This window comes from Tachyglossus aculeatus, chromosome Y4, assembly GCF_015852505.1.
Source record: "Tachyglossus aculeatus isolate mTacAcu1 chromosome Y4, mTacAcu1.pri, whole genome shotgun sequence".
Taxonomy (NCBI): Eukaryota; Metazoa; Chordata; class Mammalia; order Monotremata; family Tachyglossidae; genus Tachyglossus; species Tachyglossus aculeatus.
This window is the reverse complement of record NC_052096.1, coordinates 13,627,025-13,768,749: the sequence shown is the minus strand read 5'-3', so window position 1 is coordinate 13,768,749 and position 141,725 is coordinate 13,627,025. Positions and strand designations below refer to the sequence as shown.

General features: G+C 53.1%; 5 protein-coding genes across 9 annotated transcripts in view; 3 read left to right on the top strand and 2 right to left on the bottom strand.

Moving 5' to 3' along the window:
• Positions 1-615, top strand: part of CRABP2 (cellular retinoic acid binding protein 2) — a 3,592-nt gene extending 2,977 nt beyond the window's left edge. The window contains exon 4 of the mRNA XM_038768960.1: positions 457-615. Coding sequence (XP_038624888.1) covers positions 457-507 — 51 coding nt within the window. The 3' untranslated portion in view covers positions 508-615. The remainder of the gene's footprint in view (positions 1-456) is intronic.
• Positions 616-50,979: 50,364 nt separating this feature from the next.
• Positions 50,980-70,013, top strand: BCAN (brevican). 4 transcript variants are annotated; one of them, XM_038768658.1, is made up of 14 exons: positions 50,980-51,104; positions 54,477-54,572; positions 54,995-55,372; positions 56,628-56,802; positions 57,222-57,349; positions 58,866-59,162; positions 60,650-61,003; positions 61,517-61,630; positions 64,767-64,898; positions 66,545-66,703; positions 67,789-67,871; positions 68,385-68,529; positions 68,734-68,927; positions 69,708-70,013. In XM_038768658.1, exons 2-14 carry the CDS (start codon positions 54,485-54,487, stop codon positions 69,789-69,791), a joined length of 2,331 nt encoding a protein of 776 aa, XP_038624586.1. In that variant the 5' UTR covers positions 50,980-51,104; positions 54,477-54,484; the 3' UTR covers positions 69,792-70,013. The 4 variants fall into 4 exon arrangements, with proteins under 4 accessions (XP_038624586.1, XP_038624590.1, XP_038624589.1 ...); XM_038768662.1 differs by having other exon boundaries at positions 50,981-51,104; positions 60,776-61,003; XM_038768661.1 differs by lacking the exon at positions 50,980-51,104 and adding an exon at positions 53,570-53,587.
• Positions 70,014-70,720: 707 nt separating this feature from the next.
• On the bottom strand, positions 70,721-76,393 carry HAPLN2 (hyaluronan and proteoglycan link protein 2). Its single transcript, XM_038768511.1, has 9 exons — positions 76,293-76,393; positions 75,171-75,342; positions 74,850-74,947; positions 74,373-74,485; positions 74,297-74,313; positions 73,810-74,185; positions 72,781-72,897; positions 72,455-72,640; positions 70,721-71,769 (listed from the first exon to the last, which is right to left on the bottom strand). Exons 1-9 carry the CDS (start codon positions 76,391-76,393, stop codon positions 71,465-71,467), a joined length of 1,485 nt encoding a protein of 494 aa, XP_038624439.1. The 3' UTR covers positions 70,721-71,464.
• A 150-nt stretch (positions 76,394-76,543) lies between these two features.
• RHBG (Rh family B glycoprotein) lies at positions 76,544-93,160 on the top strand. Its single transcript, XM_038768510.1, is given in 10 exon segments — positions 76,544-76,687; positions 76,689-76,719; positions 78,220-78,277; positions 78,468-78,601; positions 79,903-80,045; positions 80,047-80,091; positions 80,825-80,925; positions 81,421-81,532; positions 90,442-90,577; positions 92,973-93,160. Coding segments are annotated over 10 exon segments (1,092 nt in total).
• Positions 93,161-105,264: 12,104 nt separating this feature from the next.
• Positions 105,265-136,545, bottom strand: MEF2D (myocyte enhancer factor 2D). Of its 2 annotated transcripts, none has more exons than XM_038768827.1 (12): positions 136,505-136,545; positions 117,581-117,802; positions 117,274-117,477; positions 116,003-116,140; positions 114,349-114,544; positions 113,487-113,543; positions 111,111-111,322; positions 110,923-110,943; positions 109,683-109,812; positions 109,324-109,549; positions 108,720-109,023; positions 105,265-107,021 (listed from the first exon to the last, which is right to left on the bottom strand). In XM_038768827.1, exons 2-12 carry the CDS (start codon positions 117,632-117,634, stop codon positions 107,010-107,012), a joined length of 1,554 nt encoding a protein of 517 aa, XP_038624755.1. In that variant the 5' UTR covers positions 117,635-117,802; positions 136,505-136,545; the 3' UTR covers positions 105,265-107,009. The 2 variants fall into 2 exon arrangements, with proteins under 2 accessions (XP_038624755.1, XP_038624756.1); XM_038768828.1 differs by having other exon boundaries at positions 109,683-109,809.
• Between the last annotated feature and the right edge of the window lie 5,180 nt (positions 136,546-141,725).

The following is a 141,725-nucleotide window of genomic DNA, read 5'->3' as shown; positions in this document are numbered from 1 at the left end:
AAAGAACATGGGCTTTGGAGTCAGAGGTCATGGGTTCGAATCCCAGCTCTGCCACATGTCTGCTGTGTAACCTTGGGCAAGTCACTTAATCAATCAATTGTATTTATTGAGCACTTACTGTGTGCAGAGCACTGTACTAAGCGCTTGGGAAGACGTAGCCCAATTATTTGCACAGAGGTCATGGGTTCAAACCCCGGCCCCGCCAATCGCCAGCTGTGTGACTTTGGGCAAGTCACTTCACTTCTCTGGGCCTCAGTGACCTCTCTCTGTAAAACGGGGATGAAGACTGTGAGCCCCCCGTGGGACAACCTGAACACCTCGTAACCTCCCCAGCGCTTAGAAACCCCACAGCCCCTGTATATATGTATATATGTTTGTACGTATTTATCAAGCGCTTAGTCCAGTGCTCTGCACACAGTAAGCGCTCAATAAATACGATTGATTGATTGATTGCAGACCATGACTGCGGACGATGTCGTCTGTACCCGAGTCTACGTCCGGGAGTAGGACCTAGAGGAGGGCGACTCCTGGGACCAGATGGGCCGACGCCCCCCTAACCCCTCCCTCAGCAGGGACCCCGTTTACCGCGCCCCGTGCCCCCTCCCCCAGGTTAGTGGCTCCTGCCCCCCACCCCCCCCGTCCGGGCTGAAATATTTATTGAAAATTTTATTAAAAACGCAGAAACGTAACCGTCTCTGGGGCTACCCAGATCGCGGCCTGGGGAGAGGCCGGGGGAGTGGGCGAGTGAATGGGCGGGGGCGGCGAGATGAGACTGCGATAACGCGGGTGGGCGGCGGTTTAGGGCTGCGATTAGATCGAGGAGGGACCGCGTCCTCCGCCCCCCCACCCTCACCCCACCCCAGCCGCGGGGAGGGTCAGAGAGGAGGCACGGAGGCCCAGAGATGATGGAGAAACCCATCCATTCATTCATTCAATCGTACTTCTTGAGCGCTTACTGTGTGCAGAGCACTGGACTAAGCGCTTGGGAAGTCCAAGTTGGCAACATAATAATAATAATAATAATGTTGGTATTTGTTAAGCGCTTACTATGTGCAAAGCACTGTTCTAAGCGCTGGGGGGAACACAAGGAGATGAGGTTGTCCCATGTTGGGCTCACAATCTTAATCCCCATTTTACAGATGATGGAACTGAGGCACAGAGAAGTGAAGTGACTTGCCCAAGGTCACATAGCAGACATGTTGGGGAGGCGGGATTCGAACCGATGACCTCTGGCTCCCAAGCCCGCGCTCTTTCCACTGAGCCACGCGCTCCCGCCCCAGGAGAGATGGTCCCTACCCAACGTGGGCTTACAGTCTAGAAGGGGGAGACAACGGTAAGGAGGTTGGCTTGGGAGAAGCAGAGAGAGGGAGCTGAGGGGGAGGGAGGGCAGAGGGCTTTTTAATAATAATAATAATGATGATGATGGCATTTATTATCATCATCATCATCAATCGTATTTATTGAGCACTTACTATGTGCAGAGCACTGTACTAAGCGCTTGGGAAGTACAAATTGGCAACATTTATTAAGCGCTTACTATCAATCAATCAATTGTATTTATTGAGCGCTTACTGTGTGCAGAGCACTGGACCAAGCGCATGGGAAGTCCAAGTTGGCAGCATAGAGAGACGGTCCCTACCCAACAGTGGGCTCACAGTCTAGAAGGGGGAGACAGAGAGACACTCAGGGGCAGAGATGATGGAGACACAGGCCCAGGTCGGAGGAGAACGAGGGGTGGGGGCCTGGGGAGGGAAACCCAAGTGGGCAACCCGGGGGTGGGGGAGACAGTAGAAAAGAAGCGGGGGGGGGGGGGGGGGGGGGGTCCGTGCCCTCTGACCCCGGAGACAAAGCCCCTTCCACGCCCCCCACCCCCTGCCAGGCTTTGTGTTGGGGATGAAAGGGTCGGTGGGGGAGGGGGCAGGGGCCGGACAGGCCGGAGGGACAAGGCATGGTGACCTCCTCCTCATCATCAATATTTATTTATTTAGTATTTAGTATTATTTATTTAGTATTATTTAGTATTTACTGAGCGCTTACTATGTGCAGAGCGCTGTACTAAGCGCCTGGGAAGTACAAATTGGCAACATCTAGAGACAGTCCCTACCCAACAGTGGGCTCACAGTCTAAAAGGGGGAGACAGAGAACAAAACCAAACATACTAACAAAATAAAATAAATAGAATAGATATGTACAAGTAAAATAAATAGAGTAATAAATATGTACAAACATATATACAGGTGCTGTGGGGAAGGGAAGGAGGTCCTCCCGCCTCTCCCCCTCGGAGCCAGCAGGAAGCGGGCCCATTTAATAATAATAATAATGATGATGGCATTAGAGAAGCAGCGTGGCTCAGTGGAAAGAGCATGGGCTTGGGAGCCGGAGGTCGTGAGTTCTAATCCCAGCTCTGCCACTTAGCTGGGTGACTTTGGGTAAAGTCACTTAACTCCTCTGGGCCTCAGTTCCCTCATCTGTAAAATGGGGATGAAGACTGGGAGCCCCACGTGTATCCCCCCAATCAATCGTATTTATTTAGCACTTACTGTGTGCAGAGCACTGTACTAAGCGCTTGGGAAGTACAAGTTGGCAACAGATAGAGACAGTCCCTACCCAACAGTGGGCTCAGTCTAAAAGACTGTGACCCCACGTGGGAGAACCTGACCACCATATATCCACCCCAGCGCTTAGAACAGTGCTTTGCACATAGTGAGCGCTTAAGAAATGCCATCATTATTATTATTATTATTTGTTAAGCGCTTACTATGTGCAAAACACTGTTCTAAGCGCTGGGGTGGATATATGGTGGTCAGGTTCTCCCACGTGGGGTCACAGTCTTCATCCCCATTTGATAGATGAGGGAACTGGGGCCCAGAGTAGTGAAGTGACTTGCCCAAAGTCACCCAGCTGATAAGTGGCAGAGCGGGGATTAGAACCCATGACCTCTGACTCCAAAACCCGGGCTCTTTCCACTGCGCCACAATGCTTCTCTGGCCTACAATTCATTTGCGTATAATTAGCTAGGGTATGAACATCTGCATGAGTCCCGTCCGTCTGCCTCAGTGGCCTCCCCGGACCAGGAGACATTTTTACCGGGACCGGGGTTATCATGGCCCGGGCCAGAAGGCAGGGGACTGACCCCTAATGACCCCTCACCGCCCCACCTCGTGACCGCCCTCGGGGACGGAGACCCAGACTCACTAAGACACACACCACTCATTCATTCATTCATGAGAAGCAGCGTGGCTCAGTGGAAAAGAGCCCGGGCTTTGGAGTCAGAGATCATGGGTTCAAATCCCGGCTCTGCCAATTGTCAGCTGTGTGACTTTGGGCAAGTCGCTTCACTTCTCTGGGCCTCAGTCCCCTCATCTGTAAAATGGGGATTAAGACTGTGAGCTCTGCCGTGGGACAACCTGATCACCTTGTAACCTCCCCAGTGCTTAGAACAGTGCTTTACACATAGTAAGCGCTTAATAAATGCCATTATTATTATTATTATTATTCATTCATTCATTCAATCGTATTTATTGAGCCTTCCCAGGAGGCCTTTCCAGACTGAGCCCCCTCCTTCTCCCCCTCGTCCCCCTCTCCATCCCCCCCATCTTACCTCCTTCCCCTCCCCACAGCACCTGTATATATGTATATATGTTTATACATATTTATTACTCTATTTATTTCACTTGTACATATCTATTCTATTTATTTTATTTTGTTAATATGTTTGGTTTTGTTCTCCGTCTCCCCCTTCTAGACTGTGAGCCCACTGTTGGGTAGGGACTCTCTCTATGTTGCCAAGTTGGACTTCCCAAGCGCTTAGTCCAGTGCTCTGCACACAGTAAGCAAGCGCTCAATAAATACGATTGATTGATTGAGTGAGTGCTTACTGTGTGCAGAGCACTGTACTCAATAAATATGATTGATTGATTGAGCGCTTACTGTGTGCAGAGCACTGTACTCAATAATGATGGCATTTGTTAAGCGCTTACTATGTGCAAAGCACTGTTCTAAGTGCTGGGGTGGGGGATACAAGGTGATCAGGTTGTCCCATGTGGGGCTTACAATCATCACCCCCATTTTACAGATGAGGTAACTGAGGCTCCGAGAAGTTAAGTGACTTACCCAAGGTCACACAGCAGACATGTGGCGGAGCCGGGACTCGAACCCATGACCTCTGACTCCAAAGCCCGTGCTCTTTCCACTGAGCCATGCTGCTTCTCAATAAATACGATTGATTGATTGATTGAGCGCTTACTGTGTGCAGAGCACTGGATTAAGCGCTTGGGAAGTCCAAGTTGGCAACATCTAGAGATGGTCCCTACCCAACAGTGGGCTCACAGTCTAGAAGACTCTCATTCTCCCCTCTCTCATCATCATCATCATCATCAATCGTATTTATTGAGCGCTTACTATGTGCAGAGCACTGTACTAAGCGCTTGGGAAGTACAAATTGGCAACATATAGAGACAGTCCCTACCCAACAGTGGGCTCACAGTCTAAAAGGGGGAGACAGAGAACAAAACCAAACATACTAACAAAATAAAATAAATAGGATAGATATGTACAAGTAAGATAAATAGAGTAATAAATCTGTACAAACATATAGACATAGATACAGGTGCTGTGGGGAAGGGAAGGAGGTAAGATGGGGGGGATGGAGAGGGGGGCGAGGGGGAGAGGAAGGAAGGGGCTCAGTCTGGGAAGGCCTCCTGGAGGAGGTGAGCTCTCAGCAGGCTGGGATTCTTTCCCAATTCTTTCCAAATGTGACCCCGTCTTGTTTCTTCTGGCCGAAAGCCGGCCCCGCTCCCCGCCCAAGCGTCCCGCCCCCGGCCCAGGTCTCGCCTGTGTGGGATTGGGGATGGATCCCGGCCCCTGCCCTTCTCCTTACCCGGCTTTTCCCGGCCGCCGCGCCCCCGCCCCTGGCCCCCGGCCAGCATTGTTCCCGGCTTGGCTCGGCTCGGCTCGGCCCGGCCCCTCCCGCCCCCCCGCCCTTTAACCTGGGCCAGGCCCGGGCCCCGCCTTCGCGAAGGTCAGCGCGTCCAGTCCCCTGCTCCCTGCTCCCCCCTCCCCCCGCATTCCCCGGGACGGAGGGCGCCACCTCCCCGTCCCCGCTCCCGTAAATCTCCTGGAATCAGCGTGGAGACTTTGGAGTCGGAGGTCATGGGTTCAAATCCCGGCCCCTCCAATTGTCAGCTGTGTGACTTTGGAAAAGTCACTTCACTTGTCTGGGCCTCAGGTCCTTCATCTGTAAAATGGGGATTAAGACTGTGAGCCCCCCCATGGGACAACCTGATCACCTTGTAACCTCCCCAGCGCTTAGTACAGTGCTTTGCACATAGTAAGCCCATCTGTAAAATGGGGATTAAGACTGTGAGCTGTCCCCCCATGGGACAACCTGATCACCTTGTAACCTCCCCAGCGCTTAGTACAGTGCTTTGCACATAGTAAGCCCATCTGTAAAATGGGGATTAAGACTGTGAGCTGTCCCCCCATGGGACAACCTGATCACCTTGTAACCTCCCCAGTGCTTAGAACAGTGCTTTGCACATAGTAAGCGCTTAATAAATATTATTATTATTATGGGTTCCCCACTCCACCAATTAATAATAACGATGGCATTTATTAAGCACTAACTATATGCATAATAATATTATATAATATTATTAATAATAATAATAATAATAATGGCATTTGTTAAGCACTATGTGCCAAGCACTGTTCTAAGCGCTGGGGGATACAAGGTGATCAGGTTGTCCCACGTGGGGCTCACAGTCTTCATCCCCATTTTACAGATGAGGTCACTGAGGCCCAGAGAAGTGAAGTGGCTTGCCCAAAGTCACCCAGCTGACAAGTGGCAGAGCCGGGATTAGAACCCCTGACCTCTGACTCCTAAACCCGAGCTCTTTCCTTTGAGCCGCAATGCTTCTCTAATGTCAGCTGTGTGACTTTGGGCAAGTCACTTCACTTCTCTGGGCCTCAGTTCCCTCATCTGTAAAATGGGGATGAAGACTGTGAGCCCCCCCGTGGGACAACCTGATCACCTGGTAACCTCCCCAGCGCTTAGAACAGTGCCTTGCACATACTAAGCACTTAATAGATATTATTATTATTATCCATTATTATTATTATTATTAATTAATTATTATTACCGTATTGGCAGAGGTCCGCTGCCTGGCGGAGCGGCGCCCCCTGCTGGTCCCGGCGGGCCCGACGGGCGGCCCCCCTTCAGCACCAACTTGGGGCCTGGAGGCGGGGACATCGGCCTATCAATTAGTCAATAGCTTTTAATGAGCAATTATTCTGTGCAGAGCGCTATACTAAGCGCTTGGAGGAGTACAACAGCCTTTCTTCAGTCAATCAATCTGCACTCCCTGTGCAGAGAACAGTGTACTAAGTCCTGGTGGGCTGCCAAAGGAGACCCCTGGAACCCCCTGCTTCCTCCCTTCGCTACACCTGGGGCTCTGCCCCTGCAGCAGATTTAGGCACAGCAGCCATCGCAGCAATCAATCAATCAATCGTATTCATTGAGCGCTTACTGTGTGCAGAACACTGTACTAAGCGCTTGGGAAGTACAAGCTGGCAACATATACAGTCCCTACCCAACAGCGGGCTCACTGTCTAGAAGGGGGAGACAGAGAGCAAAACCAAACATACTAACAAAATAAAATATATAGAATAGATATGTACAAGTAAAAGAAATGGAGTAATAAATATGTACAAACATATATACATATATACAGGTGCTGTGGGGAAGGGAAGGAGGTAAGATGGGGGGATGGAGAGGGCGACGAGGGGGAGAGGAAGGAAGGGGCTCAGTCTGGGAAGGCCTCCTGGAGGAGGTGAGCTCTCAGTAGGGCCTTGAAGGGAGGAAGAGAGCTAGCTTGGCGGATGGGCAGAGGGAGGGCATTCCAGGCCCGGGGGATGACGTGGGCCGGGGGTCGACGGTGGGACGGGCGAGAACGAGGCCCGGCGAGGAGATTAGCGGCAGAGGAGCGCAGGGTGCGGGCTGGGCTGGAGAAGGAGAGAAGGGAGGTGAGGTAGGAGCAAAAAGGGCCTGTAGAAATGTTACAGCCCTGGGAAGCTTTGCACAGGAATGAACTCTCGACATTGCCGCTGGGGCATTCATTCATTCAATCGTATTTATTGAGCGCTTACTGTGTGCAGAGCACTGTACTAAGCGCTTGGGAAGTACAAGTTGGCAACATATAGAGACAGTCCCTACCCAACAGTGGGCTCACAGTCTAGCAGGGGGAGACAGAGAACAAAACAAAACATATTAACAAAATAAAATAAATAGAATAAACATGTACAAATAAAAAAAATAAGTAGAGTATTAAATATTAAGTACTAAACATACATACATATATACAGGGACAGGGACATACATACATATATATGCTGTGGGGACAGGACACTTATTAGACTCTGAACTCTGTCTTTTAGGTTGTTTTTTATGTTGTAATTACATTATTTCATCCTTCCCATTGTGCCTCTTGCCAAACTCTCCCACAGTTTACTTTTCATTTCTGGAGGGCTGGGGATTCTGTCTAACTCTCACCTGTAACCATTAATAATTGTGCTATGTGTTTGTTCTGAGCCAAGCACTGGACGTATAAGCGCTAAAGGTAGATACAAGATCATCAGGTCAGGCCCAGGCCCAATCTCTGTCCCACACGGGGCTCACAGCCTAAAGGGAAAGGGGAACAGGTATTTAATCTCTATTTTACAGATGAGGAAGCTGAGGCACAGAGAAGTTAAGTGACTTGCCCAGGGTCACACGTAAAGGCAAATGACGGAGCTGGGTCCCCTGTTCTCTTTCCATTAGGCCATGCTGCTTTGTAAAACCTCTGTTTTTTTTCCCCCTTACTAGAGGCCTGCTAGACAGCAAGCACTTATTACGTGCTATTGCTACTACCACTGCAATAGACTTAGTAAACATGATCCTTGCCTTCGAGGATCTTGCAGTCCGACGGATGTGACAGACACTAAGTTAGATTACAAGTAGAGGGAGGCCTAAATGGGAAATCGGGCAATTTAAGCTCAGTGTGTCTAAACTCTTTTAACTTTCCTATCACAGTTGACAACGCCCTTATCCCCATTTTCCCACCCAAACTCCCCTCCCCCTGATTTTCCCATCACTATAGACAGCACCACCATCCTTCCAAGCCCCGTAACCTTGGTGTTATCCTCGACTCATCTCTCTTCATCATCATCATCATCATCATCAATCGTATTTATTGAGCGCTTACTGTGTGCAGAGCACTGTACTAAGTGCTTGGGAAGTACAAGTTGGCAACATATAGAGACAGTCCCTACCCAACAGTGGGCTCACAGTCTAAAAGGGGGAGACAGAGAACAAAACCAAACATACTAACAAAATAAAATAAATAGAATAGATATGTACAAGTAAAATAAATAGAGTAACAAATATGTACAAACATATATACATATATACAGGTGCTGTGGGGAAGGGAAGGACTCACTTATTCAATTTGTCGCCAAATCCCGTCGGTTCTATCTTCACAACATCTCTAGACTCCTCTCTACCCTCTATCAAAACTGCTTCTTTACTGATCCAAGCACTTATCCTAACCCGCCTTGACTACTGAATCAGCCTCCTCACCGACCTCCCTGCCTTCCGTCTCACCCCTCTTCAGTCCGTACTTCACTCTGCTGTCCGGATTCCATGTTTCCCCACTCCTCAAAAGTCTCCAGTGGTTGCCCATCCAGCTCTCCACCAAACAGAAGCTTTCCTTGCCAATGATAAGGCAGTCCATCAGCTCTTTCCATCTTATCTTACCTAGCTCATCTCCTAGTAAAACCTAGTCCACACACTTTCCTTCTCTAACACCAACCTACTTTCCGTACCTCCACCTTACCCTTTGCCCATGTCCTTCATCGGGCCACTAAGCCCTCATTTCCAGTTCCCTCCCTCCTCTTTGCAAGAGCTATGAACTCAGATCTGTAATAATGATGACATTTATTAAGAACTTACTATATGTCAGGCACCATTCTAAGTGCTGGGGTAGAGACAAGTTAAGCAGGTTGGACAGAGTAACACAACACTTGATAGAGCTTCTACACTCAGCCACACAACATATAATAATAATAATAATGATGATGATGATGGTATTTGTTGAGTGCTTACCATGTGCCAAGCACTGTTCTAAGCAGCTGGAGTAGGTACAAGGTAATCAGGTTATCCCACGTGGGACTCACAGTCTTAATCCCCGTTTTACAGATGAGGTAACTAGGCACAGAGAAGTTAAGTGACTTGCCCAGAGTCACACAGCAGACAAGTGGCGTATGTACACGTCCTTATACTCTGACATTTCCCCTTTCTGTAAGTTTTTTTAATGTCTGTCTCCCACTCTAGTCTGTAAGCTCCTTGTGGGCAAGAACTGTGTCTACCAACTATTTCCTGAGTGCTTAGTACAATGCTGTGCACCCCATAAGTGCTCAGATACCACTGATTGATCAATCCTCCTGTCACATCCATAACCATGGCATTTTCCCTGACACCAACTCCCCAATTCAGTCCCGTGCTAAATCTTGTCAGTTCTTCCCCCTCTACATCTCCATCTCCATTCCTCCCCTCTCCATCCCCCTGCCTTACCTCCTTCCCTACCCCACAGCACCTGTATATATGTATATATGTTTGTACATATTTATTACTCTATTTTACTTGTACATATCTATTCTATTTATTTTATTTTGTTAATATGTTTTGTTTTGTTCTCTGTCTCCCCCTTCTAGACTGTGAGCCCACTGTTGGGTAGGGACTGTCTCTATATGTTACCAACTTGTACTTCCCAAGCGCTTAGTACAGTGCTCTGCACACAGTAAGCGCTCAATAAATATGATTGATTGATTGATTGATCTCCAGAATCCACCTTCCTCTCCATCCAAACCGTCACTGCGACTGATCCAAACAATTGTCATAACCCAACTCGATTACTGCATCTGCCTCCTTGCAGACCGCTCCCCTCTCCTGCCAGATCGTTTTCCTAAATGCCAGGCATACTCTGCCGCCTAGCTCATTGTCCGAAAACACTGTTTTGCACACATCTTCCGAGTCCTCAAAAGTCTCCGTTGGTTGCCCGCTTCTCTCTGAATCAAGCAGAAACTCCTCACCATCTGCTAAAACACATTCAAGCATTTCCTGCTACCTATTCTTACACACTCAATCAATCGATGGTATGTATTGAGCACTTGTCGAGGGGCAGCGTGATCTAGCAGATAGAGCATGAGTCTGGAAGTCAGAAGGGCCTGGGTTCTAATCCTAGCTCCACCACTTGTCTGCTGTGTGACCTTGGGCAAGTCACTTCACTCCTCTGGGCCTCAGTTACCTCATCTGTAAAATAGGGATTCAGACTGTGAGCCCCATGTGGGACAGGGACTGTGTCCAACCTGTCTCTCCCCCTTTTAGACTGTGAGCCCACTGTTGGGTAGGGACTGTCTCTATAGGTTGCCAATTTGTACTTCCCAAGTGCTTAGTAAGTGCTCTGCACACAGTAAGCGCTCAATAAATACGATTGATGATGATGATTAGGTTGTATCGACCCCAGCGCTTTATACAGTTTTGGGTACATAGTAAATGCTTAACATGTACCGTAAAAAAAACTGTGTGTGCAGAGCACTGTACTAAGCATTGTACATTACAATAGAGTTGGTAGACATGATCCCTGCCCACAAAGAGCTAACAGTCTACAGGAGGAGACAGACATGAAGATACATTATTTATTCTATTTATTTTATTTGGTTTATATGTTTTATTTTGTTGTCTGTCTCCCCCTTCTAGACTGTGAGCCCGCTGTTGGGTAGGGACCGTGTGTATATCTTGCAAACTTGTACTTCCCAAGCGCTTAGTACAGTGCTCTGCACACAGTAGGCGCTCAATAAATATGATTGAATGAATGAATGAATGAGTACATTACAGATTGGGGAAGGAGTAGATCAATCAATCAATCAATCGTATTTATTGAGTGCTTACTGTGTGCAGAGCACTGTACTGAGCGCTTGGGAAGTACAAGTTGGCAACATATAGAGACAGTCCCTACCCAAGGACATGGGCACAAACGCTGTTAGACGGGTGTGAGCGTCAAAGGGTTGAAGAGGAAAACAGACGAGTGCACACTACCTCATCTTCCCACCCAAAGCCTGTCCTCCCCCTGTCTTTCCCATCACTGTGGACAACACCACCACCCTCCCATCTCACAAGTCCATAACCTTGGCATTAGACTGTAAACTCCTCAGCGTGGCCTAGTGCAAACAGGCCTGGGAGTCAAAGGACCTAGTTTCTAATCCCAGCTCTGCCACGTGCCTGCTGTGTGACCTTGGGCAAGTCATTTCACTTCTTGATGCTTCAGTTCCCTTATCTGCAAATAATGTTAATAATACATATAAATAACAATAAAATATGATGATGATAATAATAACAAAACGGGGAGCCAATACCTGTTCTCCTTCCCACTTGGACCTTGAACCCCTTGTGGGACCTGATGACATCCAAGTAGAAACTTCCTGGAAGGAAGAAGAAATGTGAGACTGCAGAGAAAGGAGAGAGGTCAGGCCTGGAGAGGGAGATTTGGGAATCATCCACGTACAGATGGTAGTTGAAGCCAATGGTGGGAATGAACTCCCCGGGAGTGGGTGTAGATAGAGAACAGGGGACCCAGAATTTAGTCCCGAGGGACTCCCACAGTCAGAGAATGGGAAGCAGAGGAGGAGCCCTTGAAAGGGACGGAGAATGAGCGGCCAGAGAGATAGGAGGAGAACCAGGAGAGGACAATGTCAGTGAAAGCAAAGTTGGATAATGTTTCCAGGAGAAGGGGGTGGTCCATAGTGTCAAAGGAAGCTGAGAAGTGAAGGAGGATTAGGATGGAGTAGGAAGATCTGGATTCGGCAAGGAGGTCATTGGTGACCTTTGAGAGGCCAGTTTTGATGGAGCGAAGGGGGCAGAAGCCAGATTGGAGGGGGTCAAGGAGAGGAAGTGGAGGCAGCGGGTGTAGATGACTCGCTCATGTTGTTTGGAGAATAATAATAATAATAATAATAATAATAATAATAATAATAATGGTATTTGTTAAGTGCTTACTATATGCCAAGCACTGTTCTAAGCGCTGGGGTAGATACAAGGTTATCAGGTTGTCCCAGGTGGGGCTCACAGTCACTCCCCATTTTACAGATGAGGTAACTGAGGCCCAGAGAAGTGAATGGTAGGAAGGAGATGAGGCGATACCTACAGGGAGACTTGGGGGCCAAGGGAGGGTTTTTTTAGAACAGGGGAGACATTCATTCATTCATTCAATCATTTATTAAGTGCTTACTGGGTGCAGAACACTGTACTAAGCGCTTGGGAAATTTCAGTTCAACGATAAACAGTGACATTCCCTGCCCACATAGAGCTCACAGTCAGAGGGCGGGGGAGACACACACCAACACAAATAAATATAATTACAGGTATAAACATATATGCTGTGGGGTGGCTGCGGGGGGGGGGGGCAGAGAAGAGCAAGGAGAGCAAGTCAGGGAGATGCAGAAGAGAGTGGGAGATCAATCAATCAATCAATCATATTTATTGAGCGCTTACTGTGTGCAGAGCACTGTACTAAGCGCTTGGGAAATTTCAGTACAACAATAAACAGAGACATTCCCTGCCCACATAGAGCTCACAGTCAGAGGGCAGGGGAGACACACCTCAACACAAATAAATATAATTACAGCTATAAACATATGTGCTGTGGGGCAGCTGGGGGGGTGGCGGAGAAGAGCAAGGAGAGCAAGTCAGGGCGATGCAGAAGAGAGTGGGAGATCAATCAATCAATCATATTTATTGAGCGCTTACTGTGTGCAGAGCACTGGACTAAGCACTTGGGAAGTCCAAGTTGGCAACATATAGAGACAGTCCCTACCCAACAGTGGGCTCACAGTCTAAAAGGGGGAGACAGAGAACAAAACCAAACATACTGACAAAATAAAATAAATAGAATAGATATGTACAAGCAAAATAAATAAATAAATAGATGAGGAGATGAGGAAAGGTGGGGCTTAGTCCGGGAAGGCTTCTTGTAGGAGATGGGCCCTCAGTAGGGCTTTGAAGGGGCGGGCAGGGGGAGAGTAACCGCGAGAGACGTGAGCACGTTTGAAAGCATGGGGAAGGAGCCATTGGAAAGTGAACTGTTGAAGACGGCGGTCAGGGAGGGAAGGGGGAGAGGCAAGTGCTGAGGTGCCACCATATGTTGGAACCCAGAGGAGAGGAAAGGGCGGCTTGGGAAATGCTGCCGGGAAGAACAGATTGGCGCTTTGGTGAAGGTCAAGAAGGGAATAATAATGACGGCATCTGTTAAGCGCTAACTACATGCCAAGCACTGTTCTAAGCGCTAGAATGACAGCAGAGAGGCCAGGATGGCCCCAGGTTTGGGGGCTTCGGGGCCAGGGAGGATGCTGTTGTACTTTCCAAGTGCTTAGTACAGTGCTCTGTACACATTAAGTGCTCAATTAGAGAAGCAGCGTGGCTCAGGGGAAAGAGCATAGGCTTTGGAGTCAGAGGCCATGGGTTCAAATCCTAGCTCCGCCACTTGTCAGCTATGTGGCTTTGGGCAAGTCACTTTACTTCTCTCTGCCTCAGTTCCCTCATCTGTAAAATGGGGATTGAGACCGTGAGCCCCATGTGGGACAACCCGATCACCTTGTAAGCTCCCCAGCGCTTGGAACAGTGCTTTGCACATAGTAAGCGCTTAATAAATGCCATTATTATTATTATTAATAAGAAGTGCTCACGGAGAAGCAGCGTGGCTCAGTGGAAAGAGTCCCGGCTTGGGAGTCAGAGGTCGTGGGTTCTAATCCCGACTCCGCCACTTGTTAGCTGTGTGACTTTGGGCAAGTCACTTCACTTCTCTGTGCCTCAGTTACCTCATCTGTAAAATGGGGATGAAGACTGGGAGCCCCATGCGGGACAACCTGATGACCTTGGAAGCAGCGTGGCTCAGTGGAAAGAGCACGGGCTTTGGAGTCAGAGGTCATGGGTTCGAACCCTGGCTCCACCACGTGTCTGCTGTGTGACCTTGGGCAAGTCACTTAACTTCTCGGAGCCTCAGTTACCTCATCTGTAAAATGGGGATGAAGCCTGTGAGCCCCATGCGGGACAACCTGATCACCTTGTATCCCCCTCCCCAGTGCTTAGAACAGTGCTTTGCACATAGTAAGCGCTTAACAAGTGCCATTATTATTATTATTGGATCACCCCCAGCGCTTAGAGGGGTGCTTGGCACATAGTAAGTGCTTAACAAGTGCCATTATTATTATTATTATTATTGGATCTCCCCCAGCGCCTAGAGGAGTGCTTGGCACATAGCAGGCGCTTAACAAATACCATCATTGTGATTATTATTATTAATAATCAATACAATGGAATGAAGGAATGAATGAAAGGTGCTGTTGTGGGCAGTGGGTTCAGTTTTCGCTTGGTTTGTGGGGGAGGTCCGGACGGGACACTGCCCAAGGGCTGCGGCCCCACCCGATCGGGATCGGGACTCAATTTCTAGACTGTGAGCCCCCTGTTGGGTAGGGACCGTCTCTATATGTTGCCAACTTGTACTTCCCAAGCGCTTAGTACAGTGCTCTGCACACAGTAAGCGCTCAATAAATACGATTTATTTATTTATTTTACTTGTGCATATCTATTCTATTTATTTTATTTTGTTAGTGTGTTTGGTTTTGTTCTCTGTCTCCCCCTTTTAGACTGTGAGCCCACTGTTGGGTAGGGACTGTCTCTAGATGTTGCCAACTTGGACTTCCCAAGCGCTTAGTCCAGTGCTCTGCACACAGTAAGCGCTCAATAAATACGATTGATGATGATGATTGATTGATTGATTGACCGGGACAGCGCCCCCTTCCGGCTCGGCCCTTCTCCGCAGAGCGCCCGGGAGCCTTTTACTCCCCTCTCATTGGCCGTTGGCGACCACCTGTGTCCCGCCCGCCGCCTTCTCATTGGCCGAAGCGAGCGAGCCCCTGGGCCCCGGCCAATCCGCGCGCTCCGTCCTGCCTCTTCCCGAGAGGCCGCCTCCCCATTGGCTGCTCGCTTGAGACCCCCCCCAATCGGGAACCTATGGCTTCGAGACCCGGCCGAGGGCGGGAAATTCGAACTGTCCCCCAGACAAGGAGATGGGGGGAGGCCCTTCCCTCCCTCTGCCTCGATTTCCCTTATCGGGCCCCGCCCCGAGATCATTCACTCATTCATTCATTCATTCATTCAGTCGTACTTATTGAGCGCTTACTGTGTGCAGAGCACTGGACTAAGCGCTTGGGAAGTACAAGTCGGCAACAGAGAGAGACGGTCCCTACCCAACAACAACGGAGCCCACCGTTGGGTAGGGACCGTCTCAATATGTTGCCCACTTGTACTTCCCAAGCGCTTAGTCCAGTGCTCTGCACACAGTAAGCGCTCAATAAATACAATTGAATTAATGAACGGGCTTACGGTCTAGAAGGGGGAGACAGACAACAAGACAAAACATGGAGACAGGGATTAGAAGGAGTAAAGGTCAGGCAGAGGGTCAAGTGGGCAAGTCAGGTTCTGGGCTGGTTGCCCCGGATCCCCGGGGTCCAGCTATCCTTCAATCGGGCTCGTGATTGTTGTTGTTTTTATGGTATTGTTAAGCGCTTACTATATGTCAAGCACTGTTTTAAGCACTGGGGTAGATACCATTCATTCATTCAATCGCAATAAGCGGGACATAGTCCCTGTCCCAGCCAGGGGCTCACACTCGTCATCCCCATTTCTCATATGAGCTGACTGAGGGCCCAGAAAAGTGAATAATAATAATAATGATGGTATTTGTTAAGCGCTTCCTATGTACCAAGCACTGGTCTAAGCACTGGGGTAGATACCAGGTGGGACACAGTTCCTGTCCCAGCCGGGGGCTCACACTCTTCATCCCCATTTTTCAGCTGAGATGGCTGAGGGCCCAGAAAAGTGAATAATAATAATAATGACGGTATTTGTTAAGCGCTTACTATGTACCAAGGACTGTTCTAAGCACTGGGGTAGATACCAGGTGGGACACCGTTCCTGTCCCAGCCGGGGGCTCACACTCGTCATCTCCATTTTTCAGATGAGATGGCTGAGGGCCCAGAAAAGTGAATAATAATAATAATAGTGCTGGTATTTGTTAAGCGCTTACTATGTGCCGAGCACTAGTCTACGCGCTGGGGTAGATCTAAGGGAATTGGTTTGTCCCACATGGGGCTCACAGTCTTAACCCCCATTTTACAGAAAAGGTGACTGAGGCCCAGAGAAGTAAAGTGACTCACCCCGAATCACACAGCTGACACGCGGCGAAGCTGGGATGAGAACCCACATCCTCTGACTCCCAAGCCCGGGCTCTTTCCAAGAGAAGCAGCGTGACTCAGTGGAAAGAGCCCGGGCTTGGGAGTCAGACGTCATGGGTTCCAGTCCCGCCTCCTTACTGTGTACAGAGCACTGTACTAAGCGCTTGGGAAGTACAAGTTGGCAACATATAGAGACAGTCCCTACCCAATAGTGGGCTCACAGTCTAAAAGGGGGAGACAGAGAACAAAACCAAACATACTAACAAAATAAAATAAATAGAATAGATATGTACAAGTAAAATAAATAGAGTAATAAATATGTACAAACATATATACATATATACAGGTGCTGTGGGGAAGGGAAGGAGGTAAGACGGGGGGATGGAGAGGGGGACGAGGGGGAGAGGAAGGAAGGGGCTCAGTCTGGGAAGGCCTCCTGGAGGAGGTGAGCTCTCAGTAGGGCCTTGAAGGGAGGAAGAGAGCTAGCTTGGCGGATGGGCAGAGGGAGGGCATTCCAGGCCCGGGGGATGACGTGGGCCGGGGGTCGATGGCGGGACAGGCGAGAACGAGGCCTAACAGTGAGGAGATTAGCAGAAGAGGAGCGGAGGGTGCGGGGTGGGCTGGAGAAGGAGAGAAGGGAGGTGAGGTAGGAGGGGGCGAGGGGATGGATGGACAGCCTTGAAGCCCAGGGTGACGAGTTTCTGCCCGATGCGCAGATTGATCGGTAGCCACTGGAGATTTTTGAGGAGGGGAGTAATATGCCCAGAGCGTTTCTGGACAAAGACAATCTGGGCAGCAGTGTGAAGTATGGATTGAAGTGGGGAGAGACACAAGGATGGGAGATCAGAGAGAAGGCCGATGCAGTAGTCCAGACGGGATAGGATGGGAGCTTGAATGAGCAGGGTAGCAGTATGGATGGAGAGGAAAGGGTGGATCTTGGCGATGTTGCGGAGCTGAGACCGGCAGGTTTTGGTGACGGCTTGGATGTGAGGGGTGAATGAGAGAGCGGAGTCGAGGATGACACCAAGGTTGCAGGCTTGTGAGACGGGAAGGATGGTAGTGCCGCCAACAGAGATGGGAAAGTCAGGGAGAGGGCAGGGTTTGGGAGGGAAGACAAGGAGTTCAGTCTTGGACATGTTGAGCTTTAGGTGGCGGGCGGACGTCCAGATGGAGATGTCCTGAAGGCTCAGTCTGGGAAGTGCTCCATCCAGTAGGCCAAGCTGCCTGCCCACCGGGCCGCCTTGGGGGTCGGGGCAGCCCCGCCCCCGAGACCCCCCTCTCCGTCCCCGGGCTGTGGGACCCCGCCTCTCGGGCACCGCCCCCCGCCCCGGCCCGCTACGAATAGCGGCGGGCAGTGCGGTCCTCCCTCCCTCCGTCCGGCGGTGCTCCGTCCGGCGGTCCTGACCATGCCGGCCGGCGGGGCGGACGAGTGCGGGCAACTGGGCGAGCTGACCCGTCGCCTGGAGGCCTACGCGTCCCGCGTGCAGGCGCTGGAGGCCCACAACGACGGCCTGAGGGCCGAGCTGGCGGCGCTAAGGGCCCGGGGGGACGGGGAGGAGGGTGGTGGGGAGGATGGGGGGGAGGATGGTGGTGGGGATGGTGGGGATGGAGGGGATGGAGGGGATGGGGCTGGGCGTGGGGCCCAGCAGGTGAGGGCGTCGGGGCGGCCGTCGGGGCGGCCGTCGGGGCTCCCGGCCCTCAGCGCCTTCGCCCGGACACCGAGCTGGGCGCCGGGCGGGCCCGGGGGCCGGGACCCAGGGGGCCGGGACCCAAGGGCCCGCGACCCAAGGGCCCGCGACCGGCTGCACCGGGCCCGGCTGCACCGGGAGCTGGGGGCCCTACGGGAGCGCCGGGAGGCCCTAAGGCGGCAGCTGGACCGGCGCTGGACGGAGCAGAGGGCCCAGGCCGAGCGGCTGCAGGTCAGAACCGGACCCCCTCCCCCGTCCCCCCAACCTCAGCATCTCAAATACGATCTTAAATCTTAAATACGATTGATGATGATGATGATCTCAAAGCTCTTCCCTTCCTCCTTTCCCTTTAGACTGTGAGCCCACTGTTCGGTAGGGACTGTCCCTATATCAATCGTATTTATTGAGGGCTTACTGTGTGCAGAGCACTGTACTAAGCGCTTGGGAAGTACAAATTGGCAACATAGAGAGACATCTCTATATGTTGCCGACTTGGATTTCCCCAGTGCCCTGCACACAGTAAGCGCTCAATAAATACGCTCGATTGATTGATTGATTTCCGGGCCCCCCACCACTCGGAGGAGGGGGCCCTTCCCCGAGGCACGACCCCGGGAAAGTGCTTGGCACAGAGAAGGCACTTTTAACAAATAATCAATCAATCAATCGATCGATCGTACTTATTGAGCGCTTACTGCGTGCAGAGCACTGGACTAAGCGCTTGGGAAGTCCAAGTTGGCAACATCTAGAGACGGTCCCCACCCAACAGCGGGCTCACAGTCTAGAAGGGGGAGACAGAGGACAAAACCAAACATACTAACAAAATAAAATAAATAGAATAGATATGTACAAGATAAATAAATAAATAAATAGAGTAATAAATATGTACAAACATATATACAGGTGCTGTGGGGAAGGGAAGGAGGAAAGATAGGGAAGATGGAGAGGGGGACGAGGGGGAGACTTTTAGACTGTGAGCCCACTGTTGGGTAGGGACTGTCTTTATGTGTTGCCGATTTATACTTCCCAAACGCTTAGTACAGTGCTCTGCACACAGTAAGCGCTCAATAAATACGACTGATTGATTGATTTCCGGGCCCCCCCCCCCCCCCCACTCTGAGGAGGGTGCCCTTCTCCGAGGCACAACCCCGGGAAAGTGCTTGGCACAGAGAAAGCACTTTTAACAAATACCACCATCACGTGGATTAATGATACTAATAATAATGATGGCATTTGTTAAGCGCCTACTATGTGCCAAGCGCTGGTTTTTTGTTTTGATGACATTTATTAAGCACTCACTATGTGCAAAGCACTGTTCTAAGCGCTGGGGAGGTTACAAGGTGATCAGGTTGTCCCACGGGGGGCTCACAGTCTTAATCCTCATTTTACAGATGAGGTAACTGAGGCCCAGAGAAGTGAAGTGACTCGCCCAAAGTCACACAGCTGACAATTGGCAGAGCCGGGATTTGAACCCATGATCTCTGACTCCAAAGCCCGGGCTCTTTCCACTGAGCCACGCTGCTTCCCCATCACACAAGGTGATGGGGTTGTCCCACGCGGGGCTCACAGTCTTCATCTCCATTTTACAGAGGAGGGAACTGAGGCACCGAGAAGTGAAGTGATTTGACCAAAGTCACACAGCAGATAAACGGCGGAGCCGGGATTAGAACCCACGACCTGACTCCCAAGCTTGGGCTCTGTCCACTTAGCCACGCTGCAACTCATCATTATTATTATTAATGGAAAGAGCCCGGGCTTGGGAGTCACAGGTCGTGGGTTCTAATCCCGGCTCCGCCACTTGTCTGCTGGGTGACCTTGGGCAAGCCAGTTAACTTCCTCAGTGACCTCATCTAAAAATGGGGATAAAGACCGGGAGCCCCACGGGGGACAACCTGATGACCTTGGATCTACCTCAGCGCTTAGAACAGTGCTTGGCACCTACTAAGCGCTTAACACATACCATAATAATAATAGTCATAATCAATCAATCAATCGTATTTATTGAGCGCTTACTGTGTGCAGAGCACTGTACTAAGCGCTTGGGAAGTACAGGTCGGCAACACATAGAGACAGTCCCTACCCAACAGCGGGCTCCCAGTCTAGAAGGGGGAGACAGAGAACAAAACCAAACATATTAATCATCATCATCATCATCATCAATCGTGTTTATTGAGCGCTTACTATGTGTAGAGCACTGTACTAAGCGCTTATCAGGGGAGGAGAGACTCGCCCCCGAGGGTGCGGGACAAGGGGGTCCCTCTAAGCCGTTTTACGGCCCCTGTCCCCCGTCCCCGTGCCCCTCCCCACATTCAGCGTGGCTCAGTGGAAAGAACCCGGGCTTTGGAGTCAGAGGTCATGGGTTCAAACCCCGGCTCTGCCAATTGTCAGCTGGGTGACTTTGGGCAAGTCACTTCACTTCTCTGGGCCTCAGTTCCCTCATCTGTAAAATGGGGATTAAGATTTGTGAGCCACCCGTGGGACAACCTGATCACCTTGTATCCTCCCCAGCGCTTAGAACAGTGCTTTGCACATAGTAAGCGCTTAACAAATACCATTATTATTATTCCTCCTCCCCCCCCCCGCCCCCGGGAAGCTCCAAATTCCTGGGCCGCGGCAGCTGGCCGGGTGGCCTGCCTCCCAGCTGTGACTGACAGCTGCGGGGAGCGGGGAGAATTTCAGGAAAAATGTGCTTTGTCCCAGGGAGCGGGGGAGGTCGGGGCGCGGGGCGAAGATGCCCTCCAACACGCTCTGGGGCCCTGCCTGTCCCTCGACAGGTGAGGGTCGCAGCTGGACGATGGGGAGGGGGTAGCAGGCCAAAACCGAGACCCCCCGGCTACAGGGGCGAGTTCCCCGGGGCCCTTCCCACCCCCAAACTCTCCATCTCCCACCGAGCCAACTCGAGGGAAAAGAAAGCGGGCACAACTAATAATCAATCGTATTTATTGAGCGCTTACTGTGTGCAGAGTAGCGCTTGGGAAGTACAAGTTGGCACCATATAGAGACAGTCCCTACCCAACAGTGGGCTCACAGTCTAGAAGACTGTGAATAATGATAACTACGGTATTGGTTAAGTGCTTACTATGTGCCAAGCACTGTTCTAAGCGCTAGGGTAGAGTCAAGCTAATTAGGTTGTCCCACGTGGGGCTCACAGTCTCAATCCCCATTTTAGGCACAGAGATGTGAAGCGGCTTGCCCCAAATCACCGAGCAGACTGATGGTGGAGTCCGGATTATCAATCAATCAATCATATTTATTGAGCGCTTACTGTGTGCAGAGCACTGGACTATGCGCTTGGGAAGTCCAAGTTGGCAACATACAGAGACAGTCCCTACCCAACAGTGGGCTCACAGTCTAGAAGGGGGAGACAGAGAACAAAACCAAACATACTAACAAAATAAATAGACTAGATATGTACAAGTAAGATAAATAGAGTAATAAATATGTACAAACATATATACACCCTCTGACTCCCAAGCCCTCTTGCCACTAGGCCATGCTGCTTCCCACTACCATCGCCGCCTCCATCCCTGCTGGACCACAGACCACTGTTGTATCGGGGTCGTCCCCCCCCCCCCCCCCCCCCCCCGGGGGTCTACCTAGTGTCCCCTTCCTCCGTCCCCCAACGGGCCACCCGAGGCTCCAGCTGGGGGGTGGGCAAAGTAGCTGTTTCCACCAGCGCTGCCTAGTCTGGACTTGCTCCCCCCGACACACCCTCCGGGCTCCGGCCAGGCCCGAGGGCCCCAAGCGAGGCTGGAGCAGACCCCCAGTTGGTTAGGTTTCTGCAGCCCACCCCCTCAAATCAATCAGTCAATCAATCAATCGTATTTATTGAGCGCTTACTGTGTGCAGAGCACTGTACTAAGCGCTTGGGAAGTACAAGTTGGCAACATATAGAGACGGTCCCTACCCAACAGCGGGCTCACAGTCTAGAAGGGGGAGACAGAGAACAAAACCAAACATATTAACAAGATAAAATAAATCGAAATGGAGAGAGAGAAACAGAGAGGGGGAACAGAAACAGAGAGACAGAGAAAGAGAGGAAGAAATAGAGAAATGGAGAGAGAGAGAGGGAGAGAAACAGAAAGGGGGCAGAGAAACAGAGACAGAGAAAGAGAGGAAGAAATAGAGAAATGGAGAGAGAGAGGGCAGAGAAGCAGACAGAGACAGAGAGAGAGACAAACAGGCAGAGACAGAAAGAGAAACAGAGACAAACAGGGAAACAGAGACAGAGAAACAGGGAGGCAGAGAGAGACAGAGAGTTAATACAAGTTAATCAGGTTGGACACAGTCCCATAATCCCCATTTTACAGATGAGGTAACCGGGTCACAGAGAAGTTAAGGGATACTTGGGCGCCTGTGGTGGCGGGGGAGGAGGGAGTGGGAGGGCCGGCCCCACCGTGGCTCAGTGGAAAGAGCCCGGGCTTTGGAGTCAGAGGTCAGGGGTTCAAATCCCAACTCTGCCACATGTCTGCTGTGTGACTGTGGGCAAGTCACTTAACTTCTCTGAGCCTGTTAACCTCATCTGTAAAATGGGGATTAAGATTTACCTCCTTACCTTACCTTACCTCCTTCCCCTCCCCACACCACCTGTATATATGTATATGATTGTACGTATTTATTACTCTATTTTATTTGTACATATTTATTCTATTTTATTTTGTTAATATGTTCTGTTTTGTCATCTGTCTCCCCCTTCTAGACTGTGAGCCCGCTGTTGGGTAGGGACCGTCTCTATATGTTGCCAACTTGGACTTCCCAAGCGCTTAGTACAGTGCTCTGCACACAGTAAGCGCTCAATAAATACGATTGAATGAATGAATGAATGAATGAAAGACTGTGAGCCCCACATGGGACAACTTGATCACCTTGTATCCCCTCCTCAGCGCTTAGAACAGTGCTCTGCACATAGTAAGCGCTTAACAAATGCCATCATTATTATCTTTTAGACTGTGAGCCCGCTGATTGGGTAGGGACTGTCCCTATATGTTGCCAACTTGTACTTCCCAAGCGCTTAGTACAGTGCTCTGCACACAGTAAGTGCTCAATAAATACGATTGATTGATTCCCAAGTGCTCAATAAATATGATTGATTAATTGATTGATTGATTGTCCCACAGCGGACCACCGAGGCACTGGAGCAGGAGAAGGGGGCACTGCGGGCGCAGATCGCGCAGATCCTGGAGGCCCGCCAACAGCTCGTCCACCTCAAGATGTCCCTCAGCCTGGAGGTGGGCGCCTACAGGTCTGTTGGGCCCGCCGGCCAAAACGCAGCCCCGCAGATGCGGCCCGGGGAGAAGCAGCGTAGCTCAGTGGAAAGAGCCCGGGCTTTGGAGTCAGAGGTCATGGGTTCGAATCCCGACTCCGCCACTTGTCAGCTGTGTGACTTTGGGCAAGTCACTTCACTTCTCTGGGCCTGTTACCTCATCTGTAAAATGGGGATTAAGAGTGTGAGCCCCCCCCATGGGACAACCTGATCACCTTGTAACCTCCCCAGCGCTTAGAACAGTGCTTTGCACATAGGAAGCGCTTAATAAATGCCAACATTATTATTCTCTGTGCCTCAGTTCCCGCATCTGTAAAATGGGGATTAAGATGGTCAGCTGTGTGACTTTGGGCAAGTCACTTCACTTCTCTGTGCCTCAGTTCCCTCATTAGTAAAATGGGGATGAAGACTGTGAGCCCCCTGTGGGACAGCCTGATTGCCTTGTAACCTCCCCAGCGCTTAGAACAGTGCTTTGCACATAGTAAGCGCTTAATAAATAAATGCTATCTTGATGGAGGCCGCTAGAGCCAGGGGGGGAGGGTCATCGTCATCATCAATCGTATTTATTGAGCGCTTACTATGTGCAGAGCACTGTACTAAGCACTTGGGAAGTACAAATTGGCAACATCTAGAGACAGTCCCTACCCAACAGTGGGCTCACAGTCTAAAAGGGGAAGACAGAGAACAAAACCAAACATACTAACACAATAAAATAAATAGAATAGATATGTACAAATAAAATAAATAAATAAATAAATCGAGTAATCGCAGGAACCCGCCCGGCAGCGGGCTCGGGGCAAAGAAGGGCGGGAAGACCCCACCCCCTCCGCCTCCCCCTCCTAAGCAAGAGTGCGGATCCCACGGGAAAAGGCTCCGAGCGACCTCCAGGCCGAGGAGGGACAAAGGAGGAGAAGAGGAGGGAGGTGGGGGAGAGGGGCGGGAGGCCAATTAACATGACAAGGGCCCTGTCCCCTGGGACGGGATGAGGTCATCGGGAGGGGAGCGGAGGGGAGGGGAGGGGAGAATCCGGGCCCCCTCGTCGTCCAAAGGGGGTGGTGGGAGGAAGAGGAGGGCAGCCCAGTGACCCGGGGCCCGATGGCACCGACTGCCGCATTGCCACTACGGCCCTGTCCTGCCCTAAGCCTTCGGAGAGAAGACAGGACTCGACCGGGCTGTGAGATCTTCAGGGGCTGTTTTTCTTAAGAAACAAAACCAGAAAAAAATACTGCACACATCTCCCCACTCCTCAGAACCAATCAGTCTGTGGCAGTAATTGAGCAGTTGTGTGCAGAGTACTGTATTAGGTAATAACAATAATAATGGCATTTATTAAGCACTGAAGCGCTTCCCCTTCTTGACTGTGAGCCCACTGTTGGGTAGGGACTGTCTCTATACATTGCCAACTTGGACTTCCCAAGCGCTCAGTACAGTGCTCTGCACACAGTAAGCGCTCAATAAATACGATTGACTGATTGATTACTATGGGCAAAGCACTGATCTAAGCGCTGGGGCGGTTACAAGGTGATCAGGTTGTCCCACGGGGGTGGGGCTCACACTTTTAATCCCCATTTTACAGATGAGGTCACTGAGGCACAGAGAAGTTAAGTGACTTGCCCAAAGTCACACAGCTGACAATTGTAGGAGCCGGGATTTGAACCCATGACCTCTGACTCCAAAGTCCATGCTCGTTCCTCTGAGCCAAATATCTGTCTGCCCCACAGGTTTGTTAGCTCCTTGGGGTGGGAGAAGAGATTGTGTCTATCAACTCTACCTACTCTCTCAAGCACCTAGTACGGCGCTCTGAAGTGCTCAATAAATACCATTCCTTGATTGACTCCTCCCTCCTCTCCTCTGCTCCTTAGGACTCTGCTAGAGATGGAGACCTCACGGCTGCGGGTGCCCTTCTTGAACCCCAAACCGATCAATGGTTTCTACCTCGGTGAGACCCCGCCCCACCGCCCCTTATTAGTGGGAGGAACAAACCCCGCAATCTGGTGTTTTCCCCTTGGGCTGGGGTTCTCTACCAGTGGGCAGGGCGTTCTGGAAACGAGGCCCCACTGATTAGGCGAGGGAGAGGGTGTTGGGGTGAAGCCCAGGGAGGCGACCCTCCTGCCCTGCCCCTCACCCCCTCCCGCTTTCCATCGCTTCCAGAGTCCGAGCTGGAGAGGAGCCGCGGCTCGGGCCTCTTCCTGACGGCCGACAGCCGGAACCTGGACCCCGGCCCCTCTCCGCCCAGCTCCTTCCCTGCTTCTGCGGTTCCTGCTCCTGGGGCCTGGGGCCTACCCCGGGCCAGCACCCCGCTCCCCCTGGGACAACCGGAGCTGGAGACCCTGGGGGCTGTGGAGCTGGAGCTGCCAGGCAGGGCGGCGTGGAGCGTCATGGAGGAGGACCAGGAGGACCAGGAGGAGGTGGCAGTGGCGGAGGGAAGAACACAAATGGAGCCAGAGCCCCTGGAGAAGAGCTCAGAGGGACCCAGACTTCTAGAAACACCAGGCACTGGGGAAGCCAGAACCGTGGACAAGGCTGAGGAGGAGGAGGAGGAGGAGGAGGTGCTGGTGGTGGTAGCAGGGGAGGAGGGAAGGACTCAAATGAAGCGAGAACCAGAATCTCTGGAAAAAAACCCAGTGGAATCCAGACCCCCAGAAACAGCAGGCCCTGGGGCGACTGAAGCCATGGATAGCAAGGCCAGTGAGGAGGAGGAGGAAGAAGAGGAGGGGGCAGCAGTGGAGGAAAGGACTCACATGAAACCAGAGTCAGAACCCCTGGAGGAAAGACCAGAGGAATCCAGACTCCCAGAAAAAGCAGGCCCCGGCCGGGCTGGAGCTGAGGAGGAAGAAGGGGAGGAGGATAAGGTTGTAGTGGTAGACGCTGGTCAGGAAAAGAAGGAAAGGCCCCAAAGGGAATCTGAGCCAGAGCCCCTGGAACTGAATTTAGTGGAAAACAGACCCCCAGAAACAGCAGGCCCGGGGGAGGATGGAGCTGAGGATAAGGAGGCTGGTGAGGAGGAGGAGGAGATGTCAGTGGCAGAGGGGAGTTCCCGATTGAAGCCAGAGCCCCTGGACGTGTGCTTGGTGGGCTTCAGACCCTCAGAAAACGCAGGCCCCGGGGCCGCTGGAACCAAGAACGAGGAGGCTGGGGAGGAGGAGGAGGCGGAAGAGGAGATAGATGAGGTTGTAGAGGCAGAATTTGGACAAAAAGAAAAGGGATCCCTAATAGAATCAGAGCCAGAGCCCCTGGAAGTGAACTCGGGGAGTTCAAGACCCCTAGGAAGAGCAGGGCCTGGGTGGGCCGCAGTTGAGAATGAGGAGGCTGAGGAAGAGGAATTGGGGAAGGATGGGGAGGAGGAGGGGAGGACCCGAGTGGAGCTGGAGCCAGAATACCTGGAAGCCTGCTTGGTGAGTTCCAGACCCCCACAGACAGGAAACCCTGAGGAGGCCAGAGGTATGGATGACCAGGCCAATGAGGAGGAAGAAGAGGAGGGGAGGGCCCACAGGAGGGGAGAGCCTCTGGAAGCCATCTTGGTGGGCTCCAGGCCACTAGAAACAGCAGACTGTGGCAAAGTCAGAGCTACAGAACACAAGGCCGATGAAGAAGGAGGGGCGGCAACAGAAGGAAGGACCCAAATGAAGCCAGAACCCCTGGGGGAAAGATTGGTGGAATCCAGACCCCCAGAAACAGCAGGTGCTGGCTGGGCTGGAGCTGAGGAGGAGGAGATGATAACAGCAGAGGCCAGACAAGAAAAGGAGGGAAAGTCCCAAGTGGAATCAGCACTAGAGCCCCTGGAAATTAACTTGGGAAACAGACCCCCTGGCTGGACCGGAGCTGAGGGCAAAGAGGCTGGTAAGGAGGTGGAGGAGGCTGTAGATGCAGAGGCTGGACAGGAAGAGAAGGGAAGGTCCCATGTTGAGTCGGAGCCAGAGCCTCAGAAAATGAACTTGCTGGGAAACAGGCCCCTGGAAACTGTAGGTCCTGGGAGGGGCACAGCTGAAGACATGGAAGCCGAGGAGAAGGAAAAGGAGATAGAGAGGAGGATCCCAATGGTGCTGGAGCCAGAGTCCCTGGAAGTAAGCTGGGTGGGCTCCTCCAGATCCCTAGAAACAGCAGATCCTAAGGAGGACAAAGTCATGGACAACCAGGCCAATGAGGAAAGGGAAGAGGAGGAGGAGGAGGAGGAAGAAGAAGAGGAGGAGGAGCGGGCCCAAGTGGAATCAGAGTCAGAGCCCCTGGAAGCAATCTCAGTGGGCTCCAGACCCCTAGAAACAGCAGGTCCTGAGGAGGACAAAGTCATGGACAACCAGGCCAATGAGGAGAGGGAGGAGGAGGAGGAGCTGGCCCAAGTGGAATCAGAGTCAGAGCCCCTGGAAGCAATCTTGGTGGGCTCCAGACCCCTAGAAACAGCAGGTCCTAAGGAGGACAAAGTCATGGACAACCAGGCCATTGAGGAGAGGGAGGAGGAAGAGGAGGAGGAGGAAGAAGAAAAAGAGGAGGAGGAGCTGGCCCAAGTGGAATCAGAGTTAGAGCCACTGAAAGCAATCTCAGTGGGTTCCAGACCCCTAGAAACAGCAGGTCCTGAGGAGGACAAAGTCATGGACAACCAGGCCAATGAGGAGAGGGAGGAGGAGGAAGAAGAGGAGGAGGAGGAGCTGGCCCAAGTGGAATCAGAGTCAGAGCCCCTGGAAGCAATCTCGGTGGGCTCCAGACCCCTAGAAACAGCAGGTCCTGAGGAGGACAAAGTCATGGACAACCAGGCCAATGAGGAGAGGGAGGAGGAAGAGGAGGAGGAGGACGAAGAGGAGGAGGAGGATGAAGAAGAGGAGGAGGAGGAAGAAGAGGAGGAGGAGGAAGAAGAGGAGGAGGAGCTGGCCCAAGTGGAATCAGAGTCAGAGCCCCTGGAAGAAATCTCAGTGGGCTCCAGACCCCTAGAAACAGCAGGTCCTGAGGAGGACAAAGTCACGGACAACCAGGCCAATGAGGAGAGGGAGGAGGAAGAAGAGGACAAAGAAAAGGAGGAGGAAGAAGACGAGGAGGAGCTGGCCCAAGTGGAATCAGAGTCAGAGCCCCTGGAAGCAATCTCGGTGGGCTCCAGACCCCTAGAAACAGCAGGCCCTGAGGAGGACAAAGTCATGGACAACCAGGCCAATGAGGAGAGGGAAGAGGAAGAGGAGGAGGAGGAAGAAGAAGAGGAGGAGGAGCGGGCCCAAGTGGAATCAGAGTCAGAGCCCCTGGTAGCAATCTCGGTGGGCTCCAGACCCCTAGAAGCAGCAGGTCCTGAGGAGGACAAAGTCATGGTCAACCAGGCCAATGAGGAGAGGGAGGAGGAAGAGGAGGAAGAGGAGGAGGAGGAAGAAGAAGAGGAGGAGGAGCGGGCCCAAGTGGAATCAGTCTCAGAGCCCTTGGAAGCAATCTCAGTGGGCTCCAGACCCCTAGAAACAGCAGGTCCTGAGGAGGACAAAGTCACGGACAGCCAGGCCAATGAGGAGAGGGAGGAGGAGGAGGTCGATGAAGAAGAGGAGGAGGAAGAAGAGGAGGAGGAGCTGGCCCAAGTGGAATCAGAGTCAGAGCCCCTGGAAGCAATCTCGGTGGGCTCCAGACCCCTAGAAACAGCAGGTCCTGAGGAGGACAAAGTCATGGACAACCAGGCCAATGAGGAGAGAGAGGAGGAAGAGGAGGAGGACGAAGAGGAGGAGGAGGACGAAGAAGAGGAGGAGGAGCTGGCCCAAGTGGAATCAGAGTCAGAGCCCCTGGAAGAAATCTCAGTGGGCTCCAGACCCCTAGAAACAGCAGGTCCTGAGGAGGACAAAGTCATGGACAACCAGGCCAATGAGGAGAGGGAGGAGGAGGAAGAAGAGGAGGAGGAGGAGCTGGCCCAAGTGGAATCAGAGTCAGAGCCCCTGGAAGCAATCTCGGTGGGCTCCAGACCCCTAGAAACAGCAGGTCCTGAGGAGGACAAAGTCATGGACAACCAGGCCAATGAGGAGAGGGAGGAGGAAGAGGAGGAGGAGGACGAAGAGGAGGAGGAGGAGGAAGAAGAGGAGGAGGAGGAAGAAGAGGAGGAGGAGCTGGCCCAAGTGGAATCAGAGTCAGAGCCCCTGGAAGAAATCTCAGTGGGCTCCAGACCCCTAGAAACAGCAGGTCCTGAGGAGGACAAAGTCACGGACAACCAGGCCAATGAGGAGAGGGAGGAGGAAGAAGAGGAGGAGGAAGAAGAGGAGGAGGAGCTGGCCCAAGTGGAATCAGAGTCAGAGCCCCTGGAAGCAATCTCGGTGGGCTCCAGACCCCTAGAAACAGCAGGTCCTGAGGAGGACAAAGTCATGGACAACCAGGCCAATGAGGAGAGGGAGGAGGAAGAGGAGGAGGAGGACGAAGAGGAGGAGGCGGAGGAAGAAGAGGAGGAGGAGGAAGAAGAGGAGGAGGAGCTGGCCCAAGTGGAATCAGAGTCAGAGCCCCTGGAAGAAATCTCAGTGGGCTCCAGACCCCTAGAAACAGCAGGTCCTGAGGAGGACAAAGTCACGGACAACCAGGCCAATGAGGAGAGGGAGGAGGAAGAAGAGGAGGAGGAAGAAGAGGAGGAGGAGCTGGCCCAAGTGGAATCAGAGTCAGAGCCCCTGGAAGCAATCTCGGTGGGCTCCAGACCCCTAGAAACAGCAGGTCCTGAGGAGGACAAAGTCATGGACAACCAGGCCAATGAGGAGAGGGAGGAGGAAGAGGAGGAGGAGGAAGAAGAGGAGGAGGAGCGGGCCCAAGTGAAATCAGAGTCAGAGCCCCTGGAAGCAATCTCGGTGAGCTCCAGACCACCAGAAACAGCTGATGGTCGGGAGGCTGGAGCTGAGGATGAAGCTGGTGAAGAGGAGAAGGAAAAGGAGGAAATGCAGGTGGAGGAGGAGATGGGGACAGCAGAAGAGCTGGAGTTTCTGGAGGAGAACTTGACGGGTACAGACCCTCAAGAAACAGCAGCCCTAGGGGAGGTTAGAGCTGAGGACAGGGAGGATGAGGAGATGGTGCCAGCAGCAGCCCAGATGGAGCTGGAATCCCCGGAGGGGAGCTCGGTGCGAATAGACCCCCAAGAAAGAATAGCCCTGGGGGAGGTTGGTGTGGAGGATGGGGAGGACAGTGAGGAGGAGGAGGAGATGGTGCCAGCAGCAGAGGGGACAGCCCAAATGGAGCTGGAGTCCTTGGAGGAGAACTCTGGGGGAACCAAATCCCCAGAAGCAGCAGCCCCGGGGGACGTTGGAGCTGAGGATGGGGAGATCAGTGAGGAGGAGATGATGCCAGCAGCAGAGGGGACAGCCCAAATGGAGCCCGAGTCAATGGAAGAGAGCTCAGTGGGAACCAAACTCCCAGAAACAGCAGCTCCGAGGGAGGTTGGAGCTGAGGATAGGGAGGCCAGTGAGGAGGAGGAAGAGGTGGCGGAAGTGGAGGAAGGGGTTCAAATGAAGCTGGAGCCAGACACCCTGGAAAAGAGATCAGTGCAATCTAGAACCTCAGAAACAGCAGAGTCTGGGTGGGGAGGAGCTGAAGTCGAGGAGGCCAGCGAAGAAGAAGAGGAGGAGGAGGCAGAGGTGGAAGGAAAGACTCAAATGAAACTGGAGCCAGAGCCCTTGGGAGAGACATCGGTGGAATTCAGGTGCCCAGAAACAGCAAGCCCTAGAGGGGCTGGAGCTGAGGAAGAGGACAGCACGGCCGAAGAGGGGGAGGCAGAGGGACTACGGCAGACTTGGGGGCGTCCCACAGAGCTCGGTGAGGAGATGGGCAATGGAGTGGGAGGTGGGACTAGTTCCCATCTAGGGCCTGAGGCTGGAGGGAGCGGGGCTGAAGGGCACCCAGCTGGGAAGGCTGACTGGCCAGAGATCGGCACAGACCCCTTGCCCCTGGGGGCCCAGCCAGGGGTCCCCCTGGCCCCATCCCAGAGCCCCAGACCTGATGACAGCATGGGGGGTTGCATCCGCCTCCATTTGCCCGGTGACCCAGGGGAGCCGCCCACAGCAACACCCACCTCAGACCGAGATGGAGGGGACTCTGACGGCTTTGCTGCAGATTCCGAAGAAGAGGAGAGTGAGGAGGGTGAGGAGGAGGAGGGAGGGGACGGTGGGTACCCGGGAGGTGCAGCAGTGGGGGACTCTGACATTGACATAGCCCGGGACAGCTTCAGCGCTGCCTCCTCCTCCTCTTTAGACTCCCCCAACGGCATCAGAGCCGGGCCACAGCGAGCGCTGCCGTTCAGCCCAGCCGGGGAGGTCCTCAACGGGGCCGGGCATCTGGGGGCATGGGACCCGGAGCCCAAGGGGCCGTGGTTTCCCTCCCTGATCCGCCCTGGGCTCCCGCAGAGGGACGAAGGCGATTCCTGGTCCTCTGAGGATGACTGAAGTGGGGGGTCTCCTGCAGCCGAACCCCCCATCCTTTCCCTGATGGTCCCCCCGCCCAAGCGCTTTCCTCACCATGGCGCCTCAGACCCCAGCAAGGATGGAGATCTGAGTCTTGGGGGCCGTGCGTGATCCCCGTTGTGGTGTATGTGTGTCTGTGTGGGTGTGTGTGCTTTTTGTGTGCATAGGACCAGGGGACCTAGATTCTGAAAACCGGCCCTTTCCCACTCTCCCCCTTCTCTCGCCTTTGGTGTGCCGAAAGGACGGATGGATTGGATTCATGGGCTGGAAGAGGGTGCTAGGCCCACGGGCAGGTGAACACACGGACCTTGAGTGCGCCCAAAAGATCACTAGACAGAACTCTGTCCCCGACTCCGTGGCCTAGTGGTCCAGAATGTATCTCCCACCTCCTGGGCCATGGCGGGGTGCACACACAGTATGACCCACTGCAAGTCTTGGGCAATTGAAAACCAGTCAGCTGCCTTGCTGGGCTTATTATTCTTTTTGGGGGGCAGGGAGAATTCCTCTGATGATCTGATGTGAGTTTTGCTCCTCCCCGCCACCTCCAACCCGATGCCCGGTCAGGCGAGAGATTCACAAAATAACCCAGGGCACCCTGCTTCCATGAAATCCAAAACTGGCTCAAAATTCTTCTGGAATGCTCTTAAAAATCTTCCTAGGCCAATCCGGGACCAAACCCCGGACAGCCAGCTGCTCCCTGACACCGATCCAAAAACAGCTCCCAGACCTTGCGGCCCATCCTGTAATCCTTCCCAGAGCAATTCAGAAAAAACAAGTCCCAGGTCACCTGCTGCACTCTAGATTCTCCCCTCAGAGCGCCTAAAATTGGATAAAGAGAAACAGCATGGCCTAATGGGTAGAACGTGGGCCTGGGTATCAGAAGATTGTGGGTTCTAATCCTGACTCTGCCACTTTCTGCTGTGTGACCGTGGGCAAACCACTTCACTTCTCTGAGCCGCAGTTACCTATGTGTAAAATGAGGCTTGAGACTGTGAGCCCCACATGGGACAGGGACTGTGTCCAACCCGATTTGCTTGTATCCACCCCAGCATGTAGTATAGTGCTTGGTACACAGTCAGCACTTAACAAAATACCGCAATTATTATTCCTATTAAGGCACCCTAGCAGATTTTTCCTCGCCACCCCTGATCCCAAGCCCCAGAATCACAGACACTAGGCTCGGTCACCGGTCAACGCCAGAGGGAAAAGGTGCGGGTCGCCGGGTAGCCTGGGTGCAGGCATTGTGGATGCTGACCGATTGATGGGGGAATGCTCCTGATTCATCCGGCGCGAGCACGTGGTCCAACTAGGTGTCAGAGGAGCCCGGGCAGGAAGGCCAGCCCTTCCACCCGAAACGTGCCCCCCAAGCCTCACCCTGGCACCAGCTCATCTACTGACAGTCCTAAAATGGAGCCCGGGCCCCAGGCCGAGTTTCACCAACAGAAGTTCCGGCGCTGCCGCCTGGGTCTTCTGGATTGAAGGGACTTTGCAGCCCGAACCGGGAGGATACCACCTCAGAAGCAGCTCGTTGACACGACTGACCCCACGCTGTCCCCTGCAACACGGGCCCATATGGGCCGCCTTGCCCTGACCCTTGCGGGGGGGAGCGTAATTCGTACCCCAAAGTCCCGCCCTCGGCCCATACCTCTTCGTTTCATCCCAGGTAGCTGTCGATGTCCAGTGGAGGGGCTGGCTTTTGGGTCTGGGGGCAGAGAACGGGCTCAATACCCTGATTCTCTGTTGCCTTCGGAGGAGGGATCAGGAGGCTTCCTTGGGTGTGGGATTCACAGCAGGAGCTGCTGATGAATAAAATAAGAATCTCAGCCTGAGGACTGTTTACCCAAGAGGGAAAAGGAGGAGGAAGAAAGGGAAAGAAGGAAGGAAATGGGGAAAGATGGGAGGGGGAAAGGTGCCTTGAAGCCTTCCTCCCCCCGACGGTTAGAATATGTGCCTGGAGAGGGCCGCTGTCCACTGGGTGCCTTAAAGGGCCCCGTGAGCCCCACTTCTCCATCCCCCAAGTGGCCTGGCCGGACGGACGGCCCCCTTTCCCTTCGGTGGAGGAAGGGAAAGCGGACAGGTTGGGGCCGGTGGGGTGATGTGTGACGGGCCTGGAGACAGCGGGGCGAGGGAGCTCTTGGGTCCCACTGGCAGCCGTGGACTCCGGCTGACCCCGAGCGGTTGGTCGGCGCGGGGGCAGAGCGAGCCCGAACCCGTCTGGCCGGCGGCGCCGGTGGGATTACAGGCTCTGGCTGTCTGGATCTCGCCCCCGCACTGGCCCTGAAATAGCCCTGAGTTGGCGGTAGTGGCAGCCCTGGCCCTGGTGGGCCCTGGGGACTGTGAGCCCACTGTTGGGTAGGGGCTGTCTCTATATGTTGCCAACTTGGACTTCCCAAGCGCTTAGTACAGTGCTCTGCACACAGTAAGCGCTCAATAAATACGATTGATTGATTGACTGATTGATTGATTGATTGAAAGGGGCGCAGACGGGGACGAGCCCCCGTGCCCAGGCCGCCACCAAGCAGTGGGTCATCCGGTGCGACGCTGAGGGGTTGGAGGGAAGGGGCCGGCGGGGAGAGGGAGAGACAGAGAAAGAGAGAGACCCAAGCACCGGCACCGGGTGAGCCGTTCAAGTCACCTGGCTTTGCTCCTTGGGGTCGGGGGTGGGACCCTGCTTCCAAAAAATCGGCTAGTCTTAGTGCACGGAGCACCGGCCTGGGAACCAGAGGACTTGTGTCGACTGTGTGACCTTGGGCAAGTCATCCAACTTCTCCGCCTCTGTTTCCTCAACTGTAAAATGGAGATTAAATACCTGTTGTCCTCCTACTTAGACTGTAACCCCCATGTGGGATACGGACTGGGTTCAACCTAACTCGTATCTACCCGAGTGTTTGGAACAGTGTTTGGCACATGGTGAGTGCTTAACAAGTACCATAAGTACTATATTGCTAAGCACATAAATCATCATCATCATCAATCGTATTTATTGAGCGCTTACTGTGTGCAGAGCACTGTACTAAGCGCTTGGGAAGTACAAATTGGCAAAATATAGAGACAGTCCCTACCCAACAGTGGGCTCACAGTCTAAAAGGGGGAGACAAAACCAAACATACTACAAAATAAAATAGAATAGATATGTACAAGTTAAATAAATAAATAAATAAATAATAAATGTGTGTGCATGCCTGTATATATAATAATGATGGCATTTGTTAAGCACTTACTATGTGCTAAGCTCTGTTCTAAGTGCTGGATGTATGTATATATATATATATATATATTTATACACACACCATATAGAGAAGCAGCGTGACTCAGAGGAAAGAGCACAGGCTGTGGAGTCAGAGGTCATGGGTTCAAATCCCGGCTCTGCCAATTGTCAGCCATGTGACTTTGGGCAAGTCACTTCACTTCTCTTTGCCTCAGTTACCTCATCTGTAAAATGGGGATTAAGACTGTGAGCCTCCTGTGGGACAACCTGATCACTCTGTAACCTCCCCTGCGGTTAGAAGCATATAGTAAGGGCTTAATAAATGCCATTATTATTATTAGATGTGTATGTGTGTGTATACACAAGTCCAGCTCCGCTCCGCTTCTAGGCCGCCGAGTGATTTGGGGCTGTTAGGGACCCTCACTGGACATGGCTTCTCCTCCCTCTCTCACTCCCTCCGCAGCCCCCTGGACTGTGAGCCCCTCGGGGGGGACGGACTCATAGCCACACCCAAACAGATTGCCCAAATGAAGACAGATCTACCAATAAGGGGAATTTTCAGAGCACCTACTGTGTGCAGATCACTGAGTCTAGAGCCTGTGAGTGGGTGACAGAGGTGAATGAAACTTGACCCTTTTCTCAGGGGAATTTGCACTCTAGTGAAGGAAGACACTAGAGGACAATGAGATATAGGAGGAAGAGGACAATGAGAAGATGAGGACGTGGATGAGTTGGTGCTTCAGTAATAGGGTATGTAAACTGATGGGGCAGATGGGCTACGGGTGGTAGTGAGGGCAGAAGTGGCGGTTGGCACACGAGTCCTGAGGTGAGAGTTGTGGGGACGTGACCTGGAGTAAAATGAATTGGGGAAAGGCCTTCTGTTGGAAGTGGGATTTCAAGAAGTTTTGAAGATGGGCACAGCAGTGGTCTGACAAGAAGGTGGCAGAAGTCCCAGGCTAGGGGTTAGAGCTAAGCAAAGGCCTAATTCTCCCTGGACGGGGGTCAGAGATTGCGAGAGGTGGCCGTGCTGCTTGTCCCCAGGTCGGAGCCCAGGCTGCTGTGGCCTAAGAACTGGGACACCACCAACGAGGGAGCAGGGAACACAGGCCAGACAGAGTTGAGGGGGTGGGAGTGTGAGATGGCAAGACCCATTGGGACTCGAGCACAGGGCCTAGGTGCTGTTGGCCAGAAGTGGCTCAGTGCCAGCCCTGGGACTTGATCATTATTTGTTAAGCATTTACTATACGCTAGCCAATGTACTAAGTGCTCTGCACACAGTAGTGCTCAATAACTACGATTGCATGAATACAAACTGGATTGGACATAGTCCCTTTCTCGTAGTAATAATAATAACAATGATGGTTTTTGTTAAGTGCTATGTGCCAAGCACTGTTCTAAACTTTGGGGTATATACAAGGGAATCAGGCTGTCCCACGTGGGGCTCACAGTCTTAATCCCCATTTCACAGATGAGGTAACTGAGGGACAGAGAAGTGACTTGCCCAAAGTCACACAGCTAAGTGGCAGAGGCGGGATTAGAACCCACGACCTCTGACTCCCAAGCCCGGGCTCTTTCCACTAAGCCACGCTGCTTCTCTCATGTGGGACTCACAGTCTCAGTCTCCACATATTTCACAGACGAGAAGCAGCGCCAGAGTCGGGATTATCAATCAATCGTATTTATTGAGCGCTTACTGTGTGCAGAGCACTGTACTATGCGCTTGGGAAGTACAAGTTGGCAACATACAGGGACAGTCCCTACCCAACAGCGGGCTCACAGTCTAGAAGGGGGATTCATTCATTCAGTCGTATTTACTGAGCGCTTACTGTGTGCAGAGCCCTGTACTAAGCGCTTGGGAAGTACAAATTGGCAACATATAGAGACGGTCCCTACCCAACAGCGGGCTCACAGTCTAGAAGGGGGATACCACGTGCAAGTTTACCAAGGACCATATCAGGCACTTGGGAGGTGGGCAGGGGGAGTGTTTGGGAGAGGCTGCAAAAGGCAGGGGAAGATGCCACTGGGAAGGAGGGAGAAGGAGCTATGGATGAAGAGAGAGTGGGGGAGCCTCCCAGAGGGCTGGAGGCACCCCCAAACCCCTGCCCCTACAGCATCACAGCATTCCACCAACCTTGGGTGCTTGGTCTCTCCCACTGGCCTCTTCCCCATGTCCCCTTCGGTGAATCCAGGCCCACAGCCCAAGCTCACTCATGATGCCAACTTAATCCCTCATTTTCCAGCGGGAAGAAACACAGCAAGCTTATCGGGAAAGGAACGGGGAGGATGGCACCCCCACACTTTGCTACCTCAAGCACATCATTCTCTACCCACCCCTTTGATCCTACCCAAGACCCCAAAACCGTAGGGAGCCGGGTCACTGGGTGCTCAGACCCATCACTGTGAGAAGCAGCATGGTCTAGTGGATACAGCCCGAGCCCGGGCATCAAAAGGACCTGAGTTTTAATCCCTCCTCCATGACATGTCTGCTGTGTGACCTTGGGCAGGTCACTTTTCTGGGCCTGTTACCTCACCTGTAAAATGTGGATTGAGACTGTGAACCCCACTTGAGACAGGGAGTGTGTCCAACCCAATTGCTTGGATCCATCCCAGCGTTTAGTGCAGTGCCTGGCACGTAATAAGCAGCTAACAGATACAACAATTATTATCATCGCCAGCCTCTCAACAGGTTGACAGAACCCCATCCTACCCCAGAACAACCGCTCACCTGGGATTATTTGCAGGCAATGGAGGGTGGAGAGGCTCTCCTGAGATCCCAGCGCTTAGAACAGTGCTTTGCACATAGTACGCGCTTAACAAATACCATCATTATTATTATTATTATATCAAATTCTCTAGGGACCCAGCCCCTCTCAGGGTTGCAACGGGAGAGTTTCCAGTACTCTGCCAGTCCCAGCTACAGGAGGGAGCTCACACCAGGCAAGGAGTAAACATGAACTAGATTGGCTCAAGTAGTGTAGTTTAGCAGAAAGAGCATGGGCTTGGAAGTCACAAGTCGTGGGTTCTAATTCCAGCTCTGCCACTTATCAGCTGTGTGACTTTGGGCAAGTCACTTTGACTTCTCTGTGCCTGTTACCTCATCTGTAGAATGGGGATTAAGACTGTGAGCCCCACGTGGGACAACCTCAACCCCAGCGCTTAGAACAATGCTTGGCACATCGTGAGCGCTTAACAAATACCCTCATTATTATTATTATTACTATTATCACGGGAAAAGGGAGAGGGAGGCTGACCCTGAACCACTTGCTAGATCTTCCAAAGCCCCTGTAGCCCCGGCTGATGCGGGTTCCCAGGCAGGAGAGTGGCCGAAGCAACGTTTAATGGCTAGGACGATAGGAAAGGACGCAGGGTCAGAGAGTGAATCACAGACTGAGATGTGTGAGAGCAGATAAGAAGTGCGGACAGCCTCTCACCCCATCTCAGGTTAAGGGCCACAGAGCACACGGGCATTCCTTCCCCGAGGCCTGGGCTTGAAAAAACCACGGAATCTCAAACCCCATAAGAAAATTCTGTCCCGACCTATTTCACTCCAGTTACCAGTTACCAGAAAGGTGAAGCTCACCGCATGGCAATGGTGATTTTCTCCTGGGCCAGTCCAAGATCGGCTCTGGTGGGTCAGAGAGAGGAGCAGAGGATCGGCAGAGAGAACTCTGGCCTCCAGATAACCACTTGGGAAAACCTGGCTCGGCCCCACAGGTGGACAAAGCTTTACAAACCTGGCCGGGAAGGCTATCATCATCATCATCAATCGTATTTATTGAGCGCTTACTATGTGCAGAGCACTGTACTAAGCGCTTGGGAAGTACAAATTGGCAACATATAGAGACAGTCCCTACCCAACAGTGGGCTCACAGTCTAAAAGGCTATCTACCCCCGGGAGGCCTTGTGGCCTCTGGAAAATGTAGGTCACTTGACCCCTTTGCTTCCCGGGTTCTGTAGGTCTTCCCTTCGCTTCCCTGGCCAGACCTGATTCCAAACCTCTCTGTCCAGTGAGAAGGGCTGTGAATCGAGGGAGGAGAGGGAGCGCCGTAGGGCAGGTCCCAGAAGGCTGCGTGGAGGAAGCGAGATTCCCCCTGCGGTGGGTGGGGAGGGTGTCCAGACCCAGTTTCCTTGTGTGGCCCGGAACAAACAATTCACTAGGTCTCGGGTGGTCGGCCCCTACCCGACGGTGGACTCCCCAAAGCCCCCAGCACGGTGGTGTTCCTGGACCTCCATGAGGCTCCCCGTCACCAAGGGGAGGGAGAGAGTTACAGCTTGCGGGGTCCTCCTGCAAGGCACCCTGTGGAGCACGACCTCTGCCCCAATCATCTTGCCCTCCCTGCTACTCCTGCCGAGGAACAAAGAAGCAGCGTGGCTCAGTGGAAAGAGCCCGGGCTTTGCAGTCAGAGGTCATGGGTTCGAATCCCACCTCCACCACATGTCTGCTGTGTGACCTTGGGCAAATCACTTATCTCTCACCGTTAGGCCTCGTTCTCACCTGTCCCACCATCGACCCCCGGCCCACGTCATCCCCCTGGCCTGGAATGCCCTCCCTCTGCACATCCGCCAAGCTCGCTCTCTTCCTCCCTTCAAGGCCCTACTGAGAACTCACCTACTCCAGGAGGCCTTCCCACACTGAGCCCCCTCCTTCCTCTCCCCCTCCCCATGTCTTACCTCCTTCCCCTCCCCACAGCACCTGTATATATGTATATATGTTTGTATGTATTTATTATTCTATTTATTGTACATATTTATTACTCTATTGTACGTATTTATTACTCTATTTATTTGCACATTTATTCTATTTATTTTATTTTGTTAATGTTTTGTTTTATTCTCTGTCCCACCCCTTCTAGACTGTGAGCGCACTGCTGGGTAGGGACCGTCTCTATATGTTGCCAACTTGTACTTCCCAAGCGCTTGGTACAATCAATCATATTTATTGAGTGCTTACTGTGTGCAGAACACTGTACTAAGCGCTTGGAAAGTACAAGATGGCAACATATAGAGACAGTCCCTACCCAACAGTGGGCTCACAGTCTAAAAGGGGGAGACACAGAACAAAACCAAACATACTCACAAAATAAAATAAATAGAATAGATATGTACAAGTTAGAGTAATAAATATGTACAAACATATATACATATATACAGGTGCTGTGGGGAAGGGAAGGAGGTAAGATGGGGGGATGGAGAGGGGGACGAGGGGGAGAGGAAGGAAGGGGCTCAGTCTGGGAAGGCCTCCTGGAGGAGGTGAGCTACAGTGCTCTGCACACAGTAAGCGCTCAATAAATACGATTGAATGAATGAATGAACTTATTTAGCTGAGTGGCGCAGCAGAAGCGTGCTGGGCCCATAACCCAGAGGTCGATGGATCAAAACCACCCTCTGCTAATGAGATCTTTTGAGAGAAGCAGCGTGGCTCAGTGGAAAGAGCCCGGGCTTTGGCGTCAGAGGTCATGGGTTCAAATCCCGACTCTGCCACATGCCTGCTGGGTGGTCTTGGGCAAGTCACTTAACTTCTCTGAGCCTCAGTTACCTCATCTGTAAAATGGGGATGAAGACTGTGAGCCCCACGGGGGCAATTTAATCACCATGTATCCCCCCCAGCGCTTAGAACAGTGCTCTGCACATAGTAAACGCTTAACAAATGCCAACTATTGTTATTATTATTATTATTATTCTCTGAGCCTCAGTTACCTCATCTGTAAAATGGGGATGAAGACTGTGAGCCCCACGTGGGACAATTTGATCACCATGTAGCCCCCCCAGCGCTTAGAACAGTGCTCTGCACATAGTAAACGCTTAACAAATGCCATCAAAAAAAAAAAACTTAACTTCTCTGTGCCTCAGTTACCTCATCTGTAAGATGGGAATTAAGACTATGAGCCTTACGTGGAACAATCTGATCACCTTGTATCCCCCCAGCGCTTAGAACAGTGCTTCGCACATAGTAAGCGCTTAACAAATACTATTATTATTATTATTATTATTATTATTATTATTATTATTATTAAAGAAGGAGGCCCAGAGCCGGCCGGAAGCGCCACACCGCCATGGTCGCCCTCCCGCGGAAGTCCTTGGTCCCGGCCCCCGGCCGCTTCCGGGTCCCCTCTAGGCTGGCGGAGGACTCAGCGACTCTATCGTCCGCCTCTGGTCCGCCTCTGGTCCGCCTCTCCCTACAACTCCACTCCCTTCCCTCCAGGGGGCGCAGCTCATAGTCAATCGATAACAATCATCGTCATCAATCGTATTTATTGAGCGCTTACTGTGTGCAGAGCACTGTACTAAGCGCTTGGGAAGTACAAGTTGGCAACATATAGAAACAGTCCCTACCCAACAGTGGGCTCACAGTCTAAAAGGGGGAGACAGAGAACAAAACCAAACATACTAACAAAATGAAATAAATAGAATAGATATGTACAAGTAAAATAAATAAATAAATAGAGTAACAAATATGTACAAACATATATACATACGTACAGGTGCAGTGGGGAAGGGAAGGAGGTAAGATGTGGGGGATGGAGAGGGGGACGAGGGGGAGAGGAAGGAAGGGGCTCAGTGCGGGAAGGCCTCCTGGAGGAGGTGAGCTCTCAGTAGGGCCTTGAAGGGAGGAAGAGAGCTAGCTTGGCGGATGGGCAGAGGGCATAACGGCTTTTGTTGAGCGCTTACTATGTGCAAAGCTCTGTTCTAAGCGCTGGGGAGGGGATACAAGGTGATAATAATAATAATAATAATGTCATTTGTTATGCCATTCCCCTTCCTTCCTCTCCCCCTTGTCCCCCTCTCCAACCCCCCCATAATAATAATAATAATGGCATTTATTAAGCGCTTACTATGTGCAAGGCACTGTTCTAAGCACTGGGGAGGTTACAAGGTGATCAGGTTGTCCCACGGGGTACTCACAATCTTAATCCCCATTTTACAGATGAGGTAACTGAGGCCCAGAGAAGTGAAGTGACTTGCCCAAAGTCACCCAGCTGACAATTGGCAGAGCCGGGATTCAAACCCATGACCTCTGACTCCAAAGCCCGGGCTCTTTCCACTGAGCTACGCTGCTTTTCATCTTACCCATCTTCTCATCTTCCCCATTTTACCTCCTTCCCTTCCCACAGCACCTGTATATATGCTTGTACATACTTATTACTCTATTTATTTATGTATTTATTTAACTTGTACATATCTATTCTATTTATTTTATTTTGTTAGTATGTTTGGTTTTGTTCTCCTTCTCCCCCTTTTAGACTGTGAGCCCACGGTTGGGTAGGGACTGTTTCTATATGTTGCCAACTTGTACTTCCCAAGCGCTTAGTACAGTGCTCTGCACACAGTAAGCGCTCAATAAATACGATTGATTGATTGATTTGTTGCTGAGAGCTCACCTCCTGCAGGAGACCTTCCCAGACTGAGCCCCCTCCTTCCTCTCCCCCTCCTCCCCATCCCCCCGCCTTACCGCCTTCCCCTCCCCACAGCACCTGTATATATGTAGATACGTTTGCACGTATTTATTACTCTATTTATTTATTTTACTTGTACATATTTATTCTATTTATTTTATTTTGTTAATATGTTCTGTTTTGTTCTCTGTCTCCCCCTTCTAGACTGTGAGCCCACTGTTGGGTAGGGACCGTCTCTATATGTTGCCAACTTGTACTTCCCAAGCGCTTAGTACAGCGCTCTGCACACAGTAAGCGCTCAATAAATACGATTGATTGATTGATTGATTGATAGGGACCGTCTCTATATGTTGCCAACTTGGACTGCCCAAGCGCTTAGTACAGTGCCCTGAACACGGTAAGTGCTCAATAAATACGATTGAATGAATGAATTTGTTAAGCGCTTACTATGTGCAAAGCTCTGTTCTAGGCACTGGGGAGGGGATACAAGGTGATAATAATACTAATAATGGCATTTATTAAACGCTCACTATGTGCAAAGCACTGTTCTAAGCGCTGGGGAGGGGATACAAGGTGATCAGGTTGTCCCACGTGGGGCTCACGGTCTTCATCCCCATTTTACAGATAAGGGAACTGAGGCTCAGAGAAGTGAAGTGACTTCCCCAGGTCACAGCTGACAAGCGGCGGTGTCGGGATTAGAACCCATGGCTTCTGACTCCCAAGCTTGGGCTCTTGCTACTGAGCCACGTTGCTTCTGTCATCGATGTGCATATTGATCGATCAATATCAATCGATCGTTATTTATTGAGCGCTCGGGAGAGTACAATAAAACAGAACTGGGAGACAAGTTCCCTGCCCACGACGAGGTTACGGTCTAAAAATACAAATAACTGTATTTGTCAAGCTTTTAGTATGGGCCAAGCACGGGACTAAGCGCTGAGGTAAATACAAGTGTGGCTTAGCGGAAAGAGCCCGGGCTTGGGAGTCAGAGGTTGTGGGTTCTAATTCCGCTCCGCCGCTTGTCAGCTGTGTGACTTTGGGTGTCACTTAACTTCTCTGTGCCTCAGTTCCCTCATCTGTAAAATGGGGATTAAGACTGTGAGCCCCATGTGGGACAACCTCACTACCTTGTATCTACCCCAGAGCTTAGAACAGTGCTTGGCACATAGTAAGCGCCTAACAAATGCCATCCTTATGATTACTATTATACAAGATAATCAGGTCGACCTCAATCCCTGTCCCACATGGGGCTCGCACTCCAAGTAGGAGGGCGAACAGGAATTGAATCCCTATTTTACAGATGAGGAAACTGAGGTGGAAGAAGTTAATCAATCATTGACATTTATGGAGCGCTTACTGCGTGCAGAGCATTCATTCAATCGTATTTATTGAGCGCTTACTGTGTGCAGAGCACTGTACTAAGCGCTTGGGAAGTACAAGCGGGCAACACACAGAGATGGTCCCTACCCAACAGCGGGCCCACAGCCCAGAAGGGGGAGACAGAGAACAAAACATATTAACAAAATAAAATAAATAGAATAAATATGTACAAATAAAACAAATAAATAGAGTAATAAATACGTACAAATATATATACATATATACAGGTGCTGTGGGGAGGGGAAGGAGGTAAGGCGGAGGGGATGGGGAGGGGGAGAGGAAGGAGGGGGCTCAGTCTGGGAAGGCCTCCTGGAGGAGGTGAGCTCTCAGTAGGGCTTTGAAGGGAGGAAGAGAGCAATCAATCAATCAATCAATCAATCAATCGTATTTATTGAGCGCTTACTGTGTGCAGAGCACTGTACTAAGCGCTTGGGAAGTCCAAGTTGGCAACATATAGAGACAGTCCCTACCCAACAGTGGGCTCACAGTCTAAAAGGGGGAGACAGAGAACAAAACCAAACATATTGACAAAATAAAATAAATAGAATAGATATGTACAAGTAAAATAAATAAATAGAGTGATAAATACGTACAAACATATATACATATATACAGGTGCAGTGGGGAAGGGAAGGAGGTAAGATGGGGTGATGGAGAGGGGGACGAGGGGAAGAGGAAGGAAGGGGCTCAGTCTGGGAAGGCCTCCTGGAGGAGGTGAGCTCTGAACTAAGCACTTGGGAGAGATCAGTACAATAGATTTAATATCATCATCATCAATCGTATTTATTGAGCGCTTACCGTGTGCAGAGCACTGTACTAAGCGCTTGGGAAGTACAAATTGGCAACACCTAGAGACAGTCCCTACCCAACAGTGGGCTCACAGTCTAAAAGGGAGAGACAGAGAACAAAACCAAACATACTAACAAAATAAAATAAATAGAATAGATATGTACAAGTAAAATAAATAAATAAATAAATAGAGTAATAAATATGTACAAACATATCCATATATGCAGGTGCTGTGGGGAAGGGAAGGAGGTAAGATGGGGGGATGGAGAGGGGGGCGAGGGGGAGAGGAAGGAAGGGGCTCAGTCTGGGAAGTTCTCCTGGAGGAGGTGCGCTCTCAGTAGGGCCTTGAAGGGAGGAAGAGAGCGAGCTTGGCCAACTTGTATGGAGCACTTACTATGTGCAAAGCACTGTTCTAAGCGCTGGGGGGATACCCCCCTGATCTGCCCTACCTCCTTCCCCTCCCCACAGCACTTGTATATATTTGCACAGATTTATTACTCTATTTATTTTACTTGTACATATTTACTATTCCATTTATTTTGTTAATGATGTGCATATAGCTATAATTCTATTTATTCTAACGATTTTGACACCTGTCTACATGTTTTGTTTTGTTGTCTGTCTCCCCCTTCCAGACTGTGAGCCCGTTGTTGGGTAGGGACCGTCTCTCCATGTTGCCGACCTGTACTTCTCAAGCGCTTAGTACAGTGCTCTGCACACAGTAAGCGCTCAGTAAATCATCATCATCATCAATAGTATTTATTGAGCGCTTACTGTGTGCAGAGCACTGTACTAAGCGCTTGGGAAGTACAAGTTGGCAACATAAATACGATTGAATGAATGAATCTAGGCATTATTAATATTCTGATATTACTTCTTATTATGTGTCTATCACTGTACTAAGCCCTTGGAAAAATACAATACAATCAAGCTGGGAGATGCAATCCCTGCCCACAAGGAGCTTACAGTTTACGGGGTGGGGGTGGGAGGCAGACATTAAAATCAATTACAGATAGGTGAAAGTATCAGAGTGAAGTATGGACTGGAGAGGGGATATATATATACATATGTATATATGTTTGTACATTTTTTTTACTCTATTTATTTACTTAATTTATTTGTACATATCTATTCTATTTATTTTATTATTTTAGTATGTTTGGTTTTGTTCTCTGTCTCCCCCTTTTAGACTGTGAGCCCACTGTTGGGTAGGGACTGTCTCTATATGTTGCCAATTTGTACCTCCCAAACGCTTAGTACAGTGCTCTGCACATAGTAAGCGCTCAATAAATATGATTGATGATGATGATGATGATGATGAGAGGCTGAGGGTGGTGAAATCAGCTGATACAGTAGTGGGGATCTGACAAGCGGTTGGAGCCCCATGGGGATCATTAGGATTAGTACAAGCGCTTAGTACAGTGCTCTGCACACAGTAAGCGCTCAATAAATACGATTGATGATGATTAGGATGGAGAGGAGGGGGTGGGTTTTGGGTGTGGGCCGACAAGATTTGCTGAAAGACTGAGAGGGAAGAGTCAAGGAAAATAACTGGGCTGTGGGCTTGCAGGTAGGGTAGTGTTGTCCACTGTCGCTGCTCCAGAGGGGTGAGGTGAGAGACACGTGTGTGTGCGTGTGTGTGTGTGTGTGTGAGAGAGAGAGAGAGAGAGAGAGACGTAGATACAGCCTGATGGCTTGTAACTACCCCAGAGCTTAGTACAGTGCCTGACACACAGTAATGCCACAATTATTATTTATTAGAGAGAGAGTGTCTTTTTTTAGACACTGTGTGTATTTTTTTTTTTTCAGATAAGCTTCAGGAGTCCAACTCGCCATTGACTTCCCTGGCACCTCACCAACTGGAGTCCCCGAGGGCGGCTGGGTGGGGGGTTGGACACGAACACGGGGAATTGGAATGAGAAGCAGTGTGGTCTAGTGGGTAGAGCCCGGGCCTGGGAGCCGGAAGGACCCAGGTTTTAATCCCAGCTCCGCCACTTGTCTGCTGTGTGACCTGGAGGAAATCACTTCATTTCTCTGGGCCTCGGTTACCTCATCTGGAAAATCGGGGTTAGGACTGTGAGCCCCAGGTGGGAGAGGGACTGTATCCAATCTGATGGCAGCGTGGCTCAGTGGAAAGAGCACGGGCTTGGGAGTCGGAGGTCATGGGTTCTAATCCCTGCTCCGACACTTGTCAGCTGTATGACTTTGGGCAAGTCACTTAACTTCTCTGTGCCTCAGTTATCTCATCTGTAAAAAAAATGGGGATTAAGACTGTGAGCCCCATGTGGGACAACCTGATCACCTTATATCCTCCCCAGCTTAGAACAATGCTTTGCACATAGTGAGCGCTTAACAAATGCCATCATCAGTATTATTATTATTATTGACTTTTGCCTACCCCAGCGCTTAATTCAGTACCTGGAACACAGTAACCGCTTAACAAATACCATAGAAAAAACCCATCCCAACTGCAGAGGGCTCCGAGAAGGCCCTTAGCCAGAAATCATGAACCCACAGGGGTTGGGGGACCAGGCTGGCAGGAGTCGGGAGCCCGCGGGCCGAGGAGCCTGAAGCCCCTCCAGAGAGACACCCCCTCCCTGCCCCCCGTGGACCACTGCCAGGCCCCTAATGGAAACTCCTCACCATTGGTTTAAACACCCTCAATTCCCTCGCCCCCTCCTACATCACCTTACTGCTCTTCTACTCCAACCCAGCCCGCACACTTTGCTCCTTCAATGCCAACCTACTCACTGGGCCTCCATCTCACCTGTCTGGCCACCGACCCCTTGCCCACGTCCTGTCTCTGGCCTGGAATGCCTTCCCACCTCAAATCCCACAGACGATCACTCTCCCCCCACCTCCAAACGCTTCTTGAAGGCCCATCTCCTCCAAGAGGCCTTCCCCGACTAAGACCTCATTACCTTTTCATTCAGTGATTCACTCACTCCCTTCTGTGTCACCCTGATTTGCTCCCTTTATTCACCCTCTCCTCAGCCCCACGACACGTACGTACATATCTGTAATTTATTGATTTCTATTCATGTCTGTCTCCCCCTCTATATGATAACCTCATTATGGATGGGGAATATGTCTACTGACTCTATGTTGTTTAATTGTATTCTTCCAAGCGCTTAGTACAGTGCTCTGCACACAGTAAGCACTCAGTAAATAGGATCGAGGGATTGATTGATTAATCAGTGAGAATAGCAGCGTGGCTTAGTGGCTAGAGCATTGGTTTTGGGGTCAGAGGACATGGGTTCTACTTCCAACTCCACCACTTGTCTGCTGTGTGACCTTGGGTAAGCCACTTCATTTCTCTGTGCCTCAGTTACCTTATCTGTAAAATGGGGATAAAGACTGTGAACCCCGAAAGAGCATGGGCTTTGGGGTCAGAGGTCATGGGATCAAATCCCGGCCCTGCCAATTGTCGGCTGTGTGACTTTGGGCAAGTCACTTAACTTAACTTCCCTGTGCCTCAGTTACCTCATCTGTAAAATGGCGACTAAGTCTGTGAGCCCCCCGTGGGACAACCTGAACACCTTGTAACCTCCCCAGTGCTTAGAACAGTGCTTTGCACATAGTAAGCGCTTAATAAATGCCATCATTATTATTACGACCCGATTATCTTGTCTCCACCCAAGCATTTAGAACAGTGCTTGGCACATAGTAAATGCGTAACAAATATCATCATTATTATTATTTCAACCCGCTTACCTTGTATCTACCCCAGTGCATAGAACAGTGCTTGGCACTTAGGAAGCACTTAACAAATACCATAATCATTATAATTATTATTATTACAGCCCAATTACCTTATATCTACCCCAGGGCTTAGAACAGTGCGTGGCACATAGTAAGAGCCTAAGAAATACCATTATCATTATTATTATTAACCAATCCCTCGATCGTATTTATTGATCGCTCAGTGAGCCCTCCCCGGGCACTCTCCCCCCCCCCCCAGTTCCCCCCAACCTCACCCACCGTGGGAAATTCCCGCCCCCGTTCTCCCGGCGACCGGACGGTCGCCAGCCCCAATCTGTCACTCGCCCAAGCCGAGTGGTCGGGAGGGGGAGGGGGGCGTCCGGAGCCGGATCAGCCGTGCCCCCGCTCTGCGGGCACAAGGACTACCCCCCTGGGGGGGCCGGGGACTGGGGGGGGGAGGAGGAGGGGGAAGGGGAAGAGGAAGAGGAGGGGAAGGAGGAAGAGGAGGAGGAGGGGGAGGAAGAGGGAGAGGAGGGGAAAGAGGAAGAGGGGGAGGAGGGGGAGGAAGAGGAGGAGGGGGAGAAGAGGAGGAGGGGGAAGAGGAGGAGGAAAAGGGGAGGAGGGGGAAGAGGAGGAGGAAGAGGGGGAGGAGGGGAAGGAAGAGGAGGAGGAGGGGGGAGGGGGGAGAAAGAGGAGGAGGAGGGGGAAGAGGAGGAGGGGAAGAGGAGGAGGAGGGGAGGAGGAGGAGGGGGAGGAGGAAGAGGAGGAGGAGGGGAAGAAGGGGAGGAAAAGGGGAGGAGGAGGGGAGGAGGAAGAGGAGGGGGAGGAAAAGGTGAGGAGGGGGAAAAGGAGGAAAAAGGGGAGGAGGGGGAGGAGGGGGAGGAAAAGGGGAGGAGGGAGAAGAGGAGGAAAAAGGGGAGGAGGGGGAGGAAAAGGGGAGGAGGGGGAAGAGGAGGAGAAAGGGGAGGAGGGGGAACAGGAGGAGAAAGGGGAGGAGGGAGAGGAGAAAGGGGAGGAGGAGAGAGGAGGAGGAGGAGGAGGAGGGGCGGCGCCGTCCGGGGTTGGGGAGTTGGGGGCGGCAGAGAAGCTTGGGGCCGGCGAAGAGAAGGCTGCCAACGACGCATCCATCACCCCCGAGATCCTCTCCCGCCTCTGCCACCGCCCTTCATTCATTCATTCATGGAATCGAATTTATTGAGCGCTCGCTCACACCTCGGCTTCCCCCCGAACGAACGGGCGGGCGGGCTGCTAAACTCTCTCAAGGTCGCCCCCGTCCCCACCCCTGCCTCCGCCCCCAGCCTTTCTTTGTATATATTTGTACAGATTTATTACTCTATTTATTTTACTAGTACATATTTACTATTCTATTTCTTTTGTTAATGATGCGCATATAGCTTTAATTCTATTTGTTCCGACGATTTTGACACCTGTCTCCCTGTTTTGTTTTGCTGTCTGTCTCCCCCTTCTAGACTGTGAGCCCGTTGGTGGGTAGGGACCGTCTCTAGAAGTTGCCGACTTGTACTGCCCAAGCGCTTAGTCCAGTGCTCTGCGCACAGTAAGCGCTCAATAAATACGATTGAATGAATGAATGAATGAATGAATGAATGAACCCCACGGAGGACCGGGGCTCTCGGGCCGGGCCTCCCTGCCTCCCCATCTCCGGGCCTTCGGGTCTTCCTGCCTCCCCGCCCCGCCTCGCCCCCTCGTCAGGCTCTCTGGGAGTCTATCCCAGTTTCTCAGGCTCTCTAGGAGTCTATCCCAGTATCACAGGCTCTCTGGGTGTCTATCCCAGTGTCACAGGCTCTCTGGGTATCTATCAATCAATCAATCGTATTTATTGAGCGCTTACTGTGTGCAGAGCACTGTGCTAAGCGCTTGGGAAGTACAGGTTGGCAACATATAGAGAAAGTCAATCAATCAATCAATCAATCAGTCGTATTTATTGAGCGCTTACTGTGTGCAGAGCACTGTACTAAGCGCTTGGGAAGTCCAAGTTGGCAACATAGAGAGACAGTCCCTACCCAACAGTGGGCTCACAGTCTAAAAAGGGGAGACAGAGAACAAAACCAAACATACTAACAAAATAAAATAAATAGAATAGATATGTACAAGTAAAATAAATAAATAAATAAATAGAGTAATAAATATGTACAAACATATATACATATATATAGGTGCTGTGGGGAAGGGAAGGAGATAAGACGGGGGGATGGAGAGGGGGTCGAGGGGGAGAGGAAGGAAGAGGCTCAGTCTGGGAAGGCCCCAGTGTCACAGGGTTTCTGGGGGTCTATCCCCCAGAGAAGCAGCATGGCTCAATGGAAAGAGCCCGGGCTTTGGAGTCAGAGGTCGTGGGTTCAAATCCCGGCTCCACCAATTGTCAGCTGTGTGACTTTGGGCAAGTCACTTCACTTCTCTGGGCCTCCGTTCCCTCATCTGTAAAATGGGGATTAAGACTGTGAGCCCCACAGCCTGATCACCCTGTATCCCCCAAGCGCTTAGAACAGTGCTTTGCACATAGTAAGCGCTTAACAAATACCATCATCATTATTATTATTATTATCCCAGGGTCTCAGGGGCTCCGGGAGTCTAGTCCAATGACTCAGGCTCTCTGGGAGTCTATCCCGATGTCTCTGCCCCGGGGCCAAGCGGCCGCTTCCCCGGTGGCGGCGGTCTCCTTGGCAGCGCGGGGAGGGGGGCGGATGAAAGGAGGGTCTGTCTCCCCGCGGGCTGGGGGGTGGGGGGCACCTGGGTCCGGCCCCCTGACCCTCCCCCGTCCACCCCACCCCCGTCCATCCCGCCCCCGCCCCCGCCCCCGCAGCCTCCGCCGCAATCTCTTGCTGCAGGCCAGCGCCGGGCGGAGCGGGGGCCGGAGGGCCGGACAGACCCACCCACCCCAAGGGCAGAGGGGCCGGAGGACCGACGGGGGCCCGGGACCCCAAAGCCTCCCCTCCCACCCCCCACCCCCAACTGGGGGGCCAGGTGAGTGTCGTGTCCCGTCCCCCCCCACCGCGCCCCCCGCCAGCCAGAGCTCCCGGACTCCGGGGTCATTGATGAGCGATTATCGATGAGGAACTCAAGCAGGGGGGCGGCGGGATCGGGGGAGGGGGCCGAGCCAGGGGGCTGCCACAAAAAGTGACCTCGGGGGAGGTCATGGTCCGTGGGGACTGGGAAGTGGGCGGGGGGGGGCTCCATCCCCCCATCTTAAGCGCTTAGTACAGTGCTCTGCACACAGTAAGCGCTCAATAAATACGATTGATGATCTTACCTCCTTCCCTTCCCCACAGCCCCTGTGTATATGTTTGTACATATTTATTACTCTATTTATTTATTTTACTTGTACATATGTAGTCTATTTCTTTTATTGTGTTAGTATGTTTGGTTTTGTTCTCCGTCTCCCCCTTTTAGACTGTGAGCCCACTGTTGGGTAGGGGCTGTCTCTATATGTTGCCGACTTGGACTTCCCAAGCGCTTAGTCCAGTGCTCTGCACACAGTAAGCGCTCAATAAATACGATTGATGATCTTACCTCCTTCCCTTCCCCACAGCACCTGTATATATGTTTGTACATATTTATTACTCTATTTATTTATTTATGTTACTTGAACATATCTAGTCTATTTCTTTTATTGTGTTAGTATGTTTGGTTTTGTTCTCCGTCTCCCCCTTTTAGACTGTGAGCCCACTGTTGGGTAGGGGCTGTCTCTATATGTTGCCGACTTGGACTTCCCAAGCGCTTAGTCCAGTGCTCTGCACACAGTAAGCGCTCAATAAATGCGATTGATTGATTGATTGATTGAAAGACCACCTGCCTGCCACCTGGGGACGGAGACCCTGGGGGTTCTGACTCTCAACCCCGACCCCCCCACCCCCCACTCCCACGCCACAGTCCCCAGCCGGAGCCCTCACTCATTTATACACCCTGATGATCATTCATTCAATCGTATTTCTTGAGCGCTTACTGTGTGCAGAGCACTGTACTAAGCGCTTGGAAAGTACAATACAGCAATAGAGACAATCCTTGCCCAGAGAGGGCTTACAATCTTCTAGACTGTGAGCCCACTGTTGGGTAGGGACTGTCTCTATATGTTGCCAACTTGTACTTCCCGAGCGCTTAGTACAGTGCTCTGCACACAGTAAGCGCTCAATAAATACGATCGATTGATTGGTTGATTAATCCAGTGCTCTGCACAAAGTAAGCGCTCAATAAATACGATTGATTGATTGATTGATTGAATGAATGAATGAATCAATGTTGTCTTTCTCCCCCTTCTAGACTGTGAGCTTGTTGTTGGGTAGGACCCGTCTCTATATGTTGATGATTTGTACTTCCCAAGCGCTTAGTACAGTGCTCTGCACACAGTGAGCGCTCAATAAATACGATTGAATGAATGAATGAATGAAAGTCCAGTGCTGCACACCTCCTCCAGGAAGCCTTCCCAGACTGAGCCCTGCTTTCCTCAGCTCCCCCTCCCTTCCGTGTCACCACGACTCGCTCCCTTTCCTCTGCCCCCCCCCAACTCATAGCACTTATGTATATATGTACATATCTATAATTCTATTTATTTATATTGATGTTTGTCTCCTCCGCCCCACCCCAGACTGTGAACTCGCAGGCAGGGATCGTCTCTATTGCTGTATTGCACTTTCCAAGCGTTTAGTACTGTGTGCAGAGCACACAGTAAGCGCTCAGTAAATATGAATGAGTGAATGAATGAATGAATGAATGAATGAATGAATGAATGAATGAATGGGAGTCCCCCGTGGAGCCCAGCCCGAAGGGATCCCTCCCCCACAGCGATTCCGCCTTCTCCACCTCCCTCCCCCCGCCCCCAAATAAGTGGATCTCCAAGCGCCTGGATTCCGTGTCCACAGTTTGGGATCTGGGAAGCTGCGGTAGGTACCGGGTGAAGAAGAGAGGGAAACTGAGTAATAGGGGAGGTGGTCAATCAATCGTATTTATTGAGCGCTTACTGTGTGCACAGAGCTGTCCTAAGCGCTTGGGAGAGTACAGTATAACAGAGCCGGTAGACACGTTCTCTGCCCACAATAAGCTGACGGTCTAGAGGGAGAGATAATAATAATAATGATGATGACATTTGTTAAGCGCTTACTATGTGCAAAGCACTGTTCTAAGCACTGTGGGGATACAAGGTGATCAGGTTGTCCCACGTGGGGCTTACAGTCTTCCTCCCCATTTTACAGATGAGGTAACCGAGGCTCAGAGAAGTTAAGTGACTTGCCCAAGGTCACACAGCAGACATCATCATCATCAATCGTATTTATTGAGCGCTTACTGTCTGCAGAGCACTGTACTAAGCGCTTGGGAAGTACAAGTTTGCAACATATAGAGACAGTCCCTACCCAACAGTGGGCTCACAGACATGTGGCGGGCCCGGGATTCGAACCCATGACCTCTGACTCCAAAGCCCATGCTCTTTCCACCGAGCCACGCTGCTTCTCTAGGTATTAATATAAATACAAAACGGATATATACAGAAGTGCTGTGGGGCTGAGGGAGTGATGAAGGGTGCAAATCCAAATTCAAGGGCGACACAGAAGGGAGTGGGAGAAGAGGAAATGAGGACTTTGTTGGGAAGACCTCCTGGAGGAGATGTGGGGAGAGCGATCGTCTTTTGAACACGGAGAGGGAGGAGGCGCCAAGTCCATGGCAAGACGTGGGTGAGGGGTCGGTGGTGAGACAGACGAGATCGAGGTAGAGTGAGTAGGTTGGCATTGGAGGAGCCAAGTGAACGGGCCCGGTTGTAATAGAAAATCAGGGAGGTAAGATTGGAAGGCGGCAGAAGTTTCTGTTTGATGCAAAGGTGGATGGGCAGCCACCGGAGGTTCTTGAGGAGGGGGAAAATCACGGAGGTAAGATAGGCAGGGGGCAGAAGTTTCTGTTTGATGCAGAGGTGGATGGGCAGCCACTGGAGGTTCTCGAGGAAGGGGAAAACGTGGACTAAATATTTTTGTAGAAAAATGATCCGGGCAGCAGAGTGAAGTACGGACTGGAGCGGGGAGAGACAGGACAAGATGACCCAATTCCTTTCCCTCACCAGCTGCCAATCGTAAGATCCCTGAAGGCAGGGACCCCATTTACCAACTACTGGGCTTTGCCAGTCCCCCAGGGGAGCAATTGGGACAATTGGCACCTGCTCAGAGAAAAGAAGGGGGTCATCTTGTCCATGCCCCTGCCTCCACCGTTCCCATCTCTCCCTCCCCTCCCACCGCCTCCGACTGACCCTGGTTTAGAGGGAGCAGCAGGCAGGAAAGAAGGCAATGGGTGGGATGGGGTGACCTGACCTGACCTAAGGAGACACCGACTGGGGTCCCGGGTTGTCCCCGTCCCTAGTCCCCAAGATGAGCCGGCTCTCCCTGCCATGGCTGCTGTGGACCACCCTGGTGATGACCACAGCGCTGACTGCGGCCGTGCCCGTGGATGGATCAGGTATCTCCCCCTACCTACCTCCCGTTTATGAGCAGCAACATGGTTCAGTGAATAGAGCACGGGCCTGGATGTCAGAAGGACCTGGCTTCCGATCCGGACCCTGCCATACATCTGCTGTGTGATCTTGGGCAAATCACTTCACTTCTCTGGGCCTCAGTTACCTCATCTGTAAAGTGGGGATCAAGATGTGTGAGCCCCCTGGTGGGACAGGGACTGTGTCCAACCTGATTAACTTGTAACTGCCCCAGCGCTTAGAAAAGTGTTTGACACATAGTAAGTGCTTCACAAGTACTATTATTATTTATAATATTATTATTATTCTCCCCCACCCCCGAGTGCTCTATCGATTTGTTAGATCCTGCCCCCGGACCCCCGCGTCCCCGCACCTCCTTTCCCCTGTTCCCTTCTCTGTCCGGCTGCAGGTGACAACCGGGGCCTCCGGGTGACCATCGCGGCCGTCGGCCCCCTTCGGCCGCCCTTGGCGGGCAGCGTGTCCATCCCTTGCCACATAACCTATCTGCAGCTGCCGCCCCCCGCCCCCGCCTCTGGCCGCTCACCTCGGGTAAAGTGGACCTTCCTGGCTGGTGGGCGGGAGACGGAGATCCTCGTGGCCCGAGGAGTCAAGGTGAAGGTCAGCGAGCCGTACCGCCGCCGGGTGGCCCTGCCCGGCTACCCAGCCGACCCCACCGACGCCTCTCTGACCCTCAGCCACCTGCGCACCAATGACTCCGGCCTCTACCGCTGCCAGGTCCAACATGGCCTGGATGATGGCCGGGATGCCATCGAAGTCAAGGTCAAAGGTGACACCACGGGGCTCCTGGTGGGGGGGCAGGGGGAGATGGACGACCAAAGCCAGATAAGCAGGTGGACGGACGGGTGGTTAGTACAGTGCTAAGCGCTTAGTACAGTGCTAAGTGCTTAGTACAGTGCTCTGCACCACAGTAAGCGCTCAATAAATACGACTGATGATGGATGGACAGCTGGCCAGACTTATCGTGGGGCTGGCGCTGGGATAGAGAGACAGACAGGCCCGGAAACTCAGTCAGCCTGTGGTTCAGAGAAGCAGCCTGGGGTAGTGGCTAGAGCATGGGCCCGGGAGTTGGAAGGTCGTGGGTTCTAATTCCAGATCTGCCCCTTGTCTGCTGTGTGACCTTGGGCAAGTCGCTTCACTTCTCTGGGCCTCAGTTACCTCATCTGTAAAAAGGGGATTGAGAATGTGAGAAGCAGCGTGGCTCACTGGAAAGAGCATGGGCTTTGGAGTCAGAGTTCATGGGTTCAAATCCCGGCTCTGCCAATTGTCAGCAGTGTGACTTTGGGCAAGTCACTTCACTTCTCTGGGCCTCAGTTCCCTCATCTGTAAAATGGGGATTAAGACTGTGAGCCCCCCCGTGGGACAACCTGATCACCTTGTAAACTCCCCAGTGCTTAGAACAGTGCTTTGCACATAGTAAGCGCTTAATAAATGCCATCATTAATTAATTAATTAATTAATGTGAGCCCCACGTGGGACAGGGATGGTGTCCAACCCAATCGGCTTATCTCTCCCCCAGCGCTTAGTACGGTGCCTCGCACATAGTAAGCACAGTGTTTGTCATCTAGTAAGTACTTAACAAATGCCATTATTAGGTGCTTAATAAATACGATTAGTGTTATTATTGTTCAGGCAGCCGGAGGGGATCAGAGCAGGTGGTCTTCGCTGCGGGGCCTGAGCCCTGGGAGGGGGTCCGAGGGGGTGGGCGGGAGACAGGCTGGGGAGGGTGGGAGAGACAGGGGAGATGGGGACGCGGGGTGGGGAGTGGAGAGAATCAATCAATCAATCGTATTTATTGAGCGCTTACTGTGTGCAGAGCACTGTACTAAGCGCTTGGGAAGTCCAAGTTGGCCACATATAGAGACAGTCCCTACCCAACAGTGGGGTCACAGTCTGAAAGGGAAGGGATTTCATTCGATCGCATTTATTAAGTGCTTACTGTGTGCAGAGCTAAGGGAATGAGGGGAGTGTTAGGGAGGGGAGGGCGGCGGCGGGGGGGTCCAGCGAGGCCGTGCCCCCTCCAGGGGTGGTTTTTCTGTACCGCGAGGGCACGGCCCGCTACGCCTTCTCCTTCTCGGCGGCCCGGGACGCCTGTGTCCGCATCGGCGCCGCCATCGCCACCCCGGACCAGCTGCGGGCGGCCTACTGGGGCGGCTTCGAGCAGTGCGACGCGGGCTGGCTGGCCGACAGGACCGTGCGGTGAGGACCGTGCGGCCGTGAGCCCCCCCGCAGGCTGCCCCTCCTCCAGGAGGCCTTCCCAGACTGAGCCCCTTCCTTCCTCTCCCCCTCGTCCCCCTCTCCATCCCCCCATCTTACCTCCTTCCCTTCCCCACATACATATTTATTACTCTATTTATTTATTTTACTTGTACATATCTATTCTATTTATTTTATTCTGTTAATGTGTTTGGCTTTGTTCTCCGTCTCCCCCTTTTAGACTGTGAGCCCACTGCTGGGTAGGGACTGTCTCTAGATGTTGCCAACTTGGACTTCCCAAGCGCTTAGTCCAGTGCTCTGCACACAGTAAGCGCTCAATAAATACGATTGATTGATTGATTGATCGATTGCCCGGGGCCCGAGGGGCGGGAGGCCGGACCGCTGTGTCGTCTGTCCCCCAGGTACCCCATCCAGACCCCACGCGAGGCCTGCTTCGGGGACATGGACGGGGTCCCGGGCATCCGAAACTACGGCACCGTGGACCCCGAGGAACTGTACGACGTGTACTGCTACGCGGAGGACCTCCAGGGTAACGCCCCCTCCCCTTATCCCTCCCCATCCCCCGCGCCCCTGCCTAACCTCCTTTAACCGCCCCTTAAGACTATATGAGACCCTCTTCCTCTCCCCGGGCTGCTTCCTCTCCCCTGCAGAATATCACTTCTCCGTGCCCCTCATCTGTAAAATGGGGATCGAGACTGTGAGCCCCACGGGCGACAGGGACTGTGGTAACCCGATTGGCTTGTAATAATAATAATAATGTTGGTATTTGTTAAGCGCTATGTGCCAAGCACTGTTCTAAGCACTGGGGTAGATACAAGGTAATCAGATTGTCCCACGTGGGGCTCACAGTCTTCATCCCCATTTTACAGATGAGGGAACTGAGGCCCAGAAAAGTTAAGTGACTTGCCCAAGGTCACACAGCTGACTAGTGGCGGAGCCGGGATTTGAACCCATGACCTCTGACTCCAAAGCCCGGGCTCTTTCCACCGAGCCACGCTGCTTCCCCAGGGCTTAGTACAGTACCGGGCACACAGTAAGCCCTTAACAGATACCATCATTATTATTGAGAACGTGAGCCCCACGTAGGACAGGGACTATGGCCATCCCTATTTGCTTGTATCCACCCCAGCGCTTAGTACAGTACCAGGCACACAGTAAGTCCTTTAACAAATACCATCATTATTATTGAGAACGTGAGCCCCACGTAGGACAGGGACTATGGCCATCCCTATTTGCTTGTATCCACCCCAGTGCTTAAAACAGTGCCTGGCGCACGGTAAGCGCTTAACAAGTACCCTAATTGTTATTGATTAGAGATTATTGACTAGAGAAGCAGCGTGGCTCAGTGGAAAGAGCACGGGCTTTGGAGTCAGAGGTCATGGAGTCTAATCCCGGCTCTGCCAATTGTCTGCCGTGTGACCTTGGGCAAGTCACTTCACTTCTCTGGGCCTCAGTTACCTCATCTGTAAAAAATGGGGATTAAGACTGTGAGCCCCCCGTGGGACAACCTGATCACTTTGTAGCCTCCCAGCGCTTAGTGCTTTGCACATAGTAAGCGCTTAATAAATGCTATTATTACTATTGAGGCTGTGACCCTCAAGTGGGACGGGGACCGTGTCCAACCCGATTTGCTTGTATGCATCCCCAGCACTCACGGTTATTACTATCATTATCATGATAATGCGTGTGGCAGACCCCTCTCCTCCGGCCCCAGGGCTGCGGATGAAAAGAGAAGCCGCGTGGCTTAGTGGCAAGAGCCCGGGCTCGGGAGTCGGAGGTCGTGGGTTCTAATCCCGGCTCCGCCACGTGTCTGCCGTGTGAGCTTGGGCAAGTCACTTCACTTCTCTGGGCCTCGGTTCCCTCATCTGCCCAATGGGGATGAAGACTGGGGGCCCCACGTGGGGCAACCCGGTGACCTCGGATCCCCTCCCCAGCGCTTAGAGTAGTGCTTGGCCCAGAGTCAGCGCTTAACGAATGCCATGATTCTCAATTGTTCCTCTGACCGACGGTCCTCCCCTCCGTCCCCCCCCGCTCCCCCGGGCCAGGAGAGCTGTTCCTGGGCGCTCCTCCGCAGAAGCTGACCCTGGCTGAGGCCCGGCGGTTCTGCCGAGCTCGGGGCGCCGCCATCGCCACGACGGGCCAGCTGTTCGCCGCCTGGAGCGGCGGGCTGGACCGGTGCCGGCCGGGCTGGCTGGCCGACGGCAGCGTCCGCTACCCCATCGTCAGCCCCCGGGCGCGCTGCGGCGGCGGGGCCCGGCCCGGCGTCCAGACCGTCTTCCTCTTCCCCAACCAGACCGGCTTCCCCGACGCAAGGAGCCGCTTCGACGTCTACTGCTTCCGAGGTGCCCGCTGCGCCCCCGGGCCTGGCCCCCCCCTCCGACCCCCGGCCCCCGGACACCTCGGCCCTTCCCCCCGGTCCCCTCCGTCCACCCCAGGACTCCGGGTCGGTCCCTCGCTCCCCTCTGTCCTCCCTCCGTCCACCCCAGGACTCCGGGTCGGTCCCTCGCTTCCCTCTGTCCTCCCTCCCGGTCCCCTCCTTCCACCCCGCGACTCTGGCCCGTTCCTCTCCGGTCCCCCCGGTCTCCTCCACCCTCCCCTCGCCCCCGACCCAGTCCCCCACTCCCCTCTGTCCTCACTCCCGGTCCCTTCCCCCCCCCCCCCCACTCAGGACTCCCGCCCGTTCCCCCCCCCGTCCCCTCTGTCCTCCCTCCCGGTCCCCTCCGCCCTCCCCTCGCCCCCGACCCAGTCCCCCGGTCCCCTCTGTCCTCCCTCCCGGTCCCCTCCGCCCTCCCCTCGCCCCCGACCCAGTCCCCCACTCCCCTCTGTCCTCACTCCCGGTCCCTTCCCCCCCCCCCCAGGACTCCCGCCCGCTCCCCCCCGCCCGGTCCCCGCTGTCTTCCCTCCCGGTCCCCTCCGCCCTCCCCTCGCCCCCGACCCAGTCCCCCGCTCCCCTCTGTCCTCACTCCCGGTCCCTTCCGTCCACCCCAGGACTCCCTCCCGTTCCCCCAACCCCCGGTCCCCTCTGTCCTCCCTCCCGGTCTCCTCCGCCCTCCCCTCGCCCCCGACCCAGTCCCCCGGTCCCCTCTGTCCTCACTCCCGGTCCCTTCCCCCCCCCCAGGACTCCCTCCCGTTCCCCCCCCCCGTCCCCTCTGTCCTCCCTCCCGGTCCCCTCCGCCCTCCCCTCGCCCCCGATTCAGGCCCCCGGTCCCCTCTGTCCTCACTCCCGGTCCCTTCCGTCCACCCCAGGACTCCCGCCCGCTCCCCCCCACCCCCGATCCCCTCCGTCCTCCCTCCCGGTCCCCTCCATCCACCCCGCGACTCTGGCCCTTTCCCCTCCGGTCCCCTCTGTCCTCTCTCCCGGTCCCCTCCGTCCAGCCTTCGACCCCGGCCCGGCTCGGCCCGGTCCCCTCCGTCCATCCCTCGAGCCCTCCCCGTCTCTTTGCCCTCCCCCGGGCCCCGGCCCCTAATCCTCCTGATCCTGGTGCCCCCTGCCCTGCCCTGCCCTGCCCTGCCCTGCCCACCTCCCTGGACTCTGCTCCGTCGGCCCCGGTCCCGTTCCCCCGCGCCCCGTGTCCCCCCCGCAGGCCGTGGCTGCTCCCGGTCTCCAGGTCCCCTCGCCCCGGTCCTGCCCCAATCCCCGTCTCCTCCCGGCTCTCATCCCGGGGGCCCCGCCCCCAATCTCCCGCTCCTGGGTCCCCCCGCACGGGCCGTCGGGGAGGGGGGCGAGGTGCGGGCGGAGGGAGCGGTCCCCCCGGTGTCCCCCCCCGGTGTCCCCCCCCCGCCCGGTGTCGCCCCCGGTCCCCACAGCCGGCACCCGCTGGGCCCGCAGAGTCCGTCCGGAGCCCCACGGCGGAACCCCGGGACCTGGCGGCTTCCGACGGCGCCGGGCTGGCGGAGCTGGTGACCGTGTCGGCCGAGCTGGCCGAGCTGACCTTGCCGGGGCCCCGGGGGGCAGCGGAGTCCCGGGGGGCCATCTACTCCATCCCCCTGCCCCTCCCCCCGCCCGATCCCACGGAGCCCCCCGGGGACCCCGCCGACGGCCTGGACGCCCCCCTGAAGGCCGAGCCCGACACCGACCTGCCCTTGGCGGCCCTCACGGCCGACCCAACCCCCGAGGAGCGTACTGAGCCCCACCTGCGCCGCCGCCACCACCACCACCAGGCCGCCCGCGGGACCCTGCCCGGTGAGCCGCCGCCCCGATGCCCTACTCATCATCATCGTCATCATCATCAATCGTATTTATTGAGCGCTTACTATGTGCAGAGCACTGTACTAAGCGCTTGGGAAGTACGAATTGGCAACATATAGAGACAGTCCCTACCCGACAGCGGGCTCACAGTCTAAAAGGGAAGACAGAGAACAAAACCAAACATACTAACAAAATAAAATAAATAGAATAGATATGTACAAGTAAAATAAATGGAGTAATAAATCTGTACAAACATATATACATATATACAGGTGCTGTGGAGAAGGGAAGGAGGTAAGAAGGGGGGATGGAGGGGGGCGAGGGGGAGAGGAAGGAAGGGGCTCAGTCTGGGAAGGCCTCCTGGAGGAGGTGAGCTCTCAATAGGGCCTACTCCCCACGCCCAGCTGCTTTTCCGGCTGGGTTTCTGCCCCCCCCCGGGGGCAGGAGGCGGAGGGCGCGGCCCCCCCCCCCCCCAGCCTCTCTCCCTCTCCCTGTCCCCCTCCCCAGGAGCTGCTGAATTGGGTCCGGCGCCCACCGCCGCGCTAGTGACAGCGGGGGAGGAGCCGGAGGACGGAGAGGAGGAGGAGGAGGCAGAATCCCCCCCCGAGCTGCCCCCCACAGGTATGGAGCCGGCGGAGAGCCCGGAGCCCACTCCCCCAGCCCAGACCCCCGGGCCGGGGGGCGGGGAGGGGCCTGGGGAGGGCCGGGGGCCGAGGAGCGGGGCAACGCCGAGCCCGCCTGGGCTCCCCCCGCCCGTCCTGGCCCTGTGGGCCCTGTGGGCCCTGTGGGCCGGACTCTGACCCACTGACCCTTCGTCCGCCTGCTCCCTCCTGCTCCCCAATTGCCCCTGCCCCCACCCGGACCTGGCCGTCTGTCTGTCCGTCGTTCTTTCTGTCCTGTCAGGACCGCAGTGGTCCCCTCTTCCCGTTTCCTGGGTCCCTCGGCTCCCCACTGCCCCCCGCCCCATCCCCCGCCTCCTGGAGCCGTCCCCCGCCCTCCGGGCCCCTCCTTCTCTACTTCTGTGAAGTATGTTTATATCTGTTTCCATGGAAATTAGCTCACCGAATAAACCGGATTAAACTTCACTCTGGAGACCAGACCAACCCCTAGCGGCCTGTCTGTCTCGGAGTCTCCACGTTTCTGAGTTTACCTCTCTCTCTCTTTCTCTCTCTCAATCAATCAATCAATCAAATTTATTGAGCGCTTACTGTGTGCAGAGCACTGTACTAAGCGCTTGGGAAGTACAAGCTGGCAACATATACAGTCCCTTCTTCCCCCCCCCCCGTTGTGTGTGTGTGTGTGTGTGTGTGTGTGTGTGTGTGTGTGAGAGAGAGAGAGAGTGTATGCCGCCGTTCCTTTCCATCTCTGGAATTATCTCTGCACCTCTCGCTGTCCCCATCTCTTCCTGTCTTTCCATCTGTCTCTAAATCCGTGCGGTCTTGGTCTCTGTTCTTTTGATCTCTCTCTCCTCAATGTCTCTCGTCCCCCTTCGTTGATTAAAGCCCGCTGCCCACCCGGGAGGCGCTAGTCTACACTAACCTTCGACATTGCGGTCTTTATCCGGGACTACTCAGCCTGGGAAGAAATACCACCTGCTCGGGGGTAGAGGTGGGTGGAGGAGAGAGAGAGAAAGGGGGGGTGGGGGGTGTTGGATCCAGTCTGCTGAGCATCTGAGCTATAGTCATTCATTCAATTGTGTTTATTGAGCGCTTACTGTGTGCAGAGCACTGTACTAAGCGCTTGGGAAGTACAAGTCGGCAACATATATCCAGATAAGTTAAGACCCAGGCCTCTCTGGGGGACCTGGGAGAAACGTTTCTGAGCCCCTTCCCAGGGAGGGCAAAGCAGGAGGAGGATGTAGTCAGAGAGAGAGAAAACACACCTGACAGGGGTCAGGCAGTGTAGAAAAGCAGAGTCACATTTACCCTTTCTACCCACTCCGAGCAAATAATCCTTCTCAGGGAGTACTGGTGGTTTTCTGCGCAGTGTAGACTCACCTCCATTCCGAATCGCCTCTAATCTCACTAACTGCCCTCGCTGCAACTTTCCCTGGATGTGGGTACGGCTTCCCCAGCCCCTCAGCCCCTCAGTCCCTCCAGACCCCCAGACCCTCAGTCCCCCCAGACCCCCAGACCCCCGCCCCGCAGAAGAGGTAAAGAGGACAGGAAGATGCGGCTTTGAATTTCCTCACTAGTAGGAGGCGCCGCTTGCAACTCTCCTGACAAGAAATGATGGGTCCGCCGTGACGAGGGGTGGGATAGAGGGGTGGCCAAAGAATTTCGGGTGGGATGTGGGACAGATCCTGAAATTTTAGGATGTCTGTCATCCAATCTGGAGGGGAAGTACCATACAGCACTAATGGCATTTATTGAGTGTTCACTGGGTGCAGGGCACTTTTCTAAGCACGTGAGAAAGTTCACAAGGTGTTAGGTGTACGTTCTCTTCCCAAGGGGAGCTTTGTTACCCCAGAAAAGACGTGATGGAGGAGATTTCTACTGGCAGGAAGTGAGGTCATGTCCCTGCCCAGAAGTTAGGTTATGCATCTAAAGGAAGGCATTGAGGCCATCAGGAAGCATCAGTGTTGTTTGTTTGAGGGAGGTAGGGAGTTTCTGTGGGTGAGTGGGAGAGAGAACACCTATTAATGCGTGGACTGGTAATTGGGGGAAGTTTCTGGATCCCCAGCCTCCAGGAGTTCATCTCATCTACACCTCTCTTTCCAGAAAGGGATATGAACCAGCTCTGGGGAACACGGGCTGGCTCTGTAGTCAAAGGGGTGATGGTTGGAGCCCAGCAGGGCCATCAGAATTGGGGAAGAATCGTAACAATAGTAATAATGATAATAACGATAATAATATTTGCTTAGTGCTCACTATGTGCCAACCACTGTCCTAAACTCCAAGCTAGATATAATTGGATGAGATAGACTGTGAGTCTAATGTAGGACAGGGTTTAAAGGGGAGGGAGAACAGGTATCGAATCCCCATTTTATAGATGAGGAAGCTGAGGCACAGAATGGCTAATTTGCTTGCCCAAGTATGCAGAGCAGACAGGTTGCAGAGCCGGGATTAGAACCCACGTCCTCTGACTCCCAGTTCTGTGCTCTTTTCACTAGACCACACTGTTACTCCAGGGTGGGTGGATAAGTGGCACATAAACAGGGAGCAGGATGGGATTATTTCTGGCACTTTCTCCACCTTCTTGGGCTGGGTTCCCTCCTTCTATGATCCCTGCAAAGTGACAGAGGTCACAGACGCCAAGACGGACCTTGGGAGGTCACCTGAGCCAATCTCCTGCCTTCAGATCAAGCAGGAAGGCTCCTGAATTCAAATCATTCCACCATATCTCTTGGGGTTTCCTTGAGGAGGTGGGGATGGAGGTCAGAGGGAGAGCAAAAAGAGGTTTGGGGGAATGAGGTGGGATTTGGGGGAGTAGCAGAGGGGACTCAGAAAAAAAGTCTGCTTGCTGCCCAGTAGGGACAAACCAGAAAATAGGAATTTGCCGCAGCAGCCTGAACCCTGTGGCCACCGCGACCGGACCGGGCAAAGGCCGGGGACCCGGGCCAGACCCTGTCATCTTGGGTGGTGATGGGCTCCGCGGAGGCCCGCGCCCATGCCCCAGAACCGAGGTGGAGTCCGGATGGGTGAGGGGCACAGCTGGTGTGTGTGTTGGGGGGAGGAGGGGTGCTGCAGTAAGCAGGATGAAGGACAGACAGCGGGCGGAGGAGCCGCATCGAGTCGGTGTCTGTGTGTGTGTGCAGGCGGCTGTGAGCCCAACCCGTGCCAGAACGGAGGCACGTGCTATGAGGATCCGGGCGCGGACCGCGGAGCCGGAGGGGCCGGGATCAGCTGCGTCTGCCTCCCGGGCTACGGGGGGTCGGTCTGTGAGCTCGGTGAGGGGGCGGGGGGCCCAAGGGGGGCAGCAGGACAGGGCTGGGGTGCGGGTGGGGTGCCCATCCCTGCCCCCAGCCAGGCCCTGGACCCCTGGCAGAGTTGCTCCCCTAACACTGTCCTCCCTCCCGGAGCTGCTCCCTACCCCCTGACTTCCCCCAGTAGCTGTGCTCCTAACAATAATAATGATAATTAGAGTACTGGTTAATCACTTGTTATAATAATAATGATGATGGTATTTATTAAGCGCTTACTATGTGCAAAGCACCGTTCTAAGCGCTGGGGAGGTTACAAGGTGATCGGGTTGTCCCACGGGGGGCTCACAGTTTTAATCCCCATTTTACGGATGAGGTCACTGAGGCCCAGAGAAGTGAAGTGACTTGCCCAGAGTCACACAGCTGACAACTGGCAGAGCCGGGGTTTGAACTCATGACCTCCGATTCCAAAGCCCAGGCTCTTTCCACTGAACCACGCTGCTTCTCTACCCGTTCTCTGCTTATGTGCCAAGCACTGTTCGAAGCACTGGGGGAGATCGAACTTAAGTTGGACACAGTCCCTGTCCCACATGGGTCTCGCAGTCTGAACCCCCATTTTACAGATGAGGTAACTGAGGCCCAGAGAAGTGAAGTGACTTGCCCAGAGTCACACAGCTGACAATTGGCAGAGCTGGGCTTTGAACCCATGACCTCTGATTCCAAAGCCCAGGCTCTTTCCACTGAGCCACGCTGCCTCTCCACTTGTTCTCTGCTTGTTATGTGCCAAGCACTGTTTGAAGCGCTGGGGGAGATCCAACTTAATCAAGTTGGACACAGTCCCTGTCCCACATGGGTCTCGCAGTCTGAACCCCCATTTTACAGATGAGGTAACTGGGGCCCAGAGAAGTGAAGTGACTTGCCCAGAGTCACACAGCTGACAATTGGCAGAGCCAGGGTTTGAACCCACGACCTCTGATTCCAAAGCCCAGGCTCTTTCCACTGAGCCACGCTGCTTCTCTACCTGTTCTCTGCTTGTTATCATCAATCAATCGTATTTATTGAGCGCTTACTGTGTGCAGAGCACTGTACTAAGCGCTTGGGAAGTACAAATTGGCAACATATAGAGACAGTCCCTACCCAACAGTGGGCTCACAGTCTAAAAGGGGGAGAGAGTGCCAAGCACTTGTTATGTGCCAAGCACTGTTGGAAGCGCTGGGGGAGATCGAACTTAATCAAGTTGGGACACAGTCCCTGTCCCACATGGGTCTCGCGGTCTGAACCCCCATTTTACAGATGAGGTAACTGAGGCCCAGAGAAGTGAAGTGACTTGTCCAAGGTCACACAGCAGACACGTGGCAGAGTGGGGATTAGGATCCGGGGCCTTCCGACTCCTAGGCCCGGGTTCTAGCCTCTCGCTAACCCCCGGTTTCCCTCCCGGAGCTGCTCCCGCCCCGTCCCCCGGAGTCGGTCTCGCAGTCTGAATCCTCATTTTACAGATGAGGTAACTGAGGCCTAGAGAAGTGAAGTGACCTGTCCAAGGTCACACAGCAGACACGTGGCAGAGTGGGGATTAGAATCCGGGGCCTTCCGACTCCTAGGCCCGGGTTCTAGCCTCTCGCTAACCCCCGGAGTCGGTCCCCTAAGCCTTTCTCCCCCGGTCCCCCGTCCCCCAGAGCTGGCCCGCTGCGGCCCCGGTTGGGACGGCTTCCAGAGCGGCTGCTACCGACACTTCCCGGTGCGCAGGTCGTGGGCGGAGGCGGAGAATCAGTGCCGCCGCCTGGGAGCTCACCTCGCCCGGATCGGCACGGCCGAGGAACAACGATTCGTCCACGGTAACCCAACCCGCCCCGTCGTTCATCCCTTCACAGAGAAGCAGCGTGGCCTAATCGATCAATCAATCAATCGTTCGTATTTATTGAGCGCTTACTGTGTGCAAAGCATTGTACTAAGCGCTTGGGAAGTACAAATTGGCAACATATAGAGACAGTCCCTACCCAACAGTGGGCTCACAGTCTAGAAGGGGGAGACAGAGAACAAAACCAAACATATTAACAAAATAAAATAAATAGAATAGATATGTACAAGAAAAATAAATAGAGTAATAAATATGTACAAGCATATATACATATCCACAGGTGCTGTGGGGAAGGGAAGGAGGTAAGATGGTGGGGATGGAGCGGGGGACTTCACTTCTCTGTGCCTCAGTGACCTCATCTGTCAAATGGGGATCATCATCAATCATATTTATTGAGCGCTTACTATGTGCAGAGCACTGTACTAAGCGCTTGGGAAGTCCAAGTTGGCAACATATAGAGACAGTCCCTACCCAACAGTGGGCTCACAGTCTAAAAGGGGGAGACAGAGAACAAGACCAAACATACTAACAAAATAAAATAAATAGAATAGATATGTACAAGTAAAATAAAGAAATAAATAAATAGAGTAATAAATATGCACAAACATATATACATATATACAGGTGCTGTGGGGAAGGGAAGGAGGTAAGATGGGGGGGATGCAGAGGGGGACGAGGGGGAGAGGAAGGAAGGGGCTCAGTCTGGGAAGGCCTCCTGGAGGAGGTGAGCTCTCAGTGGAGTCCTTACTATGTGCAGAGCACTGTAATAAGCGCTTAGAAAGTACAACTCAGAAATAAAGAGAGACAATCCATGTCCACACCGGGCTTAGAGCCGCGCTTAGAGATCCTCCTGGAGGAGGTGAGTTCTCAGTAGAGTCCTTACTATGTGCAGAGCACTGTACTAAACGCTTAGAAAGTACAACTCAGAAATAAAGAGAGACAATCCATGTCCACACCGGGCTTAGAGATCCTCGGAGAGGGGACGGGGGGGTCTCCCTGGAGACAGGCGGGCCCCCTCCCCCTCCAGCCGGCTGACCCGCCCCCGCCCCCGCTGCTCCCCAGAGCGATACCCGGAATATCAGTGGATCGGACTCAACGACCGGACCATCGAGGGCGATTTCCAGTGGTCAGACGGCACCCCGCTGGTGAGATTCCCCCAGACCGTCCCCCTCACACCGATGCCCTTAGTAATAATAATAATAATAATGATGATGGCATTTGTTAAGCGCTTACTATGTGCAGAGCACTGTTCTAAGCGCTGGGGGGGGATCCAAGGTGATCAAGTTGTCCCACGTGGGGCTCACAGTCTTAATCCCCATTTTACAGGTGAGGGTACTGAGGCTCAGAGAAGTTAAGTGACTTGCCCAAGGTCACATAGCAGACATGTCGAACCCATGACCTCTGACTCCAAAGCCCGTGCTCTTTCCAATGAGCCACGCTGCTTCCTTAGTACATCCCTTAAGCGCTTAGTACAGTGCTCTGCACATAGTAAGCGCTCAATAAATACGATTGATGATGCCCTCCTCCCCCAGCCTCTCCCGCTCACATCGGCTTCTCCACCCGCGAATTCTCTCCCTGGCGGGACCCCCTCCATCCCGCGCCCGCCGACCCCTCCACCTCCCCATCCCCCCGACGCCGCGGTGCCCCCTCCCCCGCAGCTGTACGAGAACTGGCAGGCGGGGCAGCCGGACAGCTACTTTCTGTCCGGCGAGGACTGCGTGGTCCTGGCCTGGCACGACGGAGGCCGCTGGAGCGACGTCCCCTGCAACTATCACCTGCCCTTCACCTGCAGGACCAGCTTGGGTCAGTGGGGACGGGGCGTCCGGGGCAGGGTCGGGGGCACCTGCGGGGTCGGACGGACACCAAGGAGGGACCCCCGACGGCAGGGGAGGCCGGAAAGGAAGGGGCTCCGGAAGGGGGGTGGGGGCTCCTATCCTGAGCCACTGTGACCACTGCCCCCCTGCCTCGGCTCCCACTGACCGGTTCCTTTCCCCTCCCCGTCCCCAGTGACCTGCGGGCCGCCCCCCGAACTGGCCAGGGCCGTGCTGACCAGCCGCCCCCAGCAGCGCTACGGGGTGGGCGCCGTGGTCCGCTACCGCTGCCGCGCGGGGCTGGGCCAGCGCAACGCGCCCCTCAGCGTCTGCCGCTCGGACGGACGCTGGGAAGCGCCCAAAATCACCTGCCGGGCCCCCGCCGCCCAGGTCAGTGTCCCCGGACCCCGGCCCAGCTCTCCATCCCCTCGGACCCCGGCCCAGCTCCCCATCCCCTCGGACCCCGGGTCAGCCCCCGGGACCCCGGCCCAGCTCCCAATCCCCCCGGACCCCAGGTCAGCCCCAGGACCCCGGCCCAGCTCCCCATCCCCTCGGACCCCGGGTTTGTGTCCCCGGACCCCGACCCAGCTCCCCATCCCCTCGGACCCCGGGTCAGTGTCACCGGACCCCGGCCCAGCTCCCCATCCCCTCGGACCCCGGGTCAGTGTCCCCGGACCCCGGCCCAGCTCCCCATCCCCTCGGACCCCAGGTCAGCCCCCAGGACCCCGGCCCAGCTCCCCATCCCCTCGGACCCCGGGTCTGAGTCCCCGGACCCCGGCCCAGCTCCCCATCCCCTCGAACCCCGGGTCTGTGTCCCCGGACCCCGGCCCAGCTCCCCATCCCCTCGGACCCCGGGTCAGTGTCTCCGGACCCCGGCCCAGCTCCCCATCCCCTCGGACCCCGGGTCAGTGTCCCCGGACCCCGGCCCAGCTCTCCATCCCCTCGGACCCCGAGTCAGTCCCCCGGCACCCCTCCCGCCTCCCTCTGGACCCCCATCTGTTCCCCCCAACTCCCACGTGCCCTCGCTGGCCATCCAGTCCCCGTCTCCAGTCAGCTTCACAGGATCGGGACGAGTCCCTGGGAAACCGGGAGCGGCAGAGGTCAGAGGTCCGGGGCCCCTCCGCCCCAGCTCCTCTTCTGCAGCTCCAGTCACCCCTTTGTCCCCCACAGGTTCCCAAAGACACCCCAGGAAGAGACACCTTGGAAGAGTGGCCGTCGGGCGGGGGCTGCTGGGCCTCGGGAGGTCGGTGTTGAAAGAAGGAGACGTGGCGGGGGAGCGGAATCTTCCGGGGACCCCAACCCCTTCCTCACTGATTAGAAGTGACGTCGGGGGACAAAGGCCGGGAAAAGCTCCAGGGCAGGCTGGGATTAACTGTGTTCCCCACAACCTCCGCTCTCTCACTTTCCTTTGGGGTGCAAAGGGCCAGAGAAGGATGTGTCCCCCCACCCCAAATAAATCTGCATTGCCCCTGCAACTGGCCTCAGCCCCTCGGCGGGGGAAAGGGACTTGTCTGGCGTTACCGGCAGGGAAGGGAGCTGAGAGGGGTTTTCTGGTCCCGAGGACGGCCCTCAAGTCTCAGGCCTCTGCCTGGCAGGGCGTGTACTGGCGGGAGAGGGGCCACTCTGCTCCCACCCAAGACCCCCCAGGAAGACACGTGGCTGCCTGGGACTGACACCCAGCCTGGCTGTTACAGGGGCTTGTCGGAGAGGAGCCATGAAGGCCCCATCTCTTCCTGCCCACACTCTCTCCAGCATCATTCATTCATTAAATCATATTTATTGAGCATTTACTGTGTGCAGAGCACTGGACTAAGCGCTTGGGAGAGTATAATACCACAATAAACGGACACATTCCCTGCCCACATCGAGTTTACAGTCTAGAGGGAGGAAGACAGGCATTAATATAAATAAATAAATTACAGATATGGAGAGAAGCGCCGGCAGGGCCGGGAGGGGGGATATCCCCCACCATTCTCCATAGTCTGCCAGCTCATCAGGGACACATGCACCCACAAACCCACACCCACACACGAACACATCCTCTCCACACCCCCCTCCCCCAACCCCAGGAAAGGTGGCGTCTGTGGGATAGCGATTTAATTCATTCATTCATTCAATAGTATTTATTGAGCGCTTACTGTGTGCAGAGCACTGTACTAAGCGCTTGGAAAGTACAAGTCGGCAACATATAGATCAGCTCTTCTAGGCCGGACACCAGGCTGGTGATGGGACCCGGCAAGAGGGTAAACAATGGTATTTATTGAACACTTTCCTGTGTGCTGAGCACTGTACTAACAGCTTGGAAAGTACAAGTCGGCAACATACAGATCAGCTCTTCCAGGCCGGACACCAGGCTGGAGATGGGGTCCGGCAAGAGGGTAAACAGTGGTATTTATTGAACACTTTACTGTGTGCTGGGCACTGTACGAACAGCTTGGAAAGTACAAGTCGGCAACATACAGATCAGCTCTTCCAGGCCAGACACCAGGCTGGAGATGGGGCCCGGCAAGAGGATAAACAATGGTATTTATTGAACACTTTCCTGTGTGCCGAGCACTGTACTAACAGCTTGGGAGAGTACAAAAGAACAGTTGTTGGCCAAGTTCCCGATCCACACTCTAGAGGGGAAATCTCCACAAGGTATCACTTGCCTCCTGTCCTCCCGACAGTAGTGGAACTGGATTCCTGACAAGAAGAGGTGGGGGCTCTATCGGCTCTCCTGTCTACACCGTTGGGCAGTGCGGGCAAGGGGAGCCGGGGGTCTTCCTGAGCTGGTGGAGTTTCTCCTGAGCAGGCAGTGTAGACACCTCCCCCTCCACACACACACACAAGGCAGATTGGAGACCGGAGAGGCGTAGCCTGGGCCTCCGGCTGCTGGTGGGGATGGGGTGGGGGGTAGCGGGGCCTTCAGGGTGGGAGTCCGGGGCTCAGAGGTCAGGGGTCGTCAAGGGGGTCTCGGCGTAGCAGTAGGCGCCGTAGGCGGGCAGGTGCGGGCGGGGGAAGCCGAAGCTGCGGACGCCCGGGTCCTGGTCTCCGCCGCAGCGGGGCCGGGGGTCGGTGATGGGGAAGCGGACGCTGCCGTCGGCCAGCCAGCCCCCGTCGCACCGATCCAGGCCGGCGAAGCGCCAGGCCGCGTACAGCTGCCCCACCAGGGCCAGCGAAGCCCCCCGAGCCCCGCAGGCCCGCCCCGCCTCCGCCAGGGTCAGCCGGCCCGGGATGAACGTCACCCGGCCTGAGGGGGGCACGGGGTCGGGCGGGGGGGCCCAGGGGGAGGGGGGCACGGGGCCGGGGGAGGGGGACACAAGGCCGGGGGAGAGGGACACAAGGCCGGGGAGGGGGACACAAGGCCGGGGGGCCGGGGGTGAGGGGGACAGGAGGCCGCGGGTGAGGGGGACAGGAGGCCGGGGGAGGGGGACACGGGGATGGGGGCCAGGGGGACACGGGGATGGGGATGAGGGAGACACGAGGCCGGAGGGCCGGGGTGAGGGGCACACGGGGATGGGGGCGAGGGGGACACGGGGATGGGGATGAGGGGGACACGGGGATGGGGATGAGGGAGACACGAGGCCGGAGGGCCGGGGTGAGGGGGACACGGGGATGGGAGCGAGGGGGACACGGGGATGGGAGCGAGGGGGACACGGGGATGGGGATGAGGGAGACACGAGGCCGGAGGGCCGGGGTAAGGGGCACACGGGGCCGGGGGTGATGAAGGGGACACGGCGCCGAGGGGCAGGGGACACGGGGCCGGGGCGAGGGGGACGCGGGAAAAGGAGGTCAGGAAAAGAGGAATGGGAAGGAAAAGGGGTCGGTATTCCAGGTATCCCCCTGCTCTCCCCGCCCCCTACTCTCAACCCCCCAGCGCCCCCCGCCCGCTCCGCGCCCCCGGTTCCACCACCCCCCGACCCCCTCGGTCCTACCGGTCAGCGAGGAGGTGAAGCAGAAAGCGTCGAACCGGTCCCGTCGGGGGTCGCGGGGCCCGTAGACTCGGATGCCGGGGGGCAGCCCGGGACCCCCGCAGGCCGCGCGGCTCTCCAGGACCGGGTAGCGCACGGAGCCGTCCCGCAGCCAGCCCGCCCCGCACCAGTGCAGACCCTCCGTCCACGCTGCGCCGCGTTCACGGGGAGGGAGGCGTCAGAGGGGCGGGGGAGCCGGGACACCCAGGTCCCCCACCTCTCCGCCCGCCCGCCCCCGGCCAGGTGCCCGACGGGGACCCCGGGCCCCCCGGGCCCCCCGCCCCACTCACCCCGATAGAGCTGGTCGGCCGAAGCCAAGCGCCCATCTTGGCGTTCACAGGCCTCCTCCGCCTGGGCCAGGGTCAGCTGGTAGCGGCCGCCGCGGGGCTGGTAGGGGAACACGACCCCTGCGGACCCCCGGCCCGGGGGGCGGGTTTGAGGGAGGGGACATGGGGGCCCGGAACTCCTCGGGGCCCCGACGTCCGTTCTCCCGCCCGACGACCCCCAGGCCCTCAGCCTAGGCTGCCCCCCCGCAAGCTGCCCCCTGCCCTCTGCCCCCCCAGGCTGTCCCCTGCCCTCTGCCCCCCAGGCTGCCCCCTGCCCTCTGGGGCTGCCCCCTGCCCCACCCCCCGAGGCTGCCCCCTGCCCACGAGGCTGCCCCCCACTCACCTCCTCCAGGAGGCCTTCCCAGACTGAGCCCCCTCCTTCCTCTCCCCCTCGCTCCCCTCTCCATCCCCCCCCGTCTTGCCTCCTTCCCTTCCCCACAGCACCTGTATGTATGTTTGTACATATTTATTACCCTATTCATTTTACTTGTACATATCTATTCTATTCATCTTATTTTGTTAGCATGTTTGGTTTTGTTCTCTGTCTCCCCCTTCTAGACTGTGAGCCCACTGTTGGGTAGGGACCGTCTCTACATGTTGCCAACTTGTAATAATAATAATGATGGTATTTGTTAAGCGCTTACTATGTGCAAAGCACTGTTCTAAGCTCGGGGGGGGGGGCGGACACAAGGTGATGAGGTTGTCCCATGTGGGGCTCACAGTCTTAATCCCCATTTTACAGATGAGGTAACCGAGGCTCAGAGAAGTTAAGTGACTTGCCCAAGGTCACACAGCAGACACGTGGCGGAGCTGGGATTCGACCCCATGACCTCTGACTCCAAAGCCAGTGCTGTTTCCACTGCTTCCCTACTTGTACTTCCCGAGCGGTTAGTCCGGTGCTCTGCACACAGTAAGCGCTCAATAAATCCGATCGATCGATCGATCGATTGATCGCCCCCTGTCTCCCGAGGCGGCCCCCCGCTCTCCCCTCACCCTCCAGCTCCAGACTGAGCCCGACGCTCTCGTCGTCCAGGCCCAGGACGAGTTGGCAGCGGAAGCGTCCCGGGTCGCCCAGCTGCAGCGGCCCGAGGACCAGGGACATGTCGAGCCGGTGGCCCCGGCGCAGGCGGGCTCGGCCGCCCAGGGCTCCGTAGGGCCGGGTGGCCAGCTGGGCGGCGCCGGACCCGCGGCCGGCCAGCACCAGGACCAGGCTCTCGGACGCCCGGGCCGCGTCCACGCGGCTCCAGCGCACGGCGAATCCCCCCGGGGGAGCCACCCCCAGCACGCACGGGAGGGTCGCGGAGCCCCCCCCGACGGCCCCACACCTCCTCCCGCACAGGGCGGAGCAGGTAGCGGGGTTGCGGGGAGCCTGGAGCCGGGGAGACGCGGGGGTCAGAGGGGGCCGCGGCCTTGGGCGGGGGGGGGACCCTTCCTTCCCACTCCCTCCTCCTCCCAGCCCGGGGAGACCCCCCATCCCCACCCCGACCCCCTGGGCCACTGTCCGGGGCGCGGCGAGGACAGGACGGGAGAACCGAGGGGCGACCGTCGGGCCTCACCTGCCGTCGACGAGGCCTCGGGGAGGAGCGGGGAAGCCGAAGGCGTCAGGAGCAGGAGCAGGAGGAGGGGGCGGTGGGCGAGGACGGGGCGGCAGGACATGGTGGGAGACCGGCTAAGGGACCCTGGGGGTCCGTCCCCCCCAAGAGAGAGGCCGGGGGGATCCGGCGAGGCAGGGGCAGGGACCTCCGGACCCTGGAGGATGACCCCTAAGTAGGCTGATAACAGACAGATCCCCGAAGATCTCCAAGGCCCCTTACCTGCACACAGTAAGCGCTCAATAAATATGATTGATTGATTGATTGACTGAGGAAGGGGTCAGAGGGGCTCAGAGAGGGTGAGGCTTGGTTGCGGGCCACACAGCGAGGGGCCACAGGCTTTGGGGGCCGGGGGCGTCCGGCCCGTCAAGGCGCTCGGCCAGGCCGCAGGGCCAGGCCGCCGCCCGCCGAGGCTCAGCGGGCCCCGAGAGGGGAGGTTACCGCTCCGGAGACACACAGCGGGCGCGGGGGCGGGGGGCGGCGGCCCGGACCCTCGAGGGGTCGCGGACCGGGGGCGGGAACAGGGACCCGGGGGAGGCCTGGAGGGGATAAACAGCCGCCGGAGGAAGGGGCCTCCGGGGGGCCGGAGGCAGGGGCGGGGATGGGGACGGCCGAGGTGGAACAGGAGGGGAAACTGAGGCACGGGGGGCGCGGCAAACTCCGCGGACAGGCCGGGAGCTCCAAGGAGCTTGGGTATCGCGCCTGCCGCCGTGACAGGGGTCAGGCCGTAGCCCCCTCCCGCAAGTCGAGGTGCCCCCCTACCTGGCCGGGTGGGTGCCCCTCCCGCTGCCTGGGAGCCGCGGGCTGGCGGTGGGCGGCCTTCCGCTCCCTCACCCCGGCCCCGCCCGGCCGCGGGACAGAGCCACGCATTGTCCCCCCGCCCGCCCCCCCCACCCCCCCCCGGCCCACGGGAGACACGACGCGCTTTCTCCGCCTGCGGAGCGCCGGAGACGGCGGGACCAGAACCGCATCAACAGCCGGGCCGGGCCGGGAGGGAGATGGGGGGTGGTGGGGTGGGGGGCGGGAAAGGGAGGGTTAAAGAGGGACACCCAGATACAATGGATCGACAAAGCGGGGAAGCCAGAGAAAGTGTCAGCAGTGGCAAAAGAAGATGTGAAGATAGGATTCTTGCGTGCCCTTGTGTGGGTTGTAGCACTGAATGGGACGGCTTGCCTATCTGGGGGTGGGTCGTGTCACTGTGTCAGTTTGAATGTCACCGGGTGCCCGTGTGTGTGTTGTGCTACTGAGTGTGTCGGTTTGTGGATCACTGCGTGTCCATGTGTGTGTCATGTTACTGTCAGTTTGCGTGTCACTGCATGTCCGTGTGTGTCATGTCACTGACAGTGTCAGTTTGCCTGTCACTGCGTGTCCTTGAGTGTGTTGGTTTGTGAGTCACCGCATGCCCTTGTGTGTGTGTGTCTTGTCACTGACTGTCACTTGGCGTGTCGCTGTATGTCCGTGTGCGTGCTGTGTTACTGTGTCGGTTTGCGGGTCACCGCGTGTCCTTGTGTGTGTTGTGTCACGGGGTGTGTCGGTTCGTGGGTGACTGTGTGTGACCCGGGCCTGGAGGGCTGTCCCTCCCTCCGCGCCCCGCCCAGCCTGGGGTCAGTGGCCGTGGCCACTGTGATCCGAGTCAATCAATCAATCAATCGTATTTATTGAGCCCTTACTGTGTGCAGAGCACTGTACTAAGCGCTTGGGAAGTACAAGTTGGCAACATACAGAGACAGTCCCTACCCAACAGTGGGCTCACAGTCTAGAAGGGGGAGACAGAGAACAAAACCAAACATACTAACAAAATAAAATAAATAGAATAGATATGTACAAGCAAGATAAATAAATAAATAAATAAATAGAGTAATACATATGTACAAACATATATACAGGTGCTGTGGGGAGTCCATCGGGGGCGAGGCGGCAGCCCGGGCCCCCGCGGTGGCGCGGTCCGTGGCTCGGCCTCTGTGGGCGCCCGCCCGTCGGTCCATCCGTCCGGCCCCGTGTCCGTCTGCCGGGCCGGGGCCTGCTGTTGCCAACTTGTACTTCCCAAGCGCTTAGTACAATGCTCCGCACACAGTAAGCGCTCAATAAATGCAATTGATTGATTGATTGATTGATTGATTGCTGGCCCGGAGGTCATGGCGGGCGGGCGACCGCCCCTGCGGCTGGCCCTGCTGCTGCTGGCGCTGGAGGCCTCCGTCCTCATCCTCTTCGGCCTCCTCGTCTGCTCCGGGCCCGACCAGGCCGCCGCCAGTAACGGGACCGGAGCCCACTTCCACTCCCATGAACGACGACTTCTACCGGCGCTACCCGAGTGAGTGCCGGCGGCCCGTCCCCACCCGAAACCCCCTCCCCCGGACCCCGGACGGTCTAACCCGCTGCCCTCTAGCTGCGCTCGCCGTCCCACCCTCAGCAGATGCGGGTCTCCACTGCAATGGGAGGGATGATAAGGATGGTATTTCTTAAGCACTTACTGTGTGCCAAGCACTGTTCTAAGCGCTGGGGGAGATACAAGGTTATCAGGTTATCCCAGGTGGGGTTCACAGTCTTAATCCCCATTTAAAGATGAGGTAACTGAGGCATGGAGAAGTTAAGTGGCTTGCCCAAAGTCATACAGCTGAAGTGTCTGAGACGGGATTAGAACCCATGGCCTCTGACTCTTCTAGACAGTGAGCCCACTGTTGGGTAGGGACCGTCTCTATATGTTGCCAACTTGTACTTCCCAAGCGCTTAGTACAGTGCTCTACACACAGTAAGCGCTCAATACATACGATTGATTGACTCCCAATGATAATAACAATGTTGGCGTTTGTTAAGCGCTGAATATGTGCCAAGAACCGTTCTAAGCGCTGGGGTAGTTACAACCTATTCAGGTTGTTCCTTATAGGGCGCACAGTCTTCATCCCCATTTTACAGATGAGGTAGCTGAGGCCCAGAGGAAAAAAATAGCATTTATTAGGCACTTACTATGTGCAAAGCACTGTTCTAAGCGCTGGGGAGGTTACAAGGTGATCAGGTTATCCCATGGGGGGCCCACAGTCTTAATCCCCATTTGACAGATGAGGGAACTGAGGCCCAGAGAAGTTAAGCGACTTGCCCAAAGTCACCCAGCTGACAAGTGGCAGAGCCTGGATTTGAACCCATGACCTCTGACTCCAAAGCCCGGGCTCTTTCCACTGAGCCACACTGCTTCTCTAGGGATGTGGGGCAGACCCTCGACTCCAGGGGACCTCAGGGTCAGCTCCCACTTTGAAGCCGCGGTGTCCCTGCCCCCACCTCCACCTCGGGGGGCTGGAGGGGCGGGGACAGCACTGCCGCTCCTTCTTCTCTCGGCAGGTAAATAATAACAATAATAATAATGGCATTTATTAACCATTACTATGTGCAAAGCACTGTTCTAAGCGCTGGAGAGGTTACAAGGTGATCAGGTTGTCCCACGAGGGGCTCACAGTCTTAATCCCCATTTTACAGATAAGGGAACTGAGGCCCAGAGAAGTTAAGTGACTTGCCTAAAATCACCCAGCTGACGGTTGGTGGAGCCGGGATTTGAACCCATGACCTCTGACTCTAAAGCCCGGGCTCCTTCCACTGAGCCATGCTGCTTCTCTAATAGCGGTGGGCCAGCGGTCAGCGGCCCGGGGCCACGGACGACTCTGACTGCGGCTGGCCCGGCCCTGCTCCACCCCGTCTCCGGCCCGGCCGGTCCCGGAGGCCCCGCTGACCCCTCGCCTGGCCCGAGCGTCCTGCTTTCCCCTGCTCCCCGCCGCTGACCGCCTCGATCCCTGGTTCAGCCCCCGACCCGCGCTGCCCGCAGGTTTCCCGGACGCTCACATCACGATCTTCGTGGGCTTTGGGGTCTTGAGGTGAGGCCTGTGGCGGCTCAGAGGGAAAGTAACAGCCTTGAAAGTCTGGAGGCCTAGGTTCTAATTCCCTCTCTGGTATGAGAGTTAAAAAAAGATTGTAAATACCCAGGAGGGTTTAGAATAGATCACCTAAGAGTGCTGAGATAAAATTTTTCCAACTTGTACTTCCCAAGCGCTTAGTACAGTGCTCTGCACACAGTAAGCGCTCAATAAATACGATTGATTGATTTCCTGCAGCGCTAGTGGCCTGTGCTCCCCAGTGGGCCACACTGGTGCAGGGCCTGGTCAAAACGCTGCTCCACCGCCAGGCCCGCGTCCTCGTCAGCGTCCAGAGGTGCGGGTGGTGGCGGGGTGGCCGCTGGACAGACGGGGGGAGGGAACTGGCGGGGGGCTGAGGGAGTGAGAGGGGCAGAAAGTGGGTGTATAGAGGGGGGGTCCGGTTCCTTTCTAGAAAACCCAAAGTCGCCACCCCCTCCCCATTCCTAATAATAATAATAATGATGATGGCATTTGGTAAGCGCTTACTATGTGCAAAGCACTGTTCTGAGTGCTGAGGGAGTTACAAGGTGATGAGGTTGTCCCACGGGGGGCTCACAATCTTCATCCCCATTTTACAGATGAGGGAACTGAGGCCCAGAGAATCAATCAATCAATCAGTCAATCGTATTTATTGAGCACTTACTGTGTGCAGAGCACTGTACTAAGCACTTGGGAAGTACAAGTCGGCAATACATAGAGACAGTCCCTACCCAACAGTGGGCTCACAGTCTAGAAGGGGGAGACAGAGAACAAAACCAAACATACTGATAAAATAAAATAAATAGAATAGATATGTACATGTAAGATAAATAAATAGAGTAATAAATATGTACAAACATATATACATATATGCAGGTGCTGTGGGGAAGGGAAGGAGATAAGATGGGGAGGATGGAGAGGGGGACGAGGGGGAGAGGAAGGAAGGGGCTCAGTGTGGGAAGGCCTCCTGGAGGAGGTGAGCTCTCAGTAGGGCCTTGAAGGGAGGAAGAGAGCGAGCTGGGCGGATGGGCAGAGGGAGGGCATTCCAGGCCCGGGGGAGGACGTGGGCCGGGGGTCGATGGCGGGACAGGCGAGAACGAGGTCCTGTGAGGAGATTAGCGGCAGAGGAGCGGAGGGTGCGGGCTGGGATGGAGAAGGAGAGAAGGGAGGTGAGGTAGGAGGGGGCCAGGGGATGGACAGCCTGGAAGCCCAGGGTGAGGAGTTTCTGCCCAATGCGCAGATTGATTGGTAGCCACTGGAGATTTTTGAGGAGGGGAGTAACATGCCCAGAGCGTTTCTGGACAAAGACAATCCGGGCAGCAGCATGAAGTATGGATTGAAGTGGAGAGAGACACGAGGATGGGAGATCAGAGAGAAGGCTGATGCAGTAGTCCAGACGGGATAGGATGAGAGCTTGAACAAGCAGGGTAGCGGTTTGGATGGAGAGGAAAGGGCGGATCTTGGCAATGTTAGAGAAGTGAAGTGACTTGCCCAAAGTCACCCAGCTGACAATTGGCGGAGCCGGGGTTTGAACCCCTGACCTCTGACTCCAAAGCCCGGGCTCTTTCCACTGAGCCACGCTGCTTCTCTGCTTCCTACTCCCCCGCCTGGCCCCCGCATGATCAACGCGGACTTCGCCGCTGGCGCCGTGCTGATGTCCTGGGGAGCCGTTCTGAGCAAGGTCAGTCCGGTCCAGCTGCTGCTGCTGGCCACAGCCGAGGTCACCATCTTCGCCGCCAACGAGTTTGTCGTTCTCCATCCACCTCCTGCGGGTCAGTGTGGGGCCGGGGGCCGGGCTGGCATGGGTCAGCGCGGGTTGATTGATTGGCTGGGTTAGAGAGAGAGAGAGAGAGAGAGAGAGAGAGAGAGAGAGAGAGAGACCCTCCCCTCTTCCGACCCGAGACTGGCCGCTCTGGGTTCTCCCTCCCTTTCAATCAGTCAATCCATCAATCAATCAATCGTATTTATTGAGCGCTTACTGTGTGCAGAGCACTGGACTAAGCGCTTGGGAAGTACAAGCTGGCAACATATAGAGACAGTCCCTACCCAATAGTGGGCTCACAGTCTAGAAGGGGGAGACAGAGAACAAAACCAAACATACTAACAAAATAAAATAAATAGAATAGATAGGTACAAGTAAAATAAATAAATAGAGTAATAAATATACGTACAAACATATATACATATATACAGGTGCTGTGGGGAAGGGAAGGAGGTAAGATGGGGGGGATGGAGAGGGGGACGAGGGGGAGAGGAAGGAAGCGCTGGGGAGGTTACAAGGCGATCAGGTTGTCCCACGGGGGGCTCACATTCTTCATCCCCTTTTTCCAGATGAGGTAACTGAGGCCCAGAGAAGTGAAGTGACTTGCACAAAGTCACACAGCTGACAATTGGCCAAGCCGGCATTTGAACCGATGACCTCTGACTCCAAAGTCCGAGCTCTTTCCACTGAGCCACGCTGCTTCTCTAAGACACGCAGCCCCACCCCTGGACGCCCCCAGCCTCCTCCTCCCCCGCGGTTTTGCCCTCCACCCCCAGATCCCATCACCCACGGGTCCTCCGACTGCCCACCCGCTGACCGACTGCCCACCCGCTGACCACCCTCCAAACCCCCCGCTCACCCCCCTCCATACCCCCCAGCTGGTAGAGCTCCCCAATCACCCCCTCCAACTACCCCCCGTTCATTCATTCAATCGTCTTTATTGAGCACTTACTGCGTGCAGAGCACTGGACTAAGCGCTTAGAGAAGCAGCGTGGCTCAGTGGAAAGAGCCCGGGCTTTGGAGTCAGAGATCAGGGGTTCAAATCCCAGCTCCGCCACTTGGGCAAGTCAATTCACTTCTCTGGGTCTCAGTTCCCTCATCTGTAAAATGGGGGTGAAGACTGTGAGCCCCCCGTGGGACAACCTGATCACCTTGTATCCCCCCACCAGAGCTTAGAACAGTGCTTTGCACATAGTAAGCACTTAACAAATGCCATTATTATTATTATTACAATTCAGCAATAGAGACAATCCCCGCTGACCACCCTCCAAGCCCCCCAGCTCGTGGTGACCCCTTCTAACTGCCCCCCAATCCCCATGCTTTTCCATTCTTATGCCCCTGGTGCCCCCTCCTACCCTGCCCGTGCATCCAGGCTGGACAACGTGTTCCCGCTGGTGGCTTGGGGACGCCGTTCGGCCTGGCTCCAGGGTGGCTACCAGCTCTGTGGTCTCCTGGTCACGGTGGCTTCGGTGGTGGCCTGGTGGGTGAGTTGTGACGGGCGTCTCCGTAGCTCCTGTCTCCTCCAGCGAGGCAGATTGGAAGCGGGGTGGGAGGACGGGACCTACAGAGGTCAACCGAACCCCCCCCCACCAAGACCCCCGGGGCAGGCCAGGCCAGGAAACTTCCGGACAGGTTGATCTCTCTTCTCTCCTCCGGCCCAGGCCTCCTGCTGAGGCTGCCTTAGAGAAGCAGCGTGTCTCAGTGGAAAGAGCCCGGGCTTTGGAGTCAGAGGTCATGGGTTCAAATTTCTAAGCACTGGGGAGGTTACAAGGTGATTGGGTTGTCCCACGGGGGGGCTCACAGTCTTCACCCCCATTTTACAGATGAGGGAACTGAGGCCCAGAGATGATGATGTTGGTATTTGTTAAACGCTTACTATGTGCCAAGCACTGTTCTAAGCGGTGGGGGAGATACAAGGTAGTCAGGTTGTCCCATGGGGGGCTCACAGTCTTAATCCCCATTTTACAGATGAGGTAACTGAGGCCTAGAGAAGTTAAGTGACTTGCCCAAGGTCACAGAGTAGACAAGTAGTGGAGTCGGCATTAGAACACATGACCTTCTGATTCATAGAGAAGCAGCGTGGTTCAGTGGAAAGAGCCCGGGCTTGGGAGCCATAGGTCATGGGTTCTAATCCTGGCTCTGCCACTTGTCAGCTGTGTGACTTTGGGCAAGTCACTTCACTTCTCTGGGCCTCAGTTGCCTCATCTGTAAAATGGGGATTAAGACTGTGAGCCCCACGTGGGACAACCTGATCACCTGGTATCCCCCCAGCGCTTAGAACAGTGCTTCGCACACAGTAAGCGCTTAACAAATGCCATCATTATTATTATTATTCCCAGGCCCGTGCTCTATCCACTATGCCAACCTGCTTCCTTTCTTCCAGCGCAGTTTGATCCGCCACTCAGCTCTCTCCTGCTTGGAGGGAGAGCGAAGAGTCAGGGGTGTGGGGGGTGGGATGATTCGTGCTGGGTTCCTGGGGGAGAGTCAGGGTTGTGGGTCTATAGGGTCTATTCTATTTATTTTATTTTGTTAGTATGTTTGGTTTTGTTCTCTGTCTCCCCCCTTTTAGACTGTGAGCCCACTGTTGGGTAGGGACTGTCTCTATATGTTGCCAACTTGGACTTCCCAAGCGCTTAGTACAGTGCTCTGCACACAGTAAGCGCTCAATAAATACGATTGATTGATTGTGGGATGGTCCATGTTGGATCACTGGGGAGGAGTCAGGGCTGTGGATGGCCTGTCCCTGACCATGAAGCAGCATGGCTCAGTGGAAAGAGGCCGGGCTTTGGACTCAGAGGTCGTGGGTTCAAATCCCGGCTCCGCCACTTGTCAGCTGTGTGACTTTGGGCAAGTCATTTCACTTCTCTGGGCCTCAGTGACCTCATCTGTAAAATGGGGATGAAGACTGGGAGCCCCACGTGGGACAACCTGATTACCTTGTACCTACCCCAGCGCTTAGAACAGTGCTTGGCACATAGTAAGCGCTTAACAAATACCAACATTATCATTATTATTATTATGAAAGTCGAGGTCCAGGAGGGTGACCAACACTCGTTTCCTCCCAGGGCCGCTGTCGGAGACAGAGTGGCGTGATGGACGGGCAAATGTGGCTAACACGGGGGGCTGGGGGTGTCGCGGGTTCGGCCCATTTCCCTCCCCTTCCACCTGGACCAGAAGTGCGACACGCCTTTCCTGTTTGGTTGGCGGGGTAGACTCCGGCGCCTAGCAGCCAGAGAGCAGGCCCCCCCCCTTTCCTGTTCTCTCTGGGTTAATTGAGCAGATTTGGGGGACGGGAGAGACCTCTGGACAGGTCAACCTTAGAGGTCGGAGTTCCCGGGGCGGGCTGACCAGGGCGTGTCCCCCAGGACAGGGGTTGGGGGTCCTAGTCCAGTGCTCTGCACACAGTAAGCCCTCAGTAAATACGATGGAATGAATGAATGACTACCCCAGTGCTTATTCATTCATTCAATCGTATTTATTGAGCGCTTCCTGTGTGCAGAGCACTGGACTGGGCGCTTGGGAAATACAAGTCAGTAACATATAGAGACGGTCCCTACAGTGCTTGGCACATAGTAAGCGCTTAACAAATACCACCATTATTATTTTAGACTGTGAGCCCACTGTTGGGTAGGGACTGTATATGTTGCCAACTTGTACTTCCCAAGCGCTTAGTACAGTGCTCTGCACACAGTAAGCACTCAATAAATACGATTGATTGATTGATTGATTGATTGATTGATCCGCAGCTAAACCTGACCCAGTCCAGCGCAGGCCCAGAGGGGTAGACACAGAAGATATTTCTCTACCTCTCCCGGCCTCGGTCTCCATCTCTCCCTCTCGCTCTGTCTCTCCTGGGGCCTGCTCTCTGCGCTCACGCACCATCCTGACGGCTGGGGGAAGGGGCACGGACACGTCGGGGGGCTCGCAGTCCCACAGCGCGGGGGGGAATTAGGGAGAGGGGCAAATTCCGCGAAAACAGCGATTGACCCTCGACAGCAGGGAGAGAAACCACGGCCGCCCACATCACGGCTGGTAGAGGGCTGATTGATGGATTGGTGGATGGATGGATAGATGCCACCCCAGTGAGACCTGCATTGGCCCGGCCACCGCCTTCCAGCGATTGTCACAAGGTTTTTCGGAGTGTTCGGGACTCGGGATAATAATAATAATTATAATTATATAATTATTATGGTATTTGTTTAGGGCTTACTATGCACCAAACACTGTTCTAAGCGCTGGGGTCAATCGGATTGGAATTAAGATCATACTCTTAATTCCCATTTTGCAAACGAGGTAACTGATGCCAGAGAAGTGAAGTGACTTGCCCAAGGTCACACAGCAAACATGTGGTAGAGTGGGGATTAGAACTCAGCTCCTTCTGACACCCTTGCCCAAAGCCACAAAGCAAACATGTGGCAGAGTGGGGATTAGAACGCAGCTCCTTCTGACTCCCTTGCCCAAGGGCCACAAAGCAAACATGTGGCAGAGTGGGGATTAGAACTCAGCTCCTTCTGACTCCCTTGATGATGATGATGGCATTTGTTAAGTGCTTACTATGTGCAAAGCACTGTTCTAAACGCTGGGGAGGTTACAAGGTGATCACGTTGTCCCACAGCGGGCTCACAGTCTTAATCCCCATTTTACAGATGAGGGAACTGAGGCCCAGAGAAGTGAAATGACCTGCCCAAAGCCACACAGCTGACAAGTGGTGGAGCCAGGATTCAAACCCATGACCTCCGACTCCAAAGCCTGGGCTCTTTTCCACTTAGCCACGGTCACAAAGCAAACATGTGGCAGAGTGGGGATTAGAACTCAGCTCCTTCTGACTCCCAAGCCCTTGCTCTTTCCGTAATAATGATAATGTTGGTATTTGTTAAGCACTTACTATGTGCCAAGCACTGTTCTAAACACTGGGGTAGGTCATCAGGTTGTCCCACGTGGGGCTCACAGTCTTCATCCCCATTTGACAGACGAGATAACTGAGGCCCAGAGAAGTTAAGTGACTTGTCCAAAGTCACACAGCTGACAAGTGGCGGAGGCTGAATTAGAACCCACGACCACTGACTCCCAAGCCCGTGCTCTCTCCATGGGCCGCTTGCGGTTCTTCCTGCCGCTCTGTCTCCGTCTAGCTCTCTCAATCAATCAATCAATCAATCGTATTTATTGAGCACTTACTGTGTGCAGAGCACTGTACTAAACGCTTGGGAAGTCCAAGTTGGCAACATCTAGAGACGGTCCCTACCCAACAGTGGGCTCACAGTCTAAAAGGGGGAGACAGAGAACAAAACCAAACATACTAACAAAATAAAATAAATAGAATAGATATGTACAAGTAAAATAAATAGTAATAAATATGTACATACATATATACAGGTGCTGTGGGGAAGGGAAGGAGGCAAGCTGAGGGGGAGAGGAAGGAAGGGGCTGAGTGTGGGAAGGCCTCCTGGAGGAGGTGAGCTCTCAGTAGGGCCTTGAAGGGAGGAAGAGAGCTAGCTTGGCGGATGGGCACTCTCCGCGGTCTACCCACTCTCCCTCTTGCTGCAACGCCTACCCGTACCTCGCACGGGCCTGAAGCCCTGTTCCCCCCCACCCCCGCCCCCTCCTCCCCCGATCTCGTCCCTTTTCTGTGTCCCCCCCCACTACGGGCTGTGGGAGCGGGGGAAGAGGGAGTGTCTGGGCCTCCGGAGAAGCCCGTTGCCCCTGGGCCTCCCCTCCCGTTGCCGGGAGACGGAGCCGAAGCGGAGAGAGCTGGTCCCCGCCCTGGCACCGGAGCCGTGGGAACGGCCCCGAGCCGCCCCCTGCCCAGCCCGCCCGCCCGCCCGCGGGGCTCTACCCTCTGCCAGCTGCCCCGCCCCCCTTTCTCCAGCTGCAGCCTCGTTTCCATCCCATTCGGACCATTTCCCCCCTTCATTTCCTCCCCCGGGCCTGGAATGCCCTCCCTCTGCCCATCCTTCAAGGCCCTACTGAGAGCTCATCTCCTCCAGGAGGCCTTCCCAGACTGAGCCCCCTCCTTCTTCTCCCTCTCCATCCCCCCCCCCGCCTTACCTCCTTCCCTTCCCCACAGCACCCGTATCTATGTATATATGTTTGTACATATTTATTACACTATTTATTTTACTTGTACTATCTATTCTATTTATTTTATTTTGTTCATAAGTTTGGTTTTGTTCTCCGTCTCCCCCTTCTAGACTGTGAGCCCGCTGTTGGGTAGGGACCGTCTCTAGATGTTGCCAACTTGTACTTCCCAAGCACTTAGTACAGTGCTCAGCACACAGCGCTCAATCCCCCCATCTTACCTCCTTCCCTTCCCCACAGCACCCGTATCTATGTATATATGTTTGCACATATTTATTACTCTATTTATTTTACTTGTACCTATCTATTCTATTTATTTTGTTAATATGTTTGGTTTTGTTCTCTGTCTCCCCCTTCTAGACTGTGAGCCCACTGTTGGGTAGGGACCATCTCTAGATGTTGCCAACTTGTACTTCCCAAGCGCTTAGTACAGTGCTCTGCACACAGTAAGCACTCAATCCCCCCCATCTTACCAACTTCCCTTCCCCACAGCACCTGTATATATGTATATATGTTTGTACATATTTATTACTCTATTTATTTATTTATTTTACTTGTACCTATCTATTCTATTTATTTTATTTTGTTAGTGTGTTTGGTTTTGTTCTCTGTCTCCCCCTTCTAGACTGTGAGCCCACTGTTGGGTAGGGACTGTCTCTATATGCTGCCAGCTTGTACTTCCCAAGCACTTAGTAAAGCGCTCTGCACACAGTAAGCGCTCAATAAATGATTGATTGATTGATTAATTGATTCAAGGCCCTACTGAGAGCTCACCTCCTCCAGGAGGCCTTCCCAGACTGAGCCCCCTCCTTCCTCGCCTTCTCCTTCCCTTCCCCACAGCACCTGTATATATGTTTGTTACATATTTATTACTCTATTTATTTATTTTGCTTGTACCTATCTATTCTATTTATTTTATTTTGTTAATATGTTTGGTTTTGTTCTCTGTCTCCCCGTTCTAGACTGTGAGCCCACTGTTCGGTAGGGACCGTCTCCATATGTTGCCAACTTGTACTTCCCAAGCGCTTAGTACAGTGCTCTGCACACAGTAAGCACTCAATCCCCCCATCTTACTTCCTTCCCTTCCCCACAGCACCTGTATATATGTATATATATGTTTGTACATATTTATTACTCTATTTATTTATTTATTTATCTTACTTGTACCTATCTATTCTATTTATTTTATTTTGTCAGTATCTTTGGTTTTGTTCTCTGTTTCCCCCTTCTAGACTGTGAGCCCACTGTTGGGTAGGGACTGTCTCTATGTGTTGCTGACTTGTACTTCCCAAGTGCTTAGTACAGTGCTCTGCACACAGTAAGCGCTCAATAAATACGATTGATTGATTGATTGATTGATTGATTCGGACCATTTCCCCCCTTCAAGGCCCTACTGAGAGCTCACCTCCTCCAGGAGGCCTTCCCAGACTGAGCCCCCTCCTTCCTCTCCCCCTCTCCCCCTCCGCCTTACCTCCTTCCCTTCCCCACAGCACCTGTATATATATATATATATATATATAATATGTTTGTTCGTATTTATTACTCTATTTATTCTACTTGTACATATCTATTCTATTTATTTTATTTTGTTAATATGTTTGGTTTTGTGCTCTGTTTCCCCCTTCTAGACTGTAAGCCCACTGTTGGGTAGGGACCGTCTCTATATGTTGCCAATTTGTATTTCCCAAGTGCTTAGTACAGTGCTCTGTACACAGTAAGCACTCAATCCCCCCATTTTACCTCCTTCCCTTCCCCACAGCACCTGTATATATGTATATGTTTGTACATATTTATTACTCTATTTATTTTGCTTGTACATATCTATTCTATTTATTTTATTTTGTTAGTATGTTTGGTTTTGTTCTCTGTCTCCCCCTTCTAGACTGTGAGCCCGCTGTTGGGTAGGGACTGTCTCTATATGTTGCCAACTTGTACTTCCCAAACGCTTAGTACAGTGCTCTGCACACAGTAAGCACTCAATAAATACGATTGATTGATTGATTGATTGATTGGTAGCCCGAGGGCGCGGGCCAGGGCCGGGGCCTAGGTCGGGAGGAGAAGGGAAGCCAATGTTGCCAACTTGGCCTTTCCCCAGTGCTTAGTAATAATAATAATGATGATGGCATCTATTACGCGCTTACTATGTGCAAAGCACTGTTCTAAGCGCTCGGAAGGTTACAAAGTGATCAGGTTGTCCCACCTGGGGCTCACAATCTTCATAGAGAAGCAGCGTGGCTCAGTGGAAAAGAGCCTGGGCTTTGGAGTCAGAGGTCATGGGTTCAAATCCCAGCTCCGCCACTTGTCAGCTGTGTGACTTCGGGCAAGTCACTTAACTTCTCTGGGCCTCAGTTCCCTCATCTGTAAAATGGGGATGAAGACTGTGAGCCCCATGGGGGACAGCCTGATCACCTTATAACCTCCCCAGCGCTTAGAACAGTGCGTTGCACATAGTAAGCGCTTCATAAATGCCATTATTATTGTTATCCCCATTTTACAGATGAGGTCCAGAGAAGTGAAGTTACTCGCCCAAAGTCACACAGCTGACAAGTGGCGGAGCCGGGATTTGAACCCATGATCTCTGACCCCAAAGCTCGTGCTCTTTCCACCGAGCCACGCTGCTTGTGCTCTGCTCACAGTAAGCGCTCAATAAATAACAATGGAATGAATGAAGCCAACGACAGAGACTGACGCTCCTCACCAAGCCCCGAAGGACGGGTGAAGTGAAAGACAGAGAAAGCCCCCCCTCACCTGGCTCTGCCCTCCTCCCAAACCGGGGCTGTCTTTCAGGCTCAAAAAATCAAATTCATTCATTCAGGTGCTGTGGGGAGGGGAAGGAGGTAAGGCGGGGGGAATGGGGAGGGGGAGGAGGGGGAGAGGAAGGAGGGGGCTCAGTCTGGGAAGGCCTCCTGGAGGAGGTGAGCTCTCCCGAGCCGAGCTTGCCGTTCTGGGTCATTCAAGGCCCAGCCTGGAGGCAGGGGTGAGACGCCTTTATCTGCAGAAGATAAAACTGCCACAGAGGAGCTCTGAGTCCCCAAGATTGCCTCCGACCCCTCTCCGGCTGTCCTTCCTGCCCTCGGCCCAGGCTCCCTGCAGACCTCCTTCTCCAGACAGCCTTCCCAGGTTACGTGTGTGTGTGTGTGTGTGTGTGTGTGTGTCTATCTGTCCGTCCCATCTCCCCCAAGCTCAGCAACCCTCCTGAGGGCAGGGACTTTTGCTTCTGTTCCACCCACGAGGTCACCAAGCTGGACAGATGAAAGCCGAGTAAAACAGTGGGCGAGACTTCCTGATTCAAAGGATGAAGAACTGTCGGGCGGGGCAGGGGGTAATATCCTTTTCCTTCCTGGGGGACCTCTCTGCAGCAGCCAGTTAGTTATTAATGATAATAGTTAATAATTATAATAACTAATAATTAATGATAAATGCCAATGTTATTATTATTATTATGCTATTTGTTAAGCGCTTACTATGTGCCAAGCACTGTTCTAAGCGCTGAGGTGGCTACAAGGTCATCAGGTTGTCCCACGTGGGGCTCACAATCCTAATCCCCATTTTCCAGATGAGGAAACTGAGGCCCAGAGAAGTGAAGTGAGTTGCCCAAGGTCATGTAGCAGACAAGTGGCGGAGCCGGGATTAGAACCCACGTCCTTGGACTCCCAAGCCTCAACTCCCAAGTTGAACAGCATCCCCCGCCCCCCTAGCTCATGCTCAGGCAGACACACACCTCCTCCTCTGGGGAGGTCTCCCGGCTTCAGCACCCAATCTGCCTGGGGTAGGGAGGGGCTCGTGAGAGGTCATCTCGTCAAGTGTTTAGTACAGTGCTCTGTGCACAGTAAGCGCTCAATATATACAAATGAATAATAACGATGGCATTTGTTAAGCGCTTATTATGTGCAAAGCACTGTTCTAAGTGCTGGAGAGGACACAGGGCGATTAAGTTGTCCCACGTGGGGCTCACAGTCTTAATCTCTATTTTACAGGTGAGGGAACTGAGGCCCAGAGAAGTGAAGTGACTTGCCCAAAGTCACACAGCTGACAAGTGGCAGAGCCGGGATTTGAACCCATGACCTCTGACTCCCAAGCCCATGCTTTTCTCGGGCCTTCGGCCTGGGCTGCATCTCCACGGCTCCTCCGTTCCCTCCAAACCCCGACAATCCCCTGTCCCCACCGTGTGCCCGACTAGGCCCCAACTTGCCTCTTCTCGGTGTCGGGGCGGGGAGTTGGGGGTCGCTCCTGCCCCGGTGGGACCCCGGCCCGAAGCTGCCCAACCCGGGAGTCGTTGGCGGTGGCGTGAACTTGGGCCGTTTTTCCTTTCGGTTAGCCAGCTTTATGGGATCGCACCTCGCTCATACAGCTGGGTAACCAAAGACAACAACCAACCCCGGACACGGGCGCGCCGGCCCAGACGGACGGACGGACGGACGGACGGATGGACGAGGCCCGGGAGCGACGGGCCGGTGAGCCGACAGGGCCGCGGGCCGCAGGGCGTCCGGGTTGGGGCCCGGCGAGGCCAAACGAGGCGGGAAGGAGAAAGAAATGGAAAAACAGCGTGGCAAGAGCCAGGGCTTCTAGACTGTGAGCCCACTCTTCTAGACTGTGAGCCCACTGTTGGGTAGGGACTGTCTCTATATGTTGCCAACTTGTACTTCCCAAGCGCTTAGTACAGTGCTCTGTAGGCGCTCAATAAATACGATTGATTGATTGAGAAAGAAATGGAAAAACAGCGTGGCAAGAGCCAGGGCTTGGAAGTCCTTTTACGTCCAAAGGACATGGGCTCCAATCCCGGCTCCTCCACTCATCTGCTGTGTGACCTTAGGAAAGCCACTTCACTTCATTCATTCAATCGTATTTACTGAGCGCTTACTGAGTGCAGAGCACTGTACTAAGCACTTGGGAAGTACAAGTTGGCAATATATAGAGACGGTCCCTATCAATCAATCAATCGTATTTATTGAGCGCTTACTGTGTGCAGAGCACTGGACTAAGCGCTTGGGAAGTCCAAGTTGGCAACATATAGAGACGGTCCCTACCCAACAGTGGGCTCACAGTCTAGAAGGGGGAGACAGAGAACAAAACCAAACATATTAACAAAATAAAATAAATAGAATAGATATGCACAAGTAAAATAAATAAATAAATAGAGTAATAAATATGTACAAACATATATACATATATACAGGTGCTGTGGGGAAGGGAAGGAGGCAAGACAAGACAGGGCGGATGGAAAGGGGGACGAGGGGGAGAGGAAGGAGGGGGCTCAGTCTGGGAAGGCCAGACTGGGAACTTGTACTTCCCAAGCGCTTAGTACAGTGCTCTGCACACAGTAAGCGCTCAATAAATACGATTGATTGATTGATCGAGAAAGAAATGGAAAAACAGCGTGGCAAGATCCAGGGCTTGGAAGTCCTTTTACTTCCGAAGGACATGGGCTCCAATCCCGGCTCCTCCACTCATCTGCCGTGTGACCTTAGGAAAGCCACTTCATTCATTCAATCGTATTTATTGAGCACTTACTGAGTGCAGAGCACTGTACTAAGCACTGGGGAAGTACAAGTTGGCAACATATAGAGACGGTCCCTACCCAACAGTGGGCTCACAGTCTAGAAGAGGGAGACGGAGAACAAAACAAAACATATTAACAAAATAAAATAGAATAAATATGTACAAATAAAATAAATAAATAAATAGAATAATAAATACGTACAAACATATATACATATATACAGGTGCTGTGGGGAGGGGAAGGAGGTAAGGCGGGGGGGATGTGCCTCGGTTACCTCATCTGGAAAATAATAATAATGATGATGGCATTTGTTAAGCGCTTACTATGTGCAAAGCACTGTTCTAAGCGCTGGGGGGATACAAGGTAATCAGGTTGTCCCACGTAGGGGTCACTGTCTTCATCCCCATTTTACAGCTGAGGTCACTGCGGCCCAGAGAAGTGAAATGACTTGCCCAAAGTCATCCAGTTGCCTGACCTCCTTCCCCTCCCCACAGCACCTGTATATATGTATATACGTTTGTACACATTTATTACTCTATTTATTTTACTTGTACATATTTATTCTATTTATTTTATTTTGTGAATATGTTTCGTTTTGTTGTCCGTCTCCCCCTTCTAGACTGTGAGCCCGCCGTTGGGTAGGGACCGTCTCTAGAGGTTGCCAACTTGGACTTCCCAAGCGCTTAGTCCAGTGCTCTGCACACAGTAAGCGCTCAATAAATACGATTGAATGAATTTATTTTATTTTGTGAATATGTTTGGTTTTGTTGTCTATCTCCCCCTTCTAGACTGTGAGCCCGCTGTTGGGTAGGGGCCGTCTCTAGACGTTGCCAACTTGGACTTCCCGAGCGCTTAGTCCAGTGCTCTGCACACAGTAAGCGTTCAATAAATACGATTGAATGAATTTATTTTATTTTGTGAATATGTTTGGTTTTGTTGTCTATCTCCCCCTTCTAGACTGTGAGCCCGCTGTTGGGTAGGGGCCGTCTCTAGACGTTGCCAACTTGGACTTCCCGAGCGCTTAGTCCAGTGCTCTGCACACAGTAAGCGCTCAATAAATACGATTGAATGAATTTATTTTATTTTGTGAATATGTTTGGTTTTGTTGTCTATCTCCCCCTTCTAGACTGTGAGCCCGCTGTTGGGTAGGGGCCGTCTCTAGACGTTGCCAACTTGGACTTCCCGAGCGCTTAGTCCAGTGCTCTGCACACAGTAAGCGCTCAATAAATAAAGGAATGAATGAATCAGGTTGTCCCACGGTGGGGGAGGGAGAGGGTGGAAGGGAAGAGAGGGGCCAGGTGTTGAGATGGACGCCCTCCCGCCCCTCTTCTGTCCCCCACTTACCCCAGTCCCGCTCCTGCGCCGGCCTCCCCTGCGTCTCCCCCAGCCCCGTCTGTCCGGCCTTGTCCACCCGACCCGCGCTCACTACGCTCCGCGCCGGGCCTTTTCATTCACCCTTTCCGCGCCCCCTCCCAGAAAAGTCCCCCGATTGGCCCCGGGGCGACTGATCGCCCCCGCCCAGTCCCCGCCCCTGTGACTTGGGGTGATGATGATGATGATGATGATGGCATTTGTTAAGCGCTTACTATGTGCAAAGCACTGTTCTGAGCGCTGGGGGAGGTCACAAGGTGATCAAGTGGTCCCACAGGGGGCTCACAGTTTTAATCCCCATTTCACAGATGAGGTAACTGAGGCTCAGAGAAGTGAAGTGACTTGCCCAAAGTCATACAGCTTCCCAGACTGAGCCCCTTCCTTCCTCTCCCCCTCGTCCCCCTCTCCATCCCCCACATCTTACTCCTTCCCTTCGCCACAGCACCTGTATATATGTATAGATGTTTGTACAGATTTATTACTCTATTTATTTATTTTACTTGTACATATCTATTCTATTTATTTTATTTTGTTAGTACGTTTGGTTTTGTTCTCTGTCTCCCCCTTCTAGACTGTGAGTCAACTGTTGGGTAGGGACTGTCTCTACATGTTGCCAACTTGGACTTCCCAAGCGCTTAGTCCAGTGCTCTGCACACAGTAAGCGCTCAATAAATACGATTGATTGATTGATATTGATTGACAGAGTCTGTCAATTGCATTTATTGAGTGCTTACTATGCGCAGAACACTGTGGAGCCTTGGGCAAGTCGCTTAACTTCTCTTTGCCTCAGTTATCTCATCTGTAAAATGGGGATGAAGACTGTGAGGCCTTGGTGGGACAGGGACTGTGTCCAACTCGATTTGCTGGCACCCACCCCAGCGCTTTGTACTGTGCCTGACACGTAGTAAGTGCTTAACAAGTGCCATTATTATTATTATTCCTAAGCGCTTGGGAGAGTACACGTTCCCCACCCACAACGATTTACAGTCCAGAGGGGGAGACAGACATATTAATAGAAATAAATAAATGACACTGGAATGCATTCCCCTACTGCTAACCTTCTCACCGAATGTCAATCTCGTCTATCTCGCTGCCGAATCTCACCCCCAACCTACCTCTGGCCTGGAACCCCCTCCTTTCTCATGTCAGACAGATAATTTTTGCCGACTTGTACTTCCCAAGCGCTTAGTACAGTGCTCTACACACAGTAAGCGCTCAGTAAATACGACTGAATTGCACTCCCCCACTTCAAAACCTTATTGAAGACACAACTCTTCCAAGAAGCCTTCCCTAAGCCCTCCTCTCCTCTTCTAATAATAATAATAATTATGACATTTGTTAAGCGCTTACTATTACAGGCGCCGCTCTTACTTTCTTCTTCATTCATCCTCCCTCCCATCCTCACAGCAATCAATCAATCAATTGTATTTATTGAGCGCTTACTGTGTGCAGAGCACTGTACTAAGCACTTGGAAAGTACAAGTTGGCAACATATAGACAGTCCCTACCCAACAGTGGGCTCACAGTCTAGAATAATAATAATCATCATTATTATTATTATTACCTGGGCACGGGGAAGTGTCTCCGGGGCCAGACTTTCTATAATAATAATAATAATGGCATTTATTAAGTGCTTACTATGTGTAAAGCACTGTTCTAAGCGCTGGGGGGACACACGGTGATCAGGTTGTCCCACATGGGGCTCCCAGTCAATCCCCATTTTCCAGATGAGGTAACTGAGGCCCAGAGAAGTGAAGTGACTTGACCAAAGTTACACAGCTCTACTGAGAGCTCACCTCCTCCAGGAGGCCTTCCCAGACTGAGCCCCTTCCTTCCTCTCCCCCTCGTCCCCCTCTCTATCCCCCCATCTTACCTCCTTCCCTTCCCCACAGCACCTGTATATATGTATATATGTTTGTACCTATTTATTACTCTATTTATTTATTTATTTTACTTGTAAATATCTATTCTATGTATTTTATTTTGATTAATATGTTTGGTTTTGTTCTCTGTCTCCCCCTTCTAGACTGTGAGCCCACTGTTGGGTAGGGACCGTCTCTATGTGTTGCCGACTTGTACTTCCCAAGCGCTTAGTACAGTGCTCTGCACACAGTAAGTGCTCAATAAATACGATTGATTGATTGATTGTACATATTTATTACTCTAGTTATTTATTTATTTTACTTGTACATATCTATTCTATTTATTTTATTTTGATTAATATGTTTGGTTTTGTTCTGTCTCCCCCTTCTAGACTGTGAGCCCACTGTTGGGTAGGGACCGTCTCTATATGTTGCCAACTTGTACTTCCCAAGTGCTTGGTACAGTGCTCTGCACACAGTAAGCGCACAATAAAAACAATTGATTGATTGATTGACTGACAAGTGGCGGAGCCGGGCTTTGAACCCATGACCTCTGACTCCAAAGCCCGTGTCCTTTCCACCGAGCCACGCTGCTTTCTGGGAGGAAAAAACCAAAACCAAACGTACACCTAATTAGGGCGGCTTCCGAAGCCAGAGAACAATCCGTATTCTCGAAATCTGCGAATTCATTCATTCATTCATTCATTCATTCATTCATTCATTCATTCGTATTTATTGAGCGCTTAATGTGTGCAGAGCACTGTACTAAGCGCTTGGGAAGTCCAAGTTGGGAGCATATAGAGATGGTCCCTACCCAACAACGAGCTCATGGTCTAGAGGGGGAGACAGACATTAATACAAATAGATAAAACAATAAATTACAGATAGATACATATGTGCTGTGGGGAGTCATTCATTCAGTCGTGTTTGTTGAGCGCTTACTGCGTGCAGAGCACCGTACTAAGCGCTTGGGAAGTACAAGTTGGAAACATATAGAGACGGTCCCTACCCAACAACGAGCTCACAGTCTAGAGGGAGAGACAGACATTAATACAAATAGATAAAACAATAAATTACAGGTATATACAGATACATACATATGTGCTGTGGGGAGTCATTCATTCAGTCGTATTTATTGAGTGCTTACTGTGTGCAGAGCACTGGACTAAGCGCTTGGGAAGTACAAGCTGGAAATATACGAGACGGTCCCTACCCAACAACGAGCTCACGGTCTAGAGGGGGAGACAGACATCAATCAATCAATCAATCAATCGTATTTATTGAGCACTTACTGTGTGCAGAGCACTGTACTAAATGCTTGGGAAGTACAAGTTGGCAACATATAGAGACAGTCCCTACCCAACATTGGGCTCACAGACATTAATACAAATAGATTAAACAATAAATTACAGATATATACAGATAGATACATATGTGCTGTGGGGAGTCATTCATTCAGTCGTGTTTATTAAGCGCTTACTGCGTCAGAGCACCGTACTAAGCGCTTGGGAAGTACAAGTTGGAAACATAGAGAGCCCCCCGCCCTCTTCCTCCCCCTGCCCCGGGCCCTTGTTCCCAGGAGCCGCAAACACTAGGCCCTTGTCGGTCAGAGACGTGTCCTGCAGCCCAAACCCGCCACACTTTTATTTTCCAAGTCTCCCCGGCACCCGCCTCCCGCGGCCCAAAATCAGGCGAGGAGGAAGGATTCATTCAATCGTATTTATTGAGCGCTTACTGTGTGCAGGGTACTGTACTAGGCGCTTGGGAAGGACAAGTTGGCAACATATAGAGACAGTCCCTACCCAACAATGAGCTCACGGTCTAGAGGGGGAGACAGACATTAGTACAAATAGATAAAGTAATAAATTACAGATATATACAGATAGATACATATGTGCTGTGGGGAGTCATTCATTCAATCGTATTTATTCATTCATTCATTCATATTTATTTATTGAGCGCTTACTGTGTGCAGAGCACTGTACTAAGCGCTTGGGAAGGACAAGTTGGAAACATATAGAGACGGTCCCTACCCAACAATGAGCTCACGGTCTAGAGGGGAAGACAGACATTAATACAAATAAAGTAATACATTACAGATATATACAGATAGATACATATGTGCTGTGAAGAGTCATTCATTCAATCGTATTCATTCATTCATTCATATTTATTTAACTGAGCGCTTACTGTGTGCAGAGCACTGTACTAAGCGCTTGGGAAGTACAAGTTGGAAGCATATAGAGACGGTCCCTACTCAACAACGAGCTCACAGTCTAGAGGGGGAGACAGACATTAGTACAAATAGATAAAGTAATAAATTACTGATATATACAGATAGATACACATGTGCTGTGGGGAGTCATTCATTCAATCGTATTTATTCATTCATTCATTCATTCCATCGTATTTATTTATTGAGCACTTACTGTGTGCAGGGCACTGTACTAAGCTCTTGGGAAGTGCAAGTTGGAGTCACTTCACTTCTCTGGGCCTCAGTGACCTCATCTGTAAAATGAGGATTAAGACTGTGAGCCCCCCATGGGACAACCTGATCATTTTGTAACCTCCCCAGCGCTTAGAACAGTGCTTTGCACATAGTAAGTGTTTAATAAATGCCATTATTATTATTATTATTATTGTTATTATTATTATTTTCCACGCCTGTCTCTGGAGCTGTGTCCCTTCAATCAATCAATCAATTGTATTTATTGAGCACTTACTGTGTGCAGAGCACTGGACTAAGTGCTTGGGAAGTCCAAGTTGGCAACATAGAGAGACCGTCCCTACCCAACAGTGGGCTCACAGTCTAGAAGGGGGAGACGGAGAACAAAACCAAACATATTAACAAAATAAAATAAATAGAATAGATACGTACAAGTAAAATAAATAGAGTAATAAATATGTACAATCATATATACATATATACAGGTATATATATATATGCATCTGAATGCACATATATGTGCATATATATATATGTATATATATATATATATATACATATATGTATATGTAAGGGAGGCCTTCCCAGACTGAGCCCCTTCCTTCCTCTCCCCCTCGTGCCCCTCTCCATCCCCCCCATCTTACCTCCTTCCCTTCCCCACAGCACCTGTATATATGTATATATGTTTGTACAGATTTATTACTCTATTTATTTTACTTGTACATATCTCTTCTATTTATTTTATTTTGTGAGTATGTTTGGTTTTGTTCTCTGTCTCCCCCTTTTAGACTGTGAGCCCACTGTTGGGTAGGGACTATCTCTATGTGTTGCCAACTTGGACTTCCCAAGCGCTCAGTACAGTGCTCTGCACACAGTAAGCGCTCAGTAAATACGATTGATGATGATGATGATATGTATGTATATATATATGTATATGTATGTATATGCACATATGCATATACGTATATATGCACATATATACATACATATGCATATATACACATAACACATACACATGCATATATGCATATATGTACATAGATATATGCACAAACATCCATGCATACATACATACATATATATATACCCTCCCCACACTGTAGCAGGACCAGGGCAGGACGAATATGCTGAGTGACCGAAGAACCCCCCCCACACTCACTCCTCCGGTCCCTGGCCTTCTACCCCCATCCCCCTCCACCTTCCATGGTTCCCCCAAGTTTCCCCACATGAAGGCCCAGCCCTGCCTCACTTCCCCACCTCCCCGTTCCGACTCCTGGCCTGGAAATTCCTTCCCTCTTCGTAAAGCAGCGTGGTGTAGTGGAAAGAGCATTCATTCATTCATTCAATCGTATTTATTGGGCCCTTACTGTGTGCAGAGCACTGTACTAAGCACTTGGGAAGTACAAGTTGGCAACATCTAGAGACGGTCCCTACCCAACAGTGGGCTCACAGTCTAGAAGAGCACAAGCCTGAGAGTCAGAAGAACGTGGGTTCTAACCCTGGCTCCGCCACTTGTCTGTGGTGTGACCTTGGGCAAGTCACTTCACTTCTCTGGGCCTCAGTGACCTCATCTGTAAAACAGGGATTGAGACTGTGAGCCCCACGTGGGACAGAGACTCTGTCCAACCCGATTTGCTTCTATTCATGCATTCATTCATTCATTCATTCATTCAATCGTATTTATTGAGCGCTTACTGTGTGCAGAGCGCTGTACTAAGCGCTTGGGAAGTACAAGTTGGCAACATATAGAGACGGTCCCTACCCATCAATGGGCTCACAGTCTAGAAGGGGGAGACAGACAACAAAACATATCCCAAGCGCTTAGTACAGCGCTCTGCACACAGTAAGCGCTCAATAAATACGATTGATTGATTGATTGATTGATATTAACAAACTAAAATAAATAGAATAGTAAATATGTACAATTGTATCCAATTGCAATATGTACAATTTGTATCCACCCCAGTGCTTAGTACACTGCCTGTCACATAGTAAGCACTTAACAAATGCTAAAATTATTATTATATTCGCCAGCCCACCACTCTCCCCACCTTCAAAGCCTTATTACCTGAGAAGCTCAGTGGAAAGAGCCCGGGCTCTGGAGTCAGAGGTCATGGGTTCAAATCCAGGCTCTGCCAGTTGTCAGCTGTGTGACTTGGGCAAGTCACTTAACTTCTCTGTGCCTCAGTTACCTCATCTGTAAAATGGGGATTAAGACTGTGAGCCCCACGTAGGACAACCTGATCACCTTGTAACCTCCCCAGTGCTTAGAACAGTGCTTTGCACATAGTAAGCCCTTAATAAATGTCATCATTAGTATTAAAATCACATCTCCTCCAACCGGCCTCCAATTCTTTCTCCCTTCTGTGTCAGCCTTACATTTGGATCGATACGCTTTAGTAATAATTGTGGTATTTGTTAAGCGCTTACTATGTGCCAGGCACTGCGCTGAGCACAGAGATAGAGACGAGTTTATCAGGTTGGACGTAGTCCCTGTTCCACGTGGGGTTCACAGTCTCAACCCCCATTTAACAGATGAGGTAACTGAGGCCCAGAGAAGTGAAGTGACTGGCCCAAAGTCACACAGCAGACAAGTGGCAGAATGGGGATTAGAACCCAGGACCTTCTGACTCCCAGGACTGTGCTCTATCCACTATGCCATGCTGCTTTACTCCCCCCACCCTCAGCCCCATAAGCACTTTTTTTTCATAACCATAATTGATTTTTATGTCTGTGTCCCCTTCTGGACTGCAAGTTCCTTGTGGGCAGGGAACTTGTCGGCCAATCCTGTTATACTGAACTCGCCTAAGCACACAGTAAGCGCTCAATAAATACGATTGATGATGATGATGATGATGATGATTTAGCACAGTGCTCTGCCCCCAGTAAGCCCTCAATAAAATACTATTGATTGATTGAAAGCAGTGGGCCTAAGAGGCAGGGGACCTGAGTTCTAATCCAGGGTCCACTACCTCCCTGCTGGGCAACTTCAGCGTGGCTCAGTGGAAAGAGCCCGGGCTTTGGAGTCAGGGGTCATGGGTTCAAATCCCGGCTCCACCACTTGTCAGCTGTGTGACTTTGGAAAAGTCACTTATCTTCTCTCAGGGAAGCAGCGTGGCTCAGTGGAAAGAGCCTGGGCTTTGGAGTCAGAGGTCAGGGGTTCAAATCCCGACTCCACCAATTGTCAGCTGTGTGTCTTTGGGCAAGTCACTTCACTTCTCTGGGCCTCTCATCTGTAAAATGGGGATTAAGACTGTGAGCCCCCCGTGGGACAACCTGATCACCTTGTAACCTCCCCAGCGCTTAGAACAGTGCTTTGCACATAGTAAGTGCTTAATAAATGCCATTATTATTATTATTCTCTGTGCCTCAGTTACCTCATCTGTAAAATGGGGATTTAGACTGTGAGCCCCCTGTGGGACAACCTGATCACCTTGTAACCTCCCCAGCACTTAGAACGGTGCTTTGCACATAGTAAGTGCTTAATAAATGCCATTATTATTATTATTCTCTGTGCCTCAGTTACCTCATCTGTAAAATGGGGATTAAGACTGTGAGCCCCCCGTGGGACAACCTGATCACCTTGTAACCTCCCCAGCACTTAGAACAGTGCTTTGCACATAGTAAGTGCTTAATAAATGCCATTATTATTATTATTCTCTGTGTCTCAGTTACCTCATCTGTAAAATGGGGATTAAGACTGTGAGCCCCACGTTGGACAACCTGCTCACCTTGTAACCTCCCCAGCGCTTAGAACGGTGCTTTGCACATAGTAAGTGCTTAATAAATGCCATTATTATTATTATAACTGTGTATCTCCCCCAGCGTTTAGAACAGTGCTTGGCACACAGTAAGCGGTTAGCAAGTACCATTTTTGTTATTATCTGGAAGATGATTCAGGCCACATAGACGGGAAATCCAGATTCATGTGCAAAAAGATGGGGTCTTCTTTACGGTTTTTGGTTCAATGTGTTGGCTTCGGTGGGGGGCGGGGGGGATAGGAAGGGTTGTACTTCCCAAGTGCTTAGTACAGTGCTCTGCACACAGTAAGCGCTTCTAAGCAGCGCTTAGAACAGTGCTTTGCACATAGCAAGCACTTAATAAATGCCACTATTTTATTATTATTATTATTATTATTATTATTATTGTACTTCCCAAGCGCTCAGTCCAGTGCTCTGCACACAGTAAGTGCTTCTAAGCAGCACTTAGAACACTGCTTTGCACATAGTAAGCGCTTAATAAATGCAATTATTTTATTATTATTATTGTACTTCCCAAGCGCTCAGTCCAGTGCTCTGCACACAGTAAGCGCTTCTAGGCAGTGCTTAGAACAGTGCTTTGCACATAGTAAGCGCTTAATAAATGCCATTATTTTATTATTATTATTATTATTGTACTTCCCAAGCGCTTAGTCCAGTGCTCTGCACACAGTAAGCGCTTCTAAGCAGCGCTTAGAACAGTGCTTTGCACATAGTAAGCGCTTAATAAGTGCCATTATTTTATTATTATTATTATTGTACTTCCCAAGCGCTCAGTCCAGTGCTCTGCACACAGTAAGCGCCTCTAAGCAGCTCTTAGAACAGTGCTTTGCACATAGTAAGCGCTTAATAAATGCCATGATTTTATTATTATTATTATTATTATTGTACTTCTCAAGTGCTCAGTCCAGTGCTCTGCACACAGCAAGCGCTTCTAAGCAGCGCTTAGAACAGTGCTTTGCACATAGTAAGTGCTTAATGCCATTATTTTATTATTATTATTGTACTTCCCAAGTGCTTAGTCCAGTGCTCTGCACACAGTAAGCGCTTCTAGGCAGTGCTTAGAGCAGTGCTTTGCACATAGCAAGCGCTTAATAAATACCATTATTTTATTATTATTATTATTATTATTATTGTACTTCCCAAGCGCTTAGTCCAATGCTCTGCACACAGTAAGCGCTTCTAAGCAGCGCTTAGAACATCATCATCATCATCAGTCGTATTTATTGAGCACTTACTATGTGCAGAGCACTGTACTAAGCGCTTGGGAAGTACAAATTGGCAACATATAGAGACAGTCCCTACCCAACAGTGGGCTCACAGTCTAAAAGGGGGAGACAGAGAACAAAACCAAACATACTAACAAAATAAAATAAATAGAATAGATATGTACAAATAAAATAAATAAATAAATAGAGTAATAAATATGTACAAACATATATACATATATACAGGTGCTGTGGGGAAGGGAAGGAGGTAAGATGGGGGGATGGAGAGGGGGACGAGGGGGAGAGGAAGGAAGGGGCTGAGTGTGGGAAGGCCTCCTGGAGGAGGTGAGCTCTCAGCAGGGCCTTGAAGGGAGGAAGAGAGCGAGCTTGGCGGGTGGGCAGAGGGATTGGGGGCATTCCAGGCCCGGGGGAGGACGGGGGCCGGGGGTCGATGGCGGGACGGGCGAGAGCGAGGCACCATGAGGAGATCAGTGGTGGTAGAGGAGCGGAGGGGGCGGGCTGGGCAGTAGAAGGAGAGAAGGGAGGTGAGGTAGGAGGGGGTGAGGGGATGGATGGACGGCCTTGAAGCCCAGGGTGAGGAGTTTCTGCCGGGTGCGCAGATTGATTGGTAGCCACTGGAGATTTTTGAGGAGGGGAGTAACATGCCCAGAGCGTTTCTGGACAAAGATAATCCGGGCAGCAGCATGAAGTATGGATTGAAGTGGGGAGAGACCCGAGGATGGGAGATCAGAGAGAAGGCTGATGCAGTAGTCCAGACGGGATAGGATGGGAGCTTGAACGAGCAGGGTAGCGGTTTGGATGGAGAGGAAAGGGCGGATCTTGGCAATGTTGCGGAGCTGAGACCGGCAGGTTTTGGTGACGGCTTGGATGTGAGGGGTGAATGAGAGAGCGGAGTCGAGGATGACACCAAGGTTGCGGGCTTGTGAGACGGGAAGGATGGTAGTGCCGTCAACGGAGATGGGAAAGTCAGGGAGAGGACAAGGTTTGGGAGGGAAGACAAGGAGCTCAGTCTTCGACATGTTGAGCTTTAGGTGGCGGGCGGACATCCAGATGGAGATGTCCTGAAGGCAGGAGGAGATGCGAGCCTGGAGGGAGGGGGAGAGAGCAGGGGCAGAGAGTAGAACAGTGCTTTGCACATAGTAAGCGCTTAATAAATGCCATTATTTTATTATTATTGTACTTCCCAAGCGCTCAGTCCAGTGCTCTGCACACAGTAAGCGCTTAATGCCATTATTTTATTATTATTATTATTGTACTTCCCAAGCGCTTAGTCCAGTGCTCTGCACACAGTAAGCGCTTCTAAGCAGTGCTTAGAACAGTGCTTTGCACATAGTAAGCGCTTAACAAATGCCATCATTATCATTATTAGTAGTAAGCGCTCCATCAATACGATTGATGGAGAAGCTGGAGAAGCAGCGTGGCTCAGTGGAAAGAGCCCGGGCTTTGGAGTCAGAGGTCATGGGTTCAAATCCCGGCTCCCCCACTTGTCAGCCGGGTGACTTTGGGCCAGTCACTTCACTTCTCTGTGCCTCAGTTAGCTCATCTGTAAAATGGGGATGAAGACTGTGAGCCCCCCGTGGGACAAACTGATCACCTTGTAACCTCCCCAGCGCTTAGAACAGTGCTTTGCACATAGTAAGCGCTTAGTAAATGCCATTATCATTATTATCATTATTATTATTATTATTATTCTCTGTGCCTCAGTTAGCTCATCTGTAAAATGGGGATGAAGACTGTGAGCCCCCCGTGGGACAACCTGATCACCTTGTAACCTCCCCAGCGCTTAGAACAGTGCTTTGCACATAGTAAGTGCTTAATAAATGCCGTTATTATTATTATTATTATTATTCCCTGTGCCTCAGTTACCTCATCTGTAAAATGGGGATGAAGACTGTGAGCCCCCCGTGGGACAACCTGATCACCTTGTAACCTCCCCAGCGCTTAGAACAGTGCTTTGCACATAGTAAGTGCTTAATAAATGCCATTATTATTATTATTATTATTATTATTCTCTGTGCCTCAGTTACCTCATCTGTAAAATGGGGATGAAGACTGTGAGACCCCCCATGGGACAACCTGATCACCTTGTAACCTCCCCAGCGCTTAGAACAGTGCTTTTCACATAGTAAGTGCTTAATAAATGCTATTATTATTTTTCTCTGTGCCTGAGTTACCTCATCTGTAAAATGGGGATGAAGATTGTGAGCCCCCCGTGGGACAAGCTGATCACCTTGTAACCTCCCCAGCGCTTAGAACAGTGCTTTGCACATAGTAAGCACTTAATAAATGCTATCCTTATTATTATTATTATTATTACGATTGAATGAATTCGCTTCTCCGGCAGCTCCCGGCCTCCCCCTGGTGGCCATAAAATAGAACTGCCGCTCCCCACCCCCTCCCCCCCGCCCCGGGCCTACCCTGCATCCCTCCTGCTGCAGCCGGGGCTTCAGTGGGGGGGGTCCCCGGGGCCGGGCCCACGCCCCCCACCCGTGGAGTCCCCCTCGCCATCCCCCCATCTTACCTCCTTCCCTTCCCCACAGCACCTGTATATATGTATATATGTTTGTACATATTTATTACTCCATTTATTTATTTTACTTGTACCTATCTATTCTATTTATTTTATTTTGTTAGTACGTTTGGTTTTATTCTCTGTCTCCCCCTTCTAGACTGTGAGCCCACTGTTGGGTAGGGACAGCCTCTATATGTTGACAGCTTGTACTTCCCAAGCGCTTAGTCCAGTGCTCTGCACACAGTAAGCGCTCAATAAATACGATTGATTGATTGATTGGAGTCCGAGGTTTCTTTTTGAGCTCAGTTTCCCGTGGACGCCCCCCAAGCCGCCTGACAGGCACGCACGCACAGATGACAGGAGGCGGCCGCTTCAGAAACGTGTTTGTTCTCTTTATAGCAAACAGTGAAAGTCTCCAACAAAATCGTGGAAAGACCCTGCGGGGGGCGGGGGGGGGGGGGGGGCGCGGCGTCGGTGATTGTCAGGAGGGAGGGGGCAAGGGGGTGCAGCTCGCCTCGGGCCCCCTCCTCCACCTTCGGCCTGGAGCCGGGGCCTGGGGCGGGGGAGGTCAGTTAAAAATATAGAGCGATATAGTATTTATAGATCCACAGTCTCTGTCCTCCACGTTCGCTTGAAAACAATAAATAATCGAGAAGCGCATTCGATCCTTCCTGACGGGGTGGGGTGGGGAGCGGGGTGTCACCCATTTCGGGGCGTCGTCAGAGGGGCTACGTCCTGTACACCATCCCTGTGTGAGACCCCAGGCTACGGCTGAGATTGGGGTGAGGGTGGGGTGCGGGGCCCTCCCTGGCCCTGGTGGGAATCCGGGGGGGACAGGGGGTTAGGCGGGGACCCTCTCCCCTCCACGCTGGCAGTGTCTACACCGGCCTCTGGGAGTGACTCCTGATGGGGGAAGGAGGAGGAGGACAAGTCTGGGGACCAGTAAGGGCACCAGGCCTTTCACCCACCGGACCAGGCCCGCCGCCCTCGCCAGGGTCGGGTGTGGGGAGGAGCAGCAGCTGGCAGGAGGTCCGGGGCTGGAACCGAATCCTTCCCCGCTGACCCCTTCCCTCACTCCCTTCCCCTCTTTCTCTCTTCCCCAGGGGAGGGGGGGCTTTTCTATAATGCAGGGGTGGGGGTAGGGCAGAGGGCATGAAGGTTTGGGGACACAGGCGAGCCCCTGCCCCCTCGCATCTCCCTCAGTAGAGGGTCGTGGGGGAAGGGATCTGTGGGGGGACCCTGGGAGCGGGAAGGCCTGGGGGGTGGTCTCTACAGTGCTCCGGTGGCTTCGAAGTCATTATAACAATATAACTTTGACAAAAATAGAATCTCATTTCATATCAATACACAGAACGGCTTCAGGGCCCTTTCAACTGCTGCTGGAGGGGCAGGGGGTGGGAGGGAGTTTGCTATTTACAGGGACAGGTGCCGGGGTGGGGGCGGTGGGCCAGGCAGAGGGGGCCGGAGGGGGGCAGAGGTAGCAAGCTGGTAAACTGGGAGGCGAGGGCAGGGACGGGGGGCCCGAAGGGATGGGGGAGACGGGAGCTGGCAGCCCCCGGGACCACCCCCCCTCCCCAGCCCCCCTGCCCTGGGCAGGTGGAGGATGGGGCGGAGGGAAGCCCCAACCACGACACTGCCCCCCGACTCCCCTGCCCTGGGCCCAGTCGGGGAGGGGGCCCCGGCCAGTAGAGCCAGAGTGGCAGGAGCAGCGGGTTTCATTCATGACCGTGCGGGGCGGGGGGGCGGGGAAGGAGAAGAGGGGGACTAAAAAGGGCGGGAGGATGGGGAAAGGGAGGGCGTCCCGGGTGCCAGGACCCCCAGCACCTTTCCTCCCATCTGCTGTCGTGCAAAGCCCCCTCTTCCCTCTACCTCTCCTCAGTCCTGGGCCATTCCCCTCCTCCCTCACCCTCTACCGTGATGGTCCAGCGTGTCCCCCCCGCGCCGCCCCTCCCCTCAAGCCAGGCTAAACGCAGAAGACACAGTTGACTTGACCACAACCGTCCACAGTAAACAGGAACAAGACGGGGGTGGGAGTCAGCAGCGGGGCAGGGGGCTGCCCCCCCTCCCTCCGCACCCTCCCCCAGGTAGCCCCGGAGGGCACCCGGGAAGGGGGCAGGTGTGGGGGGGGGCGGCGGCGGCGGCGGTGGCTGGCAGCGAGATTAGGATTGTCATTTTCACCTTCCGGTCGGTCGGCGGGAGAAGGGGAGTTTACTTCAGTGTCTGCAGAAAGACGAGAGACGGAGAAGTGGGGACAGGAGAGACAGAGAGGACGTCAGTATGCATTTGTGGGGTGGGGGGATAATGGACAGCGGAGAGCCGGGTGCCAAGACCCCAGGGCAGGGGGGTCAGCGAGGCCGGGACGGACATTAGCTGCTTGGGCACAGCATATCTGGACCCAGGGGGCTGGGCACTATGGGCCCTGGTCAGGGGAGGGTCGCAGGCTACGTGTGTGGCTCCGGGGGGGACGTGGAACAGCGGCTAATTCTTAGACCGTGAGCCCCCCCAACAAGGGGTCTGATTCCCCCACGTGCGCTCTCTCCCAGAGCTCACGACAGTGCCCGGCTCACGGTTAAGCACTAAAATAGAGAAGCAGTGTGGCCTGTTGCTGGGAGTCAGGGGACCTTTTAGACTGTGAGCCCACTGTTGGGTAGGGACTGTCTCTGTGTGTTGCCAATTTGTACTTCCCAAGCGCTTAGTACAGTGCTCTGCACATAGTAAGCGCTCAATAAATACGACTGATGATGATGATGATGACCTGGGTCCTAATCCCCGCTCCCCACTCGTCTTCTGTGCGACCTGGGCAAGTCACTTAACTTTTCTGGGCCTCAGTTACCTCATCCTTAAAATGAGGATTCAATACCTGTTCTCCCTCCCCTTTAGACTGCGAGCCCCGTGTAGAACAGGGACCGTGTCTGACCCGATTAATTTGTATCTATCCTAGCATTTAGAACAGTGCTGGATGCATAGAGAAGCAGTGTGGCTCAGTGGCACGGGCTTTGGAGTCAGAGGTCGTGGGTTCAAATCCTGACTCCGCCACAAGTCTGCTGTGTGACCTTGGGCAAGTCACTTAACTTCTCTGAGCCTCAGTTACCTCATCTGTAAAAATGGGGATTAAGACTGTGAGCCCTACGTGGGACAACCTGATCACATTGTATCCCCCCAGCGCTTAGAACAGTGCTTTGCACATAGTAAGCGCTTAACAAATGCCATTATTATTATTATTATTATTATTATAGTAAGCGCCTAGAGCCCGGTCTTGGGAGTCAGAGGTCATGGGTTCTAATCCCAGCTCCGCCACTTATCAGCTGTGTGACTCTGGGCAAGTCTTTTAACTTCTCTGTGCCTCGGTTACCTCATCTGTAAAAAATGGGGATTAAAATTGTGAGCCCCATGTGGGCCAACCTGATCACCTTGTATCTCCCCAGCGCTTAGAAGAGTGCTTTGCACATAGTAAGTGCTTAACAAATGCCATCATTATTATTATTATCAAGTATAATAATAATGAATACTATAATAATTATACTATAATAATAATAATAATGATGGCATTTATTAAGCACTTACTATGTGCAAAGCACTGTTCTAAGCACTGGGGAGGTTACAAGGTGATCAGGTTGTCCCATGGAGGGCTCACAGTCTTAATCCCCATTTGACAGGTGAGGTAACTGAGGCCCAGAGAAGTTAAGTGACTTGTCCAAAGTCACACAGCTGACAGTTAGCAGAGCCGGGATTTGAACCCATGATCTCTGACTCCAAAGCCCATGCTCTTTCCAGTGAGCCACGCTGCTTCCCCAATAATACTAATAATATAATAACAATAATAATAATGATAATGAATACTATTACTACAGCTACTGCAGCAGAGAGGGTTCAGGTCAGACTCCAGAAAGGCCTTTCCGGGGGGTGGGGGGCGGTTACCCAAGTGTCCAGCCGCAGGCGCTTGGCGGAGGGGCCGTCGGGGCCCTCGGGGGGCCCGGGAGGGCCTCCCGGGGGGGCGCCGGGCCGGAGGAGCCCAAGGGCCGGGCCGACGGACCTGCGGGCGTCCTCGCACTCGGCCCCCTCGTAGGCGCCGCTGACGGGCGAGCGTCCGGCCACGGGGAACGGCGGGGGCGCGGCCGGGCTGCGCGGGCACCGGTTCGGGGACACGGGCTCCGATTTGATGCTGACGTTGGGGCTGGTGTTGACTGTGAGGGTGGTGACGTGGGGAAGGGGGCTGCCTTGTCTGGGCCGGGAGAGAGGTGGGTAGAGAGGACGGGACAGGCGGGGAGGGAGAGATAGGGAGATGGGGAGAGAAAGAGAAAAGGAGAACAAACAGTTTTAGTCTCCTTTCCAGTCAAATCACCCCCCTTCCAGGCCCGAAGGGTTGGCAGAATTGGGGATGTGGGGAGGGCGGAGATGTGGGAGGAGATTGCGGAGAAGGAAAAGGACCTTAGCGGTTAAACAAACCCTTGCAGATAGGTACCAGCCCGCCTGCCCGCCTAATCCACCAGCCTGGCCCCTGCCCGCTCCCCAGAACACTCACATTAAGTTAGTCAGGGACACAGGGACCAGGTGGGGCTGCTGCGGTTGCTGCTGTGGCTGTTGTTGTGGCTGCTGCTGTTGTTGCTGTTGCTGTTGTTGTTGTTGTTGCTGTTGCTGTTGCTGTTGTTGCTGATGCTGCTGCCAGGCAGTGACACTGCTCAGACTCAGTCCTCCGGGCGAGTTGAAGGCTGGGAGAGAAGTCAGCTCTGCGCTTGTCAGCTGGTAATCTGGGGGAGGGGAAGGCCCGGCTCCGTCAGGATCCCGGCTGGGGACCCGGGGCCGGCCGACCCTGACCGGGGCACCGTTAGAAGCCAGTCCCCCCCGCCCCCCCGACGGTGGCCCGCCCCCCCGGCCCCGCACCTGTGTTGTACGCGGTGGGCATGGAGGGGAAGGGCAGGCCCTGGGTCAGCAGGCTCGGGGTGGCCACGGAGACGATGGGAGTGCTCAGGGCGTGGGTCGTCGGGGGGATTCCCAGGCGCTGTGCGTTCTGCTGGGGAGAGGACGAACCAATCAATCAATCGTATTTATTGAGCGCTTACTGTGTGCAGAGCACTGTACTAAGCGCTTGGGAAGTACAAGTTGGCAACATATAGAGACAGTCCCTACCCAACGGCGGGCTCACAGTCTAAAAGGGGGAGACAGAGAACAAAACCAAACATACTAACAAAATAAAATAAATAGAATAGATATGAACAAGTAAAATAAATAGAGTAATAGATATGTACAAACATATATACAGGTACTGTAGGGAAGGGAAGGAGGTAAGATGGGGGGGACGAAGGGGGCAGGGGAAGCGGTTCAGGCAGCAGCGTGGGGCGGCCGGACCCCTGGAGATGTGTGCGTGGGGGGGGGCGGCTGGATTCACCCAAGCTCCTCTCTGCTTTCTGGGTTACATGGCTTGGGCCACAGACTGTGGTTCTCTTAGCTTCAGGGAGGCCTGGATATCACCAGGGGCCCAAGGGGGAGGAAGAGGAGGAGGAGGAGGAGGAGCAGGAAGAGGAATGTGGAGGAGGGAGGAGGAACAGGAGGAGGAATAAGGAGGAGGAGGAGAAGAAAGGCAGAAGGAGCAGGAAGAGGAATGAGGAGGAGGAAGGAGGGAGGAGGAGGAGGGGGAGATGGAGGAGGACAAGGAGGGAGAGGAAAATGAGGGGGCGGGTGAGGAGGATGAGGAGGAAGAGGAAGAGGAGCAGGGCCCGTGCAACAACCACCAGTCCAGTTGTCAACGGGTATTGAATCCCCACAGTTTAGGAAACTGAGGCCCAGGGAAGTGACTTGCCCTTGGTCACACAGCAGGCGCAGGCAGAGTCAGGATTAGAACCCAGGTCCATGCTGTTTCCACTAGGCCACGCTGCTTCATTGACATGACTGGGGATCATCCCCACCACCCCACCAGGCACGCGCAACTGTACACTCACAGCTGCACACACGCAATCACATCCGCAAGGTTGCGTACTCCAAGCCCCCTCCCCAGCTTTGTTTCGTACGCGTACACGGCGACACTGTCACAACCGCCCAAAACCCGCAGTGACCCACCCGGTCACAAACACGCAAGGGCCCATGGGGACCCCGCCCCGCGCCCCTTCTCCCGCGTGTCACTCACCAGCTCTGCCTGCCCCTCCGCCTGTGTGAAGCAGAAATGAAATCAGTGGAACGGTGAGTCCCCCTCACCCCGACGACGTCCGGCCCTCTTCTGGGGCCATCCCGTCCAACCCCCTGCCTCCAGCCGGATTCGCTCTCGACCCTCGGTGCCTCCCTCCGCCCCGGTCCCCCTCCGCCCCTGACACTCACCAGCTGGGGACCGAGGGCCTTGGGGCCCTGCGTGGTGATGACCCTCAGGTCCGGCTTGCGGCCGCTGACCCCGAGCTGGGCGGGCGGCGCGGGGGGCGGCGGTGGCGGCGGCGGCGGCGGGGACTTGGCCGGCAGGACCTTGAGCGGCAGGCCGGACCCATTGGACACCGGCAGGAGCCCGGGGGACGTCCGGGCGCTCACGTAACCGTTCCCTGTGCGGAGCAGTCGGGGTTCAGGGCGGGTTCAGGAGGACGGGAGCGGGGGCAGCGTGCGTGCTTGCGTGCGCGTGGGAGGCAGAGTTAAGTTTCAAGCTGCCTTTCCGTCGGGGGCCGTCACTAATCCCAGGGAGGGGGTCGCCAGCCCTGGTGGGCTCTGGAGATCCTGTCACAGTGTGGTGTTTCCCCACCTCTCATTCATTCACTCAATCGAATTTACTGAGCGCTTCCGGTGTGCAGAGCACTGTATTAAGCGCTTGGGAGAGGACAATGCAACAATCAACAGACACATTCCTTGCCCACACCGAGCTTACAGCCTAGAGCGGGGGAGACAGACATTAATACAAATCAATCAATCAATCAATCAATCGTATTTATTGAGCACTTACTGTGTGCAGAGCACTGGACTAAGCGCTTGGGAAGTACAAGCTAGCAACATATAGAGACAGTCCCTACCCAACAGTGGGCTCACAGTCTAGAAGGGGGAGACAGAGAACAAAACCAAACATACTAACAAAATAAAATAAATAGAATAGATAGGTACAAGTAAAATAAATAGAGTAATAAATATGTACAAACATATATACATACATACAGGTGCTGTGGGGAAGGGAAGGAGGTAAGATGCGGGGAATGGAGAGGCGGACGAGGGGGAGAGGAAGGAAGGGGCTCAGTGTGGGAAGTTCTGCTAGAGGAGATGAGCTCTCAGTAGGGCCTTGAAGGGAGGAAGAGAGCTAGCAAATAAATAAAATGACAGATACGGACATAAATGCTGTGGGGCTGAGAGGGGGGAAGAACAAAGGGAGCAAGTCAGGGCGACGCAGAAAGGAGAGGGAGAAGAAGAAAGTGGGGGCTAGTCTGGGAAGGCCTCATGGAGGAGATATGCCTTCGATAAGGCTTTGAGTGCGGGGAGAGTAACCGCCCGATTTGAGGAGGGAGGGAGTTCCCGGCCGGAGGCGGGATGTGGGCGAGGGGTCGGCGGCGAGATGGGCGGGATGAAGGCACGCCAAGTAGGTTGGCATTGGAGGAGCCAAGTGTGCGGGCTGAGTTGGAATAGGAATAGAATAGAATAGGAATATAATACTTCATGCTGCTGCCCGGATTGTCTTTGTCCAGAAACGCTCTGGGCATGTTACTCCCCTCCTCAAAAATCTCCAATGGCTACCAATCAATCTGCGCATCGGGAAGAAACTCCTCACCCTGGGCTTCAAGGCCGCCCATCACCTCGCCCCTTCCTACCTCACCTCCCTTCTCTCCTTCTACAGCCCAGCCCGCACCCTCCGCTCCTCCGCCGCTAATCTCCTCCCCGTACCTCGCTCTCGCCTGTCCCGCCATCGACCCCCGGCCCACGTCATCCCCCGGGCCTGGAATGCCCTCCCTCTGCCCATCCGCCAAGCTAGCTCTCTTCCTCCCTTCAAGGCCCTACTGAGAGCTCACCTCCTCCAAGAGGCCTTCCCAGACTGAGCCCTTCCTTCCTCTCCCCCTCGTCCCCCTCTCCATCCCCCCATCTTACCTCCTTCCCTTCCCCACAGCACCTGTATATATGTATATATGTTTGTACATATTTATTACTCTATTTATTTATTTATTTATTCTACTTGTACATATCTATTCTATTTATTTTATTTTGTTAGTATGTTTGGTTTTGTTCTCTGTCTCCCCCTTTTAGACTGTGAGCCCACTGTTGGGTAGGGACTGTCTCTATATTGCCAACTTGTACTTCCCAAGCGCTTAGTACAGTGCTCTGCACACAGTAAGTGCTCAATAAATACGATTGATTGATTGATTGATTGAGAGTAGCGAGGTGAGGTAGGAGGGGGCGAGGGGAAGGTGGGCTTTAAAGCCAGTGGTGATGAGTTTTTGTTTGCAGACGCAGAGGTGGATGGGCAACCAGTGGAGTGGTTGTGCGGTGATTACCATGTCTAGGCGGTAACCTCCTTTAGACTGTAGGCTCACCGTGGGCAGGGAACGCGTCTGTTATCTTGTCCTCTCCCAAGCATTTAGTACAGTGCCGTGCACAAAGTAAGCACTCAACAAATACGATCGCCGGACTGACCGACCTCTGCTCCAACGGTGTAGATGCAGCATGTGGTCCCCCCCACCCCGCGCCACCCCCGTCTCCCCGCCCCCAGCCCCGTGGGCCACCCCCCTCCACACTCACCGACGGGGCTGGGGCAGGCGCCGTTACTGCTGCCCAGGTCTCCGCCCAGCAGGGCCCCTGCGAGACGGGCAGAGATGCTGTGTGACCTCGGTGGGGCCTCCTGACCTCTCTGAGCTTAGCGGGGCCCCGGAAGCACCCCAGAGAGGGAGACTGGGAACAGTCGCCAACCTCATATCTCCGAGTGACCAGTTCACATGCCACCTGCCCCTGCCCTGGGTCACGGGTCATAGAGAAGCAGCGTGGCTCAGGGGAAAGAGCCCGGGCTTTGGAGTCGGAGGTCATGGGTTCGAATCCCGGCTCTGTCACTTGTCAGCTGCGTGACTTTGGGCAAGCCACTTAACTTCTCTGTGCCTCAGTTACCTCATCTGTAAAATGGGGACTGTGAGACCCCTGTGGGACAACCTGATCACCTTGTAACCTCCCCAGCGCTTAGAACAGTGCTTTGCACATAGTAAGCGCTTAATAAATGCCATTATTATTATTATTATGATGGTTCCTGGCCCTGTTGATATCCCCACCCCTCCCCAGCTCCAGGCCCCGGCAATGAGGACACACAACACCCACCTCAGCCCCCAGACATGCAGACACAACCCCCCAGCTCCGGTCCCCAAGCATCCAGACAGGAAGATACACCCCTGGCCCCCAGGTCTGGCTGTGAGGACGCTCCCAACCATGCAGACACCCCCCCACCCAGCCCCTGGCCATGATGACACCCCTTCCCCGCACTGTACAGACTCCCTGACACTGGCTCCTAGTAATGAGGTCACACACCCCCATCGAGCCCCCAGCCCCCACCGTTCAGCCAGAGACAGACAGAAAGACAGACACACACACACACAACACACACACACACAACACAGACCTGCGCTGGCCGGCCGCTGGGGCAGACCGGGGGAAACGGTGTTCCTCTGGGTTGCCGGGGGCTGCGGCGACATGAGGCGGGGGTCCGCCAGGACCGGGGAAGGCAGCGGGGCCCCGGGGCTGCTGAACTGCAGGGCGCTGGGGTTCGAGACGGGCACCGTCACGGGCATCGCAAAATTGGGGGCCGGGACGGCGGACTGAGGGCGAGAGAGCCAGGGCCAGTGGGTCGGCGCGGCCGGCAACCCCCGCTCAGCCCCTTCTTTGGTCCACGGTGCTTCTTACGCTCTTACTACGTGCCAGCTGCTGTGCTAAACGCTGGGGTGGATCCATGCTAATTCCTGTCCCACCTGGGACTCAAGGAAGCGCTTAGTACAGTGCTCTGCACACAGTAAACGCTCAAAAAATACGATTGAATGAATGAATGAAAGGAAGAGGACTTCCTCTCCATTTAACAGATGAGGTAGCTGAGACACAGAGAAGTGCAGTGACATGCCCGAGGTCACAGAGCAGATAACCGGCAGGGCCGGAATTAGAACCTAGGTCCTCTGACTCCCAAGCCTGGGCTCTTTCCATTATAATTATTATTACTATGAATTATTGTTATTATTAATAATATTATGAAGCAGTGTGGCTCAGTGGAAAGAGCCCGGGCTTTGGAGTCAGAGGTCATGGGTTCAAATCCCAGCTCCGGCAATTGTCAGCTGTGTGACTTTGGGCAAGTCACTTAACTTATCTGTGCCACAGTTCCTTCATCTGTAAAATGGGGATTAAGACTGTGAGCCCCAGTGGGACAACCTTATCACCTTGTAACCTCCCCAGTGCTTAGAACAGTGCTCTGCACATAGTAAGCGCTTCATAAATGCCTTCAGCAGCATCATCATCATCAACAATAATGATGGTACTTGTTAATCACTTACTATGTGCCAAGCACTGTTCTAAGCTCTGGGGTATTCACTCATTCATTCAATCGTATTTATTGAGCGCTTACTGTGTGCAGAGCACTGTACTAAGCGCTTGGGAAGTACAAGTTGGCAACATATAGAGACGGTCCCTACCCAACAGTGGGCTCACAGTCTATAAAGGAAGATACAAGGTGATCAGGTTGTCCCACCTGGGGCTCATGGTCTAACTCCCCATTTTACAGATGAGGGAACGGAGGCCCAGAGAAGTGAAGTGACTTGCCCTAAGTCACACAGCAGACACGTGGTGGAGCCAGTATTAGACCTTCTCACGCTTCTATCCGCTAGGCCACACTGGAGGTGGATGGAGTTCAAATCTCCCCTGCGGGCCTCATGCTGTGTGACCCGCGGGGCCGTTGCTCGCCCTCTCAGAGTTCTGGTTCTGCCCTGTCTTTCTCTCCCAGGAACAGTTTTTCACCGGCAGAGAAGGCCCCTCCCCGGTCCCGTCCCCCGCAGTCCCTCCCCAGCTCAGTCCTGCTTTCCCTTGGTCGCAGCCGTAGGAGAGGGGCTTCCCACTCCCCATCCCTCCTCCCCTGCCCGAGGAGCTAACGGCTCACTCTGACCCTGGATCGTTTTCCAGCCCGGACCCCAACCCTCCTCCAGTCCAGAGGCAGCCGTCAGAGAGAGAGGCGGTCACCTGGGCAGGGCAGAGGGCAGAGGGCAGAGGGCAGAGGGCAGGGGCGGGGAGACGCTCACCCCATAGCGCTTGAAGAGGACGTCCAGGTCGTCGCTGGCCCGGCGGAACTTCTCCTCCAGCAGCGGGGACTGGTCGATGGAGTCGTCCCCGTCGGCCTCGGGGCTGTCGCACCCGTTAAAGCCCTTCTTCCGCAGCGTCTGCGGGGCCGCCGCACCGCACCACAACACACAACACCACACCCTGGCATCAGCCTCAGCAACGACCACCCTCCCGCCGGACCCCCGGCCGCCACCTCCCCAACACGCTGACCCCCGCCACCCCCCTCACCCTCCCACCGACAGATGGACTATCCGGTTTAGACCCGGGTGTCATGGGACCCCTGCCTCCCCGCAAGGACGGTGAGGGGTCGAAGCAGAGGCAGAGAGAGGTGGCAAGAGACAGAAAGGGGGGCAACAGAGAGAGAGAGAGGAGATGGCAGAGACATTTGGCAACAGAAGGAGAGAGGTGGCGGCAGAGACAGAGAGGCGGTGACGGTGGCGACGGTCAGCCAGCGTCCAGTGGTCCGACAAGTGACCGAGCCGAGGGGTCGGCCTGCGGGAGGCCAGGGGCCGTGGCCGGAGGGAGGGCCGCGGGACGGTCACCCCGAGGAGGGGGAAGCTGCTTAGGTCCCCACCCCCACCTTCACTACCACACTGAGGAGCCCAAATGCATTTCGCAAATGCATGAGAAGCAGTGTGGCTATGAGAAGCAGCATGGCTATGAGAAGCAGCGTGGCTCAGTGGAAAGAGCCCAGGCTTTGGAGTCAGAGGTCGTGGGTTCAAATCCCAGCTATGCCACTTGTCAGCTGTGTGACCTTGGGCAAGTCACTTCACTTCTCTAGGCCTCAGTTCCCTCATCTGGAAAATGGGGATTAAGACTGTGAGCCCCACGTGGGACAACCTGATCACCCTGCATCCCCCCAGCGCTTAGAACAGTGCTTTGCACATAGTAAGCGCTTAACAAATACCACCATTATTATTATTATTATTATTTCGGGTGAGTCCTGGGGACCGTGGGGGTCCCAGCCAGGAGGTCCTGTTCATCATCATCATCATCAATCGTATTTATTGAGCGCTTACTGTGTGCAGAGCACTGTACTAAGCGCTTGGGAAGTACAAATTGGCAACATCTAGAGACAGTCCCTACCCAACAGTGGGCTCACAGTCTAAAAGGGGGAGACAAAACCAAACATACTAACAAAATAAAATAAATAGAATAAATATATAATAAATAGAATAGATATGTTGCGGGGCTGGGGGGGCGGGGGGCGGGCGGGGGTCCCGGGCCAGACCTCGATGATGTCCGTGTTGGTGCGGCTCTCGTGCGGCTCGTTGTACTCGGTGTACTTGAGGAGCACCTTGTCCATGTCGGTGCTGGCGTACTGGAACAGCTTGTTGGAGTGGTTGAAGATGATCAGGGCGATCTCGCAGTCGCACAGCACGCTCAGCTCGTACGCCTTCTTCATCAGCCCAAACTTCCGCTTGGTGAACGTCACCTGGCCCCGGGAGAAGACGGGCCGGGGGTCACGGCGGGCCCCGGGACCGAAGGGCGGAACGTGGAAGGACCCCCGCCTCCTCCCCACGCCGCTCCCCTCTCACCTGGCGGTTCCTTTCGTCCGTGATCCTCTGAATCTGAATCTTTTTCCGCCCCATTTTCCGGCAGAGCGAGGAGCAGGGAGAGCGGGGGCCTCGGCGGGGGTGGTCACGCTGAGGTCATGAAAGGTCACAGGGTGTGGGGTGTGGGGACCGGGGACGGGGGGTCGGCTCGCCCTGGCCTGCTCAGTCCTCCATCCTCAGAGTCGGGGCGCCAGCGGGTGATGCCTGGGGATGCAAAATAGTAATCATGATAATTATGGTACTTGTTCGGCGCTTACTATGTGCCAAGCTCTGTTTGAAGCACTGGGGTAGAAAGGGGCTAATCAGGTTAATCAAAACGGGACCCCCTCCCAACTTTGGCATCAGGGATTGTAACACTCCCCCTCCTTAGCCTGGGGGGGGGGGGGCTCCCCAAAAAAGAGGGGGAGAGGAAGGAGAAAGAAGCGGGGGGGAGGGGAAGGAGAAGGAGAGGGAACCATAGAGGCAATGCCCTGGTTGAAAGGGGGTCCGGAGTGACCGTGCCAAGATTTATAACAATAATAATAATAATAATAATGGCATTTATTAAGCGCTTACTATGTGCAAAGCACTGTTCTAAGCGCTGGGGATGTTACAAGGTGATCAGGTTGTCCCCCCTGGGGCTCACAGTCTCAATCTCCATTTTACAGATGAGGTAACTGAGGCCCAGAGAAGTGAAGTGACTTGCCCAAAGTCACACAGCTGACAATGGGCGGAGCCGGGGTTTTGAACCCATGACCTCTGACTCCAAAGCCCGGGCTCTTCTCCACTGAGCCATGCTGCTTCTCAATAATAATAATAATAATAATAATAATAATGATAATGGTATTTTTAAGCACTTGCTGTGTGCCACACACTGTTCTAGGCGCTGGGGTAGATACAAGATAATCAGGTTGGACACAGTCTCTGTCCCACCCAGGGCTCACAGTCTTAATCCCCATTTTGCAGGTGAGGGAACCAAGGCACAGAGAATCAATCAATCAATCAATCAATCGTATTTATTGAGCGCTTACTGTGTGCTGAGCACTGTACTAAGCGCTTGGGAAGTACAAGTTGGCGACACATAGAGACAGTCGCTACCCAAAAGTGGGATCACAGCCTAGAAGGGGGAGACAGAGAACAAAACCAAACATACTAACCAAATAAATAGAATAGATAGGTACAAGTAAGATAGATAAATAAATAAATAAATAAATAAAGTAATAAATATGTACAAACACACACACACACACACACACACACATATATATACAGGTGCTGTGTGGAAGGGAAGGAGGTAAGATGGGGGGGATGGGAGTCACATCTGGAGTCACACGCCTGGGAGTCACAGGTCATGGGTTCCAATCCCGGGGTCCGCCACTTGTCTGCTGTGTGACCTTGGGCAAGTCTTCTCACTTCTCTGGGCCTCAGTTGCCTCATCCCCAGAGTGGCCACTTGCAGGTTGAAGGCCGCGCTGCCCAACGTGAAGCAGTGAAGGAAGGATTGGGCCGACACAAGACAGGTGACTTGCCCAAGGTCACACGGCGGACAAGGGGAGGAGCCAGAATTAGAACCCAGATCCTCTTGACCCCCGGGCCCACGCTCTATCCACTAGGCCACGCTGCTTCTACTGATAGAACAGGAAATTTGGTCCCCCGCCAACCACGAACTTAACTCCAGGTCTCCCCGCCCGGGCAGGATGTCAGCTATGTAGACAACTCCGTAATTACCCCCAACATATAGAGCAGTCATTACACCAGGAACTATATAAAGGAGCCCCAAGGGTCACGAACCAAGGGTCAATCAATCTTCAGAGTTATCGAGCGGCTCCTGCGTCAGAGCACTGTACTAAGTGCCTGGGAGAGTACAGTAGAACAAAGTCGGCAGACACGGTCCCTGCCCTCAAGGGCCTGACAGTTTAGAGCGGGAGACAGACATTAATAATTGAGAAGCAGCGTGGCTCAGTGGCTTTGGAGTCGGAGGTCATGGGTTCAAATCCCGGCTCCGCCACTTGTCAGCTGGGTGACTCTGGGCGAGTCACTTCACTTCTCGAGGCCTCAGTTCCCTCATCTGGAAAATGGGGATGAAGACTGGGAGCCCCCCGTGGGACAACCTCATCACCTTGTAACCTCCCGAGTGCTTAGAACGGTGCTTTGCACATAGTAAGCGCTTGATAAATGCTATTATAATAAATGCTATTATTAACAGAAAAAGGAAATGCCGAATATGGACGGAAATGCCGTGGGGCTGAGGAAGGGGCAAATTAAGGGGGCAAATCCAAGTGCAAAGGCGACAAAGAAGGGAGTGAGAGACGTGTCATTCAGATCAACGGGGCAATTTTCCTTATTTCCTCTCAAATTGACTTTCAGACTTCAGGCCTGAGACCAGAGACCACTATACTGGAGAAGCAGTATACGGCCTAATGGCTACAACCCAGGCCTGAGAGTCAAAAGGACCAGAGCTCTAATCCAAGCTCCACCACTTGTGTGCCGTGAGACCTTGGATAAGTCACTTCACTTCCCTGGGCCTCAGTTTCCCTCATCTGTAAAATGGGGATTAAGAGTGTGAGCTCCATATGGGACAGGGACGGTATCCAACCCGATTTGCTTGAGTCCACCCCAGCGCTTAGCACAGCGTGGCTCAGTGGAAAGAGCCCGGGCTTGGGAGTCAGTCAGAGGTGGTGGCTTCTAATCCCGGCTCTGCCACTTGTCAGCTGTGTGACCTTGGGCAAATCACTTAACTTCTCTGAGCCTCAGTTCCCTCATCTGTAAAATGGGGATGAAGACTGTGAGCCCCACGTGGGACAACCTGATTTCCTTGTATCTACCCCAGCGCTTAGAACGGTGCTTGGCACACAGTAAGTGCTTAACAAATAAAACAACTATTATTATTATTTTTATAATGCCATGGCTATACCAGTCCATAAAACATCGTGCAAACACTGTGTCAGTAAATAAGGCACCGACTTCAACAACGCACAGAACAAGAGGAGGAAGAGGCTGGACCGGGAGGTGGGATGAGGTCGTCATGGTAACTGTAGCGGGGCAACCACGCCCCCCCCCACTCCCCACATGGATCAGACAGAGCCCATGGGGTCATGATCGCCATGGAAACCACATCTCTTTCTGTCTCTCCCCCAACTTTCCCTCGTGTCCCCCACCAAAGTGTGGGCCCAAGGGGCGGGGGGGGCAACCAGGGAGGCCTTCCTGGAGTCCGACTTGGCAGCCTCCTGACGCCTCCCACTCCAGTCTGGCCCCCGGCCCCAGACACACACCCACACTCACCTACAGAGACGTCCCCAGAAAAACACAGACACACACCGACGCACAGACCCACGGTGACACTCATCTACACAGAGGCGTCCCCACAAAAACAGAGCCACCCCTACACCCAGGAACACTCACCTATACAGAAACATCCACACAAACACAGTCAGGCACACACACCATGACGCTGATCTTTTCAGAGACGGCCACGCCAAAACACATTCGTGCACGCAGTGACACTCATCCGCGCAGAGACAGCCACACCAAAATCAATCAATCGTATTTATTGAGCGCTTACTGTGTGCAGAGCACTGTACTAAGTGCTTGGTAGCGCTTGACCAAAGCAGTCATACTCTCACACACGGTGACGCTGCTCTACACAGAGGCGACCACCCGAAAACACAGTGACGCGGACGGACACACACAGGGACACAGGTACATGCACGCGTGCCCACGTCATCATCATCATCTTCAGTCGTATTTATTGGGCACTTACCGTGTGCAGAGCACTGTACTAAGCGCTTGGGAAGTCCAAGTTGGCAACATATAGAGACAGTCCCTACCCAACAGTGGGCTCACAGTCTAAAAGGGGGAGACGGAGAACAAAACCAAACATACTAACAAAATAAAATAAATAGAGTAGATATGTACAAGTAAAATAAATAGAGTAATAAATACGTACACATATATCCATATATACAGGTGCTGTGGGGAAGGGAAGGAGGTAAGATGGGGGGGTGGAGAGGGGGACGAGGGGGACGTGCCAACGTTCCCTGTCCCGCTCTCCGGCCCGGAGAGCTGTGCCCACAGCGATTCCCTAGGGGACCCCTAAACTGCACCCCTCCGTTGCCGTTCAGGCTGCAGGGGGACTAAGGGTGATCCCAACCCTCCGCCTCCGCGGAGTCTCTGTGTTTCCAATGCTGATCCCTCCCCACCCCCCCCCCCGCCGCACACTCACACAACAACAACCACCACCAAAAGGCAGAAGTGAAACTGTGAACAGTGCTTTGCACATAATAACCGCTTCTAGACTGTGAGCCCACTGTTGGGTGGGGACCGTCTCTATATGTTGCCAACTTGTGCTTCCCAAATTCTTAGTACAGTGCTCTGCACACAGTAAGCACTCAATAAATATGACTGAATGAATGATTGAATGAATGAATGAACAAATACCATCATTATTATTATTATTATTAAGCACCGGGGCCCCCTCCTTCCTCTCCCCATCCCCCCGCCTTACCTCCCTCCCCTCCCCACAGCACCTGTATATATGTATATATATTTGTACATATTTATTCTATTTATTTTATTTTGTTAATATGCTTTGTTTTGTTGTCTGTCTCCCCTTCTAGCCTGTGAGCCCGCTGTCGGGTAGGGACCGTCTCTATATATTGCTGACTTGTACTTCCCAAGCGCTTAGTACGGTGCTCTGCACACAGTAAGCGCTCAATAAATACGATTGAATGAATGAATGAATGAATGAATGAAAGAAACTGGGAGGAAAGAGGGGGAGTGGGGTCCAGCAGGAAAGAGGAGGTGGGATCCAGAAGGGGGGCTCTGCCCTCCCCCTGGGTCTGCCCCATCTCCGACCCCCAGTCCTCCTCCAAGGCTTGGCCCAGCCTGCCGTCTTGGGGTGGGGGTGTTGGGGCAGGTGTGCAGTAATAATAATAATAACAATAATAATAATAATAATAATAATGGCATTTGTTAAGTGCTTACTATGTGCAAAGCACTGCTCTAAGCACTGGGGGGGTATACAAGGTGATCAGGTTGTCCCACGGGGGGCTCACAGTCATCATCCCCATTTTACAGATGAGGGAACTGAGGCTCCGAGAAGTGACTTGCCCAAGGTCACACAGCAGACATGTGGCGGAGCCGGGATCTGAATCCATCATCATCATAATAATAATAATGGCATTTGTTAAGCACTTACTATGTGCAGAGCACTGTTCTAAGCGCTGGGGGGGGATCCAAGGTGATCAAGTTGTCCCACGTGGGGCTCACAGTCTTAATCCCCACTTTACAGATGAGGGAACTGAGGCTCAGAGAAGGTAAGTGACTTGCCCAAGGTCACACAGCAGACATGTGGTGGAGACAGGATTCGAACCCATGACCTCTGACTCCCAAGCCCGTGCTCTTTCCACTGAGCCCGGCTGCTCCTCAGTAGATGACTGGTGGGCGTCTAAGGAGAGGCACCAACACACAGGCAAACACACACACCCCACGCATACACATCTGGTATTGACACCTATCTACTTGTTTTGGTTTTTTTGTCTGTCTTCCCCCGTCTAGGCTGTGAGCCCGTTGTCGGGTAGGGACCGTCTCTATATGTTGCCGATCTGTACTTCCCAAGCGCTTAGTACAGTGTTCTGCACACAGTAAGCGCTCAATAAATACGATTGAATGAATGAATACACATCTACAGAGAAGCACACAGAGAAGCAGCGTGGCTCATTGGAAAGAGCCCGGGCTTTGGAGTCAGAGGTCATGGGTTCAAATCCCCGCTCCGCCAATTGTCAGCTGTGTGACTTTGGGCAAGTCAATTCACTTCTCTGGGCCTCAGTTCCCTCATCTGTAAAATGGGGATTAAGACTGTGAGCCCCACGTGGGACAACCTGATCACCTTGTACCCTCCCCAGCGCTTAGAACAGTGCTTTGCACATAGTAAGCGCTTAACAAATGCCATCATTATCTACGCTCTGACCCACTCAAACAAGGCAGGGGCTGCTTCAATTAATCAATGGCATTTATTCATTCATTCAATCGTATTTATTGAGCGCTTACTGTGTGCAGAGCACTGGACTAAGCGCTTGGGAAGTCCAAGTTGGCAACATATAGAGACGGTCCCTACCCAACAGCGGGCTCACAGTCTATTAAGCGCTTACTGTGTGCAGAGCACTGTACTAAGCACTTGGGACAGTTCAATACAACAGAGTCGGCAGACACGTTCCGCTGTCCACAACCAGCGTACAAGCAGCGTGGCTCAGTGGAAAGAGCCCGGGCTTGGGAGTCGGAGGACGTGGGTTCTAATCCCGGCTCTGCCGCTTGCCTGCTGTGTGACCTTGGGTAAGCCACTTCACTTCTCTGTGCCTCAGTTACCTCATCTGTACAATGGGGGTGAAGACTGTGAGCCCCACGTGGGACAACCAGATTACCTTGTATTTACCCTAGCGCTTAGAACGGTGCTTGGCACATAGTAAGCGCTTAACAAATACCATCATTATTATTAATTATTACAGGGGGAGACAATCTACTAACTCTATTGTCCTCGCCCAAGTGCTCAGCACACCACTGTTGGGTAGGGACTGTCTCTATATGTTAAGCACTTAGCACAGTGCTCTGCACACAGTAAGCGCTCAATAAATACGATTGATGATATGTTCCCAACTTGTACTTCCCATGTGCTTAGTACAGTGCTCTGCACACAGTAAGCGCTCAATAAATACAATTGATTGATTGATTGATTGATATAAACTGGAAGGTCCTTGAGGGCAGTGGACATGTTTATTCATTCATTCATTCAATCATATTTATTGAGCACTCACTGAGTGCAGAGCACTGTACTAAGTGCCTGGGAAGTCCAAGTTGGCAACATATAGAGACAGTCCCTACCCAACCGTGGGCTCACAGTCTTAGAAGGGGGAGACAGAGAACAAAACAAAACATATTAACAAAATAAAATAAATAGAATAAATATGTACAAGTAAAATAAATAGAGTAATAAATACATACAAACATATATCCATATATACAGGTGCTGTGGGGAAGGGAAGGAGGTAAGGCGGGGGGGATGGAGGGGATGTCTACTAACTCTAACATGTCTACTAACGCCTCAGCACTTGGTAGAGCGCTTTGCGCAGCAGTGTGACCCAGGGGCAAGAGCCCAGGCCTCAGAGTCAGAAGGACCTGGGTTCTAATCCCGGTTCTGCCATTTGTCTGCTGGGTGACCCTGGGCAAGTCACTTCACTTCTCTGTGCCTCGGTTCCCTCAACTGTAAAATGCGGATTAAGACTGTGAGCCCCCCGTGGGACAAGGACTGTGTCCGATCTGATTACTTTGTATCTACCCCGACGCGCAGAACAGCGCTTGGCACATAGTAAGTGCTTCACAAATACTCTATTTAATATAAATATTACTCTATTTATTTTACTTGTACATATCTATTCTATTTATTTTATTTTGTTAGTATGTTTGGTTTTGTTCTCTGTCTCCCCCTTTTAGACTGTGAGCCCACTGTTGGGTAGGGACCGTCTCTATATGTTGCCAACTTGTACTGCCCAAGCGCTTAGTACAGTGCTCTGCACACAGTAAGTGCTCAATAAATATGATTGATTGATTGATTGATTGAAATACAAGTACTATTATTATTACTTGGGCTGGGAGCCTGTTGTGGGATGGGGACTGTGTCCGACGTGAATGGCATGTATCCACTCCAGGGCTTAAAACAGGGCTTCACAAGTAATAAATGTGAGAAGAGAAGCAGCGTGGCTCAGTGGAAAAGAGCCCGGGCTTTGGAGTCATCATCATCATCATCATCAATCGTATTTATTGAGTGCTTACTGTGTGCAGAGCACTGTACTAAGTGCTTGGGAAGTCCAAGTTGGCAACATACAGAGACAGTCCCTACCCAACAGTGGGCTCACAGTCTAAAAAGTCATCATCATCATCATCAATCATATTTATTGAGCGCTTACTGTGTGCAGAGCACTGTACTAAGCGCTTGGGAAGTCCAAGTTGGCAACATACAGAGACAGTCCCTACCCAACAGTGGGCTCAGTCAGAGGTCATGGGTTCAAATCCCGGCTCTGCCAATTGTCATCATCATCATCATCATCATCAATCGTATTTATTGAGCGCTTACTATGTGCAGAGCACTGTACTAAGCGCTTGGGAAGTACAAATTGGCAACATACAGAGACAGTCCCTACTGTGTGAATTGGGGCAAGTCACTTCACTTCTCTGGGCCTCAGTTCCCTCATCTGGAAAATGGGGATGCAGACTGGGAGCCACCCGTGGGACAACCTGATCGCCTTGTAACCTCCCCAGCGCTTAGAACAGCGCTTTGCACATAGTAAGCGCTTAATAAATGCCATTTTATATATATATATATATATATAAGTGCCATAAAAAACAAAAAATAAAAACCAGGGGGGAACCGGGGAGTGACGCTTGGAGGCGGGGCGTGGCGGGGAGGAGGAGGAGGAGGCAGAGTGACCTCTCTCATCCCAGAGGCCGGTGAGGTTGGACTGAGGTCGAGGCCCCTGTAAAGGTGAGTCAGGATGTCCACGCCACCTGTCCACCCGTCCATCGGTCCACCCGTCGTTCCGCCCTTATCTTGGACTCTGGTCACGCCCGGCGCCACAGAGCCAAGATAATGACACTAAAACCCGCCCGTCTCACGCACCAAGTCTCCCTGGTGGCTCCGGTCTCTGAATCGGGGACCAGAAATACATATGGGATCGGGGTTCTCTGTGGAGCCCCATAATAAGAATAACAATAATAATAATAATAATAATGACGGCATTTGTTAAGCGCTTACTACGTGCCAAGCACCGTTCTAAGAGCTGGGGAGCTTATAAGGTGATCAGGTTGTCCCACGGGGGGCTCACAGTCTTAATCCCCATTTTACAGACGAGGGAACTGGGGCTCAGAGAAGTTATGTGACTTGTGGTGGAGCCGGGATTCGATTTTTTTTTTAAACACACATCCACAGAGACAATAATAATAACAATAATGGCATTTATTAAGCGCTTACTATGTGCCAAGCACCGTTCTAAGCGCTGGGGAGGTTATAGGGTGATCAGGTTGTCCCACGGGGGGCTCACAGTCTTAATCCCCAATTTACAGATGAGGGAACTGGGGCTCAGAGAAGTTAAGTGACTTGCCCAAGGTCACACAGCTGACATGTGGTGGAGCCGGGATTCGAATCCATGACCTCTGACTCCAAAGCCCGGGCTCTTTCCATTGAGCCACGCTGCTTCTCTCTGTGTGTGCGTATAATAATAATAATAATAATGGCATTTGTTAAGCGCTTACTATGTGCGAAGCACTGTTCTAAGCTCTGGGGGGAGACAAGGTGATCAGGTTGTCCCACGCGGGGCTCACAGTCTTAATCCCCATTTTACAGATGAGGGAACTGAGGCTCAGAGAAGTTAAGTGACTTACCCAAGGTCACACAGCTGACACGTGGCAGAGCGGTATTCGAACCCATGACCTCTGGCTCCCAAGCCCGGGCTCTTCCCACTGAGCCACGCTGTGTTTGTGCATCTGGACCTCAGAGAAGCACTGTGGCTCGGTGGAAAGAGCACGGGCTCTGGAGTCAGAGGTCATGGGCTCAAATCCCGGCTCCGCCAATTGTCAGCTGTGTGAGTTTGGGCAAGTCACTTCACTCCTCTGTGCCTCAGTTACCTCATCTGTAAAATGGGGATGAAGACTGTGAGCCCCCCGTGGGACAACCTGATCACCTTGTAACCTCCCCGGCCCTTAGAACGGTGCTTTGCACATGGTAAGCGCTTAATAAATGCCATTATTGTTATTATTATTGTCTCTGTGGATGTGTGTTTAAAAAAAAAATCTCAGCATTTATTAAGCACTTGATAAGTGGAACACATGCGAGATAATCAGTGCACACTAAGTCTGTGTGCGTGCATGTGTGGGTGTGTGTGTGTCTCTCTGTTGCCGTGTCACCGCATGAGTCTGTGTGTGTGTGTCAGTGCTGAGCCGGTGGTGTCGCTTCCTGGGGCCGTCAGTGTATGTCAGGGCTGAGCCGGTGGTGTTGCCCCGAGGCTGTGTGTCAGGGAATGTCTATCTATAATAGACATTCTATATCTATAATAAAAATAATCATATAATCATCATCATCAATTGTATTTATTGAGCGCTTACTATGTGCAGAGCACTGTACTAAGCGCTTGGGAAGTACAAATTGGCAACATATAGAGACAGTCCCTACCCAACAGTGGGCTCACAGTCTAATCATAATCATATAATGAATAAATAATAAATAATAATAATAAACATATCTATATCTATAACAATAATCATGGTATTTGTTAATCCCTTACTGTGTGCCGAGCACTGTACTAGAGGCTGGGGCAGACACAGGACAATCAGGCAGGACACGGTCCCCATCCCTCTTGGGGCCTATCGAGCCAGTGGTGTTGCTCCTTAGGATTGTGCGTCAGTGCTGAACCAGTGGTGCGGCTTTTCCTGGGACCGTGGGCCTTTTGCGAGTCAATGCGGGGCTGGTGGTGGCGTTCCCCGGGGCTGTCGGTGTATGTGTGTCAGTGTTGCGTTAATGGTATGGCTCCCTAGGGCTTTCAGTGTATGTGCATCATCAGTGTTGAGCCAAACATGTGGCGCCCTGGTGTTGTCGCCGTATGTCAGTGTTGAGTTCGGTGGTGTTGCTCTTGGAGGCCGTGTCAGTCGGCGGGAGGGCCAGGGCTAATAATAATAAATGTGGCATTCGTTAAGCGCTTACTGTGTGCCAAGCGCCGAACCAGGCAGGATAATCGGGTCAGACACAGTCTCTGTCCCCTCTGGGGCTCAGTCTAAGTCCTGAGCTGGTGGTGGTGTTCCCTGGGACCGTCGGTGTTGAGCTGGTAGTGTTGCTCCCTGGAGTTGCCTCTGTCTATCTATGTACGTGAGTACTGAACCGGTGGCATTGCTCCGCCACTCGTCAGCTGCGTGACTTTGGGCAAGTCGCTTAACTTCTCTGTGCCTCAGTTACCTCATCTGTAAAGTGGGGATTAAAACTGTGAGCCCCACGTAGGGCAACCTGATGACGTTGTATCTCCCCCAGCGCTTAGAACAGTGCTTGGCCCATAGTAAGCGCTTAACAAATACCATCATCACCATTATTATTATTATTGCTCCCAGGAGTTGCCTCTATCTGTCTATCTATGTATGTGAGTACTGAACTGGTAGTGTTGCTCCCTGGAGTTACCTCTATCTATCTATCTGTCCATGTATGTATGTATGTCAGTTCTGAGCTGGTAGTGTTGCTCCCTGGAGTTGTCTCTCTCTCTCTCTATTTATGAACTGGTAGTGTTGCTCCCTGGAGTTATCTCTGTGTATCTATAAATGTATGCCAGTACTGAGCTGGTAGTGTTGCTCCCTGGAGTTGCCTCTACCTATCTATGTATGTATGTCAGTGCTGAGGTGGTAGTGTTGCTCCCTGGAGTTGTCTCTATCTATATATGAATGTCAGTACTGAGCTGGTAGTGTTGCTCCCTGGAGTTGCTTCTATCTATACATATAATGTATGTCAGTTCTGAGCTGGTAGTGTTGCTCCCTGGAGTTGCCTCTACCTATCTATCTATCGATGTATGTATGTCAGTGCTGAGCTGGTAGTGTTGCTCCCTGGAGTTGTCTCTATCTATCTATGTATGTCAATACTGAGCTGGTAGTGTTGCTCCCTGGAGTTATCTCTGTGTATCTATAAATGTATGCCAGTACTGAGCTGGTAGTGTTGCTCCCTGGAGTTGCCTCTACCTATCTATGTATGTATGTCTGTGCTGAGGTGGTAGTGTTGCTCCTCGGAGTTGTCTCTATCTATATATGTATGTCAGTACTGAGCTGGTAGTGTTGCTTCCTGGAGTTGCTTCTATCTATACATATATGTATGTCAGTTCTGAGCTGGTAGTGTTGCTCCCTGGAGTTGCCTCTACCTATCTATCTATCGATGTATGTATGTCAGTGCTGAGCTGGTAGTGTTGCTCCCTACAGTCGTCTCTGTCCATCTATATACGTATGTCAGTACTGAGCTGGTAGTGTTGCTCCCTGGAGTTGCCTCTTACCTATCTATCCATGTATGTATGTCGGTTCTGAGCTGGTAGTGTTGCTCCCTGGAGTTGTCTCTCTCTCTATATGTATGTCAGTACTGAACTGGTAGTGTTGCTCCCTGTAGTAATCTCTATCTATATATGTATGTCAGTAGTGAGCTGGTAGTGTTGCTCCCTGGAGTTGCCTCTACCTATCTATGTATGTATGTTAGTGCTGAGCTGGTAGTGTTGCTCCCTGGAGTTGTCTCTGTCTATCTGTATATGTATGCCAGTACTGAGCCGGTAGTGTTGCTCCCTGGAGTTGCCTCTTATCTATCTATCCATGTATGCATGTCAGTTCTGAGCTGGTAGTGTTGCTCCCTGGAGTTATCTCTGTCTATATATGTATGTCAGTACTGAGCTGGTAGTGTTGCTCCCTGTAGTTGCCTCTTTATCCATCTATCCATGTATGCATGTCAGTTCTGAACTGGTAGTGTTGCTCCCTGGAGTCGTCTCTCTAATAATAATAATAATAATAATAATGATGGCATTTGTTAAGCGCTTACTATGTGCAAAGCACTGTTCTAAGCGCTGGGGGGGATACAAGGTGATCAGGCTGTCCCACGTGGGGCTCCCAGTCTTAATCCCCATTTTACAGATGAGGTAACTGAGGCTCAGAGAAGTTAAGTGACTCGCCCGAGGTCACACAGCTGACAATTGGCGGAGCCGGGATTCAAACCCATGACCTCTGACTCCAAAGCCCGTGATCTTTCCACTGAGCCAAGCTGCTTCCCCAGCCAAGCTGCTCTCTCTGTCTACCTATATGTGTATGTCAATACTGAGCTAGTAGTGTTGCTCCCTGGAGTTGCCTCTATCTATCTATGCATGTATGTCAGTTCTGTGCTGGTAGTGTTGCTCCCTGGAGCTATCTCTGTCTATCTATATATGTATGTGAGTACCGAACTGGTAGTGTTTCTCCCTGAAGTTGTCTCTATCCGTCCAGCCATATATGTATGTCAGTGCTGAGCTGGCAGTGTTGCCCCTTGGGGTTGTGGAAATGTGGAACCAGGAGTACCGAACTGGTAGTGTTACTCCCTGGAGTTGTCTCTATCCATCCAGCCATATATGTATGTCAGTGCTGAGCTGGTGGTGTTGCCCTTGGGGCTGAGGAAATATGGAACCAGGAGGACCGAACTGGTAGTGTTTCTCCCTGGAGTTGTCTCTATCCATCCATCCATATATGTATGTCAGTGCTGAGCTGGTAGTGTTGCCCCTTGGGGCTGTGGAAATGTGGAACCAGGGGCTTTGTCTAGTTGCCATCCTTCCCTTCCACCGGAATCCATCCTCCCACGTCCCGATCCTGGGCCGGGGGGTCCGCGGGGACCTGCCCGGCCCGGACAGAGTGGACCCATGGACCGGGGGAGGAGGACGAGGAGGAGGAAGAGGAGGAGGAGGAGGAGGAGGAGGAGGAGGAGGAGGAGAGGAGGAGGAGGAGGAGGAGGAACTTGTACATATCTATTCTATTTATTTTATTTTGTGAGTATGTTTGGTTTTGTTCTCTGTCTCCCCCTTTTAGACTGTGAGCCCACTGTTGGGTAGGGACCGTCTCTCTATGTTGCCAACTTGGACTTCCCAAGCGCTTAGTCCACTGCTCTGCACACAGTAAGCGCTCAATAAATACGATTGATGATATGTATATATGTTTGTACATATTTATTACTCTATTTATTTTACTTGTACATATCTATTCTATTTATTTGAGTTTGTTAGTATGTTTGGTTTGGTTCTCCGTCTCCCCCTTCTAGACTGTGAGCCCGCTGTTGGGTAGGGACTGTCTCTAGATGTTGCCAACTTCTACTTCCCAAGCGCTTAGTACAGTGCTCTGCACACAGTAAGCGCTCAATAAATACGATTGATGATATGTATATATGTTTGTGCATATTTATTACTCTAATTATTTTCCTTGTACATATCTATTCTATTTATTTGAGTTTGTTAGTATGTTTGGTTTGGTTCTCCGTCACCCCCTTTTAGACTGCGAGCCCGCTGTTGGGTAGGGACCGTCTCTATATGTTGCCAACTTGGACTTCCCAAGCGCTTAGTCCAGTGCTCTGCACACAGTAAGCGCTCAATAAATACAATTGATGATATGTATATATGTTTGTACATATTCATTACTCTATTTATTTTACTTGTACATATCTATTCTATTTATTTTAGTTTGTTGGTATGTTTGGTTTGGTTCTCCGTCTCCCCCTTTTAGACTGTGAGCCCGCTGTTGGGTAGGGACCGTCTCTATATGTTGCCAAACTTGTACTTCCCAAGCGCTTAGTACAGTGCTCTGCACACAGTAAGCGCTCAATAAATACGATTGATGATGATGAGAGGAGGAGGAGGGGGCTGGAACAGACTCCACCCCAACACCAGGGCTCCCCTGCTTGGCTCGTTAAGGCCCGGCAGGGAGGGCAGGGACGCAGCTTCGGGGAAGGGTAATTGGCGGCTATAAAGCGCTTGGAGATCGCAGGATTAAAGAGTCCGGGTCCCCTCCCCCCGCCGGTCCTCGTTACCGTAAGTCTCCGAGTCCGGCGAGGGAGGGAGGGCCCGGCCTGCCCAGGCCTGAGGCCCAGCAGCGCGGGCGGGGTCCACAGGGATCCGAGCTGAGCTGCGGGTCAGCCCAGAGGTCAGAGGTCACGACGGATTTCGGGGGAGGCAGCCCGGCCTTTGGAGGCAGAGGCCGTGGGTTCAAATCCCGCCTCCGCCAACCGTCAGCTGGGTGACTTGGGGCAAGTCACTTGACTTCTCTGGGCCTCGGTGACCTCAACTGTAAAATGGGGATTAAGACTGTGAGCCCCCTGTGGTCCAACCTGATCACCTTGTAACCTCCCCAGCGCTTTGAACAGTGCTTTGCACATAGTAAGTGCTTGATAAATGCCATTATTAGTAGTAGTACTATTATTATTATTTTTTTGCCATCATTATTATTAGTAGTAGTATTATTATTATTATTTTTCCTGCCTCTGCACCGGGTAGACTTTCCCTCAGGGCCGGTCCGCGCACACAGACGCACATAGATACACAACACCGGCATACACACCCGGGGAGATACACACACAAACACGTACACACCCAGCGCGCACACTCCATGGGAGCACATTACATAACCCGCTTACCGTATTTTCCCGCTTAAGAGCCGCTGCCCAGCCCTCCGCCCCCCCGCCCCCCACCCCCACCTCGACCCTTCGGGCCCGGGGGTCGCCCGTCGGAGACACCTCGCCTCCCCCCACCCCCTTCAAAGCCATATTTAAAAGCCCATCTCCTCCAAGAGGCCTTCCCCCCACGAAGCCCTCCATTCTCCTTCTCGCACTCCCTTTCATTCATTCATTCATTCATTCATGCAATCGTATTTATTGAGCGCTTACTGTGTGCTGAGCGCTTCTGCGTCGCGTCGCCCATGCGCCTGGCTTTGCGCCCTTTATTCACCCCTCTTTCAGATGGACTTATCTCTAATTTATATATCGATATTACTGTCCAGCGCTTAGAACAGTGCTTCGCACATAGTAAGTGCTTAACAAATACCATCATTATTATTGTCTGTCTTCCCCTCTAGGTTGTCAAATCCTCGAGGGCGAGAGAACGTAGGTCTACCCAGTGGGTTACACTGTGCTCTCCCAAATGCTTAGGAGAGTGCTCCGCGCACAGTAAGTGAGCGCTTAACAAATACCATCATTATTATTGTCTGTCTACCCCTCTAAGTTGTCAAATTCTCGAGGGCGAGAGAACGTGTCTACCCAGTGGGTTAACACTGTGCTCTCCCAAATGCTTAGGAGAGTGCTCCGCACACAGTAAGGGAGCGCTTAACAAATACTATTATTATTATTATCACAGGTATATATGTATATACCTGTATATATGTTTGTACATATTTATTACTCTATTTATTTTACTGGTACATATCTACCCTATTTATTTTATTTTGTTAGTATGTTTGGTTTTGTTCTCTGTCTCCCCCTTCTAGACTGTGAGCCCACTGTTGGGTAGGGACTCTCTCTATATGTTGCCAACTTGGACTTCCCAAGCGCTTAGTCCAGTGCTCTGCACACAGTAAGCGCTCAATAAACACGATTGATTGATTGATTGATTCCCCTCTAGGCTGTCAAATCCTCGAGGGCGAGAGAATGGGTCTACCCACTGGGTTACACTGTGCTCTCCCAAATGCTTAGGAGAGTGCTCCGCACACAGTAAGGGAGTGCTTAACAAATACCATCATTATTGTCTGTCTTCCCCTGTAGGTTGTCAAATCCTCGAGGGCGAGAGAACGTGTCTACCCAGTGGGTTACACGGTGCTCTCCCAAATGCTTAGGAGAGTGCTCCGCGCACAGTAAGGGAGCGCTTAACAAATACCATCATTATTGTCTGTCTTCCCCTGTAGGTTGTCAAATCCTCGAGGGCGAGAGAACGTGTCTACCCAGTGGGTTACACGGTGCTCTCCCAAATGCTTAGGAGAGTGCTCCGCGCACAGTAAGGGAGCGCTTAACAAATACCATCATTATTATTGTCTGTCTTCCCTTGTAGGTTGTCAAATCCTCGAGGGCGAGAGAACGGGTCTACCCACTGGGTAACACTGTGCTCTCCCAAATGCTTAGGAGAGTGCTCCGCACACAGTAAGGGAGCGCTTAACAAATACCATCATTATTATTGTCTGTCTTCCCCTCTAGGTTGTCAAATCCTCGAGGGCGAGAGAACGGGTCTACCCACTGGGTAACACTGTGCTCTCCCAAATGCTTAGGAGAGTGCTCCGCACACAGTAAGGGAGCGCTTAACAAATACCATCATTATTATTGTCTGTCTACCCCTCTAAGTTGTCAAATTCTCGAGGGCGAGAGAACGTGTCCACCCAGTGGGTTAACACTGTGCTCTCCCAAATGCTTAGGAGAGTGCTCCGCGCACAGTAAGTGAGCGCTTAACAAATACCATCATTATTATTGTCTGTCTACCCCTCTAAGTTGTCAAATTCTCGAGGGCGAGAGAACGTGTCTACCCAGTGGGTTACACTGTGCTCTCCCAAATGCTTAGGAGAGTGCTCCGCACACAGTAAGGGAGCGCTTAACAAATACTATTATTATTATTATCACAGGTATATATGTATATACCTGTATATATGTTTGTACATATTTATTACTCTATTTATTTATTTTACTTGTACATATCTATCCTATTTATTTTATTTTGTTAGTATGTTTGGTTTTGTTCTCTGTCTCCCCCTTCTAGACTGTGAGCCCACTGTTGGGTAGGGACTGTCTCTATATGTTGCCAACTTGTACTTCCCAAGCACTTAGTACGATGCTCTGCACAGAGTAAGCGCTCCATAAATACGATTGATTGATTGATTGATTCCCCTCTAGGCTGTCAAATCCTCGAGGGCAAGAGAAAGGGTCTACCCACTGGGTTACACTGTGCTCTCCCAAATGCTTAGGAGAGTGCTCCGCGCACAGTAAGGGAGCGCTTAACAAATACCATCATTATTATTGTCTGTCTTCCCCTCTAGGCTGTTAAATCCTCGAGGGCGAGAAAACAGGGCTACCCACTGGGTTACACTGTGCTCTCCCAAATGCTTAGGAGAGTGCTCCACACACAGTAAGGGAGCGCTTAACAAATACCATCATTATTATTGTCTGTCTTCCCCTCTAGGCTGTTAAATCCTCGAGGGTGAGAGAACAGGGCTACCCACTGGGTTACACTGTGCTCTCCCAAATGCTTAGGAGAGTGCTCCGCACACAGTAAGGGAGCGCTTAACAAATACCATCATTATTATTGTCTGTCTACCCCTCTAAGTTGTCAAATCCTCGAGGGCGAGAGAACACACTGTGCTCTCCCAAATGCTTAGGAGAGTGCTCCGCACACAGTAAGCGCTCCGTAAAAACGATTGATTGATTGACTGATGATTGACTGTGGGCCCACTGTTGGGTAGGGACCGTCTATGTTGCCAACTTGGACTTCCCAAGCGTTTAGTACAGTGCTCTGCACCCAGTAAGCGCTCAATAAATACGATTTATTGATCGATTGATGGATTCCCAGCAGGAAGGCCGGGGGTGTCTCCCGAAGGAATGCATCAAGGAGGACACCGAGTAAGCTGGGGGGGGTCCAGGGCCTGGCTCGCCCCCACCGCCTTCTCGGGGACGAACCGGGGAGGGGGTGGGGGGGTCGGGCGGGGGTCCAACACGGGCAGCCCCCTGCCCTCGTGGCCCCGAAGTCGCGCCCCCCCCGCCCCCCCCCACCTCATTCCAGTCTGAACCAGAGCAGCGAGAAGGATGTTGGGGAGACTCGGGCGGTTACCAAGGCAACCACTTGAGCTGTGACAGGCCCTTCTCCCGGGCCCGAGGGCGGCCCCCGCCCCCTCCCCGCGGCTCTCCGGGATGCGCTGGGGGGGGGGGGAGAGGGAGGGAGGGTCGCGGCCCCCCCCCCCCCAAGATGGGGAGAGGACAGGCCGGGGACGAGGGGAGGTGGGCCACAGTTTGGGCGCCCCCCAACCCTGGAGGCCTAGGAGGGAGGGGGACGGCCTGGGGCTCGGGGGATGGAGGGGGGGAGCAGAGGGGTTGCAGGGACCCCCCCCACCCCCATTCAGGGCCAAAGACGTCCAGTGGGTGTCACACACACACACACACACACCCCCCGACACACACACCCAGAGTGTCAGACTTCCCAGGGTCACCCACTGAGTGGCCCCCGGCCGCTCCCGTGTCATTTGGTCCCCCCGCCCGCCCCCCGCATTTGGGTCCGGGGGTCGATCGGGCCGGTGACGGGGTCCGTCCCCGGGCCCCCCTCCCCCCCGCCGGCCTCCCGGGGGTGGGGGTGGGGCGGGGGCCCTTAAAGAGACAGGCGGGCGCGTTGTTTTCCGGACTCACCGCGGTGGCGCCCGGCGGCCGGGGAAGGAGGAGGGAGGGAGGGAGGGAGGGAGGGAGTCCGCCCGTCCGTCCGTCGGGCCCCAGCTCCTGGGGGGTCGCGGTCCGGGGGGCGATGCGAAGGGCGGGGGGCTCCCGGGAGGAGGAGGCGGCGGCGGCAGGTCCGGGTGCAGACAGACGACGGATGGAGAGACCCCCCCGCCTCTCCAGCTCCGGGGCTCCGTCCCCGGGCCCCTCCGGGGTGGCCGGCCGGCCGTCGGTCGGTCGGTCGGTCGGTGGGTCCGTCGGTCCGTCCGTCGGTGGGTCCGTCCGTCCGTCGGTCGGTCGGTGTGTCCGTCCGTCCGTCCGTCGGTCGGGAGGCCTTGCTCCGGGCGGCCCGGCCGGGCCAGCGTAGACGGGGCTCCGCCTAGTCCGGGCGGGCGGAGGGACGGGCGGGCGGAGGGAGGGAGGGAGGGAGGGAGGCCGCGGGGACCAACGGGAGGCCTCGGGGGGGCGGGGCGCAGCGGGGGAGACGCCCCCATCCCCTCCCCATCCCCCTCCCCCCCCCCCCCAGCCGGAGCCGGGCCAGGCCGAGCCAAGCCAAGGCAAGCTAGGCTGCAGCGCGGAGGAAGCGGCCCCGGCCTTCCGCCCGCTGCGCCGGGGGCACACACCGGGGACGGACGGACGGACGGACGGACGGACGGACACACACACGCGCACACGCGCACACACGCTTTCCTGGGACAGAGACACGCGGAGAGACACGCGAAGGGACAGAGACGCACGGGGAGACAGAGACGCACGGGGGGGCAGAGACACACGGAGGGACGGAGACACAGGGAGAGGGAGAGACACGGGGAGACAGAGACACAGGGAGAGGGAGAGACACGGGGAGACAGAGACACAGGGAGAGGGAGAGACACACGGGGAGACAGAGACACACGGGGAGACAGAGACACACGGGGAGACACAGAGACGCACGGAGGGACAGAGAGACACGGAGAGACGGACACAGGGAGGGATAGAGACACACGGGGAGACAGAGACACACGGGGAGACAGAGACACAAGGAGGGACGGAGACACACGGAGGGACAGAGACACAGGGAGAGGGAGAGACACACGGGGAGACAGAGACACAGGGAGAGACAGAGACACACGGGGAGACGGAGACACACGGAGGGACAGAGACACACGGGGAGACAGAGACACACGGAGGGACGGAGACACACGGAGGGACAGAGACACAGGGAGAGACAGAGACACACGGAGGGACAGAGACACACGGAGGGACAGAGACACAGGGAGAGACAGAGACACAGGGAGAGACAGAGACACACGGGGAGACAGAGACACACGGAGGGACAGAGACACACGGAGGGACAGAGACACACGGAGGGACAGAGACACACGGGGAGACAGAGACACGGAGGGACAGAGACACAGGGAGAGACAGAGACACACGGGGAGACAGAGACACACGGAGGGACAGAGACACGGAGGGACAGAGACACACGGGGAGACAGAGACACACGGGGAGACAGAGACACGCGGAGGGACAGAGACACAGGGAGAGACAGAGACACACGGGGAGACAGAGACACGCGGAGGGACAGAGACACAGGGAGAGACAGAGACACACGGGGAGACAGAGACACACGGAGGGACAGAGACGCACGGAGGGACAGAGACACACGAACATATATGTTGCCAACTTGGACTTCCCAAGCGCTCAGTCCAGTGCTCTGCACACGGTAAGCGCTCGATAATTACGATTGATGATTGATGGATTGATATTGATTGAAGAGACACACGGAGAGACAGAGACACACGGAGAGTAAGAGACATACGAAGGGACAGAGAGACACGGAGAGACACAGGGAGAGACAGAGACGCAGGGAGGGGTAGAGACACATGAAGAGACACAGGGAGAGACAGAGACACACGGAAGGACGGAGAGACAAGGAGAGACACAGGGAGAGGGAGAGACACAGAGACACACGGAGAGACAGAGAGATACACGGAGAGACCGAGCGAGGCGCTCAACTCCTTAAAGGCGCAGCCCTCCCTTTTATTTCATTCATTCATTCATTCATTCATTCATTCATTCATTCAGTCGTATTTATTGAGCGCTTACTGTGTGCAGAGCACCGCACTAGTGCTCAGAGAAGCAGCGCGTCTCGGTGTTACGAGCCCGGGCTTCGGAGCCAGTGGTCATGGGTTCAAATCCCGGCTCCCCCACTAGCCAGCTGTGTGACTCTGGGCAGGTCACTTCACTTCTCTGGGCCACAGTGACCTCATCTGGAAAATGGGGGTGAAGACTGAGCCCACGTGGGACAACCTGATCACCTTGTCACCTGCCCAGCGCTTAGGGCAGTGCTTTGCAGGTAGTAAGCGCTTAACAAATGCCATTATTATTATTATTATTATTATTGTTACTAAGCGCTTGGGAAGTCCAAGTCGGCGACATCTAGAGACGGTCCCTCCCCAACAACGGGCTCACGGTCTAGAAGGGGGAGACAGACAACAAAACACAGAACATTTTATTTCGTCTCGGCGGGGCAGGGGTCTGCAATGTTGCCCCCCATACGCCCCCCTCCCTGCCCCTATAGAGGAGTGGATTACAGAGGCATCGTCGGGCAGGAGGGGGTGGCCCGGTTGGGGCCATTTAAGTGGGCAACGACGTTCTCCCTCCTCCCCTCCACAATCCAGCGCTTAAAACAGTGCTTTGCACATAGTAAGTGCTTCATAAATGCCATAAATAAATATTTATGCATATTAAATATGCATAGTAAATGCATAAAGGCCCTACTGAGAGCTCACCTCCTCCAGGAGGCCTTCCCAGACTGAGCCCCCTCACTACTACTAATAATAATGTCATTTATTAAGCGCCTACTATGTGCAAAGCACTGTTCTAAGCGCTGGGGGGGGGAATACAAGGTGATCAGGTTGTGCCATGTGGGGCTCACAATCTTAATCCCCATTTTACGGATGAGGTCACTGAGGCTCAGAGAAGTTCAGTGACTTGCCCAAGGTCACACAGCAGACATGTGGCAGAGCAGGGCCTCGAACCCATGACCTCTGACTCCAAAGCCCATGCTCTTTCCAGTGAGCCATGCTGCTTCTCAATAATGATGGCATTTGTTAAGCGCATACTATGTGCAGGACACTGTTCTAAGCGCTGGGGAGGGGATACAAGGTGATCAAGTTGTTCCATGTGGGGCTCACAGTCTTAATCCCCATTTTACAGATTAGGTTAATTGAGGCTCAGAGAAGTTAAGTGACTTGCCCAAGGTCACACAGCAGACATGTGGCAGAGTTGGGATTTGAACCCATGACCTGTGACTCCAAAGCCCGTACTGTTTCCACTGAGCCATGCTCCTTCCTCTCCCCCTCCCCCCGCCTTACCTCCTTCCCTTCCCCACAGCACCTGTATTTATGTATATATTTGTACGTATTTTACTCTATTTATTTTACTTGTACATATCCTATTTACTTTATTTTGTTAATATATTTTGTTTTGTTCTCTGTCTCCCCCTTCGAGACTGTGAGCCCACTGTTGGGTAGGGACCGTCTCAATATGTTGCCAACTTGGACTTCCCAAGCGCTTAGTCCAGTGCTCTGCACACAGTAAGCGCTCAATAAATACGATTGATTGATGATTGATTGATTGATATTTGGCATAAATATGCCATAAAGCAGCGTGGCTCAGTGAAAAGAGCCCGGGCTTTGGAGTCAGAGGTCATGAGTTCAAATCCCGGCTCCGCCAACTGTCAGCTGTGTGACTTTGGGCAAGTCTCGTCACTTCTCTGCTGGGCCCCAGTTCCCTCATCTGGAAAATGGGGATTAAAACTGTGAGCCCCCCCGGGGGACAACCTGATCACCTTGTCACCTCCCCAGCGCTTAGAGCAGTGCTTTGCACATAGTAAGCGCTTAATAAATACCATCATTATTATTATTATTATTATAAATAGTCCTCTAGACTGTAAGCCCGTTGTTGGGTAGGGACCGTCTCTATCTGTTGCCGACTTGGACTTCCCAAGCGCTTGGTCCAGTGCTCTGCACACAGTAAGCGCTCAATAAATACGATTGAATGAATGAATGAATGAATGAATGAATGAATAAAAAAACAACCCGGGACTCATAGCTCCGCAGTGACGACACACACACACACACACACACACACACACACACACACATTAAAAAGGGAGGGGCCCTCGACCCCACCCCCCTACTCCCCGCCCGGAGAAACATCTTATTAAAGGCCCGGGCGCCTGAATTCATTCAATCGTATTTATTGAGCGCTTACTGTGTGCAGGGCACTGAATCAGGTGGGGCAGAATAATAGTAATAATAGTAATAATAATAATAATGACATTTGTTAAGCGCTTACTACGTGCCCAGCACTGCTTTGAAAAGGGCTCGCCTTTCCCGAGCCCCGACCCTAACTGGAGGCGGGGGAATCGAAGGTTGCCAACTTGTACTTCCCAAGCGCTTAGTACAGTGCTCTGCACACAGTAAGTGCTCAATAAGTACGATTGATTGATTGATTGACTGAGGTTTGACCCAGTAAACCCCTTCTAATAAACTGCAGTTTGGGGAGCGGGTCGGCAGGTTAGAAGAAATACGGTAACTTAAAGCAGGGTGGCTCAGTGGAAAGAGCCCGGGCTTGGAGTCAGAGGTCATGGGTTCTAATCCCGCCTCCGCCGCTTGTCAACTGTGTGATCTTCTAGACTGTGAGCCCACTGTTGGGTAGGGACCGTCTCGATATGTTGCCAACTTGGACTTCCCAAGCGCTTAGTACAGTGCTGTGCACACAGGAAGCGCTCAATAAATACGATTGAATGAATGAATCTTGGGCAAGTCACTTCACTTCTCTGAGCCTCAGTTCCCTCATCTGTAAAATGGGGATTAAGACTGTGAGCCCCACGTGGGACAACCTGATCACCTTGTATCCCCCCCAGGGCTCAGAACAGTGCTTCGCACATAGTAAGTGCTTAACAAATGCCATCATCATTATTATTATTATTATTATTAAAGACACAGGCTCCCTTTTCCTGGGACCATTAATCACATCCTCCTATCCCCCCCATCCCCCGTGTCAGTCTTCCTCTTCAATCAATCAATCAATCGTATTTATTGAGCGCTTACTATGTGCAGAGCACTGTACTAAGCGCTTGGGAAGTACAAATTGGCAACATGTAGAGACAGTCCCTACCCAACAGTGGGCTCACAGTCTAAAACTC

What these genes read in the sequence shown, in the direction of transcription:
- BCAN (XM_038768658.1), top strand. Translation starts at nt 54,485, where the DNA reads ATGAGCCGGCTCTCCCTGCCATGGCTGCTGTGGACCACCCTGGTGATG. An exon ending in CGACGTCTACTGCTTCCGAG is followed by an intron (nt 59,163 to 60,649) that starts GTGCCCGCTGCG and finishes CTGGGCCCGCAG; the next exon opens with AGTCCGTCCGGAGCCCCACG. An exon ending in CGCCCGCGGGACCCTGCCCG is followed by an intron (nt 61,004 to 61,516) that starts GTGAGCCGCCGC and finishes CCCCCTCCCCAG; the next exon opens with GAGCTGCTGAATTGGGTCCG.
- MEF2D (XM_038768827.1), bottom strand. Translation starts at nt 117,634, where the DNA reads ATGGGGCGGAAAAAGATTCAGATTCAGAGGATCACGGACGAAAGGAAC. An exon ending in CCAACACGGACATCATCGAG is followed by an intron (nt 116,141 to 117,273) that starts GTCTGGCCCGGG and finishes GCGGCCCCGCAG; the next exon opens with ACGCTGCGGAAGAAGGGCTT. An exon ending in GCCCACCGCGTACAACACAG is followed by an intron (nt 109,550 to 109,682) that starts GTGCGGGGCCGG and finishes CCCCTCCCCCAG; the next exon opens with ATTACCAGCTGACAAGCGCA.
- HAPLN2 (XM_038768511.1), bottom strand. Translation starts at nt 76,393, where the DNA reads ATGGACCGACGGGCGGGCGCCCACAGAGGCCGAGCCACGGACCGCGCC. An exon ending in CGCTGTGTGTCTCCGGAGCG is followed by an intron (nt 74,486 to 74,849) that starts GTAACCTCCCCT and finishes AGGGTCCCTTAG; the next exon opens with CCGGTCTCCCACCATGTCCT. An exon ending in GCTCAGTCTGGAGCTGGAGG is followed by an intron (nt 72,898 to 73,809) that starts GTGAGGGGAGAG and finishes GGGGGTCCGCAG; the next exon opens with GGGTCGTGTTCCCCTACCAG.